We start from the raw sequence: 144,179 nt of genomic DNA, 5'->3' as shown, positions 1-144,179 counted from the left end.
TGGTGAGCAATAGTTTATTTGTTGTATTTATCTGCAAAATACAAGAAACAAAAAATTAATTTTCTAAAAATCAAACAAAATATGCTTCAACTTTACCTTAATCGATCAAAATCCATGATAATTTTAGTATTTTTCACAAAATTTTTAAGAAACAACACTTCTTTATGTGCCGGCAATTTCATCACAAATGAGAGGGAATTTTGACAATCGCATTTGACGTCTCTTAATTTCTGTTCATGCGACACACGTTCACGCACATTCAAAAATTTTGTACGTTAATTCGTTTATTCAACCAATGACTTAAGCCTGGCTTGACTTAAGCTCAAAATTCAGTTAAGTCATGAAAAATTTTCTGCGTGTTAAATTTTTCTAACATAAATCAAAGTTATTTCGTGCAAAATTACAACAATAAATGTCGTCTATATGGCGCGGCGGTTATTTATCGGTATTCCTAAAATCACATCATCGTTCGACCGAAACAAACCATCATTTTCCAAACAATTAAATTATTTATCTAATATTTTCACAGGAAATGCCGCATCAAAGGTTGTCTGTAAAAACAGCAAATACGGTGTTTCCGAGTAGCAAAATTTACGGGAGTAATTTTTCGGTGAAAGAAGTAATTTTTGCATGGCACTGTCGACCCCTTTTGATCCACAGTAGTTGCTCGGCCATAACATATTTCATAATTTTTTGCCTAAATTGACATTTTGTGGTACCAATATTTTGTCTGGCCTCGTCCTTTCACGTGCGTATTGTTAACGATGCATCATCAAAGTAACCTACACCTCTAACATTGTTTAGATTTTAACTACGGTTCGCCATTTGCAATGCAGCAACCTGCCAAGCATTTATGGTCACGTTTGAAGTTTTAACAACATTACAGAATTTTTAAAATATGGCTTTTTGATGTTGTTGCTCGTCGCAAATTGGCAAGAGCGCGTGGCTTTTTTACCGATCAAAATTTAGTTTCTATTGTCGTCATTTCGCGTTGCTTTTGTCATTTATTATGCAACATGAATCACAGTCTTTTCCCCCATGAATGGCTTGATTTTTGCATGACACCAACGTCGACGACGACGAACAACAAAATATAAACATATCACTGCTTGACATTCATTTTCAATATTTGCCGTAATAGCATTATGCGCGTTTGCAATGTTACACGTCCTCCATCTGCTTTGACGCATCCGAGCGAACACAAACAATTTTTCGGGATGCACAAGAGAGTACATGACATTGTTGCTGGGTACAAATTTAATCCAATTGGCAATATTTTTCGGTATCCGGTGATGTTGTTGATGTTGTAAAATGATGAAGTTTGTCGTCGTCAGTGACGTCTTTTTGCTGGTCCAATACACACGAGATCCATTAAAATTTCATATTGATGCAATTTTACAGGAGGATGCCTTCATTGGAAAAGCATCAATTTTCACCAGATTTCCTATTTTCTTCGAAAAAGGGGAGAAAAACGGTCATTTTAACGATAAAACAGTAAAATTTACGAACATACACAAAATTCTTGTAAGCACAGATGACACTCATTAACTTTTCACGCACATTATAAAACATTCATTTAAATACTTTTTGTCACAGATCTGACAAAAACTTGTCATAAAATTGTGCCGGGAGTAATTTATTTTTTTTTATGTTGATAAAATTCCAGCAATTAATCCGCGAGCGCGATGAACTTCCCTTTGTACGAAAAAAAAAATCCGTCTGACAAGTGTGACAAAATTTATTTATTATTTTATCAAAAAAAAAAAAAACAAAAAGCTCAGACGAGAGTTGTGTAAAAATTTAATTTTCGTCTCGTCAGTCACACATTTTTTTTTTCATTGTAAAAATTTCGCACGAGATTATTCTAGCGAAAATGAGAATGATGAGCTCTATTCTTTTATTTTTGCAGCTCAAAGCGACTCAAAGCCATAGAAAAATATATGAAAAAGAATAAAAGTTAAACACCGAATTAATTTGCTGGAACGACGAAAATTAGGTGGTATGGCGGTGTAATGACTCGACGGAATATTAAAACGAAAATGAAAGCGAGCGAACGAGAGAGAAGAGACTATAAGGACATGAAAACGTAGTTCATGCCAGTTTTTAGCTAATTAAAAACAAATTTGAAATTCAAACAAGAATATTTTTATGATAATTTAAGGATTTTAAAGAAGAAAAGGTAAAACGCGGAATTGTCTATGTTTCTATGCGCGTAGATGAAAATCTATAAAGTGTTATTACGGGAATTAGCAATTCAATTCAGTTTTTGTGAAGAAGATTAAAAGGTGAGTGTGATGGTTCAAGGTTGAGTCTGGGGGAAAATTTATTAATTTTGGGAAATAAATACATGAAAGTGCTTTAAAAAAATTTCCATGAAAAAAAATTCCGTGTTGTTTTTGATTTTTTAAGCTATTTGAAGCGATTTTAAGAAGAATATCATAAAAAAAAAATAATTTTGGACTAAATTTTAAAAAAATTGTATCTGATTTAAAATTTATTCATTTAAGATAACAAAACATAACTAACAATAATTTAATAATTTTTTTTATTTTTTTTTTATAATTTATTTTTGTTTTTTTTTTACAAAAAATTCAGTAAAAATTTTTTAATTTTAATTTAATTAATTTTTTTTTTCTATATTTTTTTTTTTTTTTTTTTTACAAAAAATTTTATTCAGTAAAAAAATATTTAGAAAAAATTAAAAAAAAAATTAATCGATTTTTTTCATCCAAATTTAAATATTTATTAAATATTTTATTTAAATTTGGGTGAGTAAATCGATTATTTTTTTTTTGAATAAAAAATTTTGGTTTAAACAAAAAAAATTAAAAAAAATAAAAATTTATTAAATTATTTTTAGTTATATTTTTTACTAAATTTTTCAAAATTTTTAAATCTTATTTTGAAATAAAAATTAAAAAAATAATTATAAAATAAAATAGCCAATTAAAAAATAAATTAATTTCTCACTTCAGATAAAATTTTCGCAAAAGTAACTAATCCCAATCAACGCCTAAAAATTGAATTTTTCTCCGAAATCGTACTTTCAAGCCAAAAATTAATCCGATCATTGCCCGTCTACCTCATCTCCTGTCAATCTAAATCACTTCTTCAGACGCTTTTGAAACTCTCCCACATAATAACTGAAAAAAAATCATAATTTTCTAAACCACACTTCCTTCCCACACACTCATTTTCTTGCAAGATAATCGAAAAAGATGATACATAAATTTCCATTTGCTCGCCGTGACTTCTTGTTGAAGATTCCAAGCAACTTCACAGCGCGCCGCGTACCTAAAGTAAAATTAAAATATAATTTATGCATATAAAATTTTTCCTATATTTTATTACCCGTACTCTCCCGGAGTCCTCTGCAGCGGAAGAACTGTTGCTGGAATTTAATTTTATTTCATTTTAGGTTAATTGGAAAAGTCACGGTTTTAAAAGAATAACCAGAAAGAGCACTCGACCTTTAAGGCCATTTTTCATATTCTCACTCGCATAAACGGGCGGCACATGTAAGAAGTGAAGGAATGAAGAAAAAAGTTTGCAAGACAAATAACACGAACTGGAGCGGAAATAATTTATCTTTATAAGGAGAGTGCGAGCAATATATTTATGACCTTCCACTTTTTTTCCTCGTCTTGCGATAAAATACGAAGAAAATGAAGATCCTTATAAATTATAATTGTTTAAACATTTACTCGATAATTTTTCATAAAATAAAAAACTCAACCCTTTCATCATCTTGCAACTAAGCCCCGTGGATAAAAATAGTTTTTTTGTTTTAAAGTAAGGCACTTTTAAATTTTAATATATTTATTTCCATTTTTTTAAGTTATTTAAAAATTTTTTAAAGAATTTACTTAAAAACTTGAAGTAAAAAATTACAAAAAAAATAATTTAAAAAAAATTAGAACTCAAGAAATTTTTTAAAAAATTAGGTATTTATAAAAAAATAATTTTAAAAAAATATTTAAAAAAAAAAAAAAAAAAAATAAAATAAATTAAAAAAAAATAAAAAAAATATTAAAAAAAATATAAAAAAATTAAAAAAATTAAAAAAATATTAAAAAAAAAATATTTAAAAACAAAAAAAATTAAAAAAAATTATTTAAAAAAATTAGAAACAAAATTAAAAAAAATATTTAAAATTTTTAGAGCAAAATAATTTATTTTATAAAAAAAAATAAAAATAAATTAATAAAAAAATATTAAAAATAATTTTAAATAAATTTAAAAATTATTTAAAAAAAATAATTTAAAAATAATTTTTTACAAAATAATTATTTAAAAAATTAAATTAAAAAAATTATTAAAAAATAAAAAAAAATGTTTAAAAATTTATTGAAAAAAAAAACAAAAATTATTCAAATAAATTTTATAATTAATTTAAAAAAAGAATTTAAAAAATTATTTAAAAAAAAATTAAAAAATTATTTTCAAACAAAAATAATAAAAATTCTTCCAGAGTTTTAAAAAGAGAAATCTTATCGTACCACTGGGCACAATGAACGCACAATGTAGGAACGGAGATGACAAACTTCTGGTTTAATTGAATTGAAAACTTGCCGCCTTCCGATAACAAACAAAATAACACGAGCAGAAGTAAATTGTTCCTCCTCATTCAACTTTTTGATCTTTTGTTTTATTATTAAAATTTTAAAATTTAATCAAATTTCGTCTAGTTGCAATGTTATTATAATAATTTTACAAAAACACATTCGCAGAGTAAGACAAACAAACAACAATAATTTGCTCGGAAAATGTACGCAAATACTTGTCAATTTGCGCATAATAGGGGTAAATTTTAGACAAAATGTGTCTGCGTGTATACCCAAAATATAATTTTGAAAATTAAATTTTCCATGTCGCTCTGTACCTCAGTCTGTTGATTAAATAACAAAATTTAAGTTTATCAATAATTCAAAAATTGCCTGACCGGTGTTTTATAATCAATTTACTTGGTAAATTTGCTTTGCAAGGAAAATTGTGAAATGTTTTGTGATGTTGATGGTGATTATATTGCGGAACATGTTTTGTTGTTTTGTTGCTGCTTGGGGCCAGCATGCGTCAGACAAACACAAATGAGGGTTCAAGCACACGCCAACTAGAATTTTGCCACAAAGCAGGCAGACAGGTAAGGAAATCTTTGAAGAAAGTGTGAAAGTGTAAAATCTGACCATAGGAAAAGGGGACTTAAAGGGACAAAGCTGTCATTAAATTTAAGACATTTGTTGGTTTAATGTTTGATGGTCGTTTTCAGAGAATTAAAGTAAATGTTTCAAGATGCTTCAATTCCATTAAAGGAACAAAGGAAAAAGAAATTTAGCTCATGAATATTAAGAAGACAAATCTTCGTCAATGTGACATCTCATAAATAGTATCGACGATGATGGGCAAACAAAGGAAAATAAATCTTTATTTTGTGATATTTTTGTGTTTATTGGACCTTGACTTGTTTTGTAAGTTGCCAAAAAATATGCGTCTTTTGAGATAAAAAAATATTTCTTTTTATCCATTCTTGAACTGTTATCACGAAACTATAGGAAAAAAGTTTATAAAATAAATTTAAGTTATTTTTTACGAAATTTTATTAAACTTAATATGAGAATAAATAAAAATATTTTTTTTTCGTAAATTATAAAAAAAATGAAATTTTTTATATAGAATTTTTTCAGACGAATAAATTTGAATAATTATTAATATTTTAATTTTTCGTCTTCGATTTTGTCGAAAAATTGAGAGGTAAAAGTATTTTTATTTTATAATTTTATTTGTTAATAAAAATTCTTATTTAATGAACAAGAAATGAAATTTAAAATTCGTTAAAAAATTTTATGAAAAATTTAACTTTTACCACAGCAATCTGAATGAACTTAAGAGACTAAAAATTGTTTTTTTAAAACTTTAAGTTGATGTCAAGGAATTTAAAATTAATGACAGTTAATTTTTTTCTTCATTTAAAAATTTTTGTTTTTTTATCTGATAATTTCATTTTTATTGAAATTTTCTTCTGTTTGCTGAACAAATATTTTTCAATTAATCATTAATTCATAATTATTTTTTTTAATTTTTAATTAATTTTAATTTTTAATAAATAATTTAATTTATTTTTTTTTAAATTTAAAGCCTTTGAAATCCATCATTTGAACATCGTAATTTTTGTAAAAAAAATTGATTAAAAAAGAATTAAAAAAAGAGTTGAAATTTAATAGATGAAAATTAATAAAAAAAAATAAATAAAATTAATAATAAATTAATAAATTTGTTTATTTATTTAATAATTATATTTATAAAAGTATTTAATATTATTTTTTTTATTATTTTTAATATAATTTTTTTTTAAATTTTTAATTTTATTTAATTAATAAAAATTATTTATTTTAATTTAATCAATTTTAATAATATTTTAAAAATAAATAAAATTTTAATTAAATTATTTTAACAAAAGCAATGATAAAAACTATTGTTTATAAATCTGAAATCATTAAAAATTGATTTAAATACATTTAAAATATATCTAATTTTTCAAGCTTCGTTAGCTTCAAATTAAAAGACATCTCAATTTATTAATAAAATATTTCTCAAGAAATTACTTCAGCAAATAAAAGTATTACAAAACTCTTAGAGAAAAATCAATATTTAACAATTTTCCTTTTTTTACCCAGAAAACCAGCAATTTCATAATATTTCCCCAAGAAAAAAAGGGTTTCGCAATATGTTTACTCTGAAAAGTGTAAAATATGGAAGAAATGAGTGTTATTGTGTGTTTATTGTACACCAAAATACACAAAATTATTTACATAAATCTTTTCCATAAACTTTTGTTTGTGTTTGGGATTTTACAACCTTTTTCTCGAATTTTCCATACGGACAAAAAATATATTGGCAACTTTTGATTCAAATATTGCTCTATTTACCTTTTTTTTCCGTTCGCAGCACGTTTACTTCTCGTGCCAAACTATTAACAACAAAAAAGGTAAAAATTATTTGCGCAACTGATGGTTTGCGATATTTTTTTATTATTTATTATTTACTGTGATATCTGTTTGTGAGACGTAGAAAGAAAAAAATTCATGCAAATTTATGATTATTTTCAGACATTATTTCATGACCACAACCACGAAACCATCAAAAAAGTCCGCAATCATGTGTAATTTATTGCATACATTAAGGTTTCACATTCATTTTCCTTTCGCTCGTAAATAAATTTTGTAATGGAGACGTCTAGTTCGCTTTCGTCGTAACTCCATCACACGGAAAATCTGCTTTTTTTCTTTCGTCGTGGCACCCACACACACACGAATCGCACGCTATCATTACGCTCATTCCGAAGTTCATAAATTTCCCTTCATTTACTGAGCTTTCGGCTGGCAAGTGTTGCTTGCGAGTGAGCAACCGAGGCACGGTAGAAGAGAAAAACAATTAAATCATAACAACATGATCCGTTTCGTATAGAGAGGAGCTCCACTGCACGTGTATAGTTTAATTATGAATTTCTGCCGTCACGTTCCTAGTTTGTGTGTGTGTGTGTTATAATAATCGTAATTATAATAAAAATATGAATAATGTTATGGCTTCCAAAGGAAAAAAATTGTATATCGCACACCTATTTCGATAAATTAAAGTTTTTGTGCTCGTTTTAATTTTAATTAATTAAAATGCTATTGTTATTATAGTTTTAATTATTATTGTTTATTTTTATTATTTTTAGGATTTTTTTTCGTTCTAGGAAGATTACTCGACAAGTAATTGGAATGGCATGGCAGGTGCAACACGTGAATTTAAATAAACTTTCAATGAGAGAGGAAGAGTTAATAAAAGAGATATTTTATGTGATATTAAGGGTCAGCAATGTCATAAAAATAAAAAAAAGTTGAAGAATTTTTTTAGTGAAAAAAAAGAAAATTATTAATTAAATTTTGTGAGCGTTCAAATTCAGTAATATAATTTTTTTGTTATTATTTATTAATTTTTTATAGTCTTGTGATTTTTTATTTTTTTTTTATTGTTATCTAATTAATGATAATTATTTATAATTTTTACAAAATTATTTATATTTCATTTATAATAATTTTTATTTAAATTAAATTAAATTATTTTTTATTTGGTTAAAATTTTATTTCAATATTTTTTGAACTTCAAACAAAATCTCTGATCAGTGAGATTTATAAAAAAAAAATAAAAGAAAATAATAAAAATTTAAAAAAAATAATCCAAAAACCTTTTTTATGCTTTTTTATTTAAATTCCAATGGTGTCTGTCATGGTGTCACGCTTTTAGTTCTACTTCAAGATTAACTTTACAGTGCATTTAATGATTTTTCATTTTAGAATGTGCATTGGGACAAGGTTTTCGAATGTGCATTGGGACAAGGTTTCAGAATGTGCACTGGGACAAAGTTTTAGAATGTGCATTGAGGCAAGGTTTTAGAATGTGCATTGGGACAAGGTTTTAGAATGTGCATTGGGTCTTCATAAATGTTCGAGAAACTTCATAGAGAACTTTTCATAAAATTCTAAGGAAAAATGACATCTTTTGTAATAACTAAAAAGTATAAAATAAAAAATTATAAAAAAAATATTTTAAAAAGATGCTTTTTTATTTGGGGCCCTAAAAAGTTGAAAATAAAATTTAAATTCTCAAAAAAAAAAAATTGTAAGAAAAAAGCATGAGAGGCCAAAAATTAAAAAAATCTCCTACTATTATTCTCATCAACATAAATTGTTAAACATAACATTTAAAGTCACAACACAACACAAAACGTTGTTGGACTCGAGTGTCTTTTTCTTACAATTTTTTTTTTTGAGAATTTAAATTTTATTTTCAACTTTTTAGGGCCCCAAATAAAAAAGCATCTTTTTAAAATATTTTTTTTATAATTTTTTATTTAAATTATTTATTTTTATTGACTTTTATTTTTTTAAATTTATCAAAGTTTAATTCATTTTTTTAATATTTAACCAACTTTAAAAAAGCTATTAGAAATTGATTTCTTTTAAATTTGTGCACAATTTAATTATTATTAGGTATTTTTTATTTTTTTCAATTAGGTACAGTCTTTGTTATTAAATTTTTTTTATTTATTTTTTTATGAAAAATTTCTTATTTATTTTTTAAATAATTTTACTTTTCATTAAAAATTTTATTTTTAAAAAAATATTTGAAAAGTGAATAATTTTTTTTTTAATTTATTAACTAAAATTTAATTTAAATATAATTAAATTTTTTAAAATTTCACTAAAAAAAATCCATGAATTTTATATAAATAAATTTTGATCAGAATTTGTCCATCAAAAAATTTAATTTTATTTAGGCCGCTCCAAATTTTTTTCTATGTTTTTGTCCCCTGCCCCATTTCAAAAGCCGAAAATCCAATGGGGCAAAATAAAAAAAAAAAGTTAAAAATTTCATTAAAATTGACCATTTTTTGGTCATTTTCCTTACTTTTTCAAGGAATTTTCAAAAAATTTTTAAAATATTTTCAAATTTAAAGAATTTTTGTATTGAAAAACGAAATTTTACATGAATTTTCTTCTCTAAAAATATTTCAAAAAAAATGATTTTTCAAAATTATTTGACGGTTATTTTTATGAAATTTTTTTCTAAAATTTTTAACTTAATACTTTTCAATTTTAAATCATTAAAATCTCAATGTAGATACCATTAAACATCTAAAATAAAAGACCAAAATTTGTTAAAATTTTGTCATTTTGTATGATACAGTATTTCAAAACTTTTTTTTTTTAATTTCGAAAAAAATGTTTTGGGACAAAAACATCGGAAAAAATTTGGATTTAATAAATATTTTTTTTCCATGAATTCGCCCAATTATTTCTCAATTATTTTTTTTTTGACTTGCAATTTTATAATTAATTTCCCTTCTGAATAAATTTTAATTTTATCGTGACCTCGCCCTTTAAAAATCGCTTCAAACTAAATTACAAACCTCATTAAGCCCTTTTTTGTTCCGTCAACCTTCAATTTTTTTTTAAACAGACATTGACAAGAAAAAAAAACTTTTTGTTAGTTTTCAAGAAACTTTCTGTCTAATTCCACACTCGCTCTAGAATTTCTGTAAAAACGCAAGTTCGTGCCTCTTGGGAAATCTTTTATTGCATAGTTTTATTTAATAATTACAGTCTATTAATTCTCGTATTATTGCTGTTCGTTGCCTTCTCTCAACTAAATATTACACATCAGGAAAAAACGAAACTTTATGATTATTGTCGATACTTGACAAAGCTTTTATTTCGCAACCAATAAAGTGATACGAAAAAAAAAAATAATAATCATCGTTGTTGTAAAAATAGATATTTTTTCCTGCATAATCCATTGTCTATTTAATTTTCTTCCTCATTTTTCTATTTTTTTTTCTCTCATTCAGTCTCGAACAATGACGCCCGTTCCATTTTATTAATATTCAACTAATGAAACTGCCGTTTCCTGCACAGCAACAGAGCAGCCAGGCACACGAACTCCGACGACGACGAGTAGCTGCATGGTACGTGGTTATTACTATTTTATTAATATATTAAAACACAAGTGCCTAAGCACCTAATTAGAAGCATAAATCCTCATTTTTAATACACAATTGGGGCTTTAGTGTTTTTCATTTATGAGTCTGTTACTGCCGTTGGTACGTTCGTTGTCAGGCATTTTCGCTCTAAAATCATGGCTTTTGGTTGACTTTTCGTCCTTTAAAGAGAAAAAATACGCTTTTGTCCTGAAATTCATTTAAAAAGATAAAAAAAACTATTTTTTTTTCCTTTTTTCTCCATTAATACAAATAAAGTTTTGTTTTCTGTGTGTGATGTTTGTTTGTCACACACACCCACAGAAAAGTAAGAGAAATGACGACAACACAAAAAGAGCGTTAAATATGTATAATATAGAAAAATATTTATTTAACAGACACATAGAGACTTTTAATAGTTTCATGTCACGACATTCGAATTAAATAAAAATGAATTTTTTAATGGTAATTTTCCATTCGCATCTTACGTCTCTATAATTTTTTTTTTGTGAAAATGAGACACGTCACGTTACCTTAACACTTCAATTCATTACCATCGTGGAAATTTCGTGACGTGCTTTAATGGTGTAGTGACGTAAAAGATTAAAATTGTATGTTTTTGGATGAGAAAGTATTCATTTGGAAAGGATTTTGAGTTCGTCTCGTCGATTTATTTGCATATTTTGTAGAAATTTTGTTTAGAAAAATTTAGAAAAAAAAATTTGCTTAACTAAAAATTTTGACATATTGTTTGTGGATTATTTTTATTAGGTTTAAAATTTAAATTTTAATGATTTTTTAAAAATAAATTGGAAATCAAAAAAATTAATTAAAAATTTAAAATTAATTAATTTTTGATACTTTTAAATTAAAAATTTGCAAAGCTAATAAAAAAAAATTTTGATTAATTTTTAATGAAGAATAAAAAAAAATAAAAATTTTCAAAATAATATATTTAATTTAATGAAAATTAAAAATTTGGCAAAATTTTTAAATATAAAAAAAAAATTTTTTGAAAAATGATTTAATGGAATTTTTAAAATAATTAAAAAAATTAATAATTATAATAATTACAAAATTAAAATAAATTTTTTGATAATAATAAAAATTATAATTAATGGCCGTTTTTAAAATTTATTTTTTGTTCAAAATTTTAATTTTTTTTAAAAATAAAATTTTTAATAAATTTAAAATAAAAATCATTAATTCATTTTAAATTAATTATTTTTAATTTTTTTCCCAGTTAAAATTTTTTTTCTTTAATTTTTAATATTCTGAAACTTATTTTAAATTAGTAAATCTCAAAAAAGATAATTTAAAAAAATAAATAAAAAATATTTAACGCTAAAAAATAGTTAAAAATTTTGTCATTTTGTATGAAAATAGTATTTCAAAAAATTTTTTTTTATTTTGCCCCCCCATTTTATTTTCAAAAATTTTGGACTTTATTTTTGATTTTCATTTGGAGCGGCCTAAATTAAAAATAAAAATCATTAATTTATTTTAAATTAATTATGTTAATTACTTTTAATTTTATTTAAAAATATTTTAAATAAAAAAAAATCAGAAAATACTTTTTTTTAATACTTTATTTATTTATAATATTTGCCAAAATAAATAACAGATAGTTTTATTTTTTTTTATTTCGAGCCAAAATTTGTACTTGAATTTTTTTTACAAAAACTTGTCCTACAAAAAATCCTCGTGAACATGTAAAAATTTTCCCTCACAATAAAAAAAAAACTGATAAGAATTTAATTTTAACTCATTCGTTCACTCAAAAAAAAAAAACTCTGAATATGCAATAAAAAATGCAAATAAAAAGTATTCAATTTTAATGTGTCCCATTTTATTTTAAAATTGAAATGAAACTTTTATGTGTTCTGCCTCCTCGCCTGTCTGCCTGGTTTGCCGTGGTCCACGTGGGAATATGCTTCATAAACAGAGCGACAGCACACACAATTATTTGTTATATCATCGTCAAGGGAGAATTTTTGTGCACAAAATATTACGTGCACGAAAAGATGAGTCGCTCCATTAACCACACACACGCACAACACTCCAGCACTGACCAGCTATATCCTGTCCGGTTCGACTCTTAACTAAAACCAGTAAAAACTTTTATGGCTAAATAAACAATTCCTCTCGTTTTTTGTGCATCAACTCGACTCACAGGGAAAATTTTAAAATAAATGAAAAATAAAATAATTTAACCCTCATTCACGTGAGGAACGGGGAAAAAAGAATCACTCTAGATGACCGATTTTTGTTTAAACAAGTTGTGATATAATACACTAAATAGCTTGATTTATACATGCGATAAATGCCACGTACTCGACGTCGACTGGAGTTTATTTTGCGAGTAATTTAACAAACAGACATCATACAAAATCTAAAATAAACATTAAAGTGAAATAGATAAGCGTCGAGTTTGTGTGCATTCAGAGTTAGTAAAATTTCGTGTATGGACAAACAGAGAGAGAAAAATAATTGAAGCAATTTTTTCGCACAATAAATTTTTGAAATGGTGCTGATTGAAGAAGAGCTCAATGCCGAGTTTGTTTTCGAGTGAAAAGTTTTGCGGGATTATTTTGTTGTTCGGATGGCTTAAAGTGGGATTTAAAACTTTTGTCGGAATGATTATTTGAAAACTAGTCACAGAAATTGAGATTGTTATTACTTGATGTGCTGCTGCTGTGTGGCTTTTATGGGATTTGAGTGGTAGACAAATTGAATTTTTTTTCTCTTTGTTCAATAAAAAAAAAGCCAATAAATTTATGAATGGCTTGGAGTTCGCGGTACATCATTATTATTAATTTTATTGTATTGTGTAGGAGGAGGTGTTGTTGCCATGCCAAGCTACGCCATATTTTGATGACACTTTTTATCATCTTTCGTAGAAATGTGGAAAAATTGTGTCTCGTAATTAAATTTTATTTAGCGCTATATAAGATAATTTATTTTTTTTTAATTTTTAGTCAGAAATTTTTTGCTTACTTTTTGCTTGAAAATTATTAAATTTCTTTATATTTAATTTTTTAAATGATCTTTCAAATTGAGGAGTATTAAATTGTAAAGAGAAGCATACTTGACATCTCTATTTCAGATCAGTGAATACTCGAATTTATCCTTATGCAAATTTTCCTTTAAATTTTTTTTTTCTTAATTTAAATTTTTTAATAAAATATTTTTTTTTACTAAATTGAAGTAAAATTTGAAGCATATTCAAGTAATTTGAATTAAATCAAAAAATAATTAAAAATTGAAAAAAAAAATTTAAAAAATATTAATTTTTTTTGCTTTTTGAATTCGATATAAAATCTTATAAATTAATTTAAATACTTAGAAGTTTGAAAATTTTTGAATATTTTTTCAAGAAAATTAAAAACTTTAATTAAAATTATAGAAAAATATTTACGAGCGATACGTGCGATATAAAATTGAAAAAAATACTTTGTATTTGACGTCTCTACTGAAAAATATTTTTTATCGATCCCAGTACACATTTCTAACAAGTTTTTATAGTTAAAATTATTTTTTTAAAGTACCTTCTTTACATCTCTAATAAAGATCTATGAATACTCGAATCGATCCCAGTGCAAATTTTCTTTAAAAAATAATTTAAAAATTTTTTAAATAAAATATATTTTAAATAAAATGTAAAGAAAATTCAAGTAATTTGAATTAAATACAAAAAAAAATTATAAATTCAAAAAAAAAAAAATTAAAAAATATGTATTGATTTTTTTTTTTTGCTTTTTGAAGTCAACATAAAATTTTATAAATTAATTTAAAGGTATATTTAAAAAAAAATATTAAAAACTTTAATTAAAACAATGGAAAAATATATAAAATTTAATAAATTTTTGATTTTCAATTTCTGAAAATTAATTTGTATTTGACATCTCTACTGAAAAATATTTTTCATCGATCCCAGTGCACATTTCTCACAAGTTCTTACAGTTATAATTAAAAGAAAATTAAAAGATTTAAATTTTTTTTTTAAATCCCAAAAAAATTGTAAAAAATTAATTAAAAATTAAATTTAATTAAATATAAAAAAATCAAATATTTTAATATTTTTTTTTCATTTAATTTTTAATAAATTTTATAAATAATTTATTTAATTAATTTTATTAAATTATTTGTTGAAAAAAAATTATTATTTTTAAAAAATTCCTTAAATTAGCCTTTGCGAAAAAAAAATCATTGCGAAACTAAATTTTTCCACAATCCTCCTAAATAATGAAAAACAACAAGTACGTGACTTTATAATAGAACGGAGGATTTACGGCATTGTTTAAGCACTTTGTTGTTCCATTTCTACGTTTTTTTTACTTATTTTTTCAGTAAACTCATCATTTATTCCGTTGTGTGTCTTTTTATGACTGCATTATTTGCTATTACATGTAGAAACATGAATGAGAGAGCAAAAAAAACTGGTGAAGGAAGTCTTTGTTGGCCCTTTTTTGCATGGAACTCCATAACTTTGTGTTTTTGTTTCAAAGTAAGTAAAGAACACAAAGTTAAAGTAAATATTTTAGTTTAGATTTGCTGAACACGTGATTACACGAAAAATACTTTGCTCTCTTCCCCCCGAAAAAAGTTTGAAGAGGCTTGAAAGCAATTATTGTAACAATGCAAAAGGATTCCGAGAAATTATTTTAGGTTTGAATTCAAGATCTTTTGAAACGTTAGACTTGCTGTGTGTCTTGCTGACGTTTGAATGTCAGGCAGATAATTAACGGTTAGTGGTTTTCAATGGAAATTGAGTTTTATCTTATTTTTGGTAAAAATTCTAAATTTTCCAATGAAATTTTAAACTTAAAAAAGCCACTTTCTGTGAAATTCAAGTAAAATTAATTTCGCGAAAAAATAATTGAAATTTTGAGGAAGGATAAAAATAGGAACAACAGCAAGAAAAACATTAACTGCGAAAGTATTTAGGTTTGCGAATTTTAATAACATCTTACATCATTTAGCCGGAAGTATTATTCTCAACCTTCTTCGTGCTCGTCATAAATATCTTCATTATACAAGAGAGAATGGGAACGTAAATCAAGCGTGTGAGTTTCCTTCTACTTCTCGGTAGTGCTTAAGGAAGTCTGTTGTTGCTGTGTGTTGACTAATTTCCTATTTTCTAAGAAGATTTTCGAGGAAAAAAAGGTGTTTTTGAGTTGTATTTAGTCTTTCGAAGGAAAATTTTCGTGTAAAATTGTTTTGGCTTGGTAGAAAACTTTTTAGATGAAATGTGAAACTAATTTGAAATTAAAATCAAATTTTTAAGTTTGGGAATTTTCGTTTTGCTTAAATTTATTAATTACATATTTTTAATTATTAATTGATATATTTTAAAAATAACAAAGGTTACAAAATTACTAGAAAATTATTTCTAAACTATGATAAAATAAATAATTAAACTAAAATAATAATCAAATTATTTTAAAAATAATAATTAACTTAAATATTAGAGATAAATACAAAAATTAATTAATTTAAATATTTTTTTTAATCAACCATAGATAAATTATGATAATAAAAAAAATAATTTAAAAATAAAAAAAAATTGTTTAAAATTTAAATAAAAAAAAATTTTAGGTAATTTATAAGAAAAAATTAAATAACATTTTTAAATAATTTTATTTTATTTATAATTTTTTTTAAATTTATTTATTTATGAAAAATTTGTAGAAAATTTTAGATGAAATGTGAAACTGATTTGAAATTAAAATCAAACTTTTAATTTCGGGAATTATCGTTTTGCTTAAATTAATTAATTATTTTTGATTATTAATTGATATGAAATGTCAAAAATAATTTTAAAAAATTAATAGAAAATTATTATTAAATTTAAAAATGTTATTAAATAATAATAGTATGATAAGTATAAAAAATGATTAAATTAATTAATAAATTAAAATAATTAAATTAATTTTAAAAAAATAATAAATTAATTTAAATAATTTTTTTTATTAATCAACCACAAATAAATTTATTAAAAAAATTTATAATTTAAAAATAAAAAATTGGAAAAAAATTTAAATAAAAAAATATTTATGTAATTTATAAAAAAATAATTAAAAATAATTTTTTTTTTCATTTATTTATTTATAAAAAATTTGTAAAATTTTAATTAAAGAATATTTTGTAAAATAAATATTTAAATATTTTTTTTAATTTTGTCCAAATCCCTTTTTTAAAAATTTATTTAAAAAAAAATATTTTTTTTGTTAATTTTTTTTACCATAAAATTTTTTTATCAACTAACATTATTTATTATTTTACGAAAATTTTATGATTTTTTTTAAATATCTCACATTCTAATATTCAAAATTTTGTCATAATAAAAAATGACAAAAAATAATTAATTTAAAAACTTTTTTTAATTTTATTTCCACAAATACGCTCAATTGAATCCTTTATCAAAATTATTCCAAAAATTTTGCCTTTATTTCCTAATTTTGTCGATTTAATCTCATTTTCTTCCTTATTTCACAATAACCGGCAAGCTACATGATCCACAAAAAAAAACGGATGTAATAAAATAAATGCGCACCAAAGAAAAAAAAATTACATTTTATAAATTTAATTTTGAGTTAATTTATCATTTTATTGTGTATCATTTGTTGAATGTTCATCCTCTACCTGGCAAGAAAGGCGGAAGAAACGAATAAAAAAATAATAAAAAGGAACAAAATTGGATAAGTGAATGAAATACCAGCAAAAAAGATGATAAAAAAAGCCTCATATGAAGTCATTTCTGGTTAATTTCGAATTGTGTGGAAATTTAATATGGTAATATGTATTTTTATTGTTCCGAAAATGATACTTTATTACTTTTAATTTATTTAACATAATTTTCCCGCTTTTCCTCCGGGGCTCGCTTTCATGTCAAGAAAATATTAAGCGCCTACGTGACAGAACAATGGCAGTTATTTAACTTCTGATCAATATTAATATTTCATCATAAATTAAGGACCTGTGACTCCCTAACAAGCATATTTTTACTTCATCGCAGTGCAATTACAACATTTTTCACATGGCGAAGTTCGAAGGGGAAATTTTTTCTTTCTTTATTTTATTGAGTTGATCAATTTTCCATTGATGTAATTTATCAAGCCATAAACAAGATTGTTATGATGTACAAATGTTGTCACGTGCTTTGTTCTCCTTTGTCACGAGACGAGGAAAAAAATGTTGCATTCCATGTCCTCGGGGTATTTGCAGTGAAAATATATTTGATTATTTTCTGTGCAATCAGATTGAAAAAAAAAACAAAGAAAATGTCAAATAAATTGCTTGTAATTTTTTACTCTATCAACGTAAAATCCAATTTGTTGTCGTGACATCATGTTTAACGCTTCATTTTTTATTTAAAAGTGCATTACTGCTTATTGAATTTCTACAAAAAAAAAATATTTTAGATTAATGAAGGACCTTTTTTGTATCAAAGAAACGTCACATAAGTCACGTATAAAATCGAGTATTGATCCATTTTAGTGCAAAACGGACATTTTAATAAATAATGCGAGTTTTTCGTTACTTTTCACAGAAAAAAAAAGTAAAAATAGACTTTTTTACCTTAAAATAACAGAAATAACTCCGCGTTGCAGTACCTAATCTTTGCACTTTGTAGGCATAAATATTTCAGTTTAATTAGTATTTTCATAATTAAATTACTTTTCGAGGGAGGTAAATGACAACGCGGAAGATGTTTTGCGAGAAAAATTTATATATTTAACCGTCGTTAAAAAGTAAAGAGGGTACAAAACGTGTTTTGCCGCGGCAGTGTAACGTAAGCTGAAAAGATGACGTGCAGAAATTTGTAATTAAACCGCGTACAAGTGTATTTTTGTGTATTTAACAGACAAGTAATGTATAGGGAAGTTGATTAAGGTGAATGAAAGGAGGGTGGGTTAAAGTAAAAGCTTTTTAATAAAAATTTTATTAGAATTTTATATGTTGCAGTTTTTTGATTTTTTTTTAATAATATTAAATCAATAGTTTAATTTTTATAATTTATTTTCATAGATATTTTGTTTAAAAAATATTAAAAATTAAATTATTTTTGAAACTTAATTTTATTATTTTTTTAAAATATTTTTATTAATTAATTTCTTGTTAAAAAATAAAATTTAAAATATAATAATTTTTATTAATTTATTGCTAATTTATTCATATTATTCTAAAAATTTATTAAAATTTTATTTTTTTTTTAGTTATTTGAAATTTTGTTTAAAAAATATGTAAAATTTAATTATTTTTATAGTTTAATTTTATTATTTTTGCATTAATTTTTATTATTTCATAAAATAAATTTAAAAAAAGTTTAAATTTAAAAAAATATTATAAAAAAATTATAATATATTTTAATTATTTTTTATGAATATGAATATTATTTATTTATTTTTCTTTTATTTATTTAGTAATTTTTATTTCATTTATTTGTTTATTTTATTTTTCAATTTAATTTTTTTATTTATTTACTTAATCGAAAATATTTTTTTATTATTATATTTTGTCTTTTTTATTATTTTTTATTTTTATAAATTTAAATTAATTTTTGTAAATCAGGTATATGTTTTTTTAATTTTGAAAATAAGAAAAATCAAAATTTTCATCAATTTCTTTAAATTAAAATTTTAACCAAAATTATATTATTAATAATCAATTTATTTATACTTTTAATTAAATTATTTTAAATATAATTAAATATAAATGATAATTTTGTTTTATCTTTTAATAAGGAAAAGGTTTTAAAATTATCAATCACTTCGATTTTTATGTATTTAGTTTTATTTTATGTATTTCGTTTATTTTCAAGGTAAATTATATTTTTATTTCATTTTAATGAACCTTTTTTTTTGATTTATCAAAAGCATTCAAAAATAAAATAAATTCAGTAGTTTTGTTTATTTTTGAAAATAATTAATAATTAAACAGAAAATTTAGAAAAAAAATTAGTTCGATAAGAAAGACCTCAAATTTTGTAAAATAATTCTGAAATAAGTATTTTATTTATTTTTTTTTTTCTAATTATGACAGTTTTTGCTTTAATTTCTAATAAATATTAGCTGAAAACCACTTTGAATTTATAAAAATTAACTTTTGAGCTTAAATTTACCACTTTTAATCGTTGTGTCGCCCTTCGTTTAATGAACAAAAAAAAAAAACATTACACACCCCATTTTCATATAAATATAGTAAAAAATAAACATTTTTACAACACTTACACCTCATTTTGGACAAATCCCAAATTTATGAGTCCTCACTCCATCGTCAAACGCCGCGCCGCCTCTTTGTTAGATATCGCGTCACAGTCGACACGCGTTTCACGAAATGGGTTATTTAAAAATTTATTATTTGCTTAATTAAACGTCGACGAACGATGAACGACGACAACGCGAAGACAAACAGCAAACAAGAGTTTTTGCAGGTGAAGGAATGACAACACAACGATTACCCTCTTAAATTCCTCACTTCTGCTTTCGTCTTACTTTATGAAATTTATGAAGAAAATCATGAATAAGTACTCGGTTTATGCGTGACACAAGTGTGTCGTCGCTCGTTATTTACTCCGTCGTGTCGTCTTTACTTCAAAAAAGAGTATTTAATGTTTTTGTTTTGTTTACACGCGAAACAAGGTGGGAACAATCGCGTCGTAAATCAGTATAAAATTTTAAAATAATCATCTTTATTGCGAAACTGGGGTACAAAAAAGGGGTTGAAAGTCTAGCGAAGACAAGAGAAAAAAAAAACAAAAAGCCAGACAAAGTGTTATCAAGATTTTTTTTAAGTTGGATGAAAAATTCGTGTTATCTCAAAGGACATGAAATAAACTCAACATGCATTTACTAGATTAAACATAAATCCAGGTCACAACAGTTTTGTAGAATTTTGCACAAAATACGATTATAATGGAGAGAAATGACAGTGAAAGACATTTTTCGATACATTTCAATTGATGAAGTCTCGATTTTGCTACCGAGTTTTTATTTATTTTGAGAAAAAATCGTTTTTGTGACTTTTAGTCTTTTAAAAAATAAATAATAAAGAATTGAGGAGTATAAAATTGTGAAATTAGGTTAAATTAAATAAAATTTTCACATTTTTATACTCCTCAGAAACTTTTGTTCAATAAAAAAATTTATTTTTTTAAACTTTTAAGTTCTTCTGACTTTTATCAATAAATTTTAATACATATAAAAAAATAAAATAAAAAAATATAATTAAATAAAAAATTTAATAAAAAAATATTAAAGATTAAATCAAAAAATTAATTAAAAAATAAATTAAAATTAATTAAAAATACCTAATAAATAAAAAATTAAATAAATTTAATGAATTTAGATCAAAAATATAAATTAATTTAATTTAAAAAAACAATTAATTTTATTTAATTAATTTAAATAAAATAAAATTAAAAAAGTTTCACATTTTTTTTACTTCTCATAGTTTTTAATTATAATTAGAAAATTTAAGTTTTTTTTCTCTCAAGTCATTTCCAAATTTTTTTTTTCGAAATAAAAAAAAATAATTAATTAAAATTTAAAATAAATTAAATTTAAAAAAATAGGTAAAATTTATTAATTTAAATAAAAAATATTTTAATAAAAAAAATAATTTAATAAATATTATAATATTTTTAATTTAATTTAATAATTTAATTATTTTTAGTAAAATAAAAATTTAAAAAAAACTCATTTTCTTACTTCTCCTTTCAAAAATTCAAAATTCTACTATTATATTTCATGTTTCTTTTGAATTTTTAATTAAAATTCACATTTTTGTACTCCTCATTTTTATTTTGTAACGTAAAAATTTTATTTTCTCAACTCTTGATATTTAAAAAAAAATTAATGACTTTGAAAAACAAATTTAAAAACGCGCTTAAGTGTTAATTTCACGCAACTTCGAAAATCTTGTTTATCACATTTTCCATTGAAAACACACATCCTCGTAATGCCATTTCAGGTGATTGATTATATTTCGTAAAATTCGACAAGAACAAGAACATTCCCCAAAAAAAAATATCTGATTCTTGATTGAAACCTTTCCTCTCTTTAACTGTAAGCACTTACCTGACTGACACTTTGTCTGAACCCAAATTCAATCAGATTTAAATAAAATGCTGGATTTTTTTTCTTTATCTCTTTATTTATTCATTTTTCTCTTGTTTTTATTTTATTTTTATTTTTCATCATCAAGTAAAATATTTATTATACAAATTGTGTGTCTGACATAAATTTCATCATCTTAAGTTTCTAGATTTTTTTTTTACTATTTTTTAATTTAATTTTAAAATGCTTTTTTCTTATTTCCTATTTTTTTTTACTTTTTCTGCGTATATAATAATAATATTATGTTTAATATAGAATAAATCGAATAATATATTTAGGAGCATTGTAAAAATACATTTATTATAACATTATTTTTTATTATTATAATAATAATTAAATTTAGCTTGTAAAATTATGATCCGAAAAAAATTAGTGCAAAATATTAAAGTTAAATAAAATTTCAGCTACAAATCTAACTTTAATGTTTCTTATCAGTATAAAGTTTTAATTACACTTATTTCCTAATAAAAATCGAGCAAATAGCTTTTCATCATCAGTTTAATTACTTTTTATTTTTCTTAATATCTTTAGTATCAATTTTCATTACATGTTACGTTAAATCTTTGTATTTATTTAATTTAATATTGATCAATTAAGAATATTAATTAAATATTATTAGTATGACTTTAAAAACAAAATTTCTAGCGAAATTTTAATATTAAAAAAAATAAAATTTTAATGAACATTTTTTATTAAATATTTAATGATGTTTGTTATTTCCGGTGAATGTTAGGATGTTGTTTATTAAATATTAAAATTTCGCGCTATATTTAGTGAATTCTCTTGTTGTGATTTTTTTTGACATCGGAATGAGATTTAAATTTCACGTGAAATTATTTGCCGAAAATAGAACAAAAAAAAAATCATTTAAATAAATAAATACCAGAAATCACTGTTAATTGGCTTGATGTCTGTCTCTCTCTCGTTGTCTGTGATTTTCAATAAAATTTAATTCTCGAAACAAAAATGTGGGATGAAAGTAAATCAATTCATTTAAATAATTAAAAAAAAAATTTTTTTTTGTATTTTTCCGTGAATTGATGCTCAAGTTTTTTTTTTGTATTATTAATTATTTAAATTAAAAGCGAATTTATTTTTTCCCAAGAATTTTTGTGTAAAATATTTTTTACGGTCATGACATGGTTTCATCAACTTTCAGCAAATTAATTTACTATGAAATTGTTATTTTTTTTATATCGCGCCATAAATTTCCCCGTCAAGAAGAGAGTATCAAGTCTAGACGCGTCTCGTCATTCAATTTATTGATTAAAAAATAACTCATCATGGCTTTGATGCCTCCGTAATTAAATTTCGCTTAATCATTTATAGGCGAGAAGGCACAAAACTGACCTAGAAACCGAACGAAGGGGGTGTCTGCATGGTAATTGTTCACAATTAAGCAACACAAATTGCGTTAAATGTGGGATCAATAAACGCGTTAAATCTGATCGTCGTTGTGCCCGTCATGAATACCGAACAAGAGAGAAATAGACATTATCTTAATTATCCTTTAAAAGGTTTATTTCTTGTCTATGTAAACAAAAGTTGCTATAATAAGATGATGGTTGTGTAATTAAATTTTCGGAGCGAACGAGAGAGAAACGGACGTGAATGCCAACATTAGTGGTTTCAATGTAAATGGAAAATTTAATCGATTTGTGGTGAATTTATGCGGTTCGTGTGATTCTGTAATAATTATTGTTTAATTATATTGATAAAAATAAATTTAAATTAAATTTATGTTTCAAAATTGTTTAAATTTTCTTTTTGTGTTATACAAAAATATATTTAATTTAATACTTTTGATATTTTTTTATTTTATGTTAAAAGTGCAATTTTTATGAATTTTATACAATTACATTTCTCCAGAATTGGTGCACTTTTACTACATGGAAAAAATTTTATTTAAAGAAAAATAATTATTTTTATCAAAAACATTGAAAAATTATTAAAACTAATTTTGAATATTTAAAAAAAAAATAAAATTAATTTTTTTATTCAAATTTTATTTAATTATAATTTTTTTATTATTTTTTTTATTTATTTTTTTTTTAAATTAAAATTATTAAGCTAAAAAATATACTTTTAATAATTAAATTATTTTTTATTTTGAAATTTTTAAAATTATAATTTAAATTTGAAAAAAAATAATTTTAATTAAATTAATTAATTAACTGATTAAATATTTTTAATTTAAAATTAAAAGAATGATTTGATTAATTAATTAATTTAATATTTTTTAAAAATTTTTTAGAAGTTTTTTATTATTTTTTTTTTTATTTTCAGCCTTATTTTTAAACACTTTTCCATGAAATAAAAAATTAACAAATATCCCAAAAATTTAATTGAAAAAAAAAAAAATTTTCTCTACAAATTCAGGTCTGCGGATCAGGTTTGACGTGGTATTCTATTTTATTTATATATTATTAATTAATTAAAATTTAGATTTTTAGTAATACTTTTCTATTTTTTATTTAATTTTTTTTTTGTTTAATTAATTATTTTTAGCAAAACTTCATTCGAAAAATTTTATGTTCATATTTTTTTTGTATTTTAACCTAAACATCTATCATAAATCGAATCTTACTTGCTAATTTTTTTTTTCTTAAATAGGTTTATAGTCTTCTATGTTTAAATATATCATTAAAATAAAAAAAAATGAAAAAAGCATTTAACTCATTTTTTTTAAATTTTTTTTTTTACGTAACAAAGGCGCGAATTTCAAGCAAAAAAGGCTTTTTTCTGAATAAAATTAGAAGCTTACTACGATTTTACTGTATTTTTTTAATGTAATTATTTTTTTTTTTTTTTGTTAAAATACGAATCAATTAAAAAGCATCTAATTTTTTTTTTTTAGAAACGACTCACCACGACGAAATAAACGGCTGATACGAACATCAGTGTGACTTCCAAAATGGCGCGATTTCCGCTTGATCTCCAGCTCAAATCTCCCATGAAGCCAATGGACTCTCGTTGAAGTGGCAACTCGGTCGGCTCGATCAGTTCCTGCGGGCATGGCAAATTTTCCGATCGCAGCTTCAGCAGTCCCGTGAGTTTTCCGGATGCGATGCGAGTGTTTGTGTTATCGTCGGCGCCATAGTTGGTCTCTTCGTAGGTATAGTCGTCCAAATCGTTGTCGGGCAAGTGTGAGAAGGGCTTCTTCATGCCCAAGTTGCTGCTGCTGCCGCCAAAGTAGTCGAGATGCGTGGGTTTCGGCTCAAGGACACACTGGATGCGATGCAGGGATTCACGGAGATCTTCGTTTTTCGTATTTTTGCTGAGATTGAAGACCCAACGTAAGCGACAATCGCATGTCAATTGGTTACCTGAAATAAGAAAAAAAAAATTTTTTTAATTTTTTTATTTCCGGACATTTAGGTCAGAATTTAATTCAAAAATAAATAAATTATGAATTTTATCCTTTTTTTTGGTGCGTAATAAATTTATTTTACGCCATTTTTAGTGCAGAAAAAAGTGATAGAAGAAGACGAGAGATGATGTACAGTCGAAATGCGTGGGAAAACTTTTACATTTATTTAGGGTTATGTTTACCATAAAGCAATAAATTTTCGTTAAAAAACCATTCGTTTCGTTTTGTTTGTCCAAATTTCGCTCAATATTTGTTAAAAAGCTTTTTTCTCCCGTTTTTGTGTTTATTTCGTTCTTTTCTTGTTGACATCAGAAAAAAATCAAATAGTAATTTTTTAAAAATTCCGTCTGTGTATTTAATAATTTCTTCGCACTTCGATAACCTTGAATATTAATAAAGGAAAAAAATAAGGAGAAAAATTCCCAGAAGGAAAAATATCGAAAGATGAAAGCGATGATGGAAAAATGAGGTTTGAGTTATGGTTTTCAAGTAAAATAAGGTGAATAAAAGAGTAAAAAGTTTTTTTTTCTACGAGTGAAAAAAATTATTTAAGCGCATTTTTTATTTACAAAGAAAATTTTAATATATTTTTTTTTTTTTTTTTTTTGATGAAAAAATTTTATCGATAAAAATAATCCAATAATTAATTCCTGTAAAAATTTCTCTAAAATATTTTTTCCGAGAAATGCACCGAAAAAAGGTATATTGAATAAAAAGAGCAATTGAATTTACTTTGAGACATGAATTATGCGAAAAATATGAAAAAAGAAAGTGAAAAGGTAAAAAAAAGTAGGGTACAAAGTCAAGAAAATTACTTTTCTTCATAAAAATAGACTTCAAACAAAAATACGTGAGCACCATTCCAAGTTCATGGAAGGTCATGAAAAAGTACATTTCGATCAGAGTTACCAAAGAAATGTTCTGGAACAACTTTTGCTCTTCGATGAAAAACAAATAGGTTAGTAACGGAATAGAAAAGTTTTTGTAAATAAGATTTTTTTGAGGTTATGTAAAAGTGGCAACACGTCTTGATTATTTTTTGGGCTGGATTGGATTGAAAGTCGGTCACAAATTTTTTTTTTCTTACAAAATTTAACATTTTAAGTGAAAATTTTGATTTGTTTGAGTTTTTAAAAGGATTTTTTAAATTTCTTCTCTTAGTGGCAACTCCTGTTGAGTTTTTCAGTGTTGCCAAAAAGTTTTAATAAATATGAGTTTTTAATTAAATATCTTGAAATTTTATCTGGTGATCAATTTTCAAATAAAAATAACTAATTTTAAAAGAAATAAATAAATAAAATAAAATAAAATAAAATAAAATAAAATAAAATAAAATAAAATAAAATAAAATAAAATAAAATAAAATAAAATAAAATAAAATAAAATAAAATAAATATCTTGAAAATTCTTAAAAAAAGTTATGTAATAAATTTCTCTGTCTGAATTTAAATCTAAACTTGGGCTTTTAATAAAAAAAAATTCACTACAAAACTTATAAAATTTAAAAATAATCTTAAGTCCTCAAGAATTTTTATATAAGAAAAGTCATCTACAATTCAACTTTGATACAAAAACCACAAAAATGTAAAACTTTTCCTATTTAAATTCCCTAACAGCTTTTAATTGACTAATTGGAATAGTTATCAAAATAACTCCTTTATTCAATAAATTAGCTTTCTTGTTCAAATAATTCCTAGCTAAATAGTGAATAGTCAGTCATGCAAAAGCACATCTTGATTAAACATGTTTATCAATAATCCTTTAATTACTGTGTGGTTGCTAAATTCCCATATACGACCCACTCATTCACGCAAAACATCGTTAAAGTTATAGGCGAGAACAAAAACAAATCAATTTATCAGAAAATGAGATAAATAGCTTATCGCTGCCTCATCTATTTATAGTTTCAATGATCGCACAGCATACTCAATCAATTTTACTTGTTGTTGTTGTTGTTTTGTTATTAAATAAAGTGAAGCCGGTCAAATCATGTGATAAATTATTTAACACATGATAAGCTCTCACACACGAACAAGTGTTTGTTTAATGCTAAAATAAATTATAAATTTCGCGAGTATGTTTGCTTCATTATCATCAACATCGATTAAGTTTCAAGCATTTTCCGGACACACGAAAAAAAAATCAACAAAAGTGAGGATTAATTTTTTTTACGCGAAATGGATTTCATGTTAATCGGTTGCTATGAGAGTTTTTGGTTTTAAATCATCGGTAATGCCTGATAATTAATGGAACCCCATTTATTCAAGCATTTAACACGAAAAAAGTCAAAAAGTTATTTTTTTGTGTGTGAAATTCTGAACAATTAAACACTCGATTCATAATTGTTTAATTATCAGTTTTTCTGATGTCGAAAATTTTTTTTCCTGAATTTGATTTTTATCAATGAACGAGGAAAAAAGTTGTATCTCTCGTAAAGATCTAACTAATTACAACATTTATTTATATCTTTTCGAGGAAAAATTGTGGGCCGTAAAAAATGATTGATGATCCAACACGTTTCATGATTTTTCGTGGTGTTGTTCGTTTTATTTGTTTTGCCTTGTAAGACGTGCCTTCGTTGGTCGTTCATTGAATTAATAAAACCAGAAAAAAAACTTGTTTGGTCGTAAATAATGATTATCATGATTCATGAATGAAGTTCTTCAAGCTACGATTCTCGAGGACGACCAGGCGAGTATTTTTCTTTCAAGTGAGTGGTTAGTTATTTGTTTTTCGAGTTTGTTGGTGACCATGTGAGAGGATTAATTTTGAGAATAATAATTTTAAGGAGATTGGTTAGTCATAGAATTATTTTTTGAAGGATTTAAGTTAAAATAAATTAATTAAATTTTAAAATAATTTATTAAATAATTAAATTTTTAATATAATTAAATTAATTTTAATTTATGAAATTTTAAATAAAAAATTATTTCGAAAATTTATTTATTTAAAAAATTTATTTTATTTTTTTTTTTATTTAAATTTATTAAAATGAAGTCAATATAAAGAACCATAAATGGAAAATAAAATTCTCAAAATAATTAATAAAATAATTAAAATTAAATTAAATTGAATTAAAGATTTTAAAAAAATTATTTTTAGATGAAATTAAGATAATAAGATTTTATTTATAATTTGAAAAAAAATTTTTTAAGAGTTTTAAAATTTTTTTTTTAAATTAAATAATTAAAATAAATTATTATTATATGATTTTATTAATTAATTATCATTATTCATTATTTAAATATTTCAAAAAAAATTAAGAAAAATATTTTTAAAATATAAACTTGAATTTTGAAATAAAGATTTAAAAAAAAAATAAAATAAAAAATAATTTAAAAATTTTCAGAATGAAATTCTATAAAAAAATAAATAAAATTTCAAACTTGAATAAATAATAAAAATTAATTTATCAAAATATTAATTTCCCAATTTAAAATCAGTAAATATACAAATAAAATGTAAAAATCTCCACAGAAATGCACAAAAATTATACCATCAAAGTTCCTTAAATGATCAAATAAATTATTAATATCGAAAGCCACATACAAGCAAACATGAGTTTGCCCACAGCTGTTTTCTAAGAAGGAACTCATGAAACGCAAAAGTTATAATAAACAAACCTAAGGGTTGCCAAGCCATCTCTTTACTGGTATTTCGAACCAGAAGTCATAAACAGTCTCTGGCTAGTCGTTTTTGTGCCCCTTTGATAGGTTTTTAGGACATTTTAGGGGATATTTTTACTACCTGGTATCCAAGTTGGTCATATTCACCCCCCTAACACTCATTTATTTGGTTAACATTGGCAAAAACCACACAAGAACAACAACAAAATATCTTCATGAAATAATAATGTGTGCCATCAAATTAATAAAGTGGAGCACAAGAGTAATTAATTAAAAGAGTTTTTCCTTTTATTTCCTGCATGATATGATGCTTTTATGTTTAGGCGAATAAATTTCATATTTTTATTTTTTGTCAGCTCCCCAGGATATTTTTTTTTTGTAAAAAAATCAGGGGTAGGTAAATAAAATTATTTTTAAAATTAAATTAAAATTAAAATTTATTATTTAAATTTAAATTAAAATTAAATTAAATTAAATTAAAATTAAATTAAAATTAAATTAAAATTAAATTAAAATTAAATTAAAATTAAATTAAAATTAAATTAAAATTAAATTAAAATTAAATTAAAATTAAATTAAAATTAAATTAAAATTAAATTAAAATTAAAAGAAAATTAAATTAAAATTAAATTAAAATTAAATTAAAATTAAATTAAATTAAAATTAAACAAAATTAAATTAAAAATTATAATTAAAATTAAATTAAAATTAAATTAAAATTAATTAAAATTAAAATTAAATTAAAATTATAATTAAAAAAATTAAATTAAAATTAATTAATTAATTAAATTAAAATTTTATTAAAATAAAATTAAAATTAAATTAAATTATTTAAATTTAATTGATTAATTCAAAATTTTGAAGTTATAAATTTTAAATTTATTTATTTTATAATTTTTTTTTTTTTTTTTTGATAATTAATAAAAAAAAATTCTATTTCCTTCCCCTCCCCCCAAAAATCCTGATGGTACAAAAAATAAAAATCTTAAATTTATTCGCCTTTTATTTTATTATTTCATTATATTGTTTCTTTTTTTATATGTTAGTGAAATGAAATGAAATGGAATAAAACAAACACACGACGAAGCGTGAGGGACTACATACCTGTCAGCTCGAGCACACTTGTTGCATTCACGAGATTATCTAACAACGGTTGCACGTTGTATTGCGTTACAGTTTCCAACCTGTTGTGACTCAAATCGAGCAGGACGAGTGCCGGTGTGCCCGTAAAAATACCACGTTCCAAATAAGTTAATTTATTGTTCGCCAAGTTGAGTGTCCGGAGAACGTTGAGGCCGTCAAATGCACGTTCCGAGATTTTCTGCAAAAAAAAAAAAAATTAAAAAAAAGTTAGTTTTTTTTTCTCCAACCATTGGACGAGCGACGAACAAAAAAAAGCAGTTACGGTTTGTGTGGACAGTAAATTAATGGACGATGTCAGTTTAAATTTTCTTCCGTTCTGTTTTTTCACTCTGTCGAGTTAAAAACATTTTAATTGCAGCGAAAGGATGACGCTATATTTGCTTTTGTGTTACACAATCAGATCCATTAAATTTAAATTTGTAGAAGGCGACTATTGTTCAAGCGAGTCGCCCAGTAACGAGCGGCATCGCAATAAACTAAAGTGATGCAGAAAAAAATCGTTACAATCTCTGCAGATTTTTACAGAGTGTTTAGTTCCGAAAAGGAAAATCTATTGTATGGTTTTGCTTTTCATTTACGTTTTTTTTTTGTTTATTTCTGAGTCAACATTTTTTTTCGTCTCGTATCAACACAAATTGTGTGTTATTGAGACTAGAATAGAGAAAAGGTCTATATATTTTTTCGTTCATTTTTTTCAAGTTGCATGCATTGTTCCAATCCATTTAAATCATGACAATATCAACATCACTTTCTTTTCAATTTGGAATCGCTTTTGTGTGTTTTATTTATTCATTCAACGAGCATTGATGTTATCCAAACTTTTTGTACAACAACGAAAAAAAAAATAGTAAATAGAAATTTTTAGTTGATTTGTTGGATAAAACTAAAAGGATAAAAATAAAAACTGTGCAGAATAGGATTTTTTTTTTTGTTTATTAAAAATGGATGTTTTCTATTTTCTTTAGCTTGACGTGTATTAACATTTTAAAATAATAAAAAAAAAAATTTTTTTAAAATGTTTCATGAGTCGAGAAAATTTCTAAGCAATATTAATATTTAAAATGAAAATTTAATTTAATTAAATAAAATTTTAATTATTTAGGCATTTAATTTATTTTCCAGAATACAATTAATTGAAATTAATAATTAAATTAAATGAAAAAAAAAATTAAATTAAATTTTTTAATAAATTTTAAAAATTTAATATTAAAATAAATATTTAATTTATATATATTAATTTTTATAAAAAAATAAAGTAAATAAATAAATAAAAATAAATAAATAAAATATTTTTTTTTATTTTTTACAGTTTTGTAAATTTTCAATTTTTTTACTAAATTAATTATAATTTTTAAATTAATTTTTCTATTATTCTTTAATTTTTTTTGACCATGTTATTTTTTTTTTTCAAAAAAAAAAAAATCATTAGGTAATTGTAATTGTTGAATATTTTTTTTTATTTAATTTTATTTTATATTTTTTTATTTAAATTTTAAATAGATATTATATTTAATAATATTGGTATTTTTTTTTAATTGTTACTTTTGTGATTTTTGTCTTTAATAAATTTTATTTTCTTTTTATTTTATAGAAATATTTTTGATGACAAAATTAAATTAAATTAATTTTCCTTTATTTTAATTTTTTTTATCAAATATTTTATTTTTTAAAATTTGAATTCAAGAATCCAATTTTAAATTTATGTTTCACTCTGAATAATTATTTTTTTAAATTGAAAACATAAAAAATCTCGCTAATAAAATAAATTAAAATAAAAGTTAAAATTTTTTTTTCAAATAAATATTTTTTCGCTTTTGAAAAAAATTCTAAAAAATATATTTTTTTTAATAGATACTTACTTTTGTAATTTTTATTTCTTAAAATTTTGTTTTAAATTATTTTATTTTAATTTTATTTTATTTATTTTTTAAATTTTATTTTTTTTTTAAATTTTATAGGAAAATTTTTGACTCGGAAACCCCAAAAAATAAAATTTTTACAACTAAATTAATTAAAAACTCCTTAAAAAATCCACTTTCCCATCGTAAAAAAAAACTTTTTATCTGATTTCCCACATAAAACCAAAGATTTTCCTGTGCACTCAAGCAGTCAATGTCCCCAATTTCGCTCCATTTCCTCTTTCTTGACCAAACACCGCATTTGTCCCTTCCATTTTTCAACAGCCATCATCGCCGTATAAATGGATGCAAAATTTATGGAGCCCATCCTCGGTGTAATGGATACTCTCTTATCGCATCGCAACAAAACGGAATGAAGTCAATTGATTTAATAAAGGTAATAAAACTTTAGACACTTATTATTGACAATGACAACGTCGTCGTGCTCTTCTTTAATGCAGCAGCACGAGAAAAAAGGGTACGTAAGACAATGGACTATAAATAAGTGTATCATTTTTCATTGTGACTCGTAAAAAGGGAACGAAAATGAAGAGTTTTGAAATACATTTTCAAAGTTTTTCTCCTTTTTTTGCTTCTTTTCGCAAAAAATTGAGTCGAGGAAAGGGGTGAACGCCACAAAAGTGGAAAGAATATCTCTTATTTGCCTCTTATTTAGCTCTTTTGTCTGTGCTGGATGTTATTTGATGGCATTTATGGGAAAATGAAAAATGTCTTTTTACTTTGATACTTTTATGGCACCGAACTCTCGAGTAGGAGTCAATCTTCTTTTTTTTGTGTCTTTTTATTTATCATGCGAGATGACACAATAAAAAGTTCAGTTTGGCAGGGAATGGAAGTGAGATGAAAAAAAAAATTTTTTTGGGACATTTTATTCACTTTCAATCCCCATTTACGACAAATTTAGCCGGCAAAAAATTAAGGAATTCAAAGAAAAAAGGTTTTCTGCCGAATTGAATGTGAGACGGCCTTTGAAGAAAAAGACATTGTCATATAAAGCTTTTTACGTCTCATTTAACACTTTTACTTGTATTACAACGGAATTGACATCGAATTACGTTTGGGAAAGGCGAATTGGAGTAGAAAAGCACTCAAAATGATTTTTTTGAAGAAAGCAAAAAAAAAATGGAAATCTCTGTTTATAAAAGATACAAAATGAGTAACTTTGTCACATTTTTCATGATGTACCTAAAGCCTAACTCTATAAAATTTTTCATTGCCTTTTTTCTTTGGGGATCGGCAATAAATGGACAAAGATAAAAAATTGAATCTAAAATAAATGTAGAAAAAGGTGTACAGGACGAGAGCGTATTTTTTGTTTTTAAGTCGTCAATTAAGTAATTTTTTATTATTTAAAAAAATAATAAAATAAAATAAATAAAAATTAAGTAAATATTCATTTGAAAAAAAAATTTATAAATAATATTTGATAAATAAGTTTTATTTTAAATATTTAAAAAAATATTTATATAAATAAAAATTTTTATTTTTATAAATTTTTAAATTAATTTTAAATTTTTTGATTATTTTTTTTTAATTTTTTAGTTTTTTTGACCATAAATAGGTCTTATTTTTTTCAAAATTATTTTTTTAAATTAAATTTTATTTTATTTATTAATATTTTTCTTTAAAAAAAATAAATAAATAAAATTTTTAATATCGAAAAATTTAAAAATAAATTTAAATATTTTTTGAATAACATTTATTTATTTTTATTTTAATTTGAAATTACCTAATATTTTTTAATTTACTTAATTTTTTTGGTCAGTTTTTTTTCAATAATACGACAATTTAAAAAAATAATTAAAAAAATTAATCCGACAGACAAAAAAAAAATAAAATCCCCGAAAAATTCATCCAAAATGCCTTCTTTCCTCTAAATTTATTTTATTTTATTTTTTTGTGTACTCAGCAACGCAACATCAACAACTTTGAGGATGAATAGCAGCAGCAACACGATGACAAAAAAAATTATTAAGGCGATGAAAGACTCACATTAGCAGAGATAGACTATTTTTCGTGTCGTGTCCCTTTTTTTTGCCCATTGTACATAATTATACTGGTAGCTATAATAATTTCCAATCCCAGTTGCTGCTGCGAGGACAACGAGTATAATGTCTCACTTAATCGGTGCCTCATAAAATAAAATGTTTCTTGCTGTGTGGGATGGGAAAAAGAATTTCTTCGTCGACAACACAAAAAAAGGGTAAACAAGAATATTTTCGTTCAACGGTAAGAAGAAGCTGTAAATTATGAGATTTACGATCAATTGTTGTTGTATGTGTACTTAGTTAAGTGTTGACCGTTTTCTTATGATTTTTTTCTTTTTTTCGTTCACAGGCAGTTGCGGATCTTCACATGGATGATCCCACCTGGAGGTTCATTGTGTAAAAGAAATTTCTTAAAAGACCAAAAATTATTTTTTTAAAATTTTCAAATTTAAATTTTTTTAAAGTTCAAAAATTATTTTTTTTTTTAATTTTCAAATTTTTTAAAATATTTATAAAAATTTAACACTAAAATATAATTTTTTTCAAAAAAAGAAATAAAATAAAATAAAATTAAAAAATATAAAAAAATAATAAAAAAAAAGTTAAAGCGCCATCTAGTGTCAAATGATATTTTTTTCAAGTTATTACTTTAAATACTTTTAACTTCATAAATAAAACTTTTTTAAGCTGTTAGAATTAAAAATTTAGTTTAATTTAAATAATTTTATAAATTAATTGAAAAATATCCTTTTATGAAAGCGCCATCTATTGGCCAATAATATATTTTTAAAATATATTTCCTTCAAATTATGATATTTTCAACTTTATAATAAAACATTTTTAGAGCTTTTAAAATTAAAAATTCAATTTAAAACATTTTATTATTTAAAAAAAAATATTTTTTTTCAAAGCGCCATCTAACGTCAAAAAAATTAATTTATTTAAAATTCTATATATTCCAATTAATTCAAACCAAGCAAAAAATCATAAAAATCTAAGTCCATCACTGGTCCACGACGATTTATTTATGCCATAGAAAAAGGAGTTAATTGAAATTCACCACTTACCTCAATGTTGTTATTGTCCAACTCCAATTCCGACAATCCCCATAATTCCGCGAAAACGGTGTCTCCGATGAAATTGATGTTATTGTTCGAGATACGGAGCGACTTTAAATTGCCTAATCCCTTGAACATCTCGCGCGTCAACACGGAAATTTGATTGGAATCCATCCGCAAATCAATCAATTTCCGCAACTCGCTGAACACGTCGTCGTGCATTGTCGTCAAGTTGTTGTGCGCCAAATTGAGTTTTTGCAAGTTTGGCAAGTCCACGAAGGCATGTCGATCAATGTCAATGATTTGGTTCTGTTCCAAATTAATTTCCTCCAAGTCGGGGTGATTTGCGAACGCGAACTGGTACAAGACCCTAATTTGGTTTTTGGGCAGCGACACGCTCCGGAGTTGCGTCAAGTTGGCAAAGGCATAGCTATTGAGCTCACTGATGACGCCATATTCGATGCTGAGCGATTTGAGGTGTTTCAATGTGCCAATGACGTCTGTCGGGATGTAAGTGAGATGTCCCGTACGTTGCACCGTGAGCTTCAAGTGATCCAAATAGACTTGCGTGTGGAATGCCAACCAGTTGGGATCTTTGCGCGGAAAATCGTCGTGGAAAATCCAACAATCGGCTTTGGTTGCTTTTATGTGAACGTAATCCTCGGGCGAGCAGTGACACACCAATTTCATGTCGCGATCCTTCGAACACAAATTCATGATGGAGCCGGTTGTGATGGTCGTTGACGCCTCCGCAATGCCGACGTTGTTGCTGTGCTTGAGACTTTTTTGCTTTTTGCTGCCGCCGGTGCTTGTGTAGCTGCCGCCGCTCATGCTACTGCCGCTACTGCTGCCTAAGCTGAGCTCACTGTTGTACGACGCGCGACTTTCCACATTGATGACGTTGACACCGAAGAGGATTAATAGCAAAAATGTCTGTTGTAAGACCGAAGATAACGATATGCCGCCACGACTAGTCATGTTGATTTGATTTGATTTTATTGTTTGTTCGTTCGTTCGATTGTTTTTTTGATCTCCTCCCACTAATTTAACGGCTTAGTTGCGATTTGCTTTTTCCTTCCTACGCACTACTATTTGGCATCTAAATTGATTCAATTGTTGTCTTAGGACGTTTTGTTGCTAGCTGAAAATAGAAAACAGAAAAAATTTTGAATTAGCAAATTTTATTCGATTGGAGTATTTGTTTTTTTTTGTATAAATAATAATTTTTTTTTTTTAACAAATTGAAAAAATCGATTCAAAGTTTTTTACGGTTTTTCGAAAAATAATTTAAAAAATTTTTTATTTTAATCGCAAAAAATTAAAAATTAACTAAAAAAAATTTGATGGTCAAAAAATTTAATAAATTAAATTAATTTTTTTGAGAAAAAGGATTCGCAAATTAAATATTTTTTTAAAAATATTTTTGAAAATTTAAATATTTTAATTTTTTTTTATGTAATAACAGAGCATAAATTTTGAATTTGATTTGGAGAAATTTTAATATTTGACTTTTAAATACAAATTTTTTTATTTAATTAAATAAAATCATAAATTTTAAAAATTTTTGAAAATTTAATCAAAAATTTAAGGATAAAATTAATCAAAAAAATGTCAGTTGTAATATTTAAATAATTTAAAATTTAATAAAAAATAAATCCGAAAAAAATACTTATAATTAAAAAAAAATTATGGTCAAAAAAGTTTAGGTATTTAAAATTAAATATTTTTTAATTTAATTTTAAGTTTTTGGTTATTTTTTAATATTTTAAAAATTTTTTAATAATTTAAATACAAATTTTTATTTTGAAAATCAGTAATTTTTTTTTAATATTTAAAATAAAATATTTAATAAATATTTAATAATTTAAAAAATCTATAAAAAAAAATTTTTTAATTTTATAACTAATTATATGAAATGTTATTTTTTGAAGCTGTAAGTTTTTTCACATATTAATTTAATGTTAAATAATTTTTTTTAATTAAAATTTATTTTTTTAAATTTATTTTTTTAAATAAAATTAATAAAATAAAATTAAATTAATTTTTTATTTAAAAAAATTTAATTTTAAATTTTTTTCATTTTTGAAAAAAAAATTAATTTTATAAAATAAATTTTGATAAAAACCATTTAGCACATGAAAAATTAATACAAGGAATTAGTTTTATTGATTTATTTATTGCTTGGTCCTCGCCCCAAGACAAGACCATTTACGACTTTTGTCCCGAGCAACAACAAGCCGATTTGATTTCCCCATAAAAATAACACAACTTTGTCATTTCCTCATTTCGTGTTCTCTTCACTCTCGACAAATCCGCATTTCATCCGTTCTCTGCCAGCGGAGAAGAAAAAAAAATGAGAAAAGGTAAAACTTATGTTTTTATTATGACATTCATTCATTATCATTGTCTTCATTATTGCCCTAGTTGTTTGTTTTGTTATTATTTTCTCTCTCAATGTTGTTATTAAATGTTAGTCTTAACAGTTTATCATATCTCTCTAACTCGTTTCGCCTCGAACTACTCTACATCATCATATAATAATGAAAATGGTACTTGCTCATTGGGAAGATAAATGGTAGAAAATGCCATAAAGTTTTAATAGTAAAAGTCGGGTCGTTTCTCGTTTTTAGCTTGAGATAGTGGAAGAAAGGTAGTTGTGATGGGAAAACACGGGGTCGTAACATACTGAAATAGACGCACACACGTGACTCGTGTTTATTTATGTGAATGTTGTGAAATTGCTTGTATTTTCTCTTTAGAGTCTTTTGTGGGAAAAAGTCATTTTTCTTTTATTAAGATTTTTTTGTTACATGTTTTTAAGAAATTTAAGCGTTTTTAAAAATATTTTTAAGAAAAATCAGAAATTTTTAAATTTTCGTAATTTTTGATAAAAAAAAATAATTAATTTATTAATTAATCTAAAAATACAAAAAAAAATCAGAAAATGGTAAAAAAGATGGAAATACAGTTGAAAATTGTTAAAAAATTAAAGTAAGAAAATCTTATAATATAAAAAAATGAAAAAAAAAATTCAAATAATTTTCAAGAAAAGTCTAAAAAATATTATTTTTAATTAAATTTTAGTTAAAAAATAAAAAGAATTTTTTAAAATTTACTTTAATTAAATGAATTTATATTTAAGTGTTTAATTAGTACCTTAGTTTTTAAAAAATTCTTAAAATTTAAATGAATTTAGTTTTAAAAAAATTAAATAAAAAATTTAAGATCAAATTTTTTGACTTCTTTAATAAAATAAAATTCATACAGAAATATTTAATTTTTTTTTAAATTTTAAGCAAAAAATTAAAAATATATTGTTTTTTTTTTATTTTATAATTTTCAATAATTTTTTTTACTAAAAAATTTAAAAAAAAAGTTTGGAAAAGTAATAAAAAAAATTAAATTTAATAAAATTTTTTTTAATTTTTTTTTTAATAAAAATTGATTATATTTTTAAATTAAAATTAATTATTTTTTTTTAAATAAAATTAAAATTAATTATATTTTTTTTAAATAAAATATTTAAAATTCTAATCAAAAAATATTGAAATATAAAAACTTTTAATAAAAAACTTTTATTTGTAAAGGCAATATTCCTAAAAAAAATGCAAAAATTCAATAAACTAGAAACAAGAAAGTTTCTCCTACAATTGTGACCCATTTTACGAGACAAGCAAATAGAAAGACACCCTTTTACCGCTTCTCAACTTTTTTACTGCCTGTCTACCTTGTTTCCCACACAAACGTGTGTCGTTCAGACCAACAACATACTCACACGTCGAACATGAGAAACAAAAATATAAAAACTTTAGTCAAACAAAAATATTTTTATTACACGTATCATTTGACTTGCTCAACAATATTTATCTTTGTACCTTTCGCAACGGAACGGAACCTTTTTCTGTCTTCATTTCATCGTCTTTGTCTAATTGATGACTTTTGCCTGCATTTTTCTAGGACTCTAATAGACATCATGTCGACGACGACGTGACGAGGGGCAAACGAAGCCAGTTTCTAATTAACAAGCCCATATAACAAATAATAAAATGCTCCATGATCATGTTACATCGTTAATTGCTACGAGACAATTATTGTTACTTTTTGCTCCGTTTAAAGGCGGGCATGTTACGTGTTTAAATGACGGGAGTAAATGAAAAAGGGGTTAAACTTGTTGACAGTGTGTCACATCGTCTCGTTTTGTGATATGCAAATAAGGCGCATTCACACATGGCTGGAGGCATTTTCGACGAATTTTTTTTTTCTTCCGAGATGAAAGTGATAGGATCGCTTTAAATGGGACCGATTTCAGTTTATTAAATTGTGACAAGGAAGTGATGTGACGCTTTCGGGCAATTTCTAGCCGTTAAGTGGTTGTCATTGAGTATTTTGGCAGTTTTTTGATTAACCCTTAATTTTTTTTATAAATCTTTTTTACCCAGAACATCGCAGGGAACGACAAAAATTGAGAAGAGATAATTTGTAAAATAAAGAGGATTCTCGGAAATGATTATCTGTGTAATCATCGTAGAACGTGAGAATGCAGATGAGAAATTTTCTCCCTGCATTAAAATTATTATGAAGGAAAGTTTTTTTTTCGTTAGACACAATGGATGAATATTCTGCTCGTTACATCACTCAATGTAATTTTGTCACATAGTCACGTGGGCAGTGATGTAGCTTGAGGCAAAATACATAGTGATATTTTCACTCAAATTATTTCTGAAAATTTATTCAATTTACTCAAAATTTTATTTTTAATTTTAAAAAATTTAAAAAAAAAAAAATTAAAAATTTTAATAAATATTTAATCAAAATTTATTAATTAATGCACTAATACTTCAAAATAATAAAAAAATTAATGAGAATTTTGTTTAGAGAAGAAAAATTAAAATTTTTGCAAATTTTATAAAATTTAATTTTATTTGAAAATTTTGCAAAGTAAAATTTTAAAAAGAAAAAAAAAAATTTAATTTTAATATTTTTTATGAAATTTTTAATGGAAAACGTTTGTGGATATGGAAACTTTTGTTAACAAAAAATCATTAAAATAATTAAAAAATTGTAAAATAAAATAAAACAATTTTTTTTAATTAAAAAAAAAATAAATAAAAACTATTGAAGAAAAAAATAAGAAAAGCTGAACAAATTTAGGTTACAGAGAGACGACAAAAGTAAGAAGAATTTAAATAAAAAAAATAAAAAAATATATATTAAATTAAAAAAAATATAATAATTAAATAAATATAATTAAAAAAATTTCTAAAGTTATTTCTATTAATTAATGAAGAAAAAATTCAAAGAACACATTTCAGAAACGTATTTTTTTAAATAAAAAATAATTTTATTTAGGCCGCTCCAAATGAAACTCAATAGTTTTTTCCAAAATTTTTGAAATAAAAATGGGGGGGGGGCAAAAAAAAAAAAAAATTTTGAAATACTTTTTTTTCATACAAAATGCCAATTTTTTTATTAATTTTTGATTTTTAATCAATATTTTTGTTGTTTTGAGTTTTTTACATTGATATTTTTGTATTAAAAATTGATTTAAAAAATTTTTAAATAAAATTGAAAATAATGAATTTTAAAAAAATAACTGTCAAAATATTTTTGAAAAAAAAATTCAATAATTTTTTTAAAAATTATTTTTAAAAGAAAATTTTACGTTGAAATACGATTTTTAATACAAAAATTACTAAAAATTGAAAAATTTTCTTGAAAGTTTTATGAAAAATTATGGAAATACACCAAAAATCGGTAATTTTTGATGAAATTTTTAACTTTTTTTTTTATTTTGCCCCATTGGATTTTCGAATTTAAAATGGGGCATCGGACAAAACTATTGAGTTTTATTTGGAGCGGCCTTATTTATTTTTTTATGATTTAATTAAAAATGCGTGTAAGATTTTTTAAAAAAATAAGAACCTTAGAAAAATTTTAAAATATCTAAAAGTCAACTGTTTAAAAAAAATAAAATTATAAAAAAAATAAATTTTCATTAATTTAGTTAAATAATTTATTTTAAGATTTTCAGATAAAAATTTAGAAAAAATAATGTTTTGTCTTACAAATTAAAACAAAAAAAAACTTAACTTTTCTAAATTTTTAAAATTTTAATAATTTTCGCGCCATTTTTCAAATTTCCCGCCATTTTCACTATTCCACCCCTGCACCTTAGTTACTTTTTTTTTGTTAATGCATCTCGCTACTTTTCGCTCGTTAATGTCCCATCTAAGCACAGATTCACACATAAACTTACAATGAAATTATTTTCAACGTTCAAAGAGAATTTTTACTTCATCTCTCGGCTAGATGCAGACAAAAATGAGAGACATGGCGCACAAGTTTTCACTGATGTCGAGTAATTCTTTTAAACAGAGAATAAAGTTTAATCAGATTATAAATGTTAGAAAAATTTGAATTTTTAATTTAATTTTGTCTTGTCGTCGTCACGAATGTAAAAAGTAGTTTTGCAGGGAACGCGGAACCGGGAAAACGAGGATAGAGTTAATGAGATGTGTGTTTTAATTAGATTTTACTCCTTTTTTAAAAATTGCATTTTTTCGTGCATTTTTAGTAAAAATTAAAGAAGAGGAAGTAGGTTAATGATTTTTGTTCGAGAAAATTTTCAAAATGATGAAAATTCAGAAATTTATCGAACGTTCATAAATTTTTCTCCCTTCGAGAGGAAATCTCCAATCAGATAAAAATTTTCGTATGCAAATCAATGTTTGAACAGACCTGCAGTGACATCAGGGAGGACACACTCCTCCAGTCGGTATAAATCAACTGCTCTTCCGCATTATCTCCTTATTTATTATTTCACGTTAACGACTCGAAATTTCTTCGTCAAACAATAATTTTTGGGGAAAAGTACACAAAACAAACAATTTCTCACTCAAATTGATCGCAAAAGAATAAATCCTCTTATCTAGAAATGCTAAATTTGCTTCCTGACGCATGGAAGTCATCAGATAATAAATTTGATACGCACGCACACATTCTTGAGAGACTTTTGTTCAGTCGTTCTCGCATGCAGAAAAGTAGATAAAAATCTACTTAACACTTTCCCTTTTTTATTTCTAGATTTATTTAGATAGACGAATTGTTATTATTCAATTTTATTTATTTTATTGCGCCGCTTTAAAAAAAGGTGCCGGGAGAGAATTGATGGGGTTGATGACATGCCTTATTATTTATTTTTTAAACGGATTTATAAACAAATATAATCCAATATTGCTACAAAGTAACGACAAAATGAAAACATGAAAAAAGGTACGCAAAAAAGTCGTGAAAATATTGAATTTCACTGGAATTATAAATGGCTGTGAGCTTATTTTTTTATGCATTTTACTCTAAAAAATACACACGTTTCGTTAAGTGATTTACGAAGAAATGAAGAAAATTGAAATTTTTAGAATTTTATTGGGAGCGTGGCATATTTTTTAAAAAATACGAGCAAAAATCATTTGGCATCCTGAGGGATTGAAAAATGAAAAGTTAGTTTGGGATTGACAGAATTTTTAAGAAAATAAATTTTCAGGGATTTACTGAGCAATTTCCATTATTTTTTTGTGTTTTATGTTTCTAGGTAAAAATAAATGATTTCTTTTAGAATTTTTAAAATTCAAGTAAAAATATTTTAAATTAAATTTTAATTTTAAATAACTCTGGATTAATTTTTATTTTTGTTTAATTTAATTTAATTTTTTATTTATTTTTAAAATTTTCTAGAATTTTTTTGGCTTTTTTTTCTTAAAAATTTTTTATTAAATATAGAGAATTTTCTTTAAAAAAAATCAATTTTCAGGGATTTTTTGAGAAATTTTGGATTAATTTTGATTTTTATTTAATTTAATTTTTTATTTATTTTATTTTTTATTTAATTTATTAAAAAAAATTAAATTAAAAACTAAATTAAATTAAAATTTAATTAAAATTTTCTAGGTTTTTTTCCCTTAAAATTTTGAATTAAAAATAGTGAATTTTCTTATATATTATTAAACATAAAAAATTACTAAAATTTAAAAAAAAATAAATTATTATTAAATTAAATTTTTAATTAATTGAACATAATAAAAAAAATAAAATATTAAAAATAGAAAAAAAAATTAAATAAAAAATAAAAAAATAAAGTAAAATTTTATATTATAAAAAATATTAAAAAAAATCAAAATAATTTATTTGCATTTTTTTTTATAAATTTCAATAATTGCTTTTTTATTTACATATTAATCGTAATATAATTTTGTTTGTAATTTTTTTATTTTAAATTTTGATGAGCTTCTGAGATTAATTTAAAAATTCTTCATAAATCCAATTGACGTCGATCTACTTATTTTTTTTTATTTTACCGCGTAACAATCTGTCTGTAAAGAAAATTTTATAATTTATGTCAATCGCAAACACGAAAATAATCTGATACAATTAATTCACCGTAAAATCCATTTTCACAATATTATCTGATCCTCTTTTGTTCGACAGCTCGTTCTTTATTCAACAAAAATAAACTCTGAATATTTATTTTTAAAAAAATGAAATTCACGCCTTCTTAGCTTTAATTTTTAAAATCGCCGCGCACAATGCGAGAATATTGAATTAAATTCAACGCAACGCAAAAAAGTAAGCAACAACGACGGCGTCTGAGTTAATCCTATTTACATAAAGATATTTATCAGTTAATAACGTAAATCATACAATCACAACAATTAAATATTATCTCGTTGGAAACACTCGAGACGATTTCAATTCAAAACGACTCGAGTGCAGACACAACAATGATGCTGCTGATTATTATTTGAACAAGAGACACGGAGCAGAGAATATTGGTAACAATTGTTGTTAATGTGTACAAAATCCACAGATGCAGGCAAATTTGCATAGAAAGACGATCATTTTGTGTCGTCTTCGTTGTCGTAATATCAACAAAGGGGAATTTCACAGGAATCATTGACGCGTCGAAGGAAGCAGAAATTTAACACAAAGTACCAACTCAGGCAAACAATCCATGTCACAGTAACATTTTATTGGCCCGCATTCAAATTTTGCCATAAATTGTGTAATTTTATTATTATTAAAGCTAGACAGCCATTCATTATTATGACACTTTTGGTGCTTGTGTTTGTGGCTTGCGAATCTAATGAATACTTAATGTTTGCAATTAAATAATGGCTTTGAATTTGAAATTTAACGCAATTAGTCGGGAGTTGACTAAAAGGGTAAATTATTACTTTTACTTTTTGATAAGGCTTTTAAAATTTGTTAGAATTTGTTAAGATCATTTAAACCACGTGGTTATAAAATTTTTTAAAATCACGTGGTTCAAAATATTAAGAAACCACGTGGTTTAAAAAATTTCAGAAACCATGTGATTTCTTAAGTTTTTCAAACCACGTGGCTAAAAATTTAGTTTGGTTTTAAATTTTAAGCCACGTGGTTAAAAAAAAACTTAAGAAGTCACGTGGTTAAAAATTTTTGGTTTCTTAATACCACGTGGTTTGAAAAAAATTAGGAAATCAAGCAGTTTGAAAAATTTAACAAACCACGTGGTTTATATAAATTTAATAAGCAATGTGGTATAATATTATCAGAGACCACGTGGTTTGATTTTTTTTATTAAATCACGTGGTTTTAAAAATTAAAGAAATCATTTGGTTTGAAAATTCAAGAGACTACATAGTTCGAAAATTTTCAGAAAACGTCGCTTCTTAAACCACGTGGTTTAATATTTAATTTTGTTTTAAATTTCTTACCACGTGGCTTAAGAAACTTAATAAGCCAGATGGTTTAAAAAATTTTTAGAAACCACGTGGTTTAAAAAACTTTTTAAAAAATCCTAAAAGTTTACTTCCCTTAAATGACACGAACTTCCCTTAGTTAAATCATCACAGTCGACACGTGACAAAACCCAACGTGTACGACTTTATTGATTTCTAGGCCAATTTAATCACTTTTCTCATTAATTCTTGATGTTCTTCCATTTCAAAAGACAACAAATCGCTGATACAAAAGCAGCAGCAGCCGCATATAGAATCAGCAACAACAAGGGAATGAAGAGGAGTGAACGAACATGTTTTTCTGCCATTAGCGCAAAACAAACGAGGTAGTGAAAAAAAAAGTCAAGTGAGGCAAATTAAACGCACAATCACCCTTTTTTTGCATTATTTTCCTCCTTTTCATCATCATCATCAACGAGACTCGTCTTCATCTTCATTATTCGATTTTTTTCTTCTCTTCTCCGCACGTTGAAGAACAACACATTGAGACTCACTCAGGTATTGTGTGAATTTTTTTTTTATTTGTCGACGTTAATCGGTTTGTTATGAACAGACAATAGCTTTCGTTTAGTTGTCATTCTAGAACAAAAAAAAATCATCTAGAGAAGACGATGTGCCTTTAGGTGATTTATAAATCAAAAGCAGGTCAGCAACAAACAGCATTTTTGTCTATCCGATTTTTTTTCGTGTTCTAAACAATTTCGTTTCGAGGCATTTTGGTACAAGGGAAGCAAGAGCACGGCACAAAGGTGTGTTGATTTTTAAAGAGATGACTGACTGATGGTGATGTGATGAGCGGAGAAACATACAAAAGAGAGACTAATGAAAAACAAAACGGAGGGATTTGAATAAATGAAAGTGGTTTGCACGCGTCCGACCACTCGAAAAGCGGAGGAAACATCAGAGAATTCCGGTGAGTTTACTATAGAAAATCATGTTTCGCAAAAAAAATATCGCCAAAATACACGCGAAACATGAAAATTATCGCATCAATAAGATTGTATATTGGGACAAAATAGCTGAATGTGCATTGGGTCAAAGTTTCAGAATGTGCATTGGGACAAAATTGCAGAATATGCATTAGGGCAAAAATAAAAATGTGCATTGGAGTAAAACTTTAAAATTTACATTATAGAATAAAACGTAAATGCCCCAATGCACATTTAAAAATATTGCCCTAATGCATATTTTAAGATTTTGCCCCAATGAACATTCTAAAATGTTGCCCCATGGTATATTCTAAGATTTAGCTTTAATACATATTCAAAATTTTCCCTGAATGCACATTTTTAGATTTCACCTAATGCACATTTTAAATTTTAACCCAATAAAAAATCTTAAATTTCAACCCAATGAACAATTTTCATGTCTTGTAGGTATTTTGTGGTATTGTTGACTTGCGAGACAAACATTTTTTACAGTTTCTATACAAAAATAGAATGGCAAAGCATCAAACATTGAATGAAAAAAAAAAACAAAACGAAGTATCAAAAACCTAACTCTGTTTTGTTTGGTTTAGAAAAAACACACAAAATAGCATTAAAAGACTTATATGGCAAAAAAAAAGTGTTTTATCGAGCTTTAACTGCCAGTAACCTTGCGATGCCATTTAACGAGAAAATGATGAAAGTCAAATTAGCAATAAAATTTCTCGCGAGAAGCAATAACTCTAATTAGAGAAACGATGCATTAACTCGAGTTTGAGGAAAAAAAAAAAAAAAAAAATTACTACAATAAAGGTATGTATTTATGTTGTTTTAAATGAGTCCATATTTCAAAATAAATGAAAAGTGTAACAGAAAAAGTTTTTCGTTGTGAGTGCAAAACTCGCGTAGGCACAAAAAAAAGCATATTTTCACACACAAAATAACAACAACAAATATATCATGAGGAAAAGTTTCACCATAAACTTTTTTGAATGTGAGTGTGTGTGTTATGATGCACTTGTATAACTTGCTGTTTTGCCATATTATTATAATAATCGTGTGTATTGTTACAACAAACTGTATGAAAAATAAAAATAATAACAACAAGCCATATACAAAACTACTAGCACTGGAAAATGTAACATAACGAGGACTACAAAAGGGCTGCATCAGCAATGTTTGTCGGTATGTAGCCTTACTTATATAAATTTTCGAATTGTATGATGACGCCCGTGCAATTTACCTCCAAACAACATTCTTTTCACGGAATAGTAGCAAAGTTTGTATGGGGATGTGACAGGTAGAGGTACAGTGGGTTCAATGATTTTTAAATAGATTTATTTTTTAAAAATCAATCCACATGAAGTTTGTAACGCAATAACTTAAATTCTGTTCCATTGATCTCTTTCAGGTATTTTGTAGTATGTCAAGCTTAGTTATGAGAAGGTTTATGAAACATTTAGACTTTGAATTTAAAAATTCATGGAAAATTAAGAAATTTTGCTTGTTAAAAAAATTCTGCTGAATGAAACGAAACACCATCATCATATCGGAACTGCTTACAACTTTCATGGAAGAGTAACGCGAAGCTCGAATGATCTGTACGTCTATTCGCTGAAAACGGAGACATGGCGCCCATCACAAAAGCGTCAGTCGAATTTAACGCATTGAATAACGAATTCAAAAACACTGGCTCTTTGGATATTTTTAAAACAGAACTGAAACGAAGTATTTCAAATTCTTCCATATTTACATTTAAAACCCATGATTATGTTAGAAAGTCATAAACTAAGCTCGAGTTTTGTGAGAAACTATGGACAAATGAACACGTTTTTTTTCTATTTCTCGATTATAGATTAGGATTAAATATTAATTATTTATATTAAGAACACAATTAAATATTAAGATTTAAAATTAAGGTACAAAAAAAAAGACAAGAAAACTGTGACTTCAACATTAATTTCTAAAATTTCATCTACGTTTAATTCAGGTTCATTTTGTTTTTGGAATCATCATCCATTTTGTCATCCCCCATCTTATTCAATTATTTTAATGTTAATTTTAGAACGAAATCGATGAACCTCGAAGTAATACTTGTGCAAAAATATTATGGGAGTAATAATGAAGACATAAATCGAAATTTAGTTGATTTTTTTTCCAATTTCTGAATTGTATGGTATAGACAAAATTTTGAATTTAGTTTAAATACAAGAAGTAAGCCAAGATAATGTTTAAAATATGAAAAAATCTAAAGTTTTGAAACTTTCGAATAATTTGTTCAGATTACTTCGTTGAGTTTGAAATAATCTGAAATAGTTAAAAAATTTTAAAATCATTAAATTAGGTACATTTTTGAAGTTAATTTAATATTGTAGTTATTATATTAATTTATTTAATTTTTTGAAAAATTAATTTTCGTGTGGTAATTTCACTTTTATGTGTCAAATTTATTTATTTTATTAAATTAATTTTTTTTATTTTTTTTATTAAAAAATAAATTTATCAAAACTTAAATTCACTTCTAAAAAATTCTTATTAAAAAGGTCCATCAAAAATTCGTTAAACCCCTTGTACTTTTCATTCCATTGTTATATATTAACAATTTAAATTTGTAATAACATGGAATATAAACTTTTTCACGTTGCTGCGTTTTTATAACCGGTCTACTCACATATAGCACAAAAGCAGCAGCTTTACTTCCAATGCTGGGAGAGCTAACAAAGCACATCATTGCATTCATGTAAGTTTCTATTTATATTTATTTTCAGTCTATAACGATTACATGTGCAAAAAAATTATCTATTTTTATTTATTTGGAATTTTATCACATCAAGAACTAAAAAAATGAACCAAAATAACAATTACCTTTGTGTGGGCGAGTTTGTATGAATTGCGTTGAAATGAAAAATTCACAAAATTGGTGATAACCACAAACTCAACACTAACTCAATCATTCCGTCTTCCATTGAATGAATTGTTCGACGTTGTTTAAATAATAATAAATACAAAAAGGAGCAAATGTAGTTCTTCCGAACATTTATTTCAATTTTTATGTTGTTTTTTTTGTGTATATGGCTTCGTGCAATTTCGATTCGAAAATAGGTGTGAATAGGTCATGGATTTTGTTGTTGAGTGCAAATAATCGATTGCATTGTCTACTTTCTACACGACGAACTGTGTCAGTGATGTTGAAACATTTTTTTTGTGTGCATCTTCCTCCGATGTATATTTAAAATAAATGAATTGATGAAAGGATTTTAAAATTTATTTCTCCGGGTTTTGTAGCAATTCGATAGAAATTTATTATTTTCTGTCTTCTATAGATGAAACGAAGAGAAATGAAAGCGCAAAACACACAAAAGATCAGATATCGAACATTTTTGTGTGTTTGCACCATGAATTATTTAATTTAAACTCGATTTTCAATGCTTAAAAATGTTTTCATGTCATTTTAATTGCCTTTCGCACGAGAAAAAAATTAAAGGTAACATTCAATTACTCTCAAAACCAGAAATCCTCTTTTTTATCGCATCAATAAAAATCGTGGAGAAGAGCGAAAAAAAAATTATCAGAGAAACGACGATGAATACTAATGATTTTATCGATTTTTTACGACATCGACACCAATATTAAAGCGTATAATGGGAAAATTTTCCTTGCAAGGCACACGCAAGCTGTTACTTTCCTTTCCATTACCTTTTAATACTTTCATCACTTTTGCACGCACGTATGGGACGACATGCATGGAAGAAAGTTTGTTGAAGGTTAAAAAATTATGGATCACATTTTCCACACTTTTTCTTTCTCTTGAGCAATTTTTTTTTTGCTTCTTGCTCAGGTTAATGTAGGGCATGTGAGAAAATTACATGCATGTGACGTGAAAACTCGGAAAATCGTTATATTTTTTTTATAAGGATCTAATAATAATAATAATGTGTTTAATACAAAATTCCAGAATCTTGTTGAAATATTATCATTATTATTATGGCGACGATGATTATTATGATTTTCCTCTTCAATTCTATCTATTTTCGCATATTAAAGATTTAGATCGTTGTCGGAAGGAAATTGTTGATGTTTTTGCGGCAAAGATATAAATGAAGATTAAATAGAACGTTGAGAATTGTTGATTATGCTTGTTATGCTGTGTCAACATTGAAAAGGAATTCAATTCAATATTTCGTGATTAAGTGAGAGCGTTTGTAAAATATTTCTGTTTTCTTTGATGCTTTGTGAAACATAATATTTGAGTAATGAAAAGGGAAATTTAATAGGAATTACCGTAATGTAGATAATTCTTATGGAAAAAAAATTCGTTACAAATTTAAAAATTGCTAATAATTAATGGAACATCAATTTTGAAGTTAATAGAACAATATTTTTTCATTAATTTTTGGATTTTTTTAGCAATTTTTTAGACAAATTTTAAAATATTTGGCATAAAATCAATAAATTAATTGATAAAAATTCATTAAAATAATTCATTCTCAAAAATGTAGTTAAAAATATTGAAAAATTTCGAAATTTCGTTAAAAATTCAAAAGTTTCACGTAAAAATGTTAATAGAACGAATTTCAAAACCTATTTTCGTTAATAGAACGGATTATTTTTTCCATAAGAATTATCTACATTACGGTATTAATTATATTTGTGATATTGTTGTCAATGAAGAATTTAATGTCCAGAAATTTTTTAATTTTTATTTTTAAAGGGTAAAAAATTTAATGTTTTACATTTTAAAGATATTGATATTTTTATATTTTATTTTATTTTTATTTACATTGATATTTTAGCCAAAATAAATAAATTTCTAATAAATATTAATGTAACAAATAATTTTAAATTAATCAAATTTATTTAATCATAAAAATAATTTAAAAATTTATTTTTATTTATTTTAATTTTAATATTTTTTTTTAATTTTTTTTATTTAATATTAATTTTAGATTTTTTTTATTTTTAATATAAATTAAAATTTATTTGAAAAAAATTTTTCCCATAGCTAAAAATTTTTAAGTATTATTAATTTTTAATTAAATTTATTTTTATGATAAAAGTTATTAATAAAAAAAATTATTAAATTATTCTTTAATAGTAAAAAAAATATTTTTTTTATTTTTTTAAAAATATAATTAAAAAAAACTTAATTAATTTATTTAATTTTAATTTATTTTTTATAAATTAATATTCCACGAATTTCAATATGTAAAAATACAACGGACAACATCAAACATTTTTCTTTGTGAATTCAATGAAACACGAAAAATGTAAACAAAACACCGAAAAAATCACAATCTTTGATCATTCAAGTAAAACTTTGGAAAAATTATTCGGTTAAAAAATCTTAAGTTTCTTTGAAGTACTTTTTAATAATATTTTTATTATTTTTTCGCTACTCGGTCAGATAATTTTTATTTAATATTTAATAAAGTAATGATTTTTTTTATTATTTTTTTCAATTGCTCATTTTTTTTTAAATATTTACAAATATTTTTTTGCAATTTTTTTTATTTATTTATTTTAATTATTATTTCGCCTTCAATCCCAAATAAATCACAACCAATAACTTTATTAACGTTTCGCCATGTGAGGTCAATTTATACATTTTTTTCCATCAATGTTTCATATTTCATTTTAAAACATAAAAAAATAAATTATTAACGAAATGCATATTTAAAACAAATATTTAGACGCATGTCTGTACAAAGCCATGTTTGCCATTGAATTTGTATATCAAAAATTAAACAAACATTTTTTGTGTGCGTCAGTTCTTTTTTTCTCCTGAATTCTTCATATATTTATTTATCAATTATTGTTTAAATAAATTTTGAAAAATATTTCTCTGACATCATCATCGCTCCAATATTTGTTGTGTATGTTTTCAATAATGTTTATTATGATTATTAATAAAAATAACAAAACCATGATGAACAATGCTTGAAACTTTTACATCTGAAAATTCACACAGACATGTCAATTAAATTGCGAGAGAGGGATTCAGTGGAGAAAATAATCAATCAACAAAAAAAAACTTTTGAATCGTTCAATTAAATTAAATTTAATTTACTTTGCATACATTTAATAAATTTTGATGTTTTTATTTTTTTTTTGTCTCGTTCACACAAACATCAGAGCAATGTTGTTTTATTTAGAGTTTTTGTATAAATTTATAGTTTTTGTTTTTAAATTGAATTATTATTGGACTCGATAAATGTATGAATAAAATAAAAGATCAATGTTTATTTATTAAGTAAAATTTTTGTGTCAACACAAACGGATTGATGAGGGAACGACATTTTTCATTTTATTGGTTTTGTGGAATGAATTTAAAAGTAGAATGAGTGTTCTGGGAAAAAAAAGAGATACTGTTTTTGAATATTTTTTTATTTAAATTTCAAATATTTTTTTCTTTCTAATAAGTAAAAGTGATAAAAATATTAAAAAAAAAATAAATGAAATTTAGGTATTTTGCTTTTTGTGTTAATTTTTTTTGACTAAACTTAATTATTTTATTTGAGTAACAAAAAATATAAAAAAAAATTCAAATTTAAAATTTAATTAAAAAATTAAAAAAATTAACACAAAGAGTAAAATAAAGTTTATTTAATTTTTTTAATATTTTAATCAAATTTATAAATTATTTTAAAAATAATAAAAAAAAATATAATAAAATTAAATTTAAATAAATAAATTAAATTAAATTATAAATTAATTAATTTTCATTTAAAAAATAATTTAAAATAATTAATTAAAATTTTTAAAAAATTAGACGGTTAAAAAAATTTCTTTTTTCTAAACTTTTTTAAACTTTAAAAAAAATCAAAGTATTTATAAAAAAAAATTCCACTTTTAAAAGAAAATTTTTTAACAAAATCTTTGTTTTTGAAGACCTTAAAATTTTTCTTAAAACCACAAATCCATGAAATAATCTTAAAAAACTCATATTTCAATGAAAATTTTCAGTTTTAATTTACTATTTTTTCATTTAGGCAAGTGCAATTTCAAAAAATGTTTCACATGTCCACCCACCTAACTTTTTCCGAAAATCCAAGGAGGGAATAATAGAAAAAATGACTAAAAATCATCAAAAATTGGTTGAAATCTATAAATTTTGTTATATTTTGCAATTTTTCAAAGGGTTAGACTAATTTTCACAGAAAAAAATTAAAAAACTTACAATTTGGAATTTGCCAAATTATTTTTGAATTTCAAAAAAGTCGTTAAAAAATTTTTGAAAATTTTAAAAATTTTTTTTGTTTCGAAAATTGTCCAAATATTAAAATAAAAGATTTAAAATGTCATTAAAGCACACAATTGAATATAAAAACTCTTTAAAAATAGTGAAAAAGATGGAAAAATCATTAAAATTATTGTTTTCCATTATCATTATTCATTACTCCCACCTCCTTACTTTTTAAGGTTCAAAATAATGTGAAACATTTTTTGAAATTGTACTTGCCTTACTAGATTTAAATTTCATCCTAGGCATAAAATTAATTCCTTTTCCAACCAGATGATAAATGACTCTTCAAAGATCTTGTTTAACCCGGTGTCACATTTCTTTGTTCACATCTTTCTTAGCACAAAGCACATGAAAAAGTGTCCTTGAAGAGCGTCTCTAATGAACAAAGTACCGCATTTAAAAGATCCCTAAAAGGGGTGACAAGAGCCATGACGAAGTAATTAAAATCAGGTGACTCGAACAACAACAAATTGTTAATCTCATTGAGCATTATTCATGTTCACTCAATTTTAGAGGCGAGTCAAAAGATTAAGAGTTTGTAATAATTTTTGAAATGCGAAAGGAATGAAGGGGGAACGACAATAATAAATAAAAAATCATTTGTCATCGTTATTATAACATCATAATAATTAGAAATGAATGGAGAGGGAATGTGCGTGACACCTTTATTTATTTCTTTTTGATGAATTTATTTCTCGTAGTTCATTCAGTTCTTGCTCTACAATTTACACAATTGCTTGAACTATTTATTATATTCATATTTTACATCTGCTTTGTATCTTTTACGAAGTGCAAGGTTTAAAGAAATATATATTTAAATATGGTCGTCAGAAGAAGGAAGATATCGCATTTTGTCTTAAAAATATTAAAATTTTGTTAAAAATTAATTTTTACCATTTTTTTCTTTTGAAATGTGCACTGGGAAATTTATAAAAATGTTTAATGGGTCAAAAGTTTTCAGAATTTTCACTGGGGTAAAAATTTTCAAAAGTTTACATTGAATGACAATTTTGAATGTAGACTGGGTCAAAATTTTGCACTCAAAATGTGCACTGGGAAAAATTTTAGAACTTAAAATATTCACAAATTTGCATTGGGGATATAATTTTTTAATATAACACTGGGTCGATAATTTAGAGCCATCGGTTGGCCAATGTTTTTCATTAAAAATGTGCATTTGGAAGAAATTTCAAAATGTTTAGTAGGTCAAAAGTTTCAAAAATATGCGTTGGGGTGAAAATTTTTTAAAATTACACTGAAAGGCAATTTAGAATGTAAACTGGGTCAAAAATTTCACAATATTCATTCTTAATTTACCCCAGTTGACATTTAAAAATTTCGCCCCAGTGAATATTTCAGAAGAAAAGTGACAAATTATTGCATTTTTTCTTCGAAATGGATTAAAAAAGTGAAAAATCATGACTCGATCCAGATGTTGAGTGAAAAAAATGTTTAAACAAATAACTCAACGATATAATTGAGAATGACTTCCCATTTTTTTTTATCTTTTCATATCACCCACATCAATTGGGAGACAATTATCGTCTCGCAGGCGATTGTCAAATTACGAAATCCATTATGTCATAATTTTCGTTCTTACATAACCACCGACAACGACACCATCGACTGACTCCGTTGTCTAAAGTGCATTATTATTATTATAAAATTGATAGTCATGCGGTGTCAATTTCATTGGAAATTATTCAAACGCAAGCTGTATGTTTCTCGCTCGTATCGAACGGGGAATAAAATTGACAACATTGTCATTTGAGATATTTTGTGACACCGCACACATGCGAGCACACACATTTTGTGTGTTAGAAGAGTTTATTATGTTTCATGACGACGATGACGTTGATGATGATGCAGGAGTGAAGCAGAGAAACGATATTGCATGGTGTTAATTTATTTGATATTACTCCATGCACTCACTCGATTGTACAGCGAGATAATTTTAAATTGCTCGACTTTTTATTGCTGTTCCAGGACTTTTCATAATGAAACGTTAAAATTGGCATTTAAGGGCGATGCGATGGAATGACATTGTTCGGGGCATGAATTGCTTCCGGAGTTACGACTTTTTCGCTGCAATTTCGTGAGTCATTGTGGAAAATTAACATTTCGTGAGTTGAGAAATGTTTTTATATATTTTTTTTTTACAAAATTCATAAATTTTTCAAAACTTAAAATTTTGGTAGGTATTTGAAAAAATCTTTGTTTAAAAAAAATTTATTAAAAAAAATAATTATTTCGAAAAAATCAATTAATATCTTCAAAGCTTGAAAATTTTCTTTTCGTATATTTTAAAGTTTTTTAATTAAAATATCACTTCAAGATTATAAAAAAAAAAATAAAAAATAGAATAAAGAATTAATTTTTTGTTGTATTTAACCAATATTACCTTCAAGTGAACTAATTTATAGACTTCTCTCAAAAATTGAGCAAAATTACCTGAAAAGAGATAAAAATAAGAAAAAAATTAGTTATGACTGAAAATTTTATTTAAAAATAATTTTTTTTTAATTTTATTTTTATTTTTTTTAATAAAATATTTTATAATAAATTTAATTTTAATAATTTAATAATATATTTTTTTAACTTTATAAATTTTTAAAAAATTATGATTATTATAATTTTAATCCTATTTTTACCAAATTTATATTGTATTTTTTTGATTTTTTTGAAAAAACAATTGTCTAATCAAAAATTAAAATAAAAAAAAATATGTTTTTTTGGATCAAAATTAAATTTTAATTGAAATAAATTAAATTTAATATTTTATTTTATAATGGAAACATTTAAAAAATTTTAAAAAAAAAAAAAAATTTTTTTTAATAAAAATCATTTTTTTTAAATTTAAAAAAGTTTTATTAATAAAATTTAAAAAAAAATTAAAAAAATTTTTAAATTAAATTAAATATTTTTAATATTAATTAAAAAATATTAATTTATACCTAATTAATTTTTTTTTTTCAAATTTTGTAATAAAATTTAATTTAAAATAATTCAATAAAATTTTATTTAATTTTTATAATGATAGTATAATAAAACAAACTTTAATATAAAACATCAAATTGCGAGACATAAATTTAACGCAACACTTTAAAACTCCATTATAACGATATAATGACAATATGATGATGAGTCACTAACAAAATGCATCCAATCAAGCTAAAGAACAAACAAGCCGCCACTCTAACAATAAACCTTTATTTTTACACGTATTTGATGACCTGATGTTGCATGATTACGATTTTTTTCTACATTCAAATAAAAATTCCATAAAACCATAAATAAAAACATGACATGGAGGTAATACAAAAATAAAATATTTATTCAAAAGCGGATGCGTTGTCTCGTCGGGCGCGCGAGAAAGTCATCAAAATCATCAATTTCATGCATCGAGGGTGTCTATCGGTGTTGATATTTCAATTTTATTATCGGCATATAGTGCCGCCGCCGCCAAAGTCCGTGTCATAGCACCACAAAGTGTCTACATCGCATGCAAAATTTAATAATAACACAATATAATAATAATAAAGTTCCAATGTTTATCCAGACCCGAACGTTGCATGATGTGTGTATTTAGTCATTAATTTTGTATAAAGTACGGGTGCATGGCATGCGATGTAAGGGACGAAATGAGATGTTTTTCCCGAATATCTACATATGTATATGGGAGGGTTGCAATTCTTCCCGTACAGCGAATTTTATTGCATGTCTCTTCCCTCGTCGTTTTGTGTTTCGTACGTCTCCGTTTTGGGATATCTAATGAGAAACGTATGTTGCCGCGTATAGAGAAATAGTCGAGCAGTCTATAATATTAATGTAATGTAATAAAAACTTTTTTATTAGAAAAGCCGTCCCATGGCATTTGCTTGAAATATGTTTTTGTGCGATTACTTGAGATGACTTCATTGCGTTGCATTTCGCTCATTTATCAACTTGACGACGACAAAAAAATATTTTTTTTAATTTCATATCTTTATTTCATTCGTTTTATTATTTTTTTTTTGAGAGATATCTTTTCTTTTGTTTCAGTTACTCGACTTCACTTGAAAAACAAAAAGAAAAAATCTCATTCATAAAATTTTCCTTGCCACAAGAACTTGTTCAGACGACAAAAGAAGAAAAGCAAGAAGTTATTCAAGAGACCAAATTTAATGTGCAAAATAAACATTACGCAACGCTGAGTTTTTGTTTGAGTTAAAATGTTTTGCGTGGCAAAGGTTTTGAATACATATGCTAGAATTTTTGCAGACATGATGAATTTTTGAATGAGTGATTCAGAAATGTTTTCATAAAATTTTATTATTAAAAATTGCGGATTTTAAATAATTTTCATGTGCCATGTTTTAATTGGGTAGACAAGGATTCAAGTTTTTAAAGCAGGAGTTGAAAAGTTTATTAAAGATGGATTATTTAAATAGAAAAGTGTGACCAGTTGAATAAATTTAGGAAATAATTGAACAATAATTTATGGAAATTTTAAAAAAAAAGTTTTGACGAAACTTTATTTTTAAATTTATTTTAATTCAATTATTAATTTTAATTTTTAATTAATTAATTTAATTTAATTTAATTAATTTTTATTTTTTTTGTTAATTTAATTTTTTTTAATTTAATTTTATTTATTTTTTCTTTTATTTTTATTTTTTTAGACCAAAAATAAAATAAAATTATTCCACTTAAATTTAAAAAAATAAAGCTTCATTCAAAAAATTGAACAAATAAATAAAATCATCAAATTAAAAGAGCTTATTATTTAAAAAAAAATTAAAATTTAAAAAAAAAATAAATTTTTAATTAATTTATTAATTTAATTTAATTAATTAATTTTTTATTTATTTTTTTTTTCAATTTAATTTTTATTTATTAAATTTATGAAAAATTTAAAATTATTTTAAACATTAAATTTTTAAAACAAAAAAATTGAACAAATAAATAAAATTAAACATTAAATTCCCCTTAAATAAAAAAAAAATAAAGTTTCCTTTAAAAAAATAAATAAAAAAAAAATTAAATAAAAATAAAAAAAATTTCGCAATAAAATATAAATATGATTTTTGGGCAAAAAGTAATTTTTTTAAAATTTTTTAAAAATAAAAATCATGTTTTAGAAAAAAGTTTGAATTAGCAAGGAAGCGATTTTCAAATTTTTAACGTTCACTTCATTTTGAAATAAAATTTCCAAATTTTCAAGCATTTAACATTTTTCGATTGTTAAGAAATATTTAACTTTAATTCAAAATATTTTTTTTTATTTTACTTTTTTTCATTCTAGTCAACTTTTCATAGCTTTTAAATATGAAGCAACAATCACCATTTAATTTTAAAAATAAATCATTTCAATCACATTTTCTCCTATTAGAAAGTAATTTTCTTCATTATTTCAAGCCACTTAACTTTTTTTTTACTCACATGCATAAAACTTTTCCTTTTAGACACAAAAAAAAACTTTTTCTCGAACAATTTGTACCAATTTTCAATCTAATGTATTTATAATGACCCGGCTTTGACCGACATATCGAAAGAAAAATCGAATCAAAATTGGCTTCAAATTGCTGGCAAACTATGGGAATCCTTACAGATGCTTCCCCCCGCGTATTCGGCATTACACTTTAATGACATTTATTCCACTTGTTGATCGAAGACATCGATAACGTATCATTAAGTGTCACTTGCCGGCGGCCTTCAATTGGCCCCCCGAACATTTGTCATCCTTAATTATCACGATTTTTATTGTTTTTATTGAATTAACAGGAAAAATTTTTTTTTTTTTAAACTCGAATAGGCGTCACATATGTTTGACGTCAATTTTTCCCATGAAATCTGTGCTGCGTAATTTTTTATTGAATAATTAATTTATTTTTAAGACATTTGCAAGTTTATGAAAAAATAAAGCAAGAAGCCGCAAAAATATCAACTTTATCATGACGTATCAAATGAAATTAATAACGAAGATTAAAACGTTCGTTCGTCAAATTTCGTTCTTTTTCCTCATTTTTGCGGGGAAGGGAAAACAAAACACGGAATGAAATTAAAAATTATTTTTCGTGATTTATGTAGCTTCGAGCGAAATGTTTTAAAATATTATTCTTGCGTACAAAAGGCAATCTGGTTGTGAGATTTTCCTTTTGTGTCTTGTTTGTTTTTGTTTTCGTTTGAAAATTACACAAACAAACATTTTTTTGATGAATTTCTACGCAACGCATACAAAAGACCCCCGTTTGACGACTGAAAATTATTTTAATTTTTCGGAGGGAGCACCGAGGCAAACGCTTCCATTATTGGCTTCGTATTGTTTTTCACTTGTTGTCTGTTGCTGCCGTGCTTTGTTTTTGTTTTATTTCATTTTAAGTCGTCCGCCGAACAAAAGAGACGAACAAACGAATCGGATCCTTTAAGATATGAATTTGTTTATTTTGAAGATGTCAAATGCAAAAACCGGAGAGATTTTCGCTTTTTGTTCAAATAAATTGCTAATATGAGGCGAAAGCGATGAAAAAGGAAGTGAAGAGACACACACAGGGAAATATATACAAATGAAGGTTATTCGTATTTATTGTTTAGATTGAAGTGAAGGAAAGCGTTTGAAGTATTAATTAATATTCTTTTGACTTTTTCTAGGGCATTTTTAAAGAGGATATTTGAGATTAAAGCATGGTGAGTTGGTTAAAATTTTAATAAAATGAAAATTTTAAACAGTGATGGCCTATTTTAATTGTTTTTGTCAAGCTTTTGATCGTTAATTTTTAAATAAAAAATTGAAGAATATGAATTTAATTGATTTTTTGATCAAATTTTAATTTAAAAAAATTAAATTCAACTAAAGGTTAATAAAAAATTAATTAGGTACACAAAAAAGTATTTTTTTTTTAATTTTTCAAATTTTTTCGCTGGCGAATAAAAAATAAAAAAATTTTGTATTTCTATTCGTAAAAAAATTTGATAAATTAAAAAATAAAGACTTTTTTGTGTGATTTCCAAATATTAAATTTTTATAAAAAATTAATATTTTTAAAATTTTGTATCGAAATAACTCAAACTCTAACTAAGCAATTATTGTGTGGTTTGTTTTAAAATTAAATCATTTATTATGAAAATGTTTTTGAACTAAAAAAAATCGAAAAAATTATGCACGAAGTATAGCAAAATTAACAAATTTGGTATGTAAAATTGATTGCATACCACAAAGGAGCATTTAATTGAAAATAACATTTATTGCATATTTTAGGGTGTTAAATTCTTTAACATCATAAAAATTATTTAAATAAATTAATATCATGAAAATTTTTGTCCTATCCTATATCCAACAATTATCAATTTAAAATATTTTTTTTATAAATTTCATTAAAATATATTTTAAAATTATAATTTTTTTTGTGGAAATTTTGACATTTTTAAAATTTATTTTGAACTTATTTTTTATTTATTTTAAATTTTAATGGGATAAAAAAAAATTAAAATTTTTAATTTAAAAATTTATTTAAAATTTTTATTATTAGATGATTTTTTTTTACAAAAATACATTAAAAAAGGTTAGAGAGCCCATAATAAAAATGATTCATAGTCCACTTCATAGTTTGTTTACGAAAAAAAAAATCCTTAAGATATCTTTTAATATTAATATGTTCTCCGATAAACTCCCATATTAACAAAAGTAAAAAGAAGCATCATCCCCTTAAACTCCACGAGACGCATCGCAATAATAATCCATTAAAGCACCATTTTCTTAATGGCTCAATTGAAAGACTTTTCAGTCTCCAGATAACAACAAAAGGAATCTTCATTACGAAAGTCTCTTTCACTCTGAATTAAATAATAATAACAGCGGCAATAATACGACAAAAAAGGGACATTATTACATATTTAATGACTGCAAATATTTTATCAACAAACATTGTCTCCGTATTTTTATTTTTATATATTTTTCCGTCTCACATTACATTTCCATCGTAAACATATGCATTCATTATGCGAGTCATCATCGTCGTGGCAGAAGAAGAAAAGACCAACCAACGGAGATAAATAACACCCCAAATTTGACCGTTGAACTAGAGAATTAGACTTTTCACATAATTTATCGTTATTTATAGGACTTTCTGCGCGCGTGCATGGAGCAAAGACAAAAATGCGAACAATGTTCTCTATTAATATATCTTTTGTTTATTTCGTCCCTCCGAATAGCGTCGAGTGATAAATATATGTGGGACGACAAAGGACATGCGAGACGTCGACACAAAGAAACAATTAATCGTTAATTTATTTCATTTTCACGGAAAGTGTTTTTTTCACTGCTTTTAATGGGCTCTAAGTCATGTAAAATTACTTCCTCGCTTCCTGCGATGACGACGTCATGATTTTTTACCGCATTTAGAAGAAAGGAAAATCGATTGTATACGCTTGGATTGGCGGAGATGATAAGTCACGTGGTTTGAAAATGTCTTAGGTTCAAAAATTTTCCAGGTCATGTAGATTAGTCACGTGGTTTAAAATTTTTTCAAGTTTCGGGTTTTGAAAATTTTTTTTTGAGGTCACGTGGTTTAAAAATATGTAATTCACGTGATGGTTTTAAAATTTTTGAGTCACGTGGCTTGAATTTTTTTTTTAATTACGTGGTTTAAATTTACTCAGTTCACGTGACTTAAAAATTTATAAGGTCACGTGGTTTGAAAATTTTTTCAGCCTTGAAATTTATTAGATCACTTGATTAGAAATATTCGGAAGTCACGTGGTTTGAAATTTTAAAGTCACGTGATTTGAAATTTTCTAGTTTAAATTTTTTTTGAGTCACGTGGTTTGCAAATTTATCAAGTCACGTGGTTTAAAAATTTTTCAAGTCATGTGGTTTAAAAATATTTCAGGCTACGTTCTTTGAAAACTTTTTTGCTTTGAAATTTTTTTAGATCACGTGGTTAGAAATATCTTAAAGTCACGTGGTTTGAAAAATTTTTAAATCACGTGGTTTGAAAATTTCTAAGTCACGTGGTTTGAAATTTTTGTAAGATCACGTGGTTAGAAATATCTTAAAGTCACGTGGTTTGAAATTTTTGTAAGATCACGTGGCTAACGAAAATTTTTATATTTTGACATCGATTCTTTTTAATTAAAATCACAAAAATTTCTGTCGATGGAACTTGCACGTGTTGAAGATATTTTGCTTTAATAAAAGTATCTCTAGTGCGTGGTGAAGATTATTTTTACAAATTATCAAGGAGGCGTCAAACATTTTGTAATTTTGGAAATGCGCGGGAAATTGAACCATAAATCTCACAGCAACGCACTTCAGTAATTACAAAATTTAATTTCATTTATTCACGAGTCACGAGTTCGAAAAAAACAAAACAACAACAAAAAATAATGCGTCCTTTCTGATTATTGCTCGTTCTCGTTACGGCAACTAATTTCACCGACATGGCAACGAATATAATTAACATGCATGTTAATTACGTGAAGTCCCATTGCATTCATTTATCCACTTTTCCTTTTTTCCTCTTTCACTGCTTTGTTGTCGCCGCGCGTCCACATACGACTCGAAGCGCAGCAGGAACGACACAGTAATAAAGTTGCTCATGCATAAATTTTTTTTTCTGGTCTCGCTCTTATCTCGTGCCCCGTTCTGTCGGTAATTTATTCCGCTATAAAGCACTAAAGTGCATGTGTCATCAGTCTCATCACTTAATTAGTCAAATTGCAGTGCGACACACGTAGGAGGAGGAAGAAAGCAGTGCGACGGAGGTCGACGTGAAAATATATGAGAATAATAAATTTTAATGAGATTACGTCAAGGAGAATGATGCGATAATGAAGAGCTAATAAATTTTCAAGAGAGATTTCATCAATTGATAAGACGGAGAAGTTGTGTTGGTGTTGCTCGTGGTGGTGTCGGCAAAGATGTGCTCATTATGAAAAGTGACGACACGCAGTAAGAGCGACAATGAAGAAGATGTTTATGCAAATTTCTTGTAAATAACTTTAAGAGGATTCTAAGCATTTTTTGCTTAAAGCGCACAAAGTTCAAGGATAAAATTGAAAATTATATTATAATATCTCAGATATTGTCTTTAAAATTTTTTTTTATAATATTGCTAATTATTAAATAATTTTTCACAAATTTTATTAAAGGGTTTAATTTTTAATTAATATTTTTTTTTTAATTTTTCCTTTTTTGAATAATGAGAATGTAATTTAATAAAAAAAAAACAAATACATTGCTTTAAAAATTTTTTTTTAGTTTGAAACAAAAATTTACTAAATAAAATTAATTTTTTATTTATTTATTTTTCATTAAATTTTAAAAAATTTAATAAATTTCTAAAATAAATGTTTAATTTTAGTGAATATTAAGAATGTTTTTGAATGAATAATTTTTAATAATTTCCCATAATTATTTTTTAAATTAAAAAAAAATAACTTTAAAATTTGCAATTTTTTATGACAAATTTAGTACAAATATTATTAGGTAAAATATTTTATAAAATAAAAAAATATTTTTTTTTAATTAAAGCAATTTATATTTTAACTTAATTATTTTTTTTTGTTCATTTTAAATTTTAATTTTTAATCTATGGTTTTTAAAAATATTTTTAAAAATAATAATAAAATTTAAAATAATAATTTTTAAAAATATTTAGGTATACATTTAAAAAAAATTATAAAAAAAAAATAAAATATTAAAAAATATTTTAAAAAAATTATGTAAAAAAATAGAAAAAAAACATCTTAAACTTCTAAAATCATTTTTATATTTTTCAAAAAAAAAAATAATTCAGAAATAATTAAATTGAAAGAATTTTTTTTTCTTTTTTTTAATTAAATAAATTTAATATAAAAAATTTCGTTGCAAAACCAATTTTGACTTAAAAAAATGAAACCAGCCTACTAAATATGTCTCAAATTTGACTCTGAAATATTTCAAGTAAAAATGTCAGAAACAGACGAAACACCAAAAATTTTTTATTAGAATGCATTTGAAAAAATATTCTTGAAAAAAAATATGTGCAAATAAATATTTTTTTTACTTCTGAAAAATTTACGAGAAATCCACAAAAGAAACATTTCCGAGGAAAAGAAGTTTCCGCACACACTCACCATTCATCACAAAGAAATAAAAAAAAAAGTTTTCAACAAGTACATTTTTTTCTTCCTTTAAAAAAAATTATATTTCCTTTACAACTAACAAGATGAACCCACAAACATTCATTCAAACATTGCCATTCCATGCCGAAAAACCATAAAAGAATTCGGGCCACAAATTTTTTCAACGAAATTTCCTTCTCTCTCTCCATTTTTTTTGAGGAACACTTAGCACTTGAACTCGTGCGTGGCCCACTTATGTTTACCCTCATATGCACACATCGGCAACCTCTCACACAAAAAAAGCGGAGGAAAAACAGCTGCAGGCCGTGATTTATAAATGTATGAACTGTAGTGAAAGGCCATTTTTTATACGAGGCAATAATGTACCGAGGAAAAATTTTATTGAATGCGAAATATTTTATGCACAGGAAACATTTTTCCAGCATAATATTGACTCAGTTATGGTTTTTCTTTCATAAAAAAATCAAAGAAAAAATATTTTTTTTAATTTTATCGTGATTCAAATTTTCTGGAATTATAATTTTAAGGACTTTGCATGGCTTCGCAGCTGTTTTGGACGACAAATGTCGATTGAATTAGTGCCACGAGACAACAAAAAAAGTGGTGAAAGGTATTTATTTTTATTATTATGCTGTTGTCGACGGCGTCTAGACTCGTTGTTTATGCTTTACACGACACTTTAGCACGACAGCAAAGACAATGAACGAGAACATTCCTTCTTTTTTATGCCTTTTTTCGTGTTTTCTTTGCTCTATGGGCGAAAAACGGGTTAAATTGATCCCTTTAAGGAACAGGTTGACCCCTCAGGAGTCAAATTGAACCCTTGAGGAAATTTTTTGATCACTTTAGGAATCAGTTTGTTTCGTTAAGGGTACATCCGTATTCAATTTGACGAGTTGGTCATCCACAGATTCAAAAAAAATAACCTTTGAAGAGATTATTTCAAGAGGTAAAGTTGACCTTGAATGACCTTGAAGGATTACCAACTCGTAAGGGAATAAACTTAAACGTTTTAGGGATCATATTGAACCCATTACGGAACAAATTGATCCCTGAAGAGATCGAAAAATTCCTTTAAGGGGCAAGGGCGGATCCAGGGGTTATAGGGCATTTTGCCTTGCCCCCCTTTTCAGCTCAAAATGTACTAAAAATTACAAAAAAGACCCGTAAATTGACAAAAAAGACAATTTTTCATTTATTTGCTCCCCCCCCCCTTGTTAAGGGGTCAATTTGACCCGTTTTTCGCCCATAGGATACGGCATGGCATGCACAATCACATTCGAACTTGTTTCCAGAGAAATTTCTGTTAAAAAATATGTTCTTTTGTCACACATTCACTGTCGAGCTAATTATTTCATACTTAAATTTCGCTGGAACTCCCCAAAGCGGAATTGTCTGGAACAGCTTTTCTCCCCTCCGCTCTCAAAAAAATTTTTTTTTCAAGCAAATTGAATTTTGTTGCAAGCCAGAAGCGAAATCCGTACATGTGTCGTTAAGCACCGACACAAAAAGTATCTAAGCCAATTATTTAGAATTTTTTTTTTCGTTGAATAACATGCAAAACAGTGAAAGCCACTCAATGTGGATTGGAATGTTTATTTGTGTCCAATCCATTCGCCAATTGTTATGCCGTTGTCGATGCGAAACAAGAGAGAAAAAACAAGAGATTTACACAGTAAGCACTTTTGTTGTAAATCGTGCATTGATGCAAAAATCGAAATTTTTATCATAAAGTATTCTCCACGGGACACACTTGACATTTATTTGCCAAAGTAGCGATGTTGGACTGCACACACTCGAATCGGATGATGACGATACGAAAATTCAATCAGGAACCCTCCAGCTTGTATTTCGAGAGTGCTGCTGCAGTAGATAACATGTGTGCAAGCAAACAAACACAGAATTGAATTATGATTTGAGTGAAATTGAGCCGGGTGCCATTGTGTAGATTTATGGAGTTAGTCACGATCGTCGAGAGTGATGATTGATTTTTTTTCTGTGTTCGATAACATTGGGAACAACTTCCGGAAAAAAAACTTTTTTTTTTTTGACAAATGCACCAACAATGCAATAAAAATATCGATTACAGGAATATTTGATATTTTTATGAACGATGGATTTATTTATTATTCAAAAGTTTGAGTCTAGGTAGCATAAATCCCTGTTGTAATGGAAGTGAAAAGGTGCATTTTTGACGCTTGATTGATTTTTTAATATTTTAAAATAAAGTTTTTTTTTTGTCTAAATCTGAATTTGAACTGAAATATTAGTTTTTACAGAGATATTTAGTAGAAATATTTAATTCATGAAATAATTTTGATATTTGCATTTTATTTTTTATTTTAAATTAATTTATTTTTAAATTTAAAATATATAATAAATAAAATAAAAATAATCAAAAAAAAAAAATTAAATAAATAATATATTTTATTTTAAATAAAAATTTTATTTTTTTTTTTATTTGAATCTTCACATTTTGAAAGCATTAAATTATTTTTTTTTATAATTTTACTATTTTTTAAAATATTTTTTTTATACATAAATAAATATTTTTTTTATTTTATTCCAATATCAAAGTTTTGATTTTTAAGTTAAAATCATATTTCAATGTTTAAATTAGAAAAATTATTTACTGATTAAATTTTGAATTTTAGACGAAAATTTTCGACTTAAGATAATGTTTAAGATGCATTATTTATTTTTTTAGAACAAAAAATGTAAAAAAATAAAAATAATTAAATTTTCGGTTTCGGTTAAATTTGAATTTATTTCAAAGTTACATTAAATTAAATTTTTAATTTGTTAAATTTTCCGGCAAAAATCAGAATTTATTTTTTATAATATTTTAAAATTAAATTTTTTAGATTTATTTAAAAAAAAATTAATTTTAAAAACTTCAAAATTATTTTTAAAAATTGGCCATTTTGTGACATGAATTGCCTAAAGTTTTAGGAAAATTTTTCTTTGTAGATTTTCTTTGAAAGTGCAAAAATTTCCTCAAATGCATCCGTTTACCGCTATAAGTTTGTCTGACAATCAATCCTTATCAATGAAGTTCCTTTTGAGACACAAACAATCATTATTTTGAATAAAGTTCTTTCAAATATCATTCATGACTGACAATAAAACTAACAAAAAAATCTTTCGCTCGTTGTCTCGAACCGCAGAAACCTCTTATTTTTCCATATTTTTTATTTGTTTGATTATTGCTGTTGTTATTATAACAATTTTCTGATATCAAATTATAATGTTATTGTCTCAAGTTGTACCGACAAATAAAATAAAATCAAATTTAATGTCCTCAATTTTCTTCGTTTTTTTCCGTTGAAACTTCTCAAAAGTCGTGAAAATAATATCATTTGCGTTATAAAACGTTATCTAGAGTCATTTTCTTGCCTGTGGAACGAAACGCGAACAAATGAAGCGGCGCACAATCAAAAGTAGCAGAAAAAACATCAAAGGTCCTCGTTCTGCATGGAACATGTCGGTGGAAAAATATCGAAACAAAGACATGTAAGTATATGCGAAACAAATTAGAAACTTTTTTATTGCACCATTATAGCAAGAAATTTGGCGTTAAATTGGAAAAGTTTTTTTCCTCCCATTCTCTAGTTTATTACAACAACAACAAAAGCAACAAACGACTAAGCCAGTAGTAGCTGGTAGTTTGGTTCGAGCATGTGTCGGTATGTAAAATGATTACAAATTTTGTATGTGAATAATTTTTTTTTGTGTTATTATTGTTGTTGTTGTGCCGCTTGTCGTACAATAGTTCCGAACATTTTATTATTCATTTCACTGGAAAATGCCCGAGAAAAGTTACAAATTTTTGTACCGTGTCATGCATGTATGACTTTTTCTTCTTCTTTGCATCGTGTGCCATCGTGCCACAGGGAGAAAGACACAGAATGGGAATAAATTTCACATGCACATGACATGTCTAAGCTTTTTTTTCTGCATTTTCGTTAAAAATAAATTGGCAGCAGCTTTTTTGTGTTTGTTACTTTTTTGGATTATGTCAGATATGGTCATTCGTTTTGTTTGAGGAAGATATCAAATGTTGCCTAAAAATTGCCAAAACGAAATTTTTTGTCGCATTTTATATTTTAACGAACAATTTATTGTAAAATTTTTTGATATTAAATTAAATTTTCAAATGCTTTTGAAAAAAAATATAAAAAAATTTCAGAATATGTACTGGGTCAAAATTTGAAATTGTGCATTGGGGTAAAATTTTGATATGCACATTGGGAAAAAATTTCAGAATGTTAACTGGGTGAAAATTTCCAAAAGTTTATTGGCAAAGCTTAAGAATGTACACTGGGATTAATTTATAGAAACTATTATGGAAAAAAAATTTAAAATATTCATTGGGACAAAAACTCAAAATATTCATTGGGCATAAAAAAAAATACGACACAAATACTCTTAAAATTTTTAAAAAATTTAAAAAATTTCAAAAAAAATATAAACAAAAATTTTTTTTTTTAATTTAAATAAAATTAAAATTATTTAAAAAAAAAGGGGTATATTTTGCTAAAAAGTACGTCGTAAATTAGGGGGGTCTTTAATCCGATTATAAGGGGGGTGGGGGTCAAAAAAATCTCTTTTTTTAAAAATGGCGCCTTATGGAGAAAAAATTTAAAATATTCATTGGGATGCAAACTCAAAATGTACATTGGGCATTAAAAATTTAGAAATACTCTTAAAATTTATAGAAAATTTTTTTTTAATAAAAATAAAAAAAATCAAATTTTAAAAATATAAAATATAATATTATAATTATTTATTTTTTTATTAAAATAAAAAATTTATAAAATGAATAATAAAAAAAAATTTAAAAGTCAAAAAATTGAGGGTCGGTAGATTCAGCAGTAAATTTGGAAATTTTTCTTTTAATTTTCGTTTTTTATGGATTTATTTAATTTTTTTTAATTTATAAAAAACATTTAATTTTTAAAATAATTAATTTATTATAAATTAAATAATTATTTTATTTTTAATTTGATCAATTTCTTTTTTATTTATTTATTACTTTTAATTTTTTTTATTTTTTAATTATGAAAAAAATAATTTTCTCATTTTTGTACTCTACATAATAAAAAAATTTACAGAAAGACGACTTTAAGGACAAAAAAATGATTTTTTTCTATATAAAACTTTTCAAAATTAAGTTAAAACCAGCACTTGACTCAATATGTCACAATCAATAAAATGTCAACAAAATTAATTGAGAAGGACGTCTCCGTAATTAAAGCTGCCCTGTCGTAAAATTTAAGGATTTAGAGCTAAATATTTCTCCCTTTGTCCGAATTCCATCAAATATATTTCACCGACGGATGATTAAGAGACGATGATGATAAAGACGTCCGTTTATTACAAACCATCCAGTTTTGAAAGTTCTTGGGTCAGTTCAATTAAATCCATTGTCTTAAAACCGTACGTCGTACAAAACCACAGAAATATCTCGAATTACATATTGTTAAATGTGGGAGATTTGTGAGAGAGAGACGAGAATTTATTACTTTAATTATTAACGAAGAAAGTGATTAATGACCAACTGTGCGTAATAATAACAATAACTTCGTATTTGCTGTACGTCTGACGCTCATATTTTGTGTGTGTGGTAAATTCACTTGTTTCAAAAAAAAAAGTAAATATTTGTTCTGAACATGGAGTGAAACGAAACACGCGTTTTAAATTTTAGATCGATTAACCATAATTTTATAAAGTTCATTACCAACATATTTTCTTGTGTGGTCGTCAATTTTACAAAAAAAAAAAATTTTTTTTGATGGATCTCGAGGCGTTCAATTACCTTCACTCCAAAAAATTTTTAATAAAAGCAAAAAAAACCATCGTCAGGTAAAACTTTCAATAATACTTGAAAACTCTTGCAAATTTTAGCGTGCAAACAAGCTTCGTCTCTCGTTTCGTTCACGATCAATATGCTTCGAGAGATGAAACGAACGGTATTCAAACTCAAATCCAATTGAAATTTAATCCTTTTGCTATTCACAATTTTCTATTATCGTTTGTTGTTTGTTGTTGTTCTTGTTGTTACATGGTTTAAGTTCGAACAAACGAGCTCGTCTAGATATTTCATCAGAGTTATTATTTTGTTCCATGAACTTTTTGAATCAATTTTAATTGCAAAATAACGCAACTGTACATAATTGGATGGGCTACTACTACTCACGATGTGAAATTTGCGATGCTTACCTAGAAAGAGAAAAAGAAAGAAGAGTTTGTTAGAAATTTATTTTTGGATTTTAAGTTAAAATGGTAATAATGGAAGTTGCTCTTTGAAATTTTTAATTCGATGCAATTTTTTTCAATTAAATTTTTTCAGCACAACTTGTATTTTTTTTAGTTAGACCGAAGAGATGAAAAATAATTTTTTCTATTAAATTTTGAAATTTTTATTAAAAAAAATTAAAATTAAATAAAAATTGAATAAATTTAAAATAAATTTAAAATAAATTTTAAATTTTAATTTAAAAAATTTAAAATAAATTTTAAAAAATTAAAATAAAAAAAATTAAAATAAATTTAAAAATAAATTTGAAAAATTTAAAATAAATTTTGAAAAATTTATAAATTTAAAAAAATTAAAATAAAAAAAAATTAAAATAAATTTTAAAAATTTAAAATAAATTTAAAAAATTTAAAATAAATTTTAAAAATTTAAAATAAATTTAAAAAATTAAAAATAAATAATAAAATTTTTATAATTTTTTTGCAAATTCAATTAAAATTGATTTTATTTTTATTTCATTTTATTTAATTAATAAAATAATTGTTAAAATTTTTATTTTTTTTTAATTTACCTAATATTAACAAAAAAAAAAATTTAAAAATTTAATGAAAATTTATTTTTCAATTTCTTTATTCACACGAATTATGAAAATTTTAATAACTTTGCTTTTAAAAGAAAATTAAATTATAATAAATATTTTTTCTCTGCTTGTTATGAATTCATAGGCATTAAACTTAATTTTAAACATCAAATTTTTAACCCTAAAAAATTCTAAAAAAAAAAATATTTTTTTTAATTAATTAAAATTATTTTTATTAATTAATAAATAAACGAAATGCGATAAAAAAAAATAATTTAATAATAATTTTTTTTATTAATTTAATTTTATAAAAAAGAAAATTTTCCGATTTAATTTAAAAATTATTTATAAAAATTGAAAAATAATTTTCCGTTAATTAAAAACAAAAACTTGAATTTAGAATTTTAATAAAAATAAAAAAAAAATTAATTAAATTTTTTTAATATTAAATTTCATTTTAAACATGAAACATTTTTCATCCATTCATTAATCACTGAGATTACAAAGGTACAACGATGCACTCAAGTGCTCTTTTTACATGTTGCCATAATTTGCGAACAAAAGATAAAACATCTGTTTTTACGGGCATTCTTTCATCCGAACATTAATCCATGATCATCAGGTAGTCGATATTGTTCAATAGAAATCTCGTTAATTCATTCTTGAATGCAACTCTTTTGTGCAAAAAGAATAGAAAAAATATCAAATTTTGAAGTATTTTGACTGAAGAGCTTTTTGTTACAAAAAAATAAATCGAAATGTGAGAAGTAATCAAAAAGTATTGATATCCACCATCGAAGGTCTTTTTTTATTAGTTTTGAACAGAATGAAACACGCATCCGTTGCAATATCAGTGTAACGTGTCAATTGCATCTTTTATTACATTGCCTTTAGTCACCAGATATTATTTGAAAAAAAAAAAAAAAACTGTCAACATTTCCAATATATCTCTGTTTATTGCACTTGTGCGCAACTTTGGTCTCAAAAGCATTTTTTCGTCGGTCGCAATGAGAATCTAATTAAAGTAAAAATGCAGCAAGAAAAGAAAAAAAACTGAAAAAAATGAACATGTATGAAATGAGGAGGACCGCATGCCTTCCGGCACTGAGCAAATGTTGCATGGCATGTCCAGGTCATTCATTTCGAGCACAGAGAAAAAGAGCTGTGAACAAGACTCGCATGAGACGTACGAGGAATTAAGTGTGCAATGCATGTCTGTTAAAATGATAGCACCTTATGCACTTGATGACCTGCTTCATAAGTTATAAAAAATTATATATGACGTGATGATATGAGGAAGTTGTGTAGAGTAAAAGAGGAAAAATGACGTAAAAATTACTGTTGAAACATTTATTTTTGACCTGGGGGAATTTTTCGCTACAAGGTCAGTATTTTTTTTTTCATTTTGTTAAAAAAAATAGAACATGAAAAAAAATTTTTTTCTGATGAAAAAAAAAATATTAAATAAAAAATAATAATTATTTATAAATATTTAATAAATAAATAAAATTAATTAATTTTTAATTAAATAAAAAAAAAATTAATTACACAAAATAATTAAAATTTAATTGGTAATTAAATTATTATTATTAATTAATTATTTTGTGTAATTTTTTTTTTAATTTTTGTATTTTATTTAAAATTATTAATTTTTTATTAATTAAAGAATTTTAAAAAGATTTTCTTTTTTGCCTATTTTTATTTATTTATTTTTTTTTAATTCTTATTCTTGATTTTTCATAATTAAAAAAATAACACTTTTGAAAAGTATGGTAAATTTAAATTTCAATTTAATTTTAAATAAATTTTTCATTTGGGAAAATTCATTTATTTAAGATTTAATTATTATTTTTTATTTAATTAATAGTTTTGGTAGAAGATGAACAAAAAACTAAATTAATTAAATATTTAAAAAATATAAAAATATTTTTAAAAATTTTTAACAATTAATTTTTTTTAAACATTTAAATTTTTGTCCAACTTCTACAAAAATTTTTGATAAACAATTAAAAATGACAAATTAAGTTTTTTTAACATTCCTTCTTAATTAACTTCCCTCAAATATTTTTTTTTACTAAAAAAAACACATTTTGAAAGCCAAAAAAATGCCCAAAACCATGTCAATAATGTTTGACAAACAAAATTACAACCCAAAGGCATGTCCTTTCCACCTTCCTTTTCCTACACTTTGTCTACATTTTCCATTTTACAATGTCTCTTGCACTTCTTTATGACCCATTATGCCGAAAAAAGAACAAAAACCGAAAGAAAAAAACTACAAGAGTTGGAAAATGTTTAAAATTAAAGTTCATTTTTTAACTGCCTTGCCTATGGATGGAAAATAATATTATGTGGTTGAACACTTTTACAATTTTCCATAGAACATAGGAATATAGGACCATGATAGGTATAACTTTTGAACAAAGACTTTTCCTTTTTTTATTTTTTTTTTGCTCTTTTTCGAACATATGTTTCGTAACACCCGTAAATTTTTATTATAACAAGAATTTACAACTACCGCATTTAATTTTCTTCGTTCTTCCTTTGCCAGCAATGCCATTGTTTGGTCAGAGTCACGACAAAAATGACCCGAAACGGCAAAATGAATTGCTTGGTATGGCAAAAAAAGTAGAAAATTAGAAGTAACAGTTCAAAATTATCCCCTAATTTTTTTCCAAAGTAGAAAAATTTAAATTAAATATCTTCAAGTCTGGCAAATATTTAGCTCAATATCTCATGCAACATTTCATAAATATTCATGAAAGATATCTTTGATGTCTCTTCTCGCAAGAAATTCGAAGGGACATATTCAAATTTCAATTAAATTCCATTCCAATGAATATTTATCAGACGAATTTTCAATGCTTTCCAATGAATGTAATGTTGCCAAAAAAAATTTTTTTCGGAATAAATGTACTTCCTTGTGCCATAAATTGAATCATGAATCATGAAGTTTACTTCCCATCGCAATGTGTCACCGAAAATTTTTCTTCATTTTATTTATAGAAAGCACCGTGTCGCACTTAATATTCATAATGATGTCAAGAAATGTAACCAAATATCTTAATAGAGACATCTGTACGTCCTTTTATGACGTTTTTCGAGCTGCTGCTACAAAAGGAAGGATATGACAACGATACAAAAAAATACTTCTATAATAAAATAATGACAAGCTCGTACTGAATATGTTCACTGCGAAAAATTCATGTCTCGCAAGACAAAATATTGGGTACCAACCAACAAAAAAATTGTGCACTGGGCCAATTTTTAGAATGTGAATTGGGTCAGAGTTCTAAAATGTTCATCGGGGCAAAGTTAAAAATGTGCATTGGGGTAAAGTTAATAATATTGCATTGGGAAAAAAATTTAAGAATATGCACTGGGACAAAATCTTAAAATGTGCATTGGGTATTGCATCCCAAAGCACATTCTGAATTTTTGTCCCAGTGCAAATTCTCAAGTTTTACCCAATGCACATTTTAAAATGTTTCCCCAAAGCACATTCTTAACTTTGCCCCGATGCACATTCTAAAATTCCAACCCAGTGTCCATTCTAAAATTTTGACCCAATGCACAATCTTTTTGTTGGTTGATTTCTCGCCGATATTTTGTCTTGCGAAACATGAATTTTTTACAATGACGAAAGAACGAAGACGAAAAAAATATCAAACAAAATATAATCAAATGTGATTCATTTTTTTCGTACACTTTTCCTTCGTTCGTGCCTTTCCTTTCGGCAGTGCATCGCGTTCATCCATTTAATGAAATATGAGAAATTTAACAACACGCAAGAGTGCTGCTGTCTGTCTTAATTAAATGTGAAAAATGTTTTTATAACTCGCTTGCAGTAAAAAAATAAAGAATTTTTTTCGTTGGGACAAAAAAAAATGTGATGATGCGACGCGATCAATTTGATGTTTATATTATGTTTGAGGGAGTGTCTCGGCAATTTGTTTACCAAATATATCATCATGAGAGATGATTTTTAATTCATCTCTTTGTTGACTTTCGTTTTTTTTCTCTCTCTCGACATCCAGTCTGTTTATGCTTTGGAACCCGTGTTTGTTTGGGTTTGTAACTAAAATTTGATTTATTTTTTTAATTTAAATGTTTATTTTTCCAAGGATGAACGCCTGAGAGGATTGAGACAAACAGACAGGGTCAATGTCCAGAGTTTTTGTTTAAAATCAACGACTTTTTTTACGTTTAACGTTTTTTTATTGTTTCGATAGTGGAAGAGGACATTTGGCAAGCAGTGAAATTGTATAATTTTTGGGTAGTAATGATTTTTGGCAAGGAAGTTAAGAGTAGTAAAAATATTTTTTTTTGTTTAAAAGTAATTTTTTTTAGTAATTTTATGTTATTTGATATTACTTGCCGTATTATTTTTTTTGTACTTTTGATGTCTTTTTGGACAATATTTATCATATTTTATAAAAAAAAATATTTTTTCTTTAATTTTTTAAGCCTTTTTAAGATTTTTTGAAAATATATTCTTCAGAATTAATTCTAATAATATTTTATTCCTCTCTAAAGAATTTTTTACAATTTATTTTACAATTTTTCAATTTTTTTTTCTTTTCTATAAGTAAAAAAATTAATCATTTATAATTTTTAATTTAACTTAAATTCAGGATGAATTTTATCGATTTTGTTAAAAGATTTTTTTTTATTTTTTTTTTATTTTTTTTAAATAATTATTAAATTTTTTTTTAAATTTATTTTTAAATTAAATTATTTTTTTTTTAATTTAAATAAAAATTTAATAGAATTTTATCAGAAAAATTCCTTAAAATAATTAAAATCTATTTTTAGAGCAAAAAAAAAAATAGAAAAATGCAGATCACGATTTTTGATGATAAATAAATACTATTAAACCCCATATTTGTCATTTTATCTACGAGGCCCTTGTCTAGCAAATCAAATAAAATTAACTTGACCCAAATCAAAAGTTAAATCATATTTCCATTCATTCATTGATTCGTAGAACACATGCAGTGGTCACATATTTATTAATATAAAAAGGAAAAGGAAGATAATCAAAATCGTAAAATTTGATCAAAATGACCAAAAAGATGCTTGCCATAAATTTCACATGAATAACTGAGCAAATATTCCTCTCTCGAATAAATCTGACGATCATCGGTTCATTGTTCCGACAACGACGTCAACTGAATGTCGACTCGACTCGACATGACATCGACAGTGATGAATATTGAATATAAGCCTATTAACTTTTGTCCGAATTTTCCAAAAAGCCAATAACTTTTCGTCTCTGGATGACAAATTCATTCAATCATACACTGAGCAGACGACGACGAGATGTTTACAAACTAGTGGTATGGAAATATATGTAAGGCAGACAGGTCGTTTTATTACATTTTGACGCATTTTAGCACATACACACACGCAGAGACTGCCTGAATTGGTCGTGATTGTTTATAATTTTAGGACATCATGGTCAGAAGTTGATGAATTTCTAATCTTAGTTTGTTTAGTATTTGCTTTTTTAATGCATTTTGATTAAAAAAATGGTATTTTGCAGTATTTGACGTCCATGGAAAAAAATTAAAATGTGCATTGGGTCAAATAAAAAATGGGAAATTTTTGACCCAATGCACATTTTGATTTTTTTTCCTTCAATAGTTTTTTACCCGAGTTAATTTTTTTTATTGATTTTCGCCCATTTAAAATTTTTGTGAAAAAAAATTCTTGCCCAATTCACATTCTGAATAAAAATAAGATCTAAAAATTAGAAAATGTTCATTGGGATCATTTTCATATTTTTAGATTTTATGAAGAACTTCGAATGTATACTGAGATAAACTAAGAATATATACTGGGAATTTTTTTACAATTTAATTATTTTTAGAACAGTTTTTAAAATTTAAGTCCCAGATTACATTTTAAAATTTTGCCCCAGTGCACATTTTTTTTTTCAAAATCTTCTAAAAATGGGCATTTCGAGTAAAATTTTTAAAAATGTGCTATGAGATAGAAACAAAATTTAAACTTTGGTCGCTTTTGACCTAATGAACATTTTAAAATTTTGCCCCAGTGCACATTTAGATTTTAAAAATCTTCTAAGAACGTTTATTTTGAGTCGATTTGAAGTAAAATATTTTCAAAATGTGCTCAGAAATTGAAATGAAATGAGAACTTAAGCAGTTTTTGACTTAATGCACATTTTAAAATTTTGCCCCAGTGCACATTCCGAATTGAAATTTTTTTTAAATGGAAATTTAAGTTGTCAATTTTCTGATGATGACTTTCAATTTTTTTTTTTTTTTTTGGTTTTTGAACGACAATAATCCGTCGTCGTCAGCTACCGGTGTAAATATGACAATTTGTGATAATATTCACTTTGCATGTGTTTGTTGTCCGTTCGTTCGAATAATAATACCCCAGAAACAGCCGATAAAAAGATGACCAAACCGACAGAGAGAAAATGCTTTTGTAGCGTTTTGTTTCGGAGCAAACATTGTTTGTCTTTTATCTCTTGGCATGGCATTACTCCGATATTTATGCCACAAAATAAACAAAACAATCGCTCATTGTGCGGCTTTCGAACGAAATACGGACGAGAAAGAGATGCAAACTTGTGATATGCCGAAGAAAATGATGTAATAATAAAGAGAATGGAATCGATGTGAGTCTATTGTCAATCATTCACGGAGCGAAATCCAACAAACGAGGACACTCAATTGAGATTTGATGTCGACGACGACGACGAGGAACAAAACCATCTGGTATTCTTTTGATTTGAAAATGGGGTGGAAATAGAAAATATGCATGAAAATCTCGTTTCGCTGTGGAGCAAAAGTAACAAAAGGGACTCGGACTGGAGTTGGTTGCATTTATGGCTGAAATCATAACAAAAGTACATGTTTACACAAACAAATCATGACTGTTTGGCTTCGTTCGGGAGAAACAACTGGAAAAGTTATTCAGCATCAAAAATGAATTATTTGTTCGTGCAATTTTGGTTCTCATTTCGTGTTTGCTTGTTTATTGCCAACAAAAATTTCTGTGTGTGTTGGGTGATGATAATAAAATTTTTGTTTTGTTTATCAATAAATGAGACGAGGAAGCAAAAATAGAATTACAGAAAGAGATGATTCATAGAATTTCGAACCACATGAAGCTCGAGAGTGAGTTTAGAAGCAAATTCAAGCTATCGTGATTTTTAAGAAATTTTTAATTGATTTTATTTGATGACCCATGGTTCTACCATGAAAATTTTTTTTTATGTGCAACAATAATTAAAAATTATATCTTTTCAACGCCGAAAAGTATGCAATTAATATCATTTCAAATCAGCGCTAGGGACCCGTAAACTTTGTTCTACCCGTCACAAGTTTTTTTTTTAAATTCAAACCAGCAAATTGACGTAATTTTTTAAGTTTGAATTCGCGTCAAAAATTTTTTTGGCTATACCGACGATCCGATGCCCCATTTTAAAAGTCAAAAATCCAATGGGGCAAAATAAAAAAAAAGTTAAAAATTTCATCAAAATTGATCATTTTTTGGTGTATTTTCATAGTTTTTCAAGACATTTTCAAAAAAAAATTATAAAAAGACTTCATATTTTAACTTGAATTTTCTTCTCTAAAAATCTTTTTCATAAAATTACTGAATTTTTTTTTCAAATTTTTTGTCAGTTATTTTTTAAGAAATTTTAATTTTTCAATTTTTAACTTAAAATGATCTTAAATCAATTTTTAATTTGAAAGTTTCAAAGAAGATTAGTAAAAAACAACAAAAATATTGATCAACGATCAAAAATTGCTAAATTTCTGTCATTTTAAATGAAAATAAGTTTTTCAATTTTTTTTTTATTTTGCCCCCCCTCCCATTTTATTTTAAAAAATTTTGGACTTTATTTTTGATTTTCATTTGGAGCGGCCTTAACATAAATTTTCTTATTTAATTTTTTTTTACAAAATTACTGAATTTATTTTTCAAATTTTTTTTTACTGTTATTTTTTATGAATTTTTTTTTTCTTTAATTTTTAATATGTAATATTCCCAAATCTATTTTAAATTAGCAAATCTCAAAAAAGATAATTAAAAAAAAATTAAAATTATTTAACACTTAAAAATTTTGTCATTTTGTATGAAAATTTTTTTTTTTTTTCAAATCATTTATTTAAAATTTTTAATAATTAATTTTTATTTATCGTTATTTATATTTTGAATTTTTAAATTTATTCATCTTTTTTTATGTTAAAAGTATTTTAATTAAAATCTTGATTTAAATTGAAATTTTCATAAAGTCGATTTCGATGTCATATTTTGCGTTGTTCATGTAATAATTATGAAACTAAAATTCAAACAAAATTTGCACTTTGAAAACAAATTTGACAAAAATATTCTATTAATTAGGAAATAAATAACCAAATTGAAAAGCGATGTTAATATGTAAATTCATAAATTGAAATTTTAATCTTTTTATCTGTCAAATTATTTTAGAAAACTAAAATTAACAAAAAAAAATATTCCAGCTTGTATTTCATACTCGAACATATAAAACCAATTGAAATCTAAAATAACGCATAATACTTTACAAAAATAATGTACCGAAGCTGCCACACATCATCAAATACCAAACAAAGTAATGCAACAACAACAGAGCAGACGGAATAGTAAAAATAAAACCGTCCGTTCAACACAATAAAATCATAAATTTCAATTGAATTGGATTGTTATAATAATACAACAACAACGGAGAGACCATATGTGTGCCTCTGTCTCGCTCCCGTACTTGAATCCATATTGCACGGCATCGAGTTGGATTGCCTGTTAAAGACGAACAGATTTGTTTTTAATAATATTTTTTTTATTGTTCCGTTCAATGTGCGAACGATGCACTTACAAGAGTTGCCGAGAGTTGTTAAAAAGGTAATTGAAAGGGTAACTGTTGTTCAGAGAAAAAAAACATAAATAATAATAAAGTTCGAGAAACGACTTTGCAAAAAAAAAAGTCAATTTGTACTTGAGGACCCTTGTAACAACTTTTTTTTTCGTGCCAGATTGAAATCAGAACCCGTGAAATAAACTGCAAAACAAGAACCTATGAACCGTGGATTAGGTTAATTAATCTTGTCGAAACAACATAACGACATTTTTCGGCTATTGTGAGACTTTTTGTAAGATAATTGTAGAAAATTTCTTTTCAAATATTTGTCTCTTTGTTAGTTTTTGATCAAAGAGAGTTTTTGTTTGGCAAAGGGAGTGAATAGTGGACCCTCTTGACGATTTTAACGGGACATGAATGGTTTTTGTAGGGTACAAATGTGAATTTTTAATGAAATTTTAATTTAAAAATTTAAGTTATTTTTTCTTTGGATGATTGGAAAAATTAATTGAATAATTTATGAAGATGTCTGTTGAAAAGGGGATGAAATTTTTGATCAAAGATGAAAAATAAAGAAGAATTTAGCGACAAAAATATTTAAGAATTTAATATTTCAAAAAAAAAATAAATTAATTAATTCTCATGTATTTAATCACTTTTATTTTTGATTAAATTTTAATTATTTTTTAAAAATCTTTTTCACAGTGCTAATAAAATTTTTTATTTTAAATTAAATAAATAAATTAATATAAAATTTAACTCTTACTTCTTAACTCTTAAAAATTATTTTTTATGTTTAACCATTTTTGCTCGTTTTGCTTTTATTTATTTTATTTTTATTTATTTTTTATTTATTTTTTTTAAATTTTTATTTATTTATTTATTTTTTTTTTGTATTTTCAATAAAATTTTATTTTTGCGCCAATTTTTATTATTTCACTTCGAAAGCATTTTTATTATTTTTTTTATTTAATATTTGTAATTTTTCCAAATTTTAAATTCAAACGTCACAAAATTTTTCACTAATTTAATATTTTGAATTCCATTCTTTTTCGTCAATTTAATAAAAAATTATCGTAAAAACATATTGCACGATATACCGCTTAAATTGTATGACGTCTTGTCACCTCGAAGGTTAAAGAATAACTGACAATTATTTACTTTCATTTTTATCTTGAGTTCCCTCCCTTTATATTTTTTTCTCATTCATATAATCGTATAAAAATTGTCCTCATTGTTGTATTAAAGGATCAATTTTATTTGTATTTATGAAAGTCTGAGGAACATAAATTAGAATTAATTTTTTTCGTGAATTTTATTTTTTTTATTTTTAAAAATTGTTTAAATGATTAAAATTTCATACATTTCCTTAATTTTTATTTAATTTAATTTTTTTTTTAACCTGATTTTTTTAAATACCTATAATTTTAGAAAAATTTATGAAAATAATTTTTTTTTAATTCTAAAGCTCAACTAAACAAAATTCTAGTTTAAAAATTGAAAATAAGGAACTTTCTAAATTCATTCCTCCATAAAAAGTATGTCAAGTACCACAAGAAGAAAAAAAATATAAAATCACTTGAAAAATGTAGCATTTCCGCGTCACAAAACTCATAAGGTTTAGTCTTCAATAGAAATGCATCCTTTCATGTGGATTTATTTTAAGAGCACCATTAAATCATATTGCGAATCACTCATGAGTGACAATCTGCACAAATTACACATTTGTTTTTGCTCATAAAACGATGCATCATTATTTTTTTCTAATTTAATTTTTTTTTATGAAAGGCTAAAAATATATTTTTAAAAAATGTTCGTATGAAGAACAGATGACGGAATATTCCCTACTTGGAAAAAAATAACATTAAAATAATAAAAAGTGTGTAAATCTCAATTAATTTGTTGTTCAAAACGCATCATTATGAATTCGTAGTTAAAACTTTTTTGTTGTGTTTTGTTTTCGAAATGCACATTAGTTTAAATTAGTGCATCCTGTTTTTATTTTTGAAACCATATATAAACTAAATGTGTGTTTTTGTGCAAGCCTCGGAATAAAATTATTTTTTCTATTTCTAAAATTATTTTTAGAAATTTTTTTTTTTTTTATTTTTTTTTTTAATAATTTAATTTACTGTTAATTTATTTTTTTTAATTTAATTCGAAATTTTCAAAAATAAATAAAATCTTTCTCAAATTTTGGTTAAAAAATATGTTAAGAAAAAATTTATAATGCGCTATTTTTTTTAATAATGATATATTTATTTAAAAAATGAAATTCTACTCAAATTTTCTAAATAAATTTATAAAAATTATAAAAAATTATTTTTGAAAGGTTTTATTTTTCTTTTCAACGTCATATTTTTTTATAAATAATATTTTTAAAGAATTTTTATGTATGTAAAATTTGTGTTAAAATTTAATCATTTAATTTAATTTAAAATTTAAAATTAATTTTAAAAAAATATAAATAAATATTATCTTTATATTTTTTTCAAAATAATATTTTTTAAAGAATTTTTTTTATACAACAATATTTTTATTATTATAAAAAAATTTTTTTTTTGTATAAAAATTTAAATATTGTTAAATAATATAAATAATTAATATTAAAAAAATATATTTAAAAAATATTTTATTATTTAAATGTAAAAATTTGTATTAAAAATTAATTATTGAAAAAAAAAATTAATTTATTTTTTCAACAATAAAAAGTTCAAAAATTAAAAAATTTTTTAAACAATAATAATAATTTTTTTTAATTTAAAATTTTAATTTGGAAATTAAAAAATATTTTTGTTAATTTTTTTTTTTTTTTTAAATTTTTTCAATAATTTTTTTTTTTTTTTTTTTTTTGAGTTATTTATTTTTACTTTTATTTTATAAAAATAATTTATGGCAATATATTGTATGGTACCAAAATATTTTTCCAATGCTAAATTTTAAAAATAAATACTAGACCAAGTAAAGAGCTCTTAGATGAAGAAGCAAAACAAACAGTACGAAAATACATTTTTTTTGTGAGAATTTCTGACATGCCGTGTAATTGTGTCACACGCTCCATGTCTCCTCTCTGTATGCATTCGGACGGTTGTTTGTCTGTTTACTTGTTTGTTAATTTGTTTTTCAATCCATTCACAGAGAGATCCATTCACAGTGAGAGCATGGAAAGGCTTGTGTTATTTGTGAAAGGAAGTAAGTTGTTTTCATGGGAAGAATTTTGACGACAAAATTTATCATCATCACGCAATTATTTGATTTTAATTATAGAACGACAAGCAAAGAAGAAGAAGATGCAAGGAAACAGGTGGATAATGGTGTCGTTGCAATGAATGCACACACACACACACTCGAGACCGAATGAAAGATATCCGAGTGCGCTTGTTAGATAATCAACAACAATATTTGTGAAAGGATGTAACGAAGTGATGTTAAATTATATGTTTGAATGGGGACGAAAACTTAATTAAGGTGTGAGAGGTACAAAAATAAAATAATTTCTTATGGCGCATTGTGTCATCAGCGTTGTCATCATCATCGTTCGTTACCTTGAGAACGAATGTCTTTCTTGGTCGTCGTTACGCTACCGAAAGAAAGCAGTTCTTTGTGTGTCGTGTCTGTTTATTTTCTCGGTGAAATTCACATAAATAGAAATTTTTTAAAAATATTCAAGGTTGACGATAATAAAAATGTTTTCATGACAACCACGAGATAAGATTCTATTTTGAAGCGATTTTTTGCTTTTGTTGGATTTAGATACATAATGAGACCTTCACATTGACAGTTTGTTGAAAAAAAAAATGCGGAGGCGGAAAAAAATGGTCAACAAAATCTGCAAAATATTTTTTTATGCAGAGGCGTTTGAGTTTTCCGCAGAACTTAATGAAAAATTTTTTTCTTACAAACTTTAATTTAGTTGCAATTTTTCTGTAGAAATGCAAGCAAAAAATTATAGAAATTTTGCGTAGGTGTTTTTCACTTTTATTTATTTAATTTATTTTTTAATTCTGTTGAGATTGAGAATTGTTAAAAAATATTGTTTTTTTTCTTATTAAAATTAATTTACTTATTTATTAATTTAAATTTTTATTAAAATTTTTAATTTATTTTTTTTAATATTTTTTTATTATTTTTTTTATATTTTTTTTTATTTTATTTTTATTCATAGAAAAAAAAATGACATTAAAAATTCGTTTTTTTTTTTCAAAATAAAAAGTTTTAGATTTTTTTTTTTTGAAGTAATTTAAATGTTTTTTAACATTATAATTTTTTTTGGTCATAAAGAATTTTTTAGCAATTTTCAAATAAAAAAATCAAAATGTTGGATTTAAAAAAATTGTAGGAAAAAAAAATAAAATTAAAACAAAAAAAAAATATAAATATATTTACAATAATTTTTTTCATTTTCATGAACTTGAAAATTTTTTAAAGTTCAAAAGGACCTCAAAATTTTATTTAATTTAAAAATGAAAACTTGAACTCATTAAAAAAATACAAATTCTTTGCAACATTTTATCATTTTCGTTTCCAAGAATCATCTAATTGCAATCATTATTGCATAAACAGAGAAAATTTTTCTATAATTAGGTCATCCTACGTACCATTTCACAGGCACGTTTCCTACCTCTTGCAAAAACTAAAGTAAAAAAAGAAAAAAAATTACATAAACATCTCTCGGCGCAGCTTTTTCGCAGTAAAATTGTCTCTGGAGTGTCATTAATTTCCTTCATTTACTAAATGTTCTCCTGGAAACCCTTTTTTACTTACTTCATAAGCTCTCCCATCCTTTTTTCAACATTTTCACATATTCAGCACAAAAAAAAAAAACGCAACAAGCGATCCCTTTCCCAATCCTCGACTTTAAATACAATTTACCATTTCCGAGACCGTATTACTTGTGTATTTAAATACAATTTTCATATTTTTTATTTAAAACGTCATTTTTGTGTCTCTACCACGCGGCTTTTGCCTTTCGAATCCTCGCTGCACGTTCTGTCGTCTCGTATTATCCACACCGAAAAAAAAAATAAAAAAGTACGTGTGTGCATTAAAAAATGGTGTGAATGAAAAATACGTCTGGCAAACACCAGCCACGAGAGAGAAACCGAGAAAGAGCGGATTATGTAGATTCAGACGTCGGATCATCTCATGAATACGTAAAAGATAACTTTCTGTGTTATTTTTTTTTTATGAAAACACACACAAAAATGGAAAATAAAGAGCAGCAAGACATGCTATATTTAAAAGTATTTTATAAAGGATTGTTCGTTCGTTCGTTAACTGCAAAAAGTTTATGTCTCACAAGCTAAAATATCCGCGAGATATGAAAGTTTAGCAGAATTAGGTACCAACCATCAAAAATATTGTACATTGGGACAAAATTGGCTTGGAATTTCAGAATATCCATCGGGTTAAAGTTAAGAATATGCTTTGGGACAACATTTTAGAATATGCATTGGGGCAAAATTATGAAATGTACATTGGGACAAAGTTTCAGAATGTGCATTAGGATAAAATTTCACAATTTATGAGAATTTTTCATTTAAAAAAATTCCCCAATGCACATTTTAAAACTTTGTCCCAATGCACATTTCTAATTTCGCCCCGATGCAACTTCTAACTTTGTCCCAATCCACATTCTTAACTTTGCCCCAATACAGATTTCTAACTTGTCCCAATGCACAATCTAAAACTTTGTCCCAATGCACAATCTAAAACTTTGTCCCAATGCACATTCTAAAACTTTGTCCCAATGCACATTCTTAACTTTGTCCCAATTAACATTCTAAGATGTTGCCCCAATGTACAATTTTGTTGGTTTGTACCTAACCTCGCGAATATTTTGGTTTTCGAAACAACAATTTTTTAGTGAGTTGCCGTTTTGTTTTTCGCTTTTGTTTCATACCCACACGTGTCTGCGATGTCTTGTTTTTTTCCTTCGCAGAAGAAACGAAGGAAAAATTGTGAGACAATAAAGAAACATGCATGATTATTATCGCATGTCATGCATTGATGTTATTACAAATGATGTTATGATACGATGTGGCATGGAAGGTAAAATATTCACAAAGAACGAGACTCGCCGCCCGACTGATGATATGTTATTTACGATTAAAGAGAGAGAGAAAGAGAAAAAGTGATCAATATTGAATAAAATATTCGTTTTACCTTATTTTTACTCCCTCGTTAGACGTTTTCGGTAAAATGTTACTAAATATATTTATTTGACGATAAGACGAAAACGTGATGTTTTAATATTCATACGAATATCGATGTATTATTGATGATGAACCTGCAAATAGACAAGGAAAAATGAGAATTTTATTAGTTTTGTTTGCCTTTTCATGTTATAGATAAAGTAAAAATGAGCAAAGATATTTTTTTTGTGTATTTATAAGTTGAAAGTAATGAGAAGGCGTGCAGTTCAGATCTCATCAGTTTCAACAGAAAATCCGAAGCCTCGAGATATGCTTTAATATGAAGGATTTTTCAGCAAAAGTTTGATAAGATAATGATGCAAGTCAGATACAAACATCAAAACAAATCATCAGAATAACTTGATAGATAAAGTGAATAAGGTTTCACAGTGCGTTTGAAAAGAAGTTGAGATAAGTTTAAACTAAAAGTTTTTGTATAGTTTATAAGAAAGTATATTGTAATGATTATCAGATCAGATGTTATCTTTTTCACTACTAGAGGGCGATCGAGCAGCTGAGATCTCACATTGAGATTAAATTTAGGTAAGTTGAATTGAAATAATCTTCAAAAATCGTTTCTTAATTAAAAGTTTATGACCAAGTTTAAGTTTTTGTCACAAGAGGGCGCTTCAAAAAGTTAGATCATACTTTGAGGTTAACTTAAAAGATCCTAACCTAAAAAATTTTCAAACATCAATTGAAGGTTATGCATTTAAAGCTTTTAGGTTATTTTTAAGTTATTGATCTCACCACTAGAGGGCTCTTAAGTAACTTTGATCTCATTTTGAGGTTAGTTTAAAGGATCTTTACAAAATTACTCAATGTTTCAATCAACTCAATTATCTCGTCCAGTCTCTTTTTCATTCAAACAAAAGCTCATTAATTTGATTGCTTCTCTAACGTTCTACACGAAAATCTACAAACAAGTATTCCCCATTATCTCAAACTGAAAATCTTTTTTGCACCGCACCGTGCCTATTATTACCTGATCGTAAACATTTCTCGAGAAAACAACCTGATTGATTAACAATTTACATAACATTTCCATTTTATACAATTTTTCTCTCGTCCTACTCTACATGCCCTTGTTGTTTACCTCTTTCAAATATTTACCTCTATCATATCATCATTCATTCTTTACAGTTGGCAGAAGGGAGGTACAAAATAAAATTTCCTTACATTTCCACGATGATTCATGTGGGCAATTTCTCACAGCAAAGAAAGCATAATAGCAACGAACTTTGTATCAATAAAATGTTTGATGTTTTAGACGTTCGTTGTCTATCCTTTTTCCTGATTCCATTGTGAAATGATGATGATAGCGGCAGGTGAAAAAACATGAAAACATTCATTCCGATTTTTACATTGAAGGAATGTTTGAGCAAAAAAAATGCAAAGTTTTTCGGTAAACAATAATAAAAGTTCCTTCGTGTGTGTTTGTGAGGATCAAACAAGGTAAATGTTTGTCTTGTGTTGTAATATGGAAAAGAAGACATAATAAGAGGTAAAAGCTGCTGCCGAAAGGAACAACTTCAATATGATTTATTTTTACATTTACGGATATTTTGGTAAGTTTTTTTTCAATTTTTTTTATAAATATTTTTTTTTCAAGGTCTTGAGAATCAAGCAGTATCACAAAATCAGGCCTATGAGGAGAAATTTGAAGTGAAACAGTGAACAGGAAGTTATGAAAGTCTCAACCAAGGAAGTTCCAGAATCGGACCTGTATCGTAAATCCTGGACAGAACCAATGCTGACTGCGAAGAATCGTCAATTGTCTAACTGTTGAATTTTCGTTCATGATATCCTTAATGATAAAATCAATTCTAGTCATATTTGCAATGCTTTTGAATTACGCCCCATGACCTACAACTTAAGAAAACAATGTTCTTTTGTGGAGAAGAGAGCTAAGACTGATTTTGAGGCAAATGCCACCTTAAACCGTTGCAAAAGCATCTTTAATTCAACCTGTGATATTGATGACATCAACATGCCGAAAATAAGCTTTAAACATAAACTCAAATTGCAATTTGCCCTGCATTTAATTAATTGGACTTATTCACTGAATTTTTTCCCATTGGGACTTTTTGTGACTTTTTTTAAGGCTCTGTGGTTTTAAAAATAAGGCCCTCAAATTTTTACATGAAGATTTGTTGAAATTTTTAATTTAAAAAAAAAGCTAAAAATTTCAAAAAATCTTCATGTAAGCTTGAAGGCCTTATTATTCAAGACCTCAGATCCTTAAAAATGTCATTTTGTCACACGGGATAATTTTTTAAGGATCTTTTTCTTCGTCAAAAGAACTACCTTCGATTCAAAAAAAAACTGCGTGGCATATTTTTTCCTTTCCAATAATATTTATTTTTTTCCCACAAGCAATCGAATTTCAATTTTCCCATGTTTTACGTGTCACTTAATGTCATCCATTACACAATCATGTCATTAAATCTATTGTACAAGTCGGGCCGAATCCATCATAAATGTTAAATGAATTGCATTACATCGTCGTCGTCCTCCTCCCGACAATGGCATATTTACACACATTAATAACAACAACAGCACCAGAACCAACAGCAACAATGATGATCGACACCGACTACGAAGAAAGTAAAACCAGCCGCCTTCACGATGAAATTGATTGATGACTCTCGAAAGATTGATTGCACCATTATGTCATAATATTAACACAAGAATTGCATATTATTAATAACGAGCCAATTTATCGCATTGTCCATCCACAACAAGCAACATTGTGAAGAAAATTTCCTCGAAGGAACTGTTTTATTATTCAGAACATTTGCTTTTCCCATCGAATTGACATGAATTCGGAATTAATGGCGTTTGTTGTGTGACTTGTTGTGATGATAATTGCAAACGACACGATGTTTGTTGTGTTTTTGGCATATTGCGACAACTAAGTAGCATCGCCTCACGCCCCACAAGAATTGCGTTAATTACTGTTAAAATGCTCGTCATTGTGACGGACTGCTTGACATATATGCGAATGTAGAGCAGGCGGACGCCTCCTTCATTAACTTGTGTGTCGCAACATTTTTGGCTGGTATATCACGAATAAATGATTAATTAAAATTCGATAGACATGCCAAATACACAGCTAGTTAGCTAATTGACTGACAGCATTTCAATCAACGATTATCGCTTCATGGATAAATTGGTATCGCGGCAGCACAACTAATGCCATTATTCTCGTACTTTTTTCTCGGAAAACAGATTAATTTTCATCGTAATTTACGCAAATTAATTGACGTAGAAAGACCTCGTTTCATAATAAAATGAGGTTGATGACCGCCGCGGGTTGATGTCAAGCCAGACCAGAAATTAGGGTAAAAATCTGACACGAATGAATTTCCTCGTATTTACTTTTCATCAAACTCGTCTCGGAAAATGAGCAAAACTCATCTTCATTAATTCCTGTTTATTTATTTATTTAGTTGTGTTTGCCATGCTTCTCGAGTTTTCTTGCTAATTGAAACACTCGAGGAAATCTCGCGCAGTAACATGCATTGCAAATTAATTAATTAAATTAAATTTAAGCTTGTTTTTTGCTATTTCAGGTAAATTCTATTTGTCAAATTTCGCAGGAAGTAAGAATTACTTTATTGTTTACAAAATAAAATAAATATTTTTAAGTGGTAAAACAGAATTGTTCATAAGTTTAATTTAATTTAATAATGCAATAATAATGCATTTTAATAAAATTAACTGGAAAATAATTCAAGTATTCTGATACTTTATAATTTTTTTACAGGGCGTGAATGTTGATTTTAGTTCACAATTAGGGGAAAACGGGGTAAATTCGCACACGGGGCACCTTCGAACACCCTTACTATCTCCATGTTCCGGATCGAAAATCAAAAATCTAAAAATGTCAAAATGACGGCATTTTAAAGCCAATTAAACACTCTAAAACAAATTTTGAAAAATTTTCTCGAAATTGGAGAAAACTTGAAAAATGCGTTTTTAAGGGTCCTTTGTAAATTTTCGACTTTTCACTAAAATGGCCCGGAAAAATATAAAAGCTTTAAAGAAAAAATAATTTTGAATTGGAATCATAAGTATGGACTCTTGTCTACTTATTCCCGGTAGAAATTTTAAATTAACTCCATAAATAAAAATTCTACAAACCAAAATGTGATTAAAACCGAAACGGGGCACCTTCGCACAATTTTGCGAATTTTGGAAATTTTCCATACAAAATGCATGAAAAATTACAATTTTTCCAATTGGCTGTAGCTTGAAGTCCGTTGGAAGGACAAAAAAAGTTCATATGGGTAAAAGTTAGGTATTTGACTGAACTTTCCAAAAATATAAAAAATTTTGATTTTTTCGTGCTCTATGTGACATTTAGAACCATTTTAAGTGAATGTTCGAAACTACCCCGTAAAAATCGAATTTGCCCCGTGTGACTTTTTTTGGAAAATCGTCTATATCGAACATAAAAACAACAGTTAGAGCAAAGTTGACTAACAGTAAATTAAAGTTAGGGTTCCAAGCTACAAAATGGCATCCAAATTTTTTTGAATATCTTCACTATTCAATGATTTCTATCCAATCGAAATTTGCTGTGCGAATTTACCCCGTTTTCCCCTAAGAAATGTTTTTTTTTTGCTTTGATGCACTTGAGTAAAAAGCAAATATGAAAATTATTTTAACTTTTTGTGAAAAAATTTTAATTTTTTTAAACAAATTTTTTTAAAAGAAATTAAGAAACATTTATTTAGGTTTAAAATGATTTATTAATTTTTTTTAAATCAATGAACTTAAATTTTTAATTAATTTTCTAAGCAAAAATTTTTTTTACGGAAATTTGTTAGAAAAAAATTTAATATTTTAATTTATTTTTTAATTGAAAATTAAATTATTTAGGTACTTGAAAATAAAATAATTAAAAGATATTTAAAAAAAAATAATTGACAAAATAAATAAATAAATTTTGAATTAATTTTCGTTGTAGTTTTTTGTAAAAATTAAATTATTTTTTGAAAAAATTAAGAAAGTATTTTTATTTGGCTACAAATTGTTTTTTTTTTTAATTTTATTTTATATTTTTTTTTTCAAATCATAAAATAAATTAGAAAAAAAATTCGTTTAACCAAATAAAAATACTTTTTTATTTTTTTTTTAAATTAACTTTATTTTTGCGAAAAATTGCAACGAAAATTAATTCAAAATTTATTTAATTAATTATTTTGTCAACTATTTTTTTTTTCCTTTTAAGTATTTTATTTATAATTTTTTTTTATTTAAATATTTAAAAAAATTACAATTAAAAAAAAAATAAATTAAAATATTAAAAAATGAATATTGTTTGTAATATTATTTTTTTAGCTAATGAATTTTATTATTTTCTGAAAATTTACCTTTTAAAAAAAAACATCATAAAATAAAATAAAATCTAGGAACTTAAACTTGAGACTTGAACTTTTAATTTTCCATTAAACCCCAATTCACATAAAAATGTTTTTAATAAAATTATTAATTAAAAACAACCATCATTCAAAAACTTGCTGAAAGAGTAAAAAAAAATAATGAAAACTGCCACACTTGCATTTCTTCATAACCCGAAAACAGCAAATTTCATCCGAATATTCATTAAAACACAGAAGATTATAAAATTGCGTTTAATTAATGTCACATGTGCTTTTCTCCTTTCAATCATGTGCTTCATGTGCTTGATATGGTAAACACTGAGATTTATAAGAGAGCAAAAAAAAGTGACGATGCGAAGTGGAGCATAAAAAGTGATCAAAATTAATTGACTTTTATTTAATCGACCTGAACTGAATTTCGCAGAACTAATTGTTGCTTCCCAAAAAAAAAGAAGTGACGATGACAATAATTGACAAACCTCCCTAATTTATTTTCAATTAAATAATCTTTTATCTATAATAATAATCATTTTAATACAATTTATGTACGAATTTTAAGTGCTTATCAACTCGTTTCATAAATAAATGCAACCAATAATTACGTCACACACACTGCCATTTAATTTCCGCAATTATCAGATGAAATGCATTTAATTTTTTAGTTGTTGTTGTTTTTATTATTGTCCGGAGCTATTATCAACATTTTATTATTAAAATTATTTTTGTTTGCATTATTATGAATGAATGGCAACCGAAAAAAAACAACAAAATTTCTGATTAGCTCGAAACCTCAAACAAGTGACAAACAAATCCAGCGGAAAATAAATAAAATGCCGCCACAAGTCCACAAAGCGATGTTCTGACAAATATTTGTTGATATTATTTGATGAGCGAGCGACGAAAAAAAATAATTGTATTAAAAAGCGTCATAAAACATTTATTTTTTTTTTTGTGGGCGACGAGGACGAGGACGATGACGACGAGCTAACAAGACAGAAATGACGACGGACAATCGACCATAAATTTTAACAATGTCAAGTTTGTGGCTTTTTATCCGACGAACCGACTATTTAAGAGACTGAATTACGCGCATATGATAATAAAATGACGTGTGTGTGTTGATTTACGCCACCCAAAAAAAAGGGACATGACCGTTGATGGCGATGACGATGCGACGAAGAAGCAACAATTTTTTTTTAATGGAGTTTTGTTAGAAAATTTTTTTTTAAAGTTTTTCAGTTCGTCTGTTTAAATAAATTTTTACATAATTCCTAAGATTTTTTTTCGTGAATTTTTTTTTTTTTTTTCGTGAATTTTGGAAAAAAAAATTTTTTTTTGGAAAATCGAAAAAAAAATAAAAAAAAATGGGAAAAATTTTTTATTAAAGCTTAAAACTCACAGAAATATTAAAAAAATTAAAAGAAAAAATATAAAAATTTTAAGTTAAATAAAAAAAAACGAAATTATACCCACTAAAAAATTTTTGAGGCTTAATTACATTTTTGAGTAAAAATTAAAATGTGTAAAAAAAATTTTTTACTCATATATGCAAAAATTTCATTTTCATCCTTAAATTTACTGCAAAAATTTTTAAAATCAATCTAAAAAAAATTGAAAACTATTTTCTATGAATTTGAGCATAAACTTAAATGAAATGCATTTTTTAAGTATCTTCATGAGTTTTAAGCTTCACAAGATTTATTTTTTTTAGCAAGAAAGGTTTAAAATAAGAAGTGTTTTGGGGACAAAAGTGTTTTTGAGAAAGAGTGGCTTAAAAATAAAAGGTTTTTGAGAAAAAGCTCGCTTTTCAAGTGAAAGTTTTTATCGAAGAATAAATGGCATGAGATTTTTTGATGGTTTTGTGTTAGTTAAGCCCAAAATAATTCAAAAAACCTAAATTTAAAATTCTAGAACGAACTGCAGTGTTCCAAATTCATTTTCTTCGCTCGAATCACTCGAAAGTTGGGAAGTTTTTTGGAATATACTTTGAAATTCAAATTTTGAACAGTATGATTATTTGGTACTTTAAATGTCTCACTCACTTGACTTAAATTCTCATAAAACATGTTAAAACATCATAAAATAGTTCAAAAATAAAAAGAATGAAAAATAAATAGAAAATATTCAAAAGAGTTTCTAAAAAAATAAATCTTGTGAAGCTAAAAACTTATGAAAATACTTAAAAAATCCATTTCATTTAAGTTTATGCTCAAATTCATAGCAAAACGTTTTCAATTTGACAAAAAATCTAAAAAAATCCAAAATTAGAACTTGACCTAAGGGCTCAATGAGTAAAATTAAGACCTCGATGAGTAAATTTAAGGATGAAAATGAGTAATTCTTATGCATATATGAGTAAAAAATACCTAAAAAGTGAGTAAATTTTACACATTTACGGAGTAATTTTTACTCACAAAATGAGTAATTAAGCCTCAAAAATTTTTTAGTGGGTAAATTGTACGAAAAAATATGAAATTGGAAAGTATATGAAGAAAAATAAAATAAAATTTAAAATTAAAATAACAAAAATTAAATTTTAAAAATTTAATAAAAATTTCAAAAATAAAAAAAAATAAATAAAAAATCGTTAAGATAATTAAAAATTTTTAAAAGATCATTTAAAGTTTTTTTTAAAAATTTTTTAAACTTATTTTAGAAATTCTAATTAATTTAAGGTTTTAAATTTTTATTTTTTTTAATTTTTAAATAAATTATAAGTAATCCAAAAATTAAAGAAAATTGAAATTTGAAAAAAATTTAAATAAAATATAACTTTAAAAAAAATTAAGTGAATTTTCCTAAAAGTAAAAAAAAAGCAACTCATCACGAAAACTTTCTAACCACCTTTTTATGAAATCCAAATAAAATCACTGTGCCAACAATGAACAAATTTTCATTTTTTATGTGCGGTTTCATGCCGTGCCTTTCCTAAAAAATTTCAGCACGTGAATTACGAAGCAACAGTCCGAACCACACCTGTCTTGATTACAAATTGGAGCGACAATGTTATACCAGGCTTTGCTTTTAGTCCTTTGTCGTTGCCGCCGCCCGTACGCACCGCACTCGATGATGATGGACAACTTTTTGACGTTGATGACGGACCGGGAGCGAGACGAAAAGCAACAACGACGACGCAACAACAACAGGACCTCACTCAACATTAATATTTCATGTTTGTGACATATTTTTGCGTCGTCGTCGTTTTTCGCCCGAAAAATACTTTTTTAATGTTTTTTTTTTCTTTTTTTTTTTGGCAAAACGATGAGTTTCTGATGATAACGACGTTAATAATGATGTAATATATCAAAAAGCACTTCATGTATCGACTTGCCATATAATATTAACATGTCTCGAGTTCTCGTTCAACCCCCGAAAAAAAAAGAAAGGAGGAAGAAAAAAATGTACAAAAGTAGGCTATTATTAAACATAAATAGCTTTTAACATATTTCCGGAATTGGTTTTTGCCGCTTTTTCGCATACAGGCACATTTTGTTAATATTTAAGTAGTTTGTAACATTTTTTTGACACATCATAAACATTCAAATGCGAGAAGTACGCAAGGAAATGAATAACTTTTGAGAGGTGTTAGGAGGAAGTTTGAATATGTATAAAAGTAAAGTCATGTTACGGCATTTTGTGCCGAGTAATGTTCCCGTACACTTGTCTGGTTTTGATGCGATTATAGGATTTTCCATAAGGGGTTCCTCTTAAATATGTTGTTATGTGTCGTAATGATGGATTATACAGCCATTTAGCAGTTAATACACTTTTTTTTAGTGAAAAGATTTTTTTTCTACCACATTTCGAACAAAAAATTGCGGTTTTTTGCTAAAAATTTGGTCCGTTTTACGAATTTTTAGTGAGGAGTAAGTAATTGTGAAATGAGGAGTACAAAAATGTGAAATTTTATTATATTTTTTTACAAAAAATTAGAAACTTACAATTTAAGATTGATTTAAGTTTTTAAAAAGCTTTAAAAAAACTTGAAATGTAAGTTTCTGATCATTCGTTAATAAATTTAAAAAGTTTTCACATTTTTGTACTCCTCATTTCACAATTTCTTACTCCTCACAAAAAAAAATTAAAAATGGACAATTTTTCAGTATGAAACCACTGTTTTCTGTTCAAAAATGTTACTTTTAATAATTAATCAAAAAGTTTCTGGATTTGAAGCAAGAGTACAAAATTTTCGGAACAGATAATTTGAAAAATTACAATTATTTTTGAAAAATTCAGCAAATGAATTTTTCTTAAAAATAAGTCAATTGAGTAAAATTTGAAAGATAAATGTTAATTTTTAAACAAAAATTCACTTTTCAATCCTAAAAGAGCTCAAACAACTTAAATTTACGAAAAAAAACTAACTTTTACCAATGAGGAGTACAAAAATGTGAAATTTGATAATTTTTTTCATGAAAAATCAGACACTTAAAATTTAATTAAAGTTATTAAAACGCTTTAAAAAAATTTAAACTGGAAGTTTCTGAAATTTCGTCAATAAATATGAAAAGTTTCCACATTTTTGTACTCCTCATTTCACAATTTCTTACTCCTCACGAAAAAATTTACGAATGTACAATATTTTGGATCTTTTACAAATGAGGAGTACAAAATTGTGAAATGAGGAGTAACAAAATGTAAAATTTATAAAATTACATCGAAATGCGGTACCGACGCTCAATAAAAACATTCTTCAGTTTCATTTTCGTTTCTTCACATAAATTTATTTTTAAATTAAAGCCAAATTTGCCTCATTTTCCCCCACAAAAGCAAACTTTATGTTCATTTAATTCTATTTGCTCTTTCAGCAAACTTTTTATTCCGTTAATGTGTGTGTGTGTGTCTCGAATTGTTGCCAATTTTCAATTGTGTCATAGTTGTTGGGAGAAAAAAAAAGTTGGGTTAAAATTTGTTTAAAACAATTTACAAGCAGAGAAATTGTAACTCGATGACGACAACACGAATTGTTGGCTTAAAACAAGTCTGAGTCGTTTTTAAATGTTTCTTGTCTGCTTCCATTACCGCAGAAAAGGGGAAAAACTTTCTCTTCCACATGAATTTTTCCAACAGCGACTGGCACACATTGTACTGCCAAAAAAAAATTTGTTTTGTTTCGAGTTCTTTTTTCGAGAAGCAGTCCCAAACACGCACTGTTCGCGCTTTTGTGCTCGAAATTGAAACTTTTTTGTCGGTGTGTTTTTGGCATTAAAATCAAAGTTTCTTCCGAAGAAATAGAAGCATAAAATTTTTGTTTTCCATTTTTGGTATGAATTAACGAGAAAACTTGTCAAAAAAATGAAACTATCAAAAATGAAGCGATTTACAAAAAAGGGGGGATCCCCCTCCCCCCTCGATTAAATTTTAACTTTCAGTAGAATTTTTTTTTTGTTTACCAAAAAAAAAATGTTTATTTAATATTTACCGAAGGGAAAGGCGTATTATTGAGTAAATATGAAGTCAACGCAAGGCAAGAGGCAGAGGAAAAGCAAGCATGGAAAAAATAAACAACATTTTTTTTCGTTGTGTACACGACCGCATATGTGGTTAATTTATAACTTTAATAAACAAGCCATATTGCCATAACACACACAGCAAAGTTCAGGGACACCATGCAAACAAAAAGGATTGGAACAATTTTTATGGGACTTTTGTCGTCGTCGTTGTCGGTTAGCTTGGTTAGTTACTTGTTGCATGTTGGTCATTTTTCAGGAAAAAGATTTTATTTTTGAAAAATATTTCGCTAGAATTTGTACCCTTGACACCGCTGCGGTGGCCTTGCATCATGCGGCACGAAGTAACTTGCTCGGTAAATATAAATATCGCTCATAACCAGAGTAAATATTAGACAATGTGGCACATATGTTACTTTTAGTGGTAATTAAATATATATTTCTGAGAAAAAAATAATGTTGAAATTTAATTAGGGCTTTTTTTTATCAGTGAGGATTGAATGTCTTCAAATTTGACATAAAAATCATAAAAAAGTATTTTTTTTACAAAAAAAAATTATTTAAATGCAAAATTTATCTCAGTTTTGAGTGAAAAAAAATTGCGCCCTCTAACGGCAATTTTTCTATAAAATTTGTAATTTATTTGTAATAAATTTGTAAAAGTTTCATTTTATCGTAGTTTTTTTTAAATATTTTTTTTACAATTTTAAAATTCTTTTGAAGAGGTTCTTAAAAAAATTGGTTTAAAAAAAATTATTTTTAAAGATTTTTACCTTATTTTTGCTTTTAATCGAGCTCAAGCGCCCTCTCGGATTTTTCGAATAATTAATTGAAGTCTGCCACTTTGTCTCTGTTTAAATTTGCTGGTTGACTTAGATTTAAATTAAATGTTTTATATTAAATTAAATTTGTTTAATTTTTTATGACAATTTTATCAATATTTCTTTTTTTAAAAATAAATTTGACGCCCTCTTGCGGAAAAAATAAAAGAATATGAAATTTAAATTTTTTAAATTAATTTTTAATTTAATTTGATTAATTAAAAACTAAAATTAAATTAAACTAAATAAATAAATTAAATAAATAATTTAAATAAATAAATTAAATAAATAAATTAAATTAAAATTAATTAAATTAATTTTTTATTTTTAAATTGTTCAAATTTTTTATGTTTATTTTTGAGGAATTAAAAAATTTTTAAATTTGCAAATAAGAAAAAAATTATTTTTTTTTTAAATCACAAAATTTCCATAAATTGCAACTCTGAAATTAAACTTGACTTTCATCTTTTTCACTTTTTTTCAATTTTTTTATCTGTCTGCCTTACACATGAAATAAATTAACATTACACTCATAAAACACACATTATTACGTTTATCATCTCTCATAATCACAAGAAAATCAGAAAGTCTCCGAAGAAAAAACTACACATGTTTCAAAAATTTTCTCTACACGTGCAAGACGCAAGACCGAGTCAAGTAATGATCATAACATATGTACAAAAAGAATAGAAAAACATGTTAAATTAATGTACTACGAGCAAACATTTCCAACCATATCCAACCATATGTACAGATACAACAAAATAAATATTTATAACGAGACCACAAGCGGCCACAAAAGAGTTGAGAAAACGAGAGAAGCAGAATTTTCTGTTTTCTTATGCTTTTTTTGTTTGTTTTTTGTATTACTAATAAAATGTTTTTCCTTTTATTTCCTTCTTTTTTTTTATATATTTTTATAAAATATACAAACAAACTTCTTTATTTATGTGTATCTTTCGCTCTGTACGTGCGTATGTATGTGTTGAAAAGTTGAATCAATGAAGATGCTATTTTTCACTGGAAACAAACATAAACAATGTCTACTCGGGGTATTCATTGCTGCCTGCCAGATGATTATTTCTTGTTATTTTTCCAACATTTTTTGTTGTAATTTTTGTTTAAAACAGTGGAAAAAATGAGGAATGCGCGTGAATTTTCCTTGCAAAGTCCTATTGTAGCATGGAAAAGGTAAGAATTCTCAAAGGAATTGCTGTTCTATGGCTTGTCTATGATTCTAGAATGAAAATCTTCTTTTTCATGCATTTAGAAGAAAAATATTTGAAATCAAAAGGAATTTTTAAAAAGAGCGTTGGTTAAAAATTTCAAAATGTGCACTGGGCAAATTTTAAATTTGTAGAAAAATAAAATTATGCCTTGGGACTGAATTCGAAATTGATGCAAAAGAATAAATTTACGGTTTAAAATATACAGACAAATCAAAATGTGCACTGGGTTGAGTCAAATGGTTTAAATTTTATAAAATGCTAACTGGGCAAATTCTGTTTGTGGTCCCAGATAAATTTAAAATATGTAATAGGGAAAAATTTTAACGAGGAATTGTAAAAAATCCAAAAGTGACAATTTAAAATGTTCATTGGGTATGTATTTCAAAATGTAAACTGGGTAATTTTCAAACTCGTAAAAAAATCAGAATATGCCTATGGGGCTCAATTCAAATGAAATTATTCAAAATATTCATTGGGCGGACAATTTAAAATGTGACTTGGGTTTCATCAAAACGTTGAAAATTTCAGAAAATGTTGACTGGGCAAATTCTGATTGTGAACTTAATAAATTTAAAAATATGTCTTAGGACAAAATTTTATTGTACATTTAGAAAAAAAAATCAATAATGAAAATTTAGATTGTACACTGGGCTAAGTCACGTGGTTTCCTTTTTCAAAATGTTTCTTGAGAAAATTTGTGATGTGCATTGGGACAAAAGTCAAAATATGCATTGGGACTCAATTTAAACATGATAAATAAGAATTTTAACTTGATAAAAATTTCAAAATGTTCACTGGGTCAAGATTTTTGTTTAAAATTCAAAATGCGAAATTATCTGTTATCAATTTTGTAACGATTACTTTTAATATTAACTTTTTTGTATGGAAATCATTGGCTACGAACCGTATCCACAATTGTCCGTCGTATCAGAGAGAAAAAAAACCGACACGTGAAATTGTTGTCTTCGAATGTTAAAAAAATATAAAAACTTGCGAACAACTTAAAACATCGCAAAAAGAGAGAAACAAACAGGAAAAGGAAGGAAAAACAGAGCAAGAACGAGAAAGAAAATGAAATCAAGACAAGAAATTGAAAAAATATTGTATCGCTTGGGAAAAATATATTTACTACTTTTCAACAAAAGACCTTCTCTTCTCGTCGTTTTTTATCCTTTCCCGTCGTTATTATTATTTTTTTTTGTACCTCAACCTCGTTGCAGGAAATGAAATTGGTTATATTGATTTTCATATTCGAGCAAACACATTATTTCGAGGATGTGAGCAGCAAGGCTCTTTTCAAAAAAAAATTATGATAATGACGAAAATTAGCCTTCTTGACCACAAAAATTGGTTTATTTTGCATTTATATGAGAATTTAGTATGCATTGGCCTCTTTTTTGTGGATGATGGCAATTTTGATTAGTATTTTTCATCATCATAATAACAATAATCGTATCTTGTGTGTGTTAAGGTCGTCATAATGTGATGAGAAATATTTTTCTTGATGATCATGACACAATAACAAGCAATCATGTCGAGAAGACAAGAAAAACAACAACAACGAAAAATTTCGAGCAGCATGAGGCGATGTCTAGGTTTTTTTTTAAAGAAATTTTTTTTCTAAAGAGAACTAAAATAGAAAAAAATTGATACGGTTGTTTTTCTTCCTTTTCTTTGGTTTCTTTTATCTTTTGATTCTTTTCTTTTTTCCTTTTTTCAATAAAAAATATAAAAATAATAATTTTCTGAGGCTTTTGTGATGATACGGCTGCTTCGTCTGGGTAGGCTGTAGGAATGATAAACAAGTTGTGGGTGAAGTTTTTTTTTGTGTTAGGCTACGTTCGAGTGCTGATTGTTGTGTCAGTCAGAAGATCGTTTGAAGTCGATTTTCATTCATTCTTTTTGTGTGTGAAGGGGGAATTTGTATAAGAGGGTTATCGTTCGGTTCAATTCAATTCGATAAAAGAATGGAAACAAGAAAAAAGCGTTTAAGGCTATTTTTATTGCTTGTTTGATCTTTATTTGATATGAAAAATAACTAATAGCGGATTTTTTTTACAAGAGAAAAATTTTGTCTGATGGACGATCGAAATTTTTGTGATTAAACAGGAAACAATTCAATGGAAAATTATTTTATAACAGTTTTTTTTAATTTCATAAAAAAAAAAATTAAATTTGACAATTGGATTTTTTTAAATTTTTATTTTCATTAAATTTTTTATTCTTTTAAAACTTTTAAAATAACTAAAAAAAATTAATTTTTATTTTTTTGCTTAAAAATCATTAATAAATATTTTTTTTAGGCTAAGAAAATACCGTAATTAGAAATTTTTAATCCGTTCTATTAACGAAAATGTTTATTAACAATTTTTCAATATTTTTAACAAAATTTATTTTATTTTAATGCTTAAAAATTTCAAGCTGAGAAATAATTTATTTTAAATTTTTGGGTAAAAATTTCAAAATGTCATCTGGGGCTAAAGTTTTAAATGTGCATTGGGTAATCATATTTAAATTAACTGGGGCAAAAATTAAATAAAAACTAAATTAAATTAAAAATGAAATGCCTAAAAAATACTTTTTTGTCATTTTTGGGGAAAAGAATTTTAAATTTTTATCTTTGCTTGGACAAACTACCTGAAAAATTTTTTTCAGCTAACATCTTTAATGAACAAAAAAACAAATTTAAATTTCAAACAACGGGCGGCATGAAAACATGACGTTTTTGCGTCGGCTTTTAACTACAATAGTCCTAATTAGCAGCAATTTCCAATAAAATCCATCCTATTCACAAACGCTTATATAAAATTCCACGAATTTATTGAATAGCAACTTCATTAAAATGTATTTATCATTGCAAAATTCAAATAAAAAATAATGCAGCAATGTAAAAACCAGGGTAAAAACTCAAAATTGCGGCAATATGTTTGATTTTTTGCATCCGTTGCTTATTACGTAAAATGTCAAACGTTGCAATGTAAACATCAAAATTGCGATATTTTTAGTGCAGAATAATCAATGAGTTGCAATTTCGTCCATGTTGAAAATTAACAAATTTCTCAGAAAATTCCGAAAATTTTAATTTATTGCAATTTTTGCAAAGTAAATTTTTAATTAAAACTTTTATTTAAAAAAATAAAACATACCTGAAAAAAATTCGAAAAAATGCTCAATAAAACTTAAAAATAACTCAAAAGAGCAAAAAATCAAAAATGATAACTGTTCATTAAATCTTTAATCGAATCAATTACTGTTAAAAATACTTTTCACTTCACTTCCATTCTTCAAAGAAATACCATAAAATATTATTCATTATTGAAACACTGATTTCCACGTCAATTATCGCTAACCATCTATTAAGGCAATTGCAATTCAATCGTCATAAATATTGTGTGTATCGATAATTGCATGGGAAATACTAAACGGATATTACAATTTTGTTATCAATTCGTCCATTCTCTGAATAAAATAATATTTATTTACTGTCATTATCAATGCTGCTACTGGTCCATGTTTCATCGCAGAATGACAGTTGTTGCAAATTTATAACAAATAAATTATATTTATTACGAATTCGACTAAAATCTGATACTGATTGTTGTTCGGCATGGTAAAATATCAAAAATAATTCAATTATCAATAATTCGATGATCAACAATGGAGTGATAGTGAAAAGTATTTTTAACAGTAATGCTTTTTGATTTTAAAAGATTTAATTGAATAGTTATTGCATTTTAAACCAGCAGCCAATTGCAGGACATGTCAATATAATTTTTGTTCTAATAATAGACAATTCAATGAGATGGTCGTAATATCATCAAAAAGTATCACAATTAAAATTATGCAGGCATGTAGCTCGTAATTTGGTGGATAATTAACGTGAAATTTCCTGACAATGACACTTTTGAAATAATTTTACTCGGCAAATAACCTTTGACTTTGCACAAAATGCAATAAATTAAAATTTTCTGAATTTTCTGAGAAATTTGTTAATTTTCAACATGGACGAAATTGCAACTCATTGATTATTCTGCACTAAAAATATCGCAATTTTGATGTTTACATTGCAACGTTTGACATTTTACGTAATAAGCAACGGATGCAAAAAATCAAACATATTTTGCCGCAATTTTGAAATTTTACATTACTGCATTATTTTTTATTTGAATTTTGCAATGACAAATACAATTTAATGAAGTTCCTTTTGAAAAATTCGACGAATTTTATATAAGCGTTTGTGAATAGGATGGATTTTATTGGAAATTGCTGCTAATTAGGACTATTGTAGTTATGGAGATTCAATTTTTTTTACCCATTTGATTTTCGATTTTTAAATTTTTTTATTTTTATTTGGAGCGGCCTTAAAAGAGAATAAAATCGTTAAAAGTTTATAGGAAAATTACTATAAAATCCCCAAAAATTTCACATTTTCCAAAAAAAAAATTAACAAAAAAATTAATCAGGACAACAATTCCAATCTAATTTATTTGATGAGTTAATCACGTTGACCTCTGTTGACCAGAAATCATTCATCACAATTTATTCCTGCTAACAGCCTAAATTCGATTATTACCTTGATTGATTTCCATTTTGTGTATTTCGTTACTTCCTGCCCTCAAAACAAACAATCGAAATAATATTTAGGTCAAAACTAACGACGACGACAAAATCCATAAAAACGACATGAACAAACATTTCACAAGTAATTGATATGATTTTTTTATGTAGATTCGAAACAAAAAATATTTTTCTATAACTATTTTTTTTTTTTGAAGTACAACCTCACAATTTTCACACAAAAAAGCAGTAAAAAAAGACGACACAATCACAGTTTTTAGACAACGACGACATGTGTTCGATTTTTTTTTTTTCGTGGACTTTGTTGTTGTTAGTTTTTTTAACTGCCACACACACGCTTTTCTATTGTTTTTGTGCGCGTGCAGTCGTCGCATTGACATATTACTAAGCGATAAGCTCCATCAATGAATAATAGAATAAATTGATACGTACCACTTACGACACACACACACGCGGGGCACGAGAGAGATGATATATCGACGAGTTTGTAGCCAACTTTTTTTTTCGTGTTTTAGATTTATCGACGTCGAATGAGGAACACACGTCGAGCTGATAGCTCACAAAAAAATCAATAAAATGGGAATTGAGAAGCCATAAATTATTCATATTTTGATTACAACATCAATGGCTGTGAGTGGCGGGTGGCGCGTTTCTGCGTAGCTTCATCAGTAGATAAAACAATTGCATAATGTTTCACGTTTTATTCTCTCTCATTTTTTTCCCGTTTTTGGCAAAACAAATAAATAACAAGTGGATGTGGTGCAATTTTCGGTATATGGAATCAATGATCAATGTCGAGTATTTAGGATCAATATTTTGTGTTACGAGATAAAATGATGAATTTTCGCATTTTTCATGCGTAATTGCTGCCAAAAAAGGCAATATTTCATGCAATTAAATCCCCAGGAGATGTGGTTAGAATTTGAAAAACAAGGCGGCTCCATTAAAGCTTTTTTTTCGTTATTTTTTTTCATGAGCAAATTTTAAAAAATTAATAAAAATCAAAAATATTTGTGATAAGACAATTTTTTAAATTAAAAAAAAAATAAATTTTTTTGCAGTTTTTTTGCACATAAAAAGTGATTTTTTTTAGAAATTTGAAGATCTAACAGACATTTTTTGCTTTAAATATATTTTTAAAATTTTTTTAGGCCATTAAATTTATTTTTTTTTAATTTATGTCAACCCCCTTCTCCGATTTTGCTGAAAAAAATCAGGGCGAAAAATAAAAATATTTAGAAAAAAAGGATATTTTTGACATTTTTTGATACTTTTTGATTTAAAAAAAGATAAAAATAGCAAATTTACATTTAAAGGTTATCAAATACTAACTAAACTTGCTTAAATAACACATATTCTATCGAAATTTATATGAAAAAATTTTTGAGTGACCAAAAATATTATTTTTTCTTAAATTTTTATTTTGTGAAATTTTATTTCTATTTTGCCTTAAAACTTTATAAAAATGAAATTAAAAATTAATTTAATGTGAATGATCAACGTTTAACGTTCAAAAATATAAAAAGAAATAGTAAAAAAATTAAATATTTTTTTTCATCAAAAAGTGAAATAATTAAATTTAATGGCGTTATTTAAAATTTTTACTGCATTTCAAAGAAAGTGCGGTAATAATATTTATTTATTTTAGTTTATTTTTTTAATTAAATATTTCAAATAAATTAAAGGAATTTTTTAACAGCTTTTTCACTTCGTAGAAAATTAAAAAAATTAAATTTGCAACAAAAAAATTTCTGTTCAATTTGCGGTAATTTTCTTTATTTTCTTATAAAAAAAAAAAGAAAAACGTAATTTCTGTCAAAAACTAAAATTCATTTGTAATTAATTTAGGTTTCTCCCCCTCAACAGAAATCCCGTATACGTAAATTCTCATGTCAATCCCAGCTCTGACAATTTTCGAGTTGCACACGAAAACATCACAAATTGCACAAGAATCCTTCCCTTTCTTCTGCCTTCCATTTCCGTAAATTAGATTTCTTGTGCATTTTATTATTATTATGATGCACTTCGTTTCCCGTATATAACAAGCTGAAGTGCTCTTGTGTGAAATCATATTATAGCAAAAGACTCATGCACAAATACCGGCAATTTTATGACGGATGGAAAAATATATTTCTCGACGTTTTTCATCTGCAGAGATTTCGTGTGTTTTTTTGCATGTTTTTCATTTATTTTCAATTCTTTCTCCAGAAAAATGGCAAACATGCACCTTTTCCTCCTTTGTATTGTTATGCGGTGCTTTGTTGTTGTGTGTCGTGCAGTGAAAGATGACAAAAAAAAAGAGTTCTGACAAGACATTCTGGAGTGGCAACTAAATAAATAAGAAAAATTGTTCATTTTACTTACAAAAATATAATATTGTGCCGTTTTCACGTCGTCTCTCTCTTTCTTGAAAAATGCTTGAAAGAACGGGAAATTTATCATTTTTTATGACATTTGAATTCACGTGATTTCGTTGTCGTCGTCGCCACCGCCGCGAACAAACAAAAGTTGTAAATTTTTAGCGCTGTCGTCTGTGCGGTACATCTGATTAAATGCATCAATCTGTTTTCTCATTTATTTCGTCTCGTGTCTCGTGTGTGAGATTAGAAGTTTTCTCCGAAGGAAAGGGGGAGACATGCATTCTTGCATGGTGGATCATAAAAGCTTATTGTGGATGCTTGATGTCTTGCCGTCACGAGAGGCAGATTTTTGGTTGAGACACTTCATCACGATGAACAAATACGTTGTAAGGTGCATTATTTAAAGTATGTCTAGATAGAGTAGATTTTTGTGAAAATTTCAATTTTTGCAAGAAAAAAAATTTCGCGAGGTATTGATTTTAAATTTTGTACAATTTTCAGATATTTTAATTTTTTTTAGAATTTAAAATTTATTTGAAAACAATTTTTGTAATTTTTCGGATTAATTTTAACAAAAAAAAAAATAATGACTTTGTATGATTTTGAAAACTTTTTTATAGACTCTTTAGCGATTTTTTAAAATAAAGTTTCAAAATTTTGTCATAAAATAAATTAAAATATGTATTTAAAAAAATATATAAATTTATTAAATAATTTATTTTTCATTTTTTATTTTTAATTAATAAATTAATTATTTTTTTATTTTTAAATTTATAAATTAAAATAATTTTTTATCCAGCTGGAGATACGATTTTATATTCAATATCGTATTTTCTGCATTTTTAAATTATTTATCGATTTTTTTCGACTTTATTTATTTTTATTCATGAACTATTGATTAATTTATTTTTTAAAAAATATTTTTTTATAATTTTTTTTTTAATTAATCTTTTTTCAATTTTAATTCGTTGAAAGTTTTGAAACTTAAAAAAAATCGAAACTTTCCAAAGAAAAATCTTCTTAAAAAATTTTATTTTAAATGTTTAATAAAATATAAATTATTAGTTTTTAATTTTAATTTTTTATTTTTAATTTTTATTTATTTAATTTTTATAAAATTTTAATTTTTTTTTTTAATTTAAAATTTTTAGTTAATTTTTTTGATGTAATTTATGAAAATTTTATTTATTTATAGTAAATTTATGCTTTGTTTTTCAATTCTTTTTATTTTTTTTTTTCTATTTTTGAAATTTTTTTCTAAAAGTGATTTTGAAAATTTTTTATTAATTTAAAAAATATTTTTTAAATATTTTTATTGAGCAGTTTTGTAGTTGTCGAAACTCCACTCTAACTTAAAAAATTAAAATAAAATTGTTTTAATTTATTTATTTATTTTTTTTTATTTTTTTTGAAGAAATAAAAATATATTTTAATATTTTGATTATTTATTATAAATCTAAATTTATCGTCAGAAGTTTTTTTTTTAGAAAAAATTTGAAAAAATGTTTAAAATTATTCTCCTCCAAAAAAATATTTAGTTGCGAATCTCAAAGTTCTCACAAAATATGTGTTGTGTAAATAACAAACTAACCAAAAGCAAGACAAAACGAAGCAAAAACACCATAAAACAAATTCCCTTATAAAACATTCAGTCTCGCAAACTGACGGGCTTGTGACATGTAAAAGAGACTCTCATCCATTTAACGTGATGTTGTTATGTTGTGTGTTGATGATGATGTGATTTTGTCTCTTCTAATGGATGGCATCAAGAAGGTAAACGATGAACACGACTTTTTGCTGCTGAAGGCCGTGTTTGGTGCTGATCCGATAATGTTTCGATTTCTTTTGCTCCCAGCAGCAACACACAGAAAAAAATGTGTGTCATTCGTTCTGCAGACGAGCGATCGATTGAATTTCTACATCCATCCATCGTTTCGCTTCCGCATTTCGTTCGTTTTTCACCTCGAAATGGAAATGTTAGTGTCGCGTCGTCGTCGTCGTCGTTCGTGTGTGTGTGAGCAGAGCACGGAAAATAAATTACATCATTTGTTTGAAAAAGTCATGAGTACAATTTTGTAAATGGATCTATGATGCTGTAACACTTTGCGCCTCGGTATGCCTGCCTGCCTCCTGTGGATTTAATACATTTTTCACATATGCAGATGAGCATGGCAGGGAACAGCAGATCAGATCAAGCGTCGTATCACAACTTTTTTTTTCGTCATCGTCTTTTTTCTCCCATATGTCATGTCATTGGAGCAAAAACATGAAAGAGTTTTGAATAAAGTAACGACCTACATTTCTTTTTTTTGTGCATTTCAAAAGGAACATTTTTGCATGTGTTGAAAAAAATTATTACTCAAGTTCAAATTCATTGTCAAAAAAAAATTGTAAAAAAAAAATTAGAAAGTCTTAATAAAAATTTAAATTAAAATTTTTTTAAAGCCAAAAAAAAAATATTTTTTAAAAATCTTAAAAATTTAAAAAAAATATTTTTTTAATTAAATATTTATTTGTTATCAATGTTGTTAATTTATTATAATTTTTTTTTAGAAATTTTAAAACATTTTTTAAATATTTTTTTCATTTTTTTTCAATTTAAAAATATTTTTTTAAAATTAAAATTAATTTTATTTTTAAAAATATTTATTTTTATATGCAATAATTTTTTTTAATTTTTTAACATTTTTAAAAAATATATATTTTTTTTGGCTATAAAAAAAGTTTAATTTAAATTTTTTTCTTAATTTAATTTTTTTATTAAATTTTTACTTATGGTATTAAATTTTTAAATATTTAATTATTTTTATTTTATTTATAATATAAATATTTTTTTAAATATTTTAAAATAATTTCTTAATTTTTGATTTTATTTTTTTAAAGAAAAAAAATATTTTTAAACAAAAAAAAATTCAATATTATTGAAAATGCGCTCAAATCAATTTTTTTCAATACAAAACATTTTTCCATTTTTTTTTCCTCAATTTTCATCGACGATGCGATGACAAAAATCATCTGAATTTAATATCGACAAATTTATTCTGGACATGCAACTCGTCGCTTTCTTTCATCTTTTTTCACCTGATAGGAAACACGATGGTGACGAGATGACACACAGGTGAAAAATTGTTCCAAATCAAATCACAAAATCATGGACATGCAAAAGAATTTGATGAAAAATTGTGTGTCAGATTAACAAAAAAAAAATGAAAAAGGAACGAGGCAATCAGTTACAACCGTACGTTGCATTGATTTCCATGAAAAATGAAAAATTTTGTCATTTAATTGGGTTAATTTGTAAAATTGAAAAGAAAATTGGACAGGAACATGATTTTTTTTCACCCAAATTAAATTTTAAAAAAATTCTTTAAATCCAAAAAAAAAATTTTTTTAGTAATTTTTTTTTTAAATTTTCAGGTTTTCATTTAAATTTTTTTTTTAAATCACGATAAAATGCCAGAAATTCACATGTTAACTAGACACATTTCCTGTGTGCATGCCAAGAAAACCCATCTCCCAACAATTTAATTTTGAAAACATTCATTCCAAAACACACACAAAAACATATTTTCTAATAAACTTTGTGCCGAAAATTGTGCTAGAGACGACGATGATGATGATAAATAAACTCCTACGGTGCAAATATTTTACGAGTATTTATCATTAGTGTGCACAAAAACCCAAAACATTATTACAACATAATTTATTTTATTTATTTTTAGGCAAAAGAACATGTTTCAAAGCGATTTTCATGCAAAAGTTTCTCTCCGTTACCTTTTTGCAACACATCATGGTCATCATCTGGTTGGTCTCATGTTATGCCAAAGTGACACAAACTTGATTACAACTATGTTTCGTTTTGTGTCACAATCATGATAAGCATCATTAGAACGAATTTTGTCACTCCCAAGTTGTTTTGTGTCAAGTTTAATGTAGTTTTTGTCCTGTGCGACGGCACAAAAAATGACACACAAACTCACTCGCATGACGACGCAAAAGCTTTTATATAAATGCAAAAGTTTTCTAATTTATCTCCAATTTCAAAGTGAATCCAGAAATGTTTTGCTGCTCGAACGGAAAATTCAACGACGAAAAGTTTGACGACGACGTGTGTGTTTTCAAGGCGAGAAATCAAGAGGAATCAATAATGTTCAAGGAATGTTAATTTAAAGTCGTGTGTGCAGAGAGTATTTTATGACAAGTTGAATGCTTTTGAAATATGACGCTAAGTGGTTTCATTATGAAATATGTCGATCGGAGTTTGATGTGTAGGTTTAACTTTCATTAAATTAAACAATTTCCGGAAAGTACTTTAGTCGATTTTTATTTACTATTTTAAAGTTTTTTCTTTGAAAAGTACTGAAAAGCTTGAAAATTATATAAAACATTATAAAAATTTTATAGAAATTTTTTTATTTTAAAAATTTATTTATTTTAATTTTAAAAATTTATTTATTAATTTATTTTTTATTTAAAAATTTTATAGAAATTTTTAAAAAAATTTTTGAGAAAATTTCAAAGACCTTCACATTTTTTTTTAATTTAAAAATTTTATGATAAATATATCAAAAAATATAAAGAATCATGAGAAAAATAATTGATATTAATTAATTAAACATATTAATTATTATTAAAAATTAAAATTTAATTTTTAAAGTCTAAATTTTTTTTTTTATTTTTATTTTTATTTTTTTATATTTCCAACTTTAAAAAAAATATGTTTAGTTTAAAATTTTTGAATAATTTTAAATTATATTATTTAAATTATATTTTAAATTATATTATTAATTTTTTCAAATTTAAAAAAAGTTTGAAATTTTGGGCAAAAAAAAATTTTTTTAAATAAAATCTTTTAAAAAAGCTTCGAAATTTTATTTTGTAAATTCTTTAAAATATTTGTAAATATTTTAGAAATTTATTAAGACTCTCGTTAATTTTTGTTTAATTTTTTTTAACAATTAACGACGAAAATTTAGAAAAAAATAAATAAATAAATTTAATTAATTAAATAAAATAATTAAATAAATTAATTAATTAAAAATAAAAATTTCATCTGAAAAAAATGTATTTTACGAGAAATTCTGAGAGAATTAACTCAACCAATTTTTTAAAATATTTTTTTATTAATTTTTAAAAATTATCTAAAATTAATTAGATGAAAATCAACAAAAATTTTCTTTGACAAAATAATAAAAAAAATAGAAATAAAATAATTTTTACCAATTTTCATCAAAACTTTAAAATTTCCTAATTTTTTTTCCAAAATCAATCCAGAAACACAAACAAATCTCATTTAAAACAATTACATCTTTCCACCTTTAAAGTCCCATTCTAAACCAAAAACCACGATAATACGGAAGAAAAACTTTTTTCGACACGTAATCCAGATACTTTTGTGTTCGTCTTCGCCACACATGCATAAATTTTCTTTGCACTAAATCGGGGGTAATTTTCAACACAAAGCTGCCTGCCTTGCTTGCCTGCCTCACAGTTAAAAGTTCATTTTCATTACATGACGTGCTAAATGCATTCGACACGCATTGTCAACAAGCAACGCCACACAAAACTTTTGCACAATGTCTAACAAATAATAACAAAAGAAACTGAAAAAAATACTTTTGCAACAGTCAAAAACTTTGTTGGTTTAACAAATTTTAACGTTTTTCCTGTACGATGCCGCTGCCGCCTCTGCCGTTGCTCATGATGATGATGATGATGATGAGCGAAATGCACTTTTTTATTCATAAGTTGGGTGTAAATCGCTTTCCAACCATGGCTTGGAGGAAGTTTTTACGCGCGAACGAGTTAAAACGTACAAATTGAATTTATTTATGACATAATAAGATTTGCGAAAATAAAATTTTATTAGCTGACACCGTTTTTTAGTAAAGATAATTTTGGAAAAGTAAGGGAACGAGATTAAAATTTAAAAAATTTTGTATTATTTGAAATAACAAGAGCGTATTTTTTTTAAATTAATTTTATTTTTTTTTTGTTAATTATTATTTTTTTTTTTTCAATTTAATTTAATAATACATACTTTTTTTTATTTTTTAAATTTAAATACTTTTCAAAAAATTTAAATCAAATATTTTTTTAAAAAATTAAAATTAATTTTTATTAAAACATTTTATTATTTTTAATTCAATTTTTTGTTAAAATTTTGCCATTTTTAAATTTATTTAATTTATAAAAATATTTTTTTTAATTAATTAATTAAATTAAATTAATTATAATTAGTTTTTTTTAGTTTTATTCATTTCGACAATTCAAGTCGCATCAGTCTTATAATATAATAATTGGGGTGAAAAAAATTATATTATTATAATTAATTAATTTATTTTTTTTTAGTAAATCTAATTATATGAATATTTTTTTTAATTTTATTTTATGATTTTAGTACCTACAAAATAAAAAATAATTTAGGTATAATTAAATTTAAAAAATTTTTTTTTTTTGATTTAAAAAAAATAATTTGAACTAAAATCCTTATTTTGAAAGAAGAAAAATTTAAAAAAATAATTTTTTAATTTTTTTTCTTTGATTTTTAATTTTTCTTTCTATTTTTTTTTTCAAATTTTTATTTTATTTTTTTTTGAGATATTTTAACGAAAAGTTCAATGAAAAAAAAAACATTAAAGGAACATTTTTCGCATATCCCACGTAAGAGCTCAACCGTTCTTATTTATTCATTACTTATTAATAGAATGTTTAAATACAGCTTGAAATAAAACCGCGATGATTAAATATTCATTAATAATGAAATAAATGACTAAATCTGCTGAGCGTGTTTCGAATAAAATAAAATAAAATACAAAAGTAAAACAAGGAAGAGAGAAAAAGAAGTTTGTAAGGAAATTTCATTCAAAAAAACTTTTGTTTTCATTTACTTTTACGCTAACCACAAACATTTTCTCGTATTTGTTTTATTTTATTTTATTTTTTTCCCCGTATTTTGTATAAATGTAAACGAAAAATAGTTTTAATTACTCGCTGTTTCAATTTTCTTCACAGTCATGGATTTTTTTTTCTGTGTGCCTCGCCCACTGTGTATTTTTCCGTAACGTATTTCGAAACGACGTCGACGACGAAAGTTTGTTTTAATTTTAATTAGTAAAACTCGCTCGAAAAATTAAAATACGCCCTCGTCGAATATTCGTGGCACCCTTTGCGAAATACCTGCATAACTCGCGCTGTGTAATGATATTAAAAAAAAATTATTTTTTGACTGATTACATCGTCTTGACAATACTCGTGCGGTGGCTTTAGTCCTTGGTGTCACACGAAAATGTAATCATGACAAAAAAGTTTTTAATAAAGTTTCGTGGATTTATTATTTTTATTATTATGTGACAACCAGAGAAAAAAAAAGTAGACAACAACTTGGACTTGTTGAAAATATTTTTTTTTCTCTATGAATTTCGTATTAAAATTAGATGGACTGATGATTCAGCAAAAAAAAATCGCGAAAAAGAAGAAAAACGTAGAAAAAGAAAAATGAAGGCGTTAAAATATTCAAAATAAACCCAAATATTATTCAAAAAAAAAATTCTAGAATAATTTCAATTTCTTTCATTTCCGAAGAACAAAAAAATGTAGGCGAAAAAAAAAATGAAAAATGAAGGGAAACGTACAAAAAAATAAATTGAATTGGATTTTAATTGCGTGTTAAAAGTCCAACCCATTCGTTGAAGGGCTTGGATGTTCGTGTAAGTTGAGTAGTGGCTTATTGAAGGTGCCTCAGGCGAAGGTCGTTCCCGATTTAAATTCAACAAAAGCGCTTTTAAATTTTTTTTCACCTTAAAATATTTTTTAAAAAATTATTTTTTTAATTTTTTCTTTATAAAAATGACCAAGAAGCGATTTTCGACACAAAAATGGACAAAAATAACCCGCATAGCCGCATGATGATTGAACTAAAAATCCATTTAAAAAAATATGTGTGGCATGTTTTTGGCACTGCAATAATTGAAAACTTGTTTCTTTCGTTTTTTTTTACATGAACATTCGATTTTTATTTTTTTTATATTTTTTTCAATAAAACGTTTGTCAATTTTCCAGAAACAATCCTGGAATCAATCATGTAGAAACTGTCCGTTACAGGAGCGCATGTTATTTTTAATTTATAGTGCAACTAAAATTACTTTTTATTTTTTTTTTCTACAATAGTTCTTGCCACAACGTTGCAAAAAAAAAATTACGACACGAACACATTTTTATTATTCATGGAATTTCTGTCGATTTCTGTGTGGAGATTGCATTTTTTTTTCAACTTTGTAGTATTTTAATTCAAAGGATTTTTTATTGACGGCGATTTTTTTCCAGAAAAAAATCAGAGACGACTGTCATTCAATATTTTTTTTATGTTCACACTTTTTATGGCAGTAGCTGCATTCATAAATTTGCCATAAATATTTTTTTTATGGGTCACATCAATTTTGTATGTAAAATATTTTTTTTATTATTCAGAAACCAGAGAACTTTTTTTTTCTCGTGTTATTTGTCATCATTATGACGACTAACAACGACGACGACGACGTTACTTTGTTGCAGCATCAAATTTTATGCATTCATGAATGCAGTTCAACTTGAGAAGTAGACCTTATAACTGCATTTTTTTGTAGCATGTTGCTGATGGAGACAAACTGAAGGTAGCACAAAAGATGGGAAATGCTAATTTTAATGCATTTATGTCTTCGTTGGCAGTGCTGTTTATCTGCCTTGATGATTTCTTTAGGCAAGGAAATTCTGTGAGTTTTTTTTTTCAAGATAAATGGAACAAACATGGTCTTTGACCTACTTTTGCGTTTATGGAAAAAGGAATCAGCAGGAGAGCGAAATGCAGTTTTCGAAGAATTTTAAGATGATGTGAATAACAAGTAGCAGATGATAATTCTCATTCTGAGAATAGCAAAGAGCGTTTCAACTGTTAACATTTTTCGTGGAAAATTTAATTAAAATCAGAAATTTTTAATTTTTTTTTCTTAGAAAAAAACAGTTTGCTGAAAATATTTTAAAATTTCTGACTGTAAAATTGTTTTAGTTTCTTAAAGTGGACCCAGTTTTCATTTTAAATTGTTATAGATCATAAAAAAATATAACCTCAAAAATTTTTGGCGCCAAATTTAAAAAGTGCGCCATTTTAATTTTTTTAAATTTAAATTTAAATTAATTTTAAATTAATTTAAATTAATTAAAAATTTTAAAAAAAAATTAAAATAAATTTAAATAAAATTTAATTTTTATTTTGACTTTTGATTTTAAAATGTAATAAAATAATTAATTTAATTTAATTCATATTAAAATTAAAAGATAATTTTTTTAAGATTTAAAAAAGAAAGTTTATCAAAATTTTTTATGGCATTTTTCTATTAAATAATTTTAGAATTTATTTTTATTTATTAAATATTTTACTATTTTTTTATTATTAGTTCAAAAAATTTTCAAAAGTTCAATTTTTAATTTATTTTTTCAGAATTTTATCCTTGATGAACAAAAATAAAATTTTGTTCTTATAACAATTTTTTTCTAATAAAAAATGATAAATAAAAACTTACCTTAACTGCTGCCCTTGTTTTGTTACCAATAAATATCGATCAACTGCAAATCTGCAATGAATCAATAAAAAAATCACAAATTAATATTTCATAAAGAAAAAATATTTTAAATTATGCACCACAACTCATCAACTTAACAACAATAGGTACCAATCATCCCAGCGGAGACACAGACACACAAACCACTAATAACATCAACATTGTAACTGTTTGCCTCGTACTTCTGTCATCGCATGCACATTATTACCGTTATATTGTAATAAAATATGTTAATGACAGTCTCAATCCTTGAATAATTTAATACTCATATTATTATTACTTTACCATTATCCTCATCATCATCATCGTCGTGCGCGTCATCAATATAGCTATCTACAGAGATAGGCATTTGTTAAAATAAAATGTTGCGAAATTGTATTGAATTCGGAAAAAATATTGCTACATTGAAAAAATAAATAAAATAACATAAAGCTAAGGATTTCAACTGTCTGGTGATATTTATTGAACGGTTTTCGGTTTTAAAAAATTTGAAAAAAATCAGTATTTTTTTTATTTATTAATTTTGAAATTTCATTAATTGATTAATTTTTAATATTTTTATTACAACCGAAAAATCAAAAAAAAAAAAATATAAATAATTAAATCAAACAAAAAATAAAATAAATTAAATTAAATTAAAATACCTAATAAGGAAAAATATTTTTTTTTAAATTTTAGAAAAAAAAATAATAATTTTTTTTTTTTGAAAATTTTAGAAAAATATCTACATATTTATAAATTATTCATTAAATTTTAATATTGAATTTGGTTTTTAAAAAAAATTAAAATTAATTAAATTTAATTCAAAAATTAAAAATTAATTAGTTTTAATTTTTAATGAAAAAAAATAATTTTTAAAATTTTAAAATTTTTTTTTTTTTAAATATTTAGGCCGCTCCAAATGAAAATCAAAAATAAAGTCCAATGCCCCATTTTAAAAATTGAAAATCCAATGGGGAAAAATAAAAAAAAAATTAAAAATTTAACCAAAAATGACCGTTTTTGGGTGTATTTTCATAATTTTTAAAGAAAATTTCCAAAAAATTTTTGAAAAATTTTCAATTTATCCTAATTTTTGTTTTGAAAATCATATTTTATCATAAATTTTCTTCTCTTAAAATATTTTTCATAAAATTATTAAATTTTTTTTTTCAAAACTTTTTGACAATTATTTTTTATGAAATTTTTTTCTTTAATTTTTAATATGAAATATTTTGAAATCTATTTTAAATAAGCAAATTTCAAAGTAAATAGAAAAAAAAGCATCAAAAATATTATTTAACGCTCAAAAATTGATAAAATGTTGTCATTTGGTATGAAAATAGTATTTCAAAACTTCTTTTTATTTTGCCGTTTCATTTTAAAAAATTTTGGACTTTATTTTTGATTTTCATTTGGAGCGGCCTTATAAATAAATTTATTTTTTTTTTAATTTTTAAAATTAAAATTCTTAGCCATTGAGAAGGTAAAATGTGAAATATTTTAAAAAATGTATGAAATTTACAATTTTTTCTTTAAATTATGAAAAAATTATTTTTTTTTTTCTTAATCAATATTTTTCAAAATATTTTTTCATCCTAATTTAATTGAAATTTTTATCAAAAGTAGCTTTTATTACAAAATATAATAATAATTGATTCAAAAACAAAAATTATTTTTAAATATTTATTTGTGTTTTTAACCACAAATATGATAGTTTTAAATGTAATAATGTTTTTTTTTGGCGTTAAAATTTTTTACCAATATCGGTTATTTAAACAGCGGTTTGGATTTACACACAGCGAGGATGTTAATTTCACACAAATGCGAAAAAAATATCTCTCTCTCGATAAAATTTATGCATTATTAGGAATTTCCACGAATTTCACGGACGATTTTCTAATGTTATTGCGGATAAATGGATATGACACACACACACACACAGAGGATAGCGCTATAAGTGAAATTGTTGAAATGAAATGTTATTATGATTACATTAAAAACTTTTACAGACACACAAATTTATTTGCCCCATAACATATCTCTGCTAATCCAATGTTGTTGTTGTTGTTGATGATGATGATAGTTGTCGGGTGTTGTTGTAGCTATTATTGTTGAAATTTCCACCAAAAATATACATTATTATTATAATAATTTACTGTTCGGAAAAACATTTTTTCATCGTGTTTGAATGGCGCGCTGGTACGATTGTTGTGTATTTTTGGATAAAATATGTTGATTTACTCGCAGCAGCAACGAGCGACGTAATTTCGTGTATTATTTGTAAGTGTGGTGTAAAATTTTTATGCCAAGCACCTCCGCATATCGATGTGATTTTAATTTTAAATGAGATGGGAGTTTTTCCTGGTAATAAATTTAAATGGTGACCTCGCCATTAATTTTCACTGTGAAAAAAAAAATTAATGATTTTCATGGAAATCGTTTAAATTGAATCAAGTTCGAACTTGAAATGGGACACGAAGAAAAAAAAGGTCAACGCCCAAAAATTTCAAACTGAACACAAAATTGCGGTTTGAGTGGAATCTTGCTGGGACAAATAAAATCAAAACCTTTTCTTTTTGCCGGCAAATGGTTCATTTCATTCGTATAATCAGCAAAATACGGTTCGCAATAGACTCTGTAATGATATTAAAGTTAAATCTTTTCTTTTTCTTTTATAGACGGCGGCGAGGAAATTGGGAAATAACCAACAATTTAACGTGGAACGATGGCAATTGGACACACTGTTAGGAGGAAATTGAAGGAAATGTCCTTGGGGGGAGGTAAATGAACTTTTCTTTTGTTATTTATAATTATTTTTTTTTTTATTTTAATTATTTGTAGATTATTTAATGAAATTTATTATAGAAAGTTGTTGAATTAGCGAAAAACGATTTTCAAATTTTTTTAACGGTCATTTTTTGAATTGACATTTACAAATTTTTTTAGTGACCAAATTTAATTAATTTAAAAAAAATTAAAATTATCGAAGTATTAAGAGGAATTAAATTTTTTTAAATTTAAAAATTTTTTAATAATGTTTTATTTAAATAAATAAAAAAAAATTATCAGGTTAAATAAAAATTATAAAAATTAAAATTCACAAAAAAAAAAAAATTTAAAAAAAAATTAAATTTATCAAAAAAATACTAAATTTACAAAAAATATAAAATAAAAATATTAACTTAAAAAAAATTTTAATAAAATAAATTAAAAAAATAAAATTAAATAAATTTAATAAAAAGACAATTTTAAAATTTAATTTTAAAATTAAAGTTTTAACTAAAAATAACTTAAAATAGTAAGTTTCTTAGATAAAATTAAAATAAAAAAATGTTTTTAATTCGCGATAAAATTTTGTAGGTATTTTATTTTTATTAAAATTATTTATTTATTTTTTCCACTGGGTAAATAAAAATTTAAATTAAATTATTAACTTAATTAATAATTATTAATTACCTAAATTATTTATTTTATTTTTATTTTAATTAAATTTTAAAAATTAAATTATTTTTAAAATTAAATATTTTTTATTTTATTTTGTCAATAATTATTACATTTTTGATTTTTTTTTTTGCAAAATTGCAGATTGCCTTTTAATTTAATTAATTCAGCGTAAATTCAAATTTCAAAAAAAAAATATTTTCATACGAATTTATATAAAATTCCCTTCTCACCGTGCTTTTCAATCGATTTTCACCCAAGATTTCACAAATTCCAAAGCAATTTAATGCTTTTGTCCCTTTTCCTCCTTTTTCGCTTTTATTTTCTTCCACACACACACACAGCTCCAAGTCATTACGCCTCACTACCGCCAGTCTAAACCGAATTTAATGATGACATAACCAAAGTGATTTCATTTCATTCATTCCAAGAAACGGTTTTTATCTCGACGATGTCTAAACAAAAATGTGCGAGAAAAATCACAACCGACCACAAAATCGATTAAATTCCATCTAAATCATGTCTTTCGTTATTCATTGATGTCTTGAAACGTGTGAGAATTTTCTTCGCTTCAGATCCGCAAGTCATGTGAGTTGCGGAGAACGACATTGACACAGCACTTTTTTTTGCTTCAATCATCTAATTGTCCATATTTCGTACATCATTAACCTCGACGAAGATCATCGGGCACGTGGTTGATAACGAAATTCGGACAAAATTGAATAAAGGAGAGGTTGGAACAAAAATCACGTAAATACCAGAAGGAAGTTAAACTATTCAAGATTTTTTTTTTCACGTTCAATTTCACGTATGGATGGGAATTTTGCGAAGGAAACGGCAAAAAGGGAAATTTTCGGATTAGCTGCGAGGCATTTCAGGCAACGAAAAAAATAACTTTATCTAAATATCTTGCAGTGATGACAATTTTGTCCCAAAAGACACGTTCCGAGAGAGAGAGAAAGAGGACGACAGATATTATTTTAAGTTTTAAGTTCAAAAGAGAGATAAAGACACGTTTTTTTTATTATTTTTTCTGCTTGAACGAAAAACTTTAATATTTTTTTAAAGAATTTTGCTCAAAAGGACGTTATTGATAGAAATTGATTCTTTTGACCTGAAAAGGTTACTTTGATACGTTTTTTACTACATTTTTTTTCAATTTTCCATGGCCAATAAATAACACAAAAGATACCATTTTTTACACGATTTCCTTCGATTTTTTCGTTGTAGTGATTTTTTCTCGATAGAAACCAGATAAAAATCTTTAAAAGGTAACTTTGGACCAATAAATATCAGACAACAAGGAATTTTATTGCAAATCGTCGTCGTCATCGGATCCCCTTTTCACTTTCGATGCTCTTCACGTCCGTCAGAAAAGCATCCCGTAAGTCCTTTATTTATCTATTTATTACTACAATGGACAACAAACGCTCGGACAATTTATGAGATTTATTAGAAAACTCCCGCAAAGAAGACGGAGAGAAAAAAAGGTAAATCGAATTTTTGCAACATTTGCAATAAAAATGTGCACTAAATGTCTCGCCTTGTCGGTTTTAGATTAAAAAGAAAATAAAAACAGATTTTTCTCAGAAATAAAACGAGCGAAAATTCGATTCCTGTGAAAAAGACCAAAAATAGCAGAATATTAAGTAAAAACTAAAACAAAGGAAATTCGAAAAGAGGATGAAGAGACGAATTCAACAAATAAAACTAAAAAGGAGAAAAATCACTAATACTGCCTATTGAATAGATCTCCAGAGGATAATATCTCTCTCATTTTTTTTTCTTCTTTTTTGTCTGTTTTTGTTTGTCTGTGTCTTAGTTAAACGTTTTTGTTTCAGAGATTTGAGCAATTTCATAAGTGAGATAGTTCTTTGAACGGAAGCGATTGCTTATATCAAAAGTTTTATGGTGATTAAGTGATTTTTTTTTCGGAGGGGACTGGATTTCATCGGAGAGTCCCAAGGCTATGAATCTTCATAGAAAAAGTTTGGGAAGTGACCAATTGGATTATTTTCATATAAGGAAATTTCTTTATTATTGAGTTTCATATTTAATAGTGTTTAACTCTAATTTGGTCTTTTTTCAAAGTAAATATATTTTTTTAATAAAAAATTTAAAATAATAAAATTAAATTAAAATTTATAATAAATTGTTTTTTAAAAAATTATTATTTAGACAATTTAAAAAAAAATTAATTAAATTAATTAAAATAATATTTATTAATTAAAATTATTTAATTATTTTTAATTAAGTATTTTTTTAATTTTTTCAATTTACTGAATATAATATTTTTATATCCAAAAATTGAGTATTAAAAATTTTAATTAAGAAAATATTTTTTTTTTTAAATAAAAATATTAAAAGCAAAAAATTCAATAGATTTTATTATTTTAGTTTTATTAATCAGATTTTTATTTATCTTCTTACTCAATTTCCTACAAATTATAAAAAATTAAGCAAAAAATTTTTGAATTTAATTATATTAATTTAAAATCAAATTAAAATGTTTAATTCATAATAAATAATATTTCAAGAAATAATTATTATTTAGATTATAAAAAAAAATCAAATTTTTAAATTATTTTTTTAATTGAATAATAATAAAATTAAGTATTTAATTAATTTTTTCATAATAATTTCCTTATTATAATATTTTTATAGCCAAAAAAAAAATAGAGTATTAAAAATAAAATAAATAATTTTAATCAAGAAAATTTATAATTAAATTTATTTATAATTAAATTTATTTAAAATTAAAAATTTCAATAGATTATATTATTTAATGTTTTTTTAAATTTTATTAATTAGATTTTTATTTTCTTCTTCCTTAACTTTAAACAAATTAGAAAAAATTAAGAAAAAAAAATTAAAATTTATTTAAATTAATTTTTATTATCACAAGTTATTGTTATTTAGGTAAATTATTAAAAAAAATGAAAATAATTTTATCATAAAGTTTATTTTTTTATTTATTTTATTTTATGATTCTAAAATAATATTTTTAATTATTTTATTTTTTTTATTAAATATTTTTTTTTTAAGTTTATTTTCAGATTTAAAAAAAATAAATTTTAATACACAATTAAAATAGAATTTAATCTAAAAAAATCAAAATTCAATAAAAATAAATATTGAAGAACTTAAACTTTTATTAAAATTCAATTTAAACTAAAAAAAATTGTTTAAAAAATCAAACATTTTTCAAGATTTCCCATTAAAATTTAATTTAAAAAAAATCCAATAGCTCAAAAACTGCTTGAAGCTCTCTTAAAGCACTTGAGAGAAAAAAGTTTATTGTTTTAATATTTGAGAATATATATTTTTTATCCGATTCCATGCACTCCAAACTCCTTGCACGTAGCACAAAACAACTAACTTCATGACTCAAATTCACATATTTTTATAAAGAGAGCTCATAAAGACATACACACACAAAAGCAGACTCTTTCAAGCACTTCAGACAATTCCAATCGTAGACACACAAAAATGTTATTTGCTCACATTTGATTTGATAGACGTGAGGTGAAACTGATATTCAACGTTATTTTTTTTTCCTTATCGATGGGAATGTGATATGAAATAACGATAACTATAAATGTATAAAAACGAGAAAAAGGAGGCAAAAGAGATAAAATAAAATAAAAAGAGGAAATAATATTTTCTCCTGATTTTATATTTTTTTATTATTATTATGACGCTTTTTAACCAGGCGCACGTGCTTGACAATGAATTTTCCAAGTACAAAAAAAAATGCCGATCGATGGCATTTTATCATGATTTTTCGTGTAAAAAAGCTTTAAAAAATTTTTATTTTTAGCGAAATTTCTGCTGCGTCGTCTGGATTTTCAATCAAAGGTGCAACATCGTTCTTTATCGCAAAACCAATAAAATTTGCTGTCTCTTGACAATAAAAATAATATTTATTTAATGTCCCGCAATTTTATTGTTAAATTATTGTTATTTTCAATAGAATTTTGCTCACATGATTATAAAATGAAATTCAAATGCAATTGGGAATTCGCTCAAAACACGCACTTTTTGATGGTAATTTGATAAAATTAACAACGCAAAAAAAAAATGGTGAGTCATTAAAATATTTTTATATTTAACCTAATTGTCAATTAAAGTCGTTTGTTGGCGTTCTATGGGAAAAATTTTACATTTTATTTGCGAAAAATACCCCAGTGACCGATTCATATTTGTTTTGTAGTCGAGCAAAAATTTATAAATTCACCCAAAAAGAGATAAAATAAAATATAAATGTATATAAAATAATAATTCGGACATTATTTATTCAACTAAAAACCTTTATTTTATTTTATTTTATGGATTCGACGGTGCTCCGGTCTGCTCAGACTCGAAACTCGTGTGTCGTGATATATATATTGTCTTTTTAATACATTTATTGTGCGATAATAAAATATATAAAAAATTTTCCTCTTTTGACCCGGAACATATGTCTAGCCAAAACTGCGCCCAGAGTCGAGTACCTGCGTGTATTTTGTATGCACATGACATCGTTTGCATCGTGCATGTGTGTTCCGTGATATAAATTTCAAATCACGTATCATAATTTTTTCAAAATATTTTTTTCTGTGGGTTTTTTTTGTTGGTCAGGAAAAAAATAATGTTGGCATTGCTGTAGTAAAAATATTTATTTGAACTTTTTTTTCCTAGGAACCATTTATGAAAAAATTTCGTAGAAAAAAAAATTTAAAATAAAAATTTGTATATTGAAACAATAGATGGATGGATGGGAAACAAAAAGTTAATGGATTTGTGGTTCAGTCAGTCAGCAGTGTTGAAATTTCACTTTTTTTTCTATGGATTCTCGTTGTAAATATTTTTGTACTGCATTTTTTTTATCATGATTCGAAGTAGGGTAAAATGTGAAAAAGGATTAAAATGAGGATGGATTAACAGAAAGTTATTTAAAAAATTGATAAATCGATTTAAATTGTATTATGAAGGAAGAAATTTATTTTTACTTTACCTAAACTGGGAAGAAAATTTGTTCAATTTTTTTAAGAATTCTAAAATTTCTTTATTTTTTTTTAATTCTTATACCTATAGTTCTAAAAGTCATGAAAAAAATAATTCTGAAAAATAAATCTGCTCTTTAGTACTTTAATTTTCTAAAATTTTTTAAAAACGTTAAAATTTGATTTTAAAAATTAGTAAAAAATAAAATATAAGAATGAAAACAAATTAAACGGAATAATTGGAATAAGCTTTTCTTAAAATCTTTATTTAAAAAAAATTATTATTAAAAGAAATTTTTTTTAATATTTAAATTTAATTATGAAATTAAATTTAAAAATTAATTTAAATTTAAATAATTTTTTAATAAACGAAATTCCGCACAGTTACTTTTCAGTAACGTAAGAAAAATAAAAAAAAAATATGAAAATTATAAAAAATACAATAAATAAACCAAAGGTTAAAATACAATAAAAAAAAATATTTTGAGTATGTAATTTTTTGAATATTAAATCAAACAAAATTTTTGATTAATTTTAATTTTATTAAAAAATATAATTAATTATGTAGGTTAAATGCGGATAATTTTTTCTCTCTTTTTTATTAAATTTTGTAAAAAAAATTATTTGATTTAATTTTTATTTAATATTTAATATTTTAATATTTAAATTATTTAAATTTTTTATTTTATATTTTATTTTTTTTATTTATTTTTTTTTTTTCCGGCAAAATTTTGTGGAAACGAAAAATAAAAGAATTTTTTGAACAAATATTTTAATATTTTTTTTTTTTAAACCGATATTCTGGATAAACTTTTCAGTAACGTAAGAAAAATTAAAAAAATATGAAACTTATAAAAAATATAATAAACCAACGGTTTAAAAATTATTTTTTGTATTTATAAAAATTTTTTGAAGTAAGGCTTAAATTTTAATTTTTTTCAAATTTTATTTAATTGAGTTTTTTTTCAAATTTTTCAATTTTAATTTAAATTTTAAAAAAAAAATTTATTTTCCCAAAGTTAAAAAACACGTTAAAAGGTGGAAAGATTTTAAACTAAAGTCAAAAAGATTTTAAAAGCCCTTAAAACTAAATTTATAAATTATTTAAAATTCAAATATTTTATTTTTTCTCATTTACATTAAAATTACGAAAATCAAGGATACTGACAGGTTTAATTTGACTTAAAAATTTTATTTCCAATCAAAAACTAAAATTTCTGTAATTTTTCATCAAACTCTAATATTTTTGGTTCTTTATCCAAAAAATCTCTCTCATTAATAATCTCAGTCCCCAACGATGACGTTTTCCTGCGTCACGCCATAAATAATAAAAGAAGATGTTCAATACCGACAAAAAAAAGAGAAGGAGAATTATTTAGTTTAGTAATTACATTGTCCAGATTAGGTCTGATTGAGATTGGCTCGCCTGCACCTTTTTCATGTCATGTCAGTGTTACTCAAGCAAACAAAACAAAACAAGCATGGGGCAGCAGTAAGTCGAAAGAAAAAAAAAACAACAAAATAAATTAAGCATGAAAACGAAAAGCAAACTGCCCGCCTTGTTGCTATGCGTCACAAACACACGTACATAATAAAATTAGATCCTTAACAAAATTTGTCCAATTAAGGATTTAATACAGTTACAAGGAGAAGGAAGAAGTCCGTTCCGAAGATAATGTCCGTTCCTTTGATCCGAATTTTTTCGGCTTATTTTGAAAGAGGGACAAACGAGGGAAACGGAAGCAGATTATGTTGTGCGGTTACCTGTAACTGTGTTTCGTTCGCTCCGGCCTGCCGAGAGATATCATCGATAATCACTCGGATTATGAATAAACTATCGTCTTTATTCTCCACTCTACTTTCGTCTTATCATAATTTTCTAATCTAAATTCCAGTCGTTATGTCTTCATCACATGTACAAACATAAATTTAAGTCTAACTAATTCTCAGTTAATTTTTCGCCTTATTTATTTTTGTCATTAAACAAATACATACTAATGCATGCGAAACACACACAAAACGGATTACGAACAACAACAAAAAATATGCTGATTAAAATCAAGAGAAAAATAGCTATTCAAAAGACACGACGTCGCAAAATACTTGAGAAAAGCGACACACAAAACAATTGTTTGTGAGAATTTTCCTTCACGAGAGGAATCTTAGTCTACCTGCGTTACAGCCAGCGAAGCAAGGACGAAAACTTTCTGTAACATAAAACGAGGAATGAGAAATTTATTTAAATGTGACGAAGTTTAACATTTCAAGCGAGCGCAAAAAAAAGCTGGCAACGAGATAAAAAGGAAACAAAATTAAATTCGAGATTTTCTTCATTTCTATTAAAAGAATGCCGACAGAGATTTTCTCCTTACAACAATATTATTTTCTTTAATCTTGAATGTCATTATTGGCAGTAGTAGTGAGTGTTCTATCTCTGTGAAAGTTTTGTCTCTCTTTATTTTTCTTGTTGTTGGAAATGAAGTGTACTTGCAAAGTTGTTGCGGAATTGTTGCGCCGCCGTCTCACGTTTCGGCAAAGTGGTGTAATTTTTTTGAAGGGAGAAGAAGTAAGACGTGGAATAAGATCAAAAGTGAAATCGAAATTTTTTTGCTCTTGTTTAATTAAAGTGTAATGTCAGGTAGGTAAGCTGTGAAAAATGTAAGTCTCGCTGATTGATTTTTTAAATTTTTTTTTAATAATATTTTTTTTTACTTTTAGGTTAAGCAGTTTTTTGGTAAGTAATGAATGATCGAATACCAATTCGCTCTCTTTGGTTTGATATCTTGAACAAAACGAACGTGTTATCTTTTCGCTCCGCATAAGTATATTTTATTGGTGACAAGGATGGGGTAGGGTTTACTAGACCTAGTCTAGTATGGCTCGCACCGCGGTCTCTAAAGAGTCCTATTGTACTTCATACTGGGTCTTAGCTTTTTACCTGTCATCCCAAGCAGGCGCCCTCAAAATTCACTTAGCTCTCTCAGAAGGTCTCAAAGGGTTTCTAAAAGATCTCAGTAAATTTTGAGCACAATTGGAGTCATGATTTTGAGTCTCGAACCGACGACCTTACGCTCATCAGTCATCAGTTCATAAAATCATCAACCTCGCCAACTTTGACATTGATGATGATCTTTCATCATGGGAGCTCACTCACTGAGAAACCCTTTCTCCCTTTGGGGTTCCTTTTCACAAAAAAGAGAATTAGTAAATCTAAAAGATCTCAGTAAAGCTTTTTTAAAAGAGTTAAATGAAGTCTAATAGGTATCTTCTAGTGATGACAATTGGATGACTTTTCTATCAAATGAAAGTTAAAATAAAACTCTTTGAGACCACTTTTTATTCTTGGTTGCTAAACAAAAAGCCCGTTTGATTAATCTTAAGGGATCAACCTGATCCCTTTTCGAGTTGTCATCTGCAGACCCAAAAGTTTTAATCATTCAAGAGATCATTTTGATCCCTTAAGAGATCAATATGAACCCTTAAGAGGTCAATTTGATCCCTTCAAAAGATCAATTTCATCTCTTACGGGTTTATATTGACCTCTTAAGGGATCAAATTGACCTCTTAAAAGATTCAATTTTTTGGGTCCACGGATGACAAATTCGGAAGGGGATCAGGTTGATCCCTTAAGGGATCAGATTGAACCCTTAACGGAGCAAATTGATCCCTTAAGGGATCAAAAATCCACTTAACTGATCAATTTGACTCCTAAGGGGTCAACCTGATCCCTTAAGGAAACAATTTGACCCGTTTTTTGCACATATGGTAATGTGTGACCAGTTGAGTTTGAACTTGAATCGGCATAAAATGCCACTTGAGAGACTTAAATTTTTCATAGAATTTATTAGTGACACGTGTAGTAGTATAATTCGATGAACAAGTAAAATTAGATCAAAATGAAGTTAAAAAATATTTTTTTACTTTTCACGTCTTTCCTAGAAGTTCATAGGAAGTGACAGAAAATTCACTGAACACTGCGACATGACGTCTGTTACTTGCTTGTCATAATTCGAACCAACTGAGTTCACATCGTCGACTTCTTGACATATGTATCAAGGCAATGTTGATGCAAAATAATGAAAGTTAAAATAATACGTTACACACGAAGAAAAAAATCAATTTATCATCATCATTCTGTAATCATTTGTTGTACTGTTTTCGGTTCAAATCAATTCTTTTATCTCCTTCCGTCCAACTTGTTATCCGTCGACGTCATTAGTCGTCTTCGGCTAATCGTTTATAAATGATGCATCGTTTCGTGTCACTGTCCACGCCGCCTTTCAGTCAACTCGTCATCATTATTTTTTCCTTTTCCTTTTCACTAAATTTTCTCAATACAATCTCTTTACTTTTAACGATAAAACAACCAGCACGAGCACAAATCAATTTTGATTCTCTTTTTTCTGTTATTTTATGAATTCACGTCTCGCATCCGCTCCGCATGACGAAGAATAAAGTCCAGGTGCAAGATATGCAATAAATTGGTCGTCATCCAATTGAGATGATGACGATTATGGGGAGACGCAAAAAAGGGATGTTTTTATATCTTTTGTCTTGCTGAGCGAGTATGTCTGCGTTGTGACAAGCAATTTGCCGCAATCAGTGGGGATTTTAGGTGGTCGTTAAAGGCAATTACGGTAACTCAGTTTGATTAATCGTTATAACTTTCGGTTGAATTGAGTTCACTTGGCATGGCGCAGTTTTGATTGACTTCTGATTTCCTGTGTTAAAATTTTGCTCAAATAATAGAGTGAAGGATGAAAAAACCACAAAAAAGGCAAAATTTTAATTCAAGACTAATCAATAGAGGTACTCGAGACGCCTAATGACAGTGAGGGGGAATTTAAAATTACATCAATTCAATGCCGTTTTATCCTGGTTGTCGGTTTCTTTTTTTTCTGAAGGTACGGGGACGAGAAAAAAAAACAAAAGAAAATTATAAAAGTAAATAGTGAATTGAAGGAGGAAATTAGAAATCAATCTTCTTGATTTTGTGTGCTTTTAGATGTTTAAATAGCGGTATCGCATTCCACTGGATATTTATTTTTTTTTTAATTGAAGGGAAGAAGGTCGGTTCAAATTACTAATTACGGAACGAGTTTTGTTGTTTTTAAAGCAATAAATTTATTTTAAAGTATTTAAGTATTTTTAGAGTATTTTAAAGATATTTTAAGTATCTTACCTTAATAAGTTATCCAAAAATTGGTGATTTTAAGCCAAGTTGAAGAATATCTGAAAATAAAGAAAAAAAATAAAAATTTAATAAAATATTTCTCAGAAAAAATTTGAGTAGTACTATTAAAATATTTAAAAATTTAATTTTTGAATGGGTGAAATATTCTAAAATTTTTTATAAATATTTTTAATATTTTTTTAAAATAATTTCAAATAAAATTAAAAATATTTTTAACATTTTCAAAATATTATGGATCCTGTTGAAAATATTTTGAGAATTTTTTAAAATATTTTAAAATATTTTAAAAAATACAAAAAATATTTTAGAAAATATAAAAAAAAAATTAAAATATAAAAAAAAAATATTTTAAAAAACATAAAAAAAATTTTAAAAAATATAAAAAAAAATATTTTGAAAAAATAAAAAAAAAATAAAAAATTATTTAAAAAATATAAAAAAATATTTTAAAAAATAAAAAATTTAAAAAACATAAAAATTATTTTATAAAATATAAAAAAATATTTTAAAATAATTTCCAAAGTATTTCAATATAATTTATGGAAAACTTTAAAAAATTAGAGAATATTCGCAATGTTTAAAAATAAAATTTTTGATTAAAAAAAGAAAATTGAAAAAATTTTTAAAAATAAATAATTAAAAATAAATAATAAAAATAAATAATTAAAAAAAATCAACAAAAAAAATAGTTTCTTTTTTATTTTTTTAACTACGATTTTAAATAACTAAAATTGGTTGAAGAAAAAATTTTCATACAAAAAAATCAGCTTGAAAGTAATTAAAAAGCCAATTCTCGTTAAATTTCTTCTGCACCAAAAATGACTTGCACATTTTATGTATTTATGTTTTCTTTCACAAACACTCACAACACATTCAAAAAGAACAGAAAAGGAAGAAATTTAATAAAAATACAACTAATTGTGGTAGCTGACAGAACTTCCGTGTTCCTCTCTTGTTAGAAAATTTAAAAAGTTTTCATCTTCTTTTATCTTTTTTTTTTTCTTCTTCATCATCATCGTCTTCTTTTTTTGTCTGCAAGTTGTGCATAGAAGAAAAAAAAACAATTTTCTTTCCTTTGTTCTCCTCGAAATATTATTAGTTGTTTCACATGAAATTTTTATCGTTTTTCAATATCTCACAACGACACACACTCCGGAAGTAACAAAAGAAAAGTTCCTCTTTTCCGAGTTTCACTGAATAATGCGAGAAGATGCAGTAATACGGAATTGTTTCATTCAAATGCGATGCGGAAGTTTTACCTTTAATACCTTGTCAATAAGTAGACAAAAAATTGAAAAAAAAATTTTCGAAAGTTTTTTGAAGTGCACGAAATTTGTTGCGAAAGTTTTTTTTTCATATTTTTTGAATGATGTTTATTGCAATGGAAAGTGCTTTGCAGCCAGTGATAATAATTCAGGGAAAAATAAAGCTTCTATGCGTTATAATGAGAACACAAAGGCAGCCCAACAACAAAGTCGCTGCAGACAGGATATGAAATGAAAAAGTTTTAACTTTATTAGCAAAAGTGTGTTTTGTTGTTGTTTAGTTGTTACCTGTCTTTGTGCTCAATAAATTTCAGCTTGTAGGTTGCCGGCGCGTTCGTTGTTAGAAAGTACGAGAAGGAAACAAGGTGATTCTGATACACCAAACTTTTTCCTTTCTTTCCGCTTTTAAATATATTTAATAACTATCACTCCGAACGATTTTTTTTCTACGCTCTAGAATTTTTTTCGATAAACTTTTTTTTCCCTTTTTCCGAGAATAAAGAGAGAGAAAAAACTATGGAGGCATAAACATTAATTCAATATATAAAATTGTGCATCATCGTTTTCAATTTCTTTTACAGTTAACAATTTTTTAATAGAATCAAGCAAGCGAGCGAGCATGCTGCACATGTGCATCGACATGAATGCTTTTTCTCCTGCTTGTAAGAGATTAAACTGTTGAAGTAAGGAAACTTTTTGCGCGTGTATATCGAGCGAATGAACAAAGTTTTATGATATGTCTCAATATAGTTGTAAAACTTTTTTTTTTCATTTGCTAGCTTGTCGTTGATTCCTTGTGTCGTAATAATGGGCACGAAAAAAAAATACAGTTTACGATCGAAGTAGATTTTTCCGGTAGTGAAACACGGGGAAATTAGTGGAACGGGAGGGCGGTTCAGGTTTAATGTCAGCTTTGGGGAATATATTAAAAATTTATTCAAGCGGAAAAGTAATTTTTTAAAATAAAAAAAATTTATTAAAAATATTTTTTAATTAATTTGAAATTATTTTTTATTTAATTTTTATTTTAATAATTAATGATTTTAAATATTTTTCAAATATTTTTTTAAGAATAAAAAAAAAATTAAAGAATATATTAAAAAAAATAAAAATAATTATTTAAAAAAATATTTTTTTAAAAATAATTTATAAAAAAAAAATTAAAAAAAAAAAAATATTTTTTTAATAAAAAAATATAAAAATAATTATTTAAAAAAATATTTTTTTAAAAATAATTTATAAAAACCAATAAAAATAGTATAAAAATTAAAAATTTTTAAATTAAAACATTTTATATTTTTTTTTTTAATTTTTTATACAAAAAAAAACGAAGACCGTGACCTCGACCGTGACGCAAAACAAAATTTTTTAATAGACCAAATTTTTTTGATCACAAGGTCTAATTTTCTTCTTCTGTCCATCGACAATAAACCTCTTGACAAATAACACATTCATCTGGTTCTAACCAATGGCAAATCCAATCGCAAATTTTACATTTATCATCATCAGTTTTAAAAATATTTTCGTCTGAGCAAAATTTATGTATACAGTCATTACAAGTCTCCTCTCTTTCCTTTAAGCAAATAATAAAACATGATCGACAAGCAGTTGCTTTTTTATTGTAAAAAATAAAAATTAATTAATTTATCTAAATAAATTTTAGTTTCAATTTCTTACGTGTTCCAATATAAGCCTCTACTTGATAAGGAAGAAAAAATCCAGAAAAAATAATTGGAAGAAGTAAGTTTAAGAACATTTTGAAAAATGAATCAAAAGCGTTTGAAATTTAATTTGTTCAAGATAATGTTTCCGTGATTACCTTGAAAAATTGATTTGCATCGATTTTTATTGTGATTTAAATGATTTTTTTTTATAAAAAATTGAAAAAAAAATTTAATTAATTTTATTAAATATTATTTAATTATTTTAATCAATATTTAATTAATTTTTATTAATTATTTCGTAAAAAAATTTATTTTTTGCATTATTTTTAATAAATTATAATTAATTTTATATAATAATTTTTTTTGCCTTTTATAATTATCAAATTTATATTTTTTTACGTTTAATCACAATTTTAAAAAATTACGTGAATTTTTTTTTTTTTTTTTTTTTTTTTGTAACTTATGATTATTTTTAAAATAATTAAATTAATATAATAATTTTTTATTTTATTAATTTTAAAAAAATTGTTTTTCTAAAAACTGGTATATTTAAAAAAAACTTATAATTTTTTTAAGCAAACAGAATAAAAAAAGAATTTTTGAAAAATTCTTCATTAAGCTGAATATCCCTGCACCACCATAACGATGACATTTTTTCCTCTAATAACAAAGTTCCATGAAATGACTCCCATTAAGTGCCTCCTCCTCCAAACACATGTAATGAAGCTCACACACACACACAATAATTTAATTTTACGATCGATATTTAGTTTATTAAAAGATATTAATAATAATTTTACCGCAATATACACTTAAAACAACTACCACAGCCGCCTTCGAGCTACAACTGTTTTTACGACTACAAAACTCGAAAAACGACATAATTTGCTCCATACACATGATAATATATAGCATTTTAATAAGAAAATTGTTTATTTTCTACAAATATGTTGCTGTTTTATCGTTTTTCTGTTTTTAACTTTGCACTGAAAATTTTTCTCTGTACGAAAAAAAAAATCTTGCAGCAGGTATTGTTGGTTTGCTGCAGCAGCAGCAGGAAAGGCATGTGGGACAGCAAACTGGGGACCTTTCATACACCGATTCCTGTTTCTCGGTTTCTATAAGCGAAAAAGTATTCCGCAAAATATATGGGAATTCGTATAAATAATGTATGTTATTGGATGCGAAAATTTTCTAGTACAAACCAAGCCACAGACATTGCATTGCAAAATACATTCATATAATAATAATAATAAAATGTGAATTCATAAAATATACAATTTAGTGGAAAATTATTATAAATATATACACATCGTACAGACACCTGACACAGCCTTTGTACGGAGCTACAAAAAAGAGAGTGAATTTTGAAATTGGAAAATATGTTTCTCATGCATTTTTCTACTCGCACACGTATTTGGGCCAAAAACAGCAGCAAACCGGAATTCTTTCTCTTCATTTTCTACTTCATTTCAAAGTTCATTTGGAAAATTTGCCGTTTTTATTGGTATTGTCTGTCCGTTATGTGTGTCCGTTTGTACCATGTGACTTAGAAGTTGCCATTTGCTAATTCAAACTTTTAAAAATTAGTCGAAGAATGTTCTTCAGAAACATTTCTTACAAAAAAAAAATTAAAGTTAATGAAAATTCATAGAAATTAATCGGAAAATTCGTTAAAATCATCGGGAAAAATCGAAACTTCGAAGAAGATCATTTAAAAATTGGAAAATTAATTTTTTTTTAAATCTTAAATTGTTAATGAGAAAATTTTGTGAAAAATTGAGAAAATTTAAAAAATTATTATTTTTTTTATATTGGTGCAAATTTGAACCACAAAATATTTAAAAAAAAAAAATTAAAAACGAAAAATTAAGATATTTTAAAATGCAGATAAGCTATTTTTCTCAACCAATGCCTTTCAATCTATTTTTTTCGTTTATTCAAAAAAGTATAGAGAAAAAAATATTTTTTCTCAATAAATTGATGAAATGTATTACCCCACTTTTGCCCTGCTCAGAACACGAACGACCTATTTTTCCATACTTAATTTATTCACGATTTTTCTTCTTCCTTTCTTTTTCGCGCGCCGCACAAACTTTCGTGGAAAGTAATAAAAATATTTTGATTTCAATGACCTTGATTTACACACTGCCACCGTTTTTTGTGCTTCTTTGCGAGAAGTTACATCTTTTTTTTTCTGGTAAAGTTAAATAAATTTATGAACACCAAAAAAGCAGAAAAAAATTCTCTGTCGCTGTTTTTTTTTATTACAAGCTCACGATTTTTATTTTATTTTATTTTTTTTTAGTAAAGACCGTGTTATTTATGTTATTCTCTCGTTATGTGTGTAAGCAAGGATAAATTTCTGCTCGAGGGATTTTTTTGGCGCTCAAGATGTGAGGAAAGGGAAAGACAAAAACACACTTTTGAACAAACATTAAGGAGTCTCTTGGAGGCGTCTGTCGTGTGGAAATCAGCGAAATTAATGGCCTAGACAAGCTTTTTGCTTTATTACATGAATGTTTCTCATTTTATATTAAATTAATGATTTTATGGCTTTGAGAATTTTCGATATGGATGCAAGACGAGTTTTCACACATTTTGTAATATTTTGACTAAAAATTGATTTATTTAGCATTAAAAAAATGAAAAAATCGCGAAAATTGTAAATTTCATGGATAATTTTTTTTTTGAAATAAATAAGGAAATATTTAATAAATTGTGTAAAAAATCAATTAAAATATTTCGTTTCAGTTAAAAAAGTTTAAATTCTAAGGTTTATTTTTTTCTAACAGTTTAAATTAAATCGTTCAAGATGCAGTTTCAATTCAAATTATTTTTCTTGGTCTTGCTTTCAATTTTTTTCATCATTTCCGTTGTTGTGGCAGAAGATGATGCCTGTCCAATGTGTATAGATATTTGTAAATATGAACCTATGAAGGATTGTTTTTCATGTATTAAAACGCATTGTTAGAAAGACGAATAAAATTTCGTAAAAAGGAAAAAATTAGATTACTTTAAAATGTGTTTTATTTATTTTAAATTAACGATTTTTTTTTTAATTAATTAAAAAATTAATTTCATAAAATTAAAAAATTTATTAAATAAAAAAAAAGTTTTTTTTTTTGAAAATAAAAAAATTTTCTTTAAAAAAAATTACAAAAATTATTTTTTTTTTAAATTAAATGAAAATTTTTAAGTTTTTCCAAATAGTAAAATAATAATTAAAATAATTATTAATTAAAACCGGAGAAAATCAATTTAAAAATTGGTCACAGATTCAAAAAAAATCTATGAAGAAACCTCTAAAAAAATGAAAAATTCTAAACAGTAAAAATCAAGTATTTCAAGATGCAATTCCCAATAAAATTATATTTTTTAGTAATTTTTTCTAGTTTTTTTATATTTTCTGAGGTTAAAGCTCAAGACGATGGTGAAGACTACTACGGCGAAGATCCTGAACATCCTCACATCCCAGAATATCCAAATGAACCCGAAAATCCTGATGATTCAGATGAATTAAAGCAAACAAACTATCCATGTGAATATTTTGACCCTCAATATCCAGATTATTCGGATTATTATGATTATCCTGTGTACCCAGAAGACCCTGAATATCCAAATATTCCCGATTATCCAGGAATTCCAGACTATCCAGGGACTCCAGAATACCCACATTATCCTCTCATTCGTCACTTATTGATAAAAATCAGCGTGGAAATTAAATAAAATAAAATATTAAAATCACGGAAATATTATTTTCGAAAACAAATTAATTTTTCACACTTTTAAGGTTTTTAATCAATTTCTTTTCATTTTTTGTTTCAGTTTTCAAAATGCTCTCCAACTTACTTCTTCCAATTATTTTTTCTGGAATTTTTCTTCAGTCTCAAGTTGAGGCTCAACCACGTAAAAAATTCACTAAAATATTTTTTTTTATTTTTAAATTTAATCTTTTTTTTATTTATGAAAAACAGCTACAGCTTGTGAATCATGTTTTGTCGTTTGTGCACAGGGAAATACGAAAGCTTGTAATGACTGCATAAAAAGACATTGCAAAGCCCGAGGTCCCATGAAGGATGATGAAGAAGACTGTGAAGTTTGCGAATGGGTTTGCAAGTGGATGGGAGTAAAACGATGTGAAATTTGTCATGAGACTTTTTGTCCAAGACCAACAATTGAGGAATAAAATTTTAAAAAAAATTAAGAATAAAAATATTTTGCCTTTTAAATATGACTTTTTTTTCAATTAATTCTTTTATTTTTTTTTATTTCAAAAAAAAAATTTATCTAAAATTAATTAATTTAATTTTATTAATTTAAATTTAAAAAAAATCTAAATAAATATTTAATTCTTGCAAAAATAAAAAAAATAATTCGCATGAAAATTCAATTCAGATTCAGAAATTCATTCAGTTTCAAGCCAACCCTCGTAAGATGAACTTGCAAATAATTATTTTCTCAATTTTTCTTGCATTTTTCATCAGAAATTCACGTAAAATAAAATTTAATAATTTTTAAAAAATAATTTAATAATTTTTTTTCAGAATCTGATAATGATTGTTCCATTTGCGAGCCATTTTGCGATGGAACCAACCAAACTCTTTGCGATCGCTGCGTTGAAGAAAACTGTAGGCCACAAGAGTTCTGCCCGAAATTGGATCCAGAATGCTTAAAACATCCAAAATCGTGTGTAACGTACCATGATTTCAGTTGCGGGTATTTTGAAGCTCTCAAAGAGACAAAATTATGGATGGAATTTGAAAAATGCCCGGTTTGCGCTTATAGATGTCTAAATGATCCTGCAACTTGCAGAGAATGCACCGATGATTTCGAATGCGAGCGAATTGATGGATATGATTAAAATTTATTTTTTCCAATAAAAAAATAATTTTCCTTAAAAAAAGGTTCAAAAAATATCAATTTAAGATTTTCGAAATTAAATTTATTTATTTTAATTTAATTTTTTTTTTTATTTAAATTTTTATTTAATTTTTTCTACACATAGCTTCGATACATTCTTGACATGCCTGTCTGCCTTCAAGGGCACAAACAAGAATACAAGCTGCGCAGGGCCATCCAGATCCATCATCTTTGGCAGTCATTTCTTCAGAATCAGAGGCCTCCTCCTCAGATCCAAAGACCAAAAAAGTGCAAAAAATCAAAATTATTGCGGTTTGGAGCTTCATATTGATTCAAGTTTAATCGACTGAAATTTTAATTCAAAAATAATTTAATTTGATCGAAAATTTTTATATTTAATTTAAAATAAGAATTTTTTTTATAAAATCAATTTATTTTTAATTAAATTAAAAACAATTTTTAATCAATTTAGATGCTTTTTAACCGTATAATTCAATTTTATATAATTTTTTTCCTCATTGCATAATATGAGCTTACGAATAACAAAATTTAAATTTTCTTGATTAAAAAAAATTAATTAAATTATATTATTTTTTTTTTTTTTGCATTTATCTTAACAAAATTGTACATTTTTTTAAATTTAATAATTTATGAAATTTTTCAAAAAATAGAAATATTAGTATAATTTTTTACTAATCTTTATTGAAAAAAAATTAGTAATCTTTGTTTTATTTTCAAATTTTTTAACAATATATTAAGATGCACTGTACACATTTCTCTTTGCTTTGAGTCTCACAAATTTTTTTACACTTATCGCATTCACCCGGTTTTCTGACGTTTTCTTCAAGACTGGTTTCTTCAGAGTTTGAAAAATCATCTTCAGACCCAAATACCAAAAATGCACAGAAAACTAGAATAATTACGGTTTGAAGCTTCATTTTGACTTGAGGTTAAAAAATCGACTGAATAATTTATTCGAAAAAGTTTAAATTTAAACAAAAATTCGCGTAAAAAATGAGGAAGTCTTTTGCAAAGTAATCAATTTATTTAATTTTAATTAAAAATCGTTATAAATCAATTTGAAATAAGTCTCGACAAAAAGGAAACCGTGGAAATTCAAATTTTTTAAGTAGTTTTTTTTTCATAAATTATCGACCTAAACAAAATTTTACAAAAACAAACGTTTCCGGAAATTTTTCAAAAAAAATTTAAAAAAATAAGTAAAAATCGGGAAATAGAAAAATAATTAAAATTTATAAATACGACGTTGAAAATTAAATAGAAAAACAAAATAATAAAATTTTATTTATTCTTTATTGAAAAATTCGAGATTTTTTTTATTGGCTCAGTTTTCAACAATAGCTTTTGATACATATTAAACATTGTTCTAAGGTATGTGTATCACAAACTTCTTTACATTTATCGCATATGCCAGTTTTTTTGATGACCTCTTCATGACTCATTTCGTCAGAACTAGAATAATCCTCTTCAGACCCAAAGACCAAAAATGCACAGAAAACTAGAATTATTACAGTTTGAAGCTTCATCTTGATGCAGATTTGAATATCGACTGAGAAATTTATTCGAAAAAGCTTCTATTTAAACAAAAAATAAAATAAAAATTGAGGAAATAATTTCTTATAATCAATTTCTTGAATAAAAAAAGCATTTCTAATCAAATTATTGAAATTGATTTTCCGTATTTTTATTAACTAAAAATTTTATTTCCTTATTTTTATACAAAAATTTTTTGAAATTTAATTTTTCATCGTTTTATGACATTTAATTCCAAAATTTAAATTTAAAAAAGATTAAAAATTTTAAAATAAAATTTTAAATATTTTAATGTTTAAATTTTTTTTATTTTTTTAAAAACAAAAATAATATTAAACAATTCATGAAAAAAAATTATTTTAACACCACATTTCGATACATTTCAAACATGCTGGTTTCGTTTGAAATTTGCAAACTTCTAAACATGCATCACATTCTGAGGACTGTTTGAAGTTTTGATTAGAATTTGTTTCTTCACAGTCAGATTGCTTTTTACTTGCATCAATGAGAAAAATTCCACAAAAAACGAGAATTATTAAGAATTTTAACTTCATGTTGATAGAAGCTTGATACCATTAACGAATGAAGCTTTTTTCAAAAAATGTTTGATTTTGAACTAAATATTTAAATTTCCGTGGAAAATTTTAATTTAATCGATTTTTCAATACATTTCTTCACAAAAACAAATTTTAAAAATTATTTTTTTTTTTCAACAAATTTATGAATAATTTTTATTAAATAGTTTCTTATTAGCAAATTCAGTTTAAATAATTATTATTTTTTTTATTTTGAAAAAAATACAAATATTCAATTCCTTCACGATCAATTTTATTTTGATTCTAATAACTCTATTGCTTTATTTACAATACTTATTGGGCAATTGTCTTCGATACACTTCAAACAGGCCTCTTTGGTGTCAGTAAAGCAAGTAGGTAAGCAATTAAGGCAAATTATGATTTCCTCATCGGAATTGCGAGCTTTATTTCTAGCGCTCTGTACTAAAATAACGCAAAAAAGTAAAATTATTGCTGTTAGGACTTTCATCTTGATATTGAGCTGAATACGACCAACGAATAAAAATTATTTAAAATTTCATTTGATTTTATTTCAAGATTTTTCATCAAGACCGTGTTTAATCAAATTTAAAACTGAAAAATTTTATTTAATTTGCATCACAAGGAAGTTTTAAACCGTATCAATTAGAATTTTCTAAATATTTCCGGATATTGCCAAATAATAGTTTGAAAAACTTGTGTTGTGATTTATAAGTCTTATGTCCAATATATATAAAAAAAAAATACTTAAATAATTTAGATTTTTTTTTATTTATTTTTTAATTCAAAAAACAAATTTTAAAAATTTAAATTTATTTTTCTTCAAATTTATCAATAATTTTTATTAAATAGTTTCTTATTAGTAAATTCAATACATAAATAATTATTTTTTTTGACTAAAAAATACAAATATTCAATTACTTCACGATCGATTTTTATTTCGAATCTAATAATTCTTGTGCTTTAAATACAACACTTTTTGGACAATTGTCTTCCATGCACCACAAACAGGACTCTACGGACTCAGTAATGCAAGTGGTTACGCATATAAGGCAATCTATGATTTTCCAATCCGTATTGCGAGCCTTATTTCTAGCGCTCTGTACTAAAATAACGCAAAAAAGTAAAATTATTGCTGTTGGGACTTTCATCTTGGAATTCAATCAACGAATGAGAGCTATTTAAAATTTATTTGATTTTATTTAAAGATTTTTAATCAAGACCGTGTTTAATCAAATTTTATATTGGAAAATTAAATTTGACTTGCATCACAAGAAAGTTTTAAACCGAATTAATTCTAATTTTTTGAACTTTTCCGGATATTGCAAAATAAAAATTTGAAAAACTTTTGTTGTAAATTATAAATCTTAAATTACTTAAATAATTTTTTTTTTAATTAATAAATTAAAAATATTAAAAGACGAAATAATTTAAAAATATTTCTTTAAAATATAAAAAAAGGAAAAATACAAAAAATTTATTTCATGACAAATATTTATTGAAAATTATTTTTTTCTTGTTCATCACTCTTTATATCTGACACAAAATTCGTGTATGCATTCCATGCATAGACGCCCTGGATTAACCATACAAACCGCCGCACACGCTGCGCAAGGTAAGAATTGTTTGTGATTCTTTTCAGCTGAATCTTCATTTGAATTACATGGCTTACTTTTGACACTATTCACCAAAATAATGCAAAAAAGTAAAATTATTGCGGTTTGTAATTTCATCTTTATCCAAGCTGAATATCATCCACAAATTGAAAGTTTTTAATTTTTTCTTTGTTTTTATTTGACTGATTTTTATTTATTTATTTTTTTTTAAATTAATTTTTACCGTGTTTAATCAATTTTAAATTATTTAGCAACTTGAAGGAAGTTTCACACCGTATTAATTGTAATTTTCTGTGCAAAAATTTATTCGTTGACGGAATTGTGTTTAAATTTGGAAATTCTAAAAAAAAAAACAAAACATCAAAAAAATTTTGATATATATTTTTTTTTTGAAAATTCTTAAAATTTTGGCTTTAAAATTTTTTTTTCAAATTTTATCAAAAAAATCCTTTATTTTAATATTTTGGCTTTTCATTAAAACTAAATGATTCAGAAATTTTTAAAATAATTTTTGCATGAAAATTAAAAATTTTTAAGAGTATTAAAAAATACAAAAAAAAAATTTCATGATCAATTTTTGTTGAAAATTATTTTATTTTTATTTTTTTGTTCACTTTTCTTTATGAATACAAAAAGTAATCATACATTGCATGCATTCCTCTGGAGGTTCAAGCAGGCAAAGTACATAACAGGCTGCACAAGGTATGAGTTGCTTGGATTCAATTTCAGAAGCATTTTCTTCGGAATCTGAGGTTTCTTCGTCAGCAGCAGCAAATAAAAAAGTGCAGAAAATTAAAATTATTGCTATTTTGAATTTCATTTTGAAGTTCTACCTTCGACTGAGGCTTTTATTTCAAAAACCTTTAAATTTAAGCAAATCTCAAAAAATTTTCCGGAAATATATTTTAATCGATTTTTTTTTTTTTGTTTTTAATCAAATTAAAAAGTTAAATTTTATTACAAAATTAAATTTAATTTTTTTATTAAAATTGTTAATTTTTTATTAAATTATTTATTTTTTTATTTAAAAAAAATTAATTAAAAAAATCAAAAGAAAAAAAAATAATTTTTTAAACGTTTTTAATATTCTTTTTTTTATTTCAATTTCATTCTAATTTTATTTTATTTATTTAATTTTTATTTTTTGTAATTTTTCACCAACACCATTGAGTGTAACAATTATGACATGCTTGTTCTGTGCCCCATTCGCAAACTATGAGACACGCCATACAAGGTCCAACTTGTCTAAAGTCTCGTTCAGATGCATTTTCTTCAGATTCGGAAAAATCCTCTTCAGAACCGAAAACCAAAAAAGTACAAAAAATTAAAATTATTAAGCCTTGTAACTTCATGTTGATCCTAAAAGCCACAATCGACTGAGAATTTTTTTTCTGAAAACCTTTAATTTAAACAAAATTACATAAATTTGCGTAAAAATTGATTTCTTTATAAGTTCCGTAATATTTACGCAAAATTATTTTACTTTGTTTAAAATCAAACGTTTCGAAGATTTTATATTAAGCTTGAAATAAAATGAAGTTACAAACCGCAATAATTTTAATTTTCTGTATTTTTTTAGTAATCAATCCTAAAGAGGAGGCATCTGATTCTAAAGAAGCCTAAACGTGATCATTGTCCAGATTGCAAAGGAATTTGCGAAATTGACACTAGAGTAAGATGCTTGGAATGCATCGCTAAATATTGTTTGGATGAGTAGTGAAAAAAAATTAAATAAATGTTGGTCATGAAAAAAATTTTTTTTAATTTTTTATTTATTTTTATTAATTTATTTATTTATTTAGGTATTTTTTTTTTTTTTTTTTGTTAGAAAATTCAAAAATTAAAAGAAAAATATTTTTAATATATTAAATTTTAATTTTTGGTTAAACTTTGATCATGCAAAGCATTTTTAAATTTTAGTGGCAATATTCAGCAATACATTCATAGCATTCTGTTTTGGAGCCAATCAAACAAATTCCGAAACATATAGCGCAAGGTGCAGGTTGTTTGAAGTCTCCTTCAGTAAATGGTTCTTCTGATCCAGAAAAATTCTCTTCAGCACCAATTACTAGAGATGCACAAAAAACTAGAATTATAACAACTTGAAGTTTCATTTTAATGCAACAGATTACTCAAACTCTCGAAAGTAAATAAAAAATTATTTCACTTTTGATTTTAAGCAAAGTTTTGATTTTAATTAAAATGATTTGCGTGAAAATCGATTTTTTTTTAATCCAAATTATTTTTTTTTTTTTTTTGAGCATTTAAATTTTATGAAAATTCTTTTTTTATTACCATTTTTATATTTTATTTTATTTTTATTAAATCATTTCTTTAACAAACTTTTTCAATACACTCCAAGCATGCTTCTTTGCCTAAATTCTCGCAAGTTGGCACACATCTTGGACAAGGAAAATATGATTGTTTAAAATCTTGTCCCGAACCATTTTCTTCAGAGTCATAAAGCTCTTCTTTAGCACCAATGACCAAAAAGGTGCAAAAAATCAAAATTATTACAGTTTGAATTTTCATCTTTATGCCAGTTGTGGAAGTTAAATATCAACTGAGATTTTTTTTCAATAATAATTGAATTTATAAGAGAAAAAAATAAATTTGCGTGATTTTATTTTAAAATTGATTTGTTTTGATAAAATATGTTTTAATTTAATTAAATAAAATTTCTAAATACAAAAAAATATGCAAATTTAATTTTTGATTTTTTTAAAATTTATTTCTTTATTATTGTCTTGATTTTTTTTCTAAAATAAATAATAAATTTTAATTTTCCATTTATTTTTTATTCATCTTATTTTTTGTGACAATATTTAGCAATACATGCATTGCATTCAGCTACGCTGCCAATCACACAAATTCCGGTACATTTTGCGCAAGGTACAGGTTGTTTGAAGTCTTCTTCAGGAGAAGTTTCTTCCGAATCACTGGGTTCGTCTTTAGCATTAATGACGACAAAAGCACAAAAAATTAAAATTATTAAGGTTTGTAATTTCATTTTAATTTTAAACTTGAAATTATAAAATAATACATTTTTTTCAAAATTGTTGATATTTAAAGAAAATTTAGTAATTAGCGTAAAAATTGAGGAAGTCTTAAATTTAATCGATTTTTGTTGGTTTAATCAATTTTTTTTTAAATCTAAAAGATTTTTATTTCTTTTAAAGTCAAAGTTTAAGATAAGAATTGAAGCAATGAAGTTTCAAGCTGTAATATTTGTAATTTTTTGTGCTTTTCTGGTCAATATTGATGCTGAAGATGAATTTAATAATTCTGATGAAATAGATTCGGAACATCGCTCTCTTCAACCGGAGCCTTGTACAGAATGTTTCGAAGTTTGCTCGGTCGATATTATTCAATGTGTGGAATGTGTTGATCAATATTGTCCCAATAAATAATAAAAAATAAATTAAAATTTTAAAAATAAAATTCTTATTCTTTGAAAAATTTGAATTTTTAACAAAAATAAATTTAAAATAAAAAAAAATTTTTTTTATTTATTTTTATAATAAGTAAATTTTTAAATAATTTTATTATTTTTATTTATTTTTTTTTATTTTTAAAATTATTGACATAATTTTCTTATGCATTCCTCACATTGAACAGGATCAAACATACAAATCGTAACACAGGCAAAACATGGGGCTTTTTGAGGTTTCTGTCTTTTAAAGATTTCTTCACTTGGATCTTCAATTTGAATTTTTCCCTTAATTTTTTGTGGCATCACAAAATCTTTGCAATATTTTTCCATCAAATCCACGCACATCGAAAAATTAAATAAACAAACAGGAAAAGTTGCCTTGCACAGCCATTCTTCACGACGATATTGACCAATCTTCTTCATGGGACGTGGTTTGGGTTTGCCGTTGCCACAAAAAGTGTCCATGCAGGCTTGACACGCATCCCAATCAATTAAGCAGGCAGTTATGGAGCATGAAGCACAAGAC

General features: G+C 25.2%; 1 protein-coding gene and 1 long non-coding RNA gene across 2 annotated transcripts in view; both read right to left on the bottom strand.

The window, feature by feature from the left end:
* The window catches only part of LOC134827594 (uncharacterized), an 861-nt gene extending 660 nt beyond the window's left edge, over nucleotides 1-201 (bottom strand). Inside the window, exons 1-2 of the long non-coding RNA XR_010161801.1 lie at nucleotides 97-201; nucleotides 1-31 (exon numbers count right to left, since the gene is read on the bottom strand). The exon at nucleotides 1-31 is cut by the window's left edge and continues 46 nt beyond it. This is a non-coding gene — a long non-coding RNA (uncharacterized LOC134827594). The remainder of the gene's footprint in view (nucleotides 32-96) is intronic.
* Nucleotides 202-24,492: 24,291 nt separating this feature from the next.
* On the bottom strand, nucleotides 24,493-115,115 carry LOC134828076 (connectin). The gene is made up of 5 exons (XM_063841028.1): nucleotides 115,064-115,115; nucleotides 85,650-85,773; nucleotides 34,753-35,884; nucleotides 29,740-29,956; nucleotides 24,493-24,965 (listed from the first exon to the last, which is right to left on the bottom strand). Exons 3-5 carry the CDS (start codon nucleotides 35,719-35,721, stop codon nucleotides 24,493-24,495), a joined length of 1,659 nt encoding a protein of 552 aa, XP_063697098.1. The 5' UTR covers nucleotides 35,722-35,884; nucleotides 85,650-85,773; nucleotides 115,064-115,115.
* Nucleotides 115,116-144,179: the final 29,064 nt, after the last annotated feature.

This window comes from Culicoides brevitarsis, chromosome 1 (genome assembly GCF_036172545.1).
Source record: "Culicoides brevitarsis isolate CSIRO-B50_1 chromosome 1, AGI_CSIRO_Cbre_v1, whole genome shotgun sequence".
Taxonomy (NCBI): domain Eukaryota; kingdom Metazoa; phylum Arthropoda; class Insecta; order Diptera; family Ceratopogonidae; genus Culicoides; species Culicoides brevitarsis.
The sequence above is the reverse complement of the archived record's forward strand: the minus strand, read 5'-3'. Positions and strand labels throughout refer to the sequence as shown.

Bases quoted from the DNA above. Each gene is read 5' to 3' on its own strand.
- LOC134828076 (XM_063841028.1), bottom strand. From the start codon at position 35,721: ATGACTAGTCGTGGCGGCATATCGTTATCTTCGGTCTTACAACAGACA. The intron at 29,957-34,752 runs GTAAGTGGTGAA...TTTTTTTTGCAG, and splicing joins TGGACAATAACAACATTGAG to AAAATCTCGGAACGTGCATT. The intron at 24,966-29,739 runs GTATGTAGTCCC...TTCTTATTTCAG, and splicing joins AAGTGTGCTCGAGCTGACAG to GTAACCAATTGACATGCGAT.